The 144,179-nt window shown below is 42.4% G+C and overlaps 1 protein-coding gene across 1 annotated transcript; it reads left to right on the forward strand.

The window, feature by feature from the left end:
* Positions 1–17,160: 17,160 nt before the first annotated feature.
* SHB (SH2 domain containing adaptor protein B) lies at positions 17,161–110,807 on the forward strand. The gene is made up of 7 exons (XM_074856457.1): positions 17,161–17,944; positions 28,131–28,248; positions 59,668–59,883; positions 68,304–68,472; positions 74,395–74,514; positions 97,952–98,175; positions 110,065–110,807. The coding sequence occupies exons 1-6, from the start codon at positions 17,369–17,371 to the stop codon at positions 98,133–98,135; spliced, it is 1,383 nt and encodes a 460-aa protein (XP_074712558.1). The 5' UTR covers positions 17,161–17,368; the 3' UTR covers positions 98,136–98,175; positions 110,065–110,807.
* The last annotated feature ends 33,372 nt before the right edge of the window (positions 110,808–144,179 follow it).

The following is a 144,179-nucleotide window of genomic DNA, read 5'->3' on the forward strand; positions in this document are numbered from 1 at the left end:
CAGGCCTGACACCAGATGCACAAACAGCCTATTTGCTGTAGGTTCAGTTGCATTCAAGAGAAGCAGTCAGGTTCACAAATAGTAACAGTTTATTCTTATGCAACGTCTACAGAGTCTTTGAGATTGCCTATGATAAATGCACAAACTGCAGGTTGGCTATATACCACTGCACACAAAAATAATGATTGCAATCACACACACTTAATTCCCGGGTGATCACTCAGCAAAGCTGAGGGCCCAGATCTTACCAAAAGGCAGCTCTGTGGGGTGGGGGCAAGGAGCACAAACCTGTTGATCTGTCCCTCTGCTTTGGTATTGGATTATCATCCCTCTGAGTAGCATACAAACTCGGGGTAGTATTTATCTAAGTGTGCATGTGTGAGTGGGTGGGACTGTGGTCAAGCCATTGTTTCTTGAGTAATGACACAGCACATTCCTTCATGCAAGGTGTGCCCTGTTTTTGTGGGAAAAGAGGAAGAATGAGAGATAAGGTCCGCAGAGTTCTGCAAAACAGTCCTTGAGAGAAGAGGAAGAGCAGGAGATAAATCTGCATAGACGTGTCAAATATTCCTTGAGAAGAGTGGAAGACATGGACTGCATGGCCTCCACTTCGCTTTCCTCGTTGGTGCCATGGAACACAAATCGCTAGATCTCTATTCTGTCCTGTGTTTGTTCTGGGCACCAGAGCAAACCAGAGTTAAGAAAATGTGTGTTTTGCAGTTTTTTCATTGTTTTCCTTTTCCCACACTTCCACCACCTGGATTTGGGTGATAGCTTTGATTTTAAAATAAAAAAACGTATGTCTCTCTACCACCAAACAAAACAAGCAAACCAGAAACTGCCTGGAATTTCTCTCTGATATGGAGAGAATTGGCATTCTCTAAGCTAAGTATTGACTTAAGTTTTTTGTCTAAATCCTTGTGATGACAATAAATCTTACCTATTTCAGATTCCAACATTAAAATGGAGCAAATCTGTCTCTGGAGATGCCTCTCTAACTAAGGTTAGAAGAAGCTTAGATAAACAAATGTTAAATATTTAAATGGCTGAAATCAGTCAAAATAAATCCCACTTTCCCTGTTGAAACAGACCCAATGGCATAAGCCGTGGGCACAGTCCTGTAATGCTGTACCCAGGGATGAGAGAGAAAAATACACATAATTCTACTAAAATATTTCACAGTCGTTTTTAAGCCTTCTGGTCTTGATGCTTTTTGCTAATCTACTATTCAGAATTCACACAGAAGTTCAAAGCTAGCTTTATACTTTTTATGGATAATAGTCTTAATCTATTTAAACTTACATCACTATTTTTTTTTAAAGATACCACCTCTGTCTGTGTGCTGTACTTCATGTTGCAGTATATAAGATGATATTCCGCTGATATGAATAAGAGGGTGATTTGAACTTTTTCATAGCTATGTACTCCTAGATACCTTGAGATGTTATTACAGTAAGCATTGCTTAGTGATAAGTATAATGAATCAACTCTGGAGATTTGCCTTTGGCTTTTGGTTCAACTCCTGACTGGGTTTGCATTCCTTCACTCACTTACAAAAGGTATAATGGTAATACCAGTGTGTGTAAAATTGTCCTGAGATTCTTGAATGGAAGGTATAACTGACATGTTGCAGAGCATTAGCTTTTTGGTGCTGAACTATGTATTGAGCCATGATTCAGCACTAAGTATCACCTAAATATATGTGAATACATGTAGGTGTCTATTTGTCCAGTAGCTATTCAAGTTCTATTATTATTATTTTCAGTGGACATTCAGCCAGCAGGTTTACTGACTTTTAACAGCTGCTGACTGTTAACAGCAGCTCAGACACCAAAGCTTGATTCACTTTCTAAAGGTGAATCTAGTGTCAGTTGGAATTCTCTAGGATATTTTATCTACTCTCCAGATGGAGATGCAGAAGAATAAGGTCATGTGTCTTAGACCAGTTCTCTGTGAGGATGTCTGTGTAAATTTGAATCCCAAGAACCCTAAATAAGACCTAAATAGTCTCATGGAAAATGTACACATTTCACCTTAAATTAAAATTAAAAAATAAATGTTACAGAAGTAGTTTCTTTCCCTGAATTATGCTTCTTAGCAAAAGTTACCCTACTTTCAATCCGCTATAGAGAGTTGGTGCTATATCTATCTACAGAGGTAAACAGACACAATCGTACACTTTGGTCTATCCATCCTTGTTCTATAGGGAAAAAAAAAGGAAGAAGTTTTTTGAGAACTTCCCTGGAAGATAATTATAGCGAAGCAAATATCTACTATATGTTCTCCCTTGCTTCAAGTCTGCAGACAGGAAATACAGGTCAGAAGTGGGTAACTGAAAGGACATATAAAAAAACAGTTACTGCAATATCTTTGAAGCATACAATAGTCAAAATGGTTTGTGTTTACCGTGAAAAAAAAAAATTTGGGGGGGGGATGTCATCCCAAAGTGTTCTCAGTAGAAAACAGTGAAATTAATTCAATTCAGTTGTATGTTTTTGAAGACTTTTTGATTCCTGAGGATTCAGAAACTTGCTGTATGATTCCAAGGAAGGCTTAACCACTGATGACTGGAAAGAAAACATATGGAATGCACTTGTTAGTTTTTACCTGAGGCAAAAAACTTAAAAAGCAGACAAACTCTGCTGTCTTCAAACTTGTGTCCATTGCCTCTTCTACTCAGTGTGACTGGAAGAATCTGGCTCTGGTTTTGACACACACCCTCTCCCATTAGGTATTTATACACTTTGATAAGATCCCCTTGAGCCTTCTCTGAAGAGGCTGAACAGTCCCAGCTCATTCAGCCTCTCCCTATACAACACATACTCTAAACTCTTAATCATGTTCATGGCCCTGAACAAAACAATTGAGGAAAAAGCAATATAAATAACATAGCTGGAGAACAGTGAACAAGGAATCATTCTATGTAATTTCTGGATAGCTACTGTTAGTTCTGGTGATAAGAAGCTCACTTCCACATGCACAGAGGAACAGTGGCAGGTGGCAGAATATGAATAATACCCTGACACAGCTCATCCAAGGGCCATCCCAGGCTATCACAGCAGAGCAGTCAGCCCATAAAATACTCATGTACACACACAGGAAGGAGCACAGAGGCACTGGTATTGATCCTTGATGGAGTTATTGCTATCATCTAGTGCTTCAGGTGCCGATCCTTGCAGTGCATGAGGATGATGGTGAAAGCTAATGACTGGCTTTGATGATACAGGAGAAAAACCACGTGATTAAAAAGGAATAATGCAGTGTGCACCTCAAATCAATGCAGAGAAATTGGCCCATGGTCCCTTTGGCTGGAGGAGCCTAGATTTCTTTTATTAGCACCCGTGATTCATGATTAACATCCAAGAGAGGACTTAGCTATTGTGGTAAAAATGGCTTGGGAATTTCTCTCCTCATTCTATGGTTTTGATCTAGAGTTTTCCTTGGGAGGATTGTGTGAATAAGAGAAAGGCCGGGACTGTATCTGTGGGGTAGCTAAACAGCTGAAGGCATCAGGACCCCCTGCCTGAATGGTTATCCCTGATTAGTTAAAATCAGTGTCATGGCTACATTTGCACATGATCAATGCAGAATAATAAAATGCTACCTGCCTAGTTTTGAACAGAAATAATTGGTGTAGTTCTAAGGAAGGTGACATAGAGAATAGGAAGGCTGTTGGCTGAGAGGCTAATGTCTGTAGCTACAGGAAATACCTGCTCTGGAAAGAAACTAAATACTTAAGGAAACAACCAAAATTTTTGATTTGCCATGCAGGAACTTCTCCAGATTAAGGAAAAAAGAGTCAAAAGGGCTTTGCCAGACTCTTCTGAATGAGGAGACACTCTCCAAGTTTTCCTGCCTGACTCACCACAGTGGATTTCAAGGAAAAGTGCAAAGCCCAGCAAAAAATAAATGGTTGACTCCTGAATGTGTGACAAGGTGACTCAGAACAGCTGAGATTGTCAGCCAGAAGAAATGAGAATTCACTGTTCTACCAAGAAGCCACTGGAGCCAAAGGCTATCCATACCAAGGTAAAAGAACCCTTGCACCAGACATTTGGATTTTGATCTCTTCTTTGCTAAACTAATATCCTAGCTGAGAATTTCATAACTATAAAACAACTTGATGGTTTAAAAAAAGAAGCAAATATTACTCATAGAATTCCATTCCTCTGTATAGCCTGGAAAGCATAATGTATATCAAAAGTTGCAATGAAACATTTGCATGATCTGGATTTACTGCTTGTAGCCAAATGCTTGGTGTATTGCAAGGGTGAGTTCCTTTAAAAATCCAAATTTCAAGAAACCATCATTAGTCAAGATTTTTTTTTTTTTTTAAATAAGTTTGAAACTTATCAATCTCTATCAGGGAATGTCAGTGTACAAGTCACTGAACCATTTCTTTCTTCAGAAGAATAATTTCAGGCCTCTGCAATGGCTGTGTGTATGTTTTCCTTGTAGGAGCTTGATTATAGTGAAATGTCTTGGTACTGTTTGGTTACAGACCATTCCGCTCTCCTGTATAAGCAAGAGTCAAAAAACACCCTACTAAATCTAACTGTAGGAAAACATTGGTGTTGAGAGGCAAGGTCCATTTTGTCAACACAGTGCAATCAGGAACTACAAAGATGGTTTGTTTTCCTGCTGGATATGTCGAATATGACAGGTAAGCTGTGAATCAGGGAACTCAGGAACTGAAGAAGGGCTAGAAGAGCTGCTTACTGCACAGAAGTGCACTGGGCCAGACAAATGCTGGAACACTATCCTTCTTTCTTAGGTCCACAATGAGCAGGAAATCAGCAGCAAAATCTGCAGGCCCAACAGAGGCATAAAGGTGGATGCATGGCCAATCTAAAAAATCAGACTGGTTTCTCTTTCTGTAGTAACTGAAACCTCAGGAAAATGACATAGGACAAGACCTCTGAAAGTAATTTATTCATTCTTCTGTTTGAAGGAGGGCAATGTTAAAACACAACCACTAATAGAATACTCCATTTGCACTGTAGATTTGGGAAATGTTAGAAGCAAAGTTGCAAGCAGAAATTTAATTCAACACCTTACTTGCAGGTGTTATAATTCAGCCCTTCACTACAGAATTATGCTTTGTGTTTCCATAGAATTCAGGCCCAATTACTGCATCAGCTGGAGGGACTGCATGTTGGGAGCCTGTGTACAATATTAGCTTCCTTTCTTGTTTCACACATGGAGCAAGGCCTCATCCTCCGTAGACTAGCTCTGAAAACAAGATCATTCGAATTCTCATATCTCTTGTCCTAGTAGTTGCCACATGTGTATTTCAGAAGCATCTATATATGATCACTTGCCCAGCTGCTGATGCTGAACTCACTGTGCCACAGTACCTGCTCCAGCCTTTTAGAGAAATGTAAATGTTTATGGGTAGATGTGTTCATTTCCCAGAGTCTTTGGATTTGATCTATACCTCAATTCATTACAATTGATCATCGTAGGCTAATTGTTTCTTACCATGCAGAACTTTGTATGTTTCTGATCTAATTCTCTGCTAAGAAGCTCATTTTGAAGAAATGCTCACTTCCAATCTCTGACCAGTGAAAATGGGTCATTAATCAGTTATGAAGAGGAATTTTTCTGGTATTTTTCTTGGAGAGTATACAGGTTGACTCCTGTAAAGTACTATTTTTTCTTCATTATCATACTGAAAATGTAATTAGGTATTCTGAGCCTGATGTGGACAAGGGTTAAAAGGAGTGGGGGATTTTTTTTCAACCTTTTCAGTAAACCTGGGAGCTGTTTGTGAGTTTTCAAATTGTCACTTCCACATATTCTAACAATGTAATGTGGAACCTTTAAAGAAGAGGTGTTTCCTCATTAACAAACCTATTTAGCCCATAAAAATTGGAAATGAGATCAGAAGAAGAAGGAAATTTTTCTAATTCCTTTTTTTTTTTTTTTGTCAGAAGGCTCTAGAATTTTACTGTAATGATTTTAAAATTATGCTTTCTGAACAATGGACCTAAAGCAATGCAACAGTACCACTGCCAGTGAGTTGCACAAGATAGCCATGGAACAGTAGTCTTGCAGATGAGAGGAAAGCTGCTTTACTGAGAAAAATCTTCTGTTATCTTCACAGCCCAATGGACTTTTTAGCAGGCATGATCCAAAGTCAAACTGGAAAACACCACCTTGCTAAATGGAAATTTTCCATCCTGATATTTCATTAACAGAATAGCCAATTTCTTCCAAATCTGTTATTTCCATTCTAATCTTCCTTGAGACATTGACAGGGTCTCCTCTGATTGACCATGATTCATGATGTCCTAGGGCTAGATATAGCCAATGTTTGGGTGGAGGTAGTATGGCCAGCATATAAAGGATTGAGAGTTTTGGTAAAAACACACATAAAGCTATTATAGAGCCTGTGAAATACACCTATGCTGCCTATGTTGAGTGTCACATCAATAATAATCAACAAACAGGTTTGAACACAGCTGGCAGCCAGATGCCAAGTGGCTGGCCATTCACCTCCTCCTCCCCCCTCTGGTAAGATAGGGGAGGAACAAAAGAAGAGAATTCGTGGGCTGAGTAAAAAGAAAGAATAAGCATAACAAGAGAACAACAGTAACAACAGTGAGTTCAAAAAAAAAAAAAAAAAAAAAGGGTAAAATGCAACAGTGGCTTACCGAACGCGGCAACCGCCCCCCACAGCAACAATACCGCCCAACGAGCAGATTGGCAGACGGGGGCGAGAGCGAGCGGGAGAGGGAGAGGGAGCGAGGGAGAGGGAGAGGGAGAGCCCCCAGAGCGAGCCCGCCCACCTGGGCATGACATCACATGGTATGAAATACTCCAATGAAACTTCCATCCTGGTCCAAACCAGGACAGCAACTGACTAAGCTTCAGCGAATCAACTGAAGTCAAGTTTCAAAATTCGCTTTGTCCCTAACTTACTCTGTGTTGTTGCACAACATTCTCTCATCCTATATGGAGAGGTCAGCAGTTACTGGTGGTGATGATGGGTGAAATAAATTTCTTAATCCTGTGAACTGTAGATTGGCTGGGCTTTTGCATACTTCCCTGTGTAATTATAAGTTAGTGAACCTCAGCAATCCTAGAGTGCTGCTGTTAGCCTACTTCAGAGGTGAGATTTGGCCATTTATGCCTTCTCTTAATTTTCAATCTCTCAACCAGTTTTTAATGCGTCACAGGACCTTAACTCCTCTTCTTTTGTTACTTCATTTCCTTCAGTGTCCTGTGAGAAACAGCATCAGCCTTTTGTAAGCCTAACTAAATCCTATCTTCAGTTTATTCTTTATCGGTCACTTTAACATTTTTGAGAATTTTAACAGTAGCTAGGCAGGGCTTCACCTTTCAAACCTGCATTTTACATTGATCCATTGATATATGCATGTTCATATTAAGTGATGCACTCTGGGATTTAAAGATACTTAGTTGTTCCTAATCATACTGTGTTAAAAAAGACTTAACAGAATTCTTACATTTCCAGTTTCAGGATAAGGCTCTGAAGACTTCCTTCTACAACAAAGTCAGCATCTCAGAAAAAGCAGCAACTACATTGCACAGTAAACTCAAGCAGCTCCTGGTGACTCTCTCCTTATAGCCTTATAAGCCCTGAGGAAAATTTTTAAGTAGTGTAGGAGCCTGAAGAACTTCCAGGAATTTCTAGAATGAGCTAGGTTGAGAGCACATTCCAAAGTTCACACATATATTTCTGAACCTTTTCATAATTTGTCTTTTTTTGCTTGTTGTTTTGTAACCAAATTTGCATATGTCCAGGTTAATGCTAGCTATTAGCAGAAAGGTTCCCAATGTAAAGCCATATCCCTGATTTTTATGTTAGGTATTTGCTCTTGGGACACTCAGAATAAAATTTCTTTCTTGAACTAGGTGTCTGTGGATCCCTTAAGCATACACAGAGAACAGGGTTTAATCTACAGTTTACCTGTGTTGATCTGTAAATGTATGAATGACTGACTCAGTCTTGTCCTTGCTGAGCGGATGAAGAAAATTGTGGGGTCTGAAGGGGTGGGGTGAAAGAGAAAGTGAGGTAGAACATAATTAGAAAGAGATCTTGCTTCTGATATAAACTGCATCAAGACTGCTGTTAGATAAAATGGATTTCATTATTGCACGGCAGAAGAAGCTTAACTTCAAAAGTGAGAGTCAAAATACTGAAGACTATGTCACCCAGCGCAAAAAATTAACATCTGAAATGTGTATTTTCTAAATACAGAGTAGAAAAGAACAGTGAATGATACGAAAATTTTCAGCTGAACTACAGATCTGGATTTTGGAGAAGTGATAAGAGTAGAGCACGGTTAGCATCAGAGAGGGAAAAATACTTGCTAAAAAAATAGTCTCTCCACCTAGAGATGATAAAGCAGAACTGGAGCCTTCAGGATAATAATATAAAAGAAGATATGTAGCAGCCAAAATAACGCGTCAGAGTGTTCTTTTTTCTTTCTGCAGGGCAAGGGCCATCTTTTTTCTTTATTCTTTTTTTTTTTTCTTTTCTTCTTACAATAGTACGTACTTATGCTCTCGTTAAAGCTCTTACTTCATAATTAACAAATCAGCAATTAGACAGCTATCTACCTTTACTCCTATCAGCATAAGACCACTCTAACATGCGCTGTGCAGACCAATCACCTTCTTGTTCACGTGCTGTTCATGCAACAGTAACTTCTCACAGTTCAGTACTTTTCCACAGTTCAGTGTTAGAGCTGTCCGTTGTTTTTCCCTGCCACCTTAGCACAACTCAGCGGTTTCTTATCTTTCTTCCAAGGCCTGTTTTTCATCAAAGCCTTGCTGCTTCTCAGGGGCTGCACAGGGCTGACAGGCCGATGTCAACTTGCCTCTCTCCCACAAAGATACATGGGGCTTGGAGTTAAGAACAATATGTCATTGTATGAAGCTGCATGTGTTGAGATGAACAAAATGGGTCACAACAGATGTTGTGTTTGCCATGCAAGTACAAAAAAAAAATTGCAACAAGTATTCATTGTTCTGTATCATCATCAAAGGTTTCCTTCAGCAACAGAAATCACATGTAAGTTGGGTATTGTTCTGCACAGGAGTGGGGCAGCAGAAACAGTGCAGGGTTCTTTCTGGATCACAGTAAGGAAGGCCCACCAAAAAATGGTGTGATAAAATAGCCTTTTTAATAAGATAGCCTAAAAAGCAGAATATAGGTAGCGAGTCAATCTTATGTCCCTTCAGATGCTGGGAGCTCTGTTTTCATGCAGTGTTGGACACACTCCAGATGTGTTTTCCCATGGTGCACTGCTCTTCTCCTGTCCACAGAGAAGTTCCCTCAGCTTCCCATAGCATAGTACCTTTTATCTTGTGTAAAAAAGCAAACCCATAGATCAATAGAGAGGGAAATTCTTGATAAAGTCTGAACACTGAGCTGACATAAATTTAAGTAATCAGCATATCTTGCAGATTACCTACAGATAGGGAAAAGTTTGAGGATATCTTAGAAGGACCTAAGAAAATTAGATCGAGTGAGAAGCACACTGACACAGTCAACTGCAAAGCAACACACAGTGGGAAGACTGTAAAGTAGTGTGATCGGTACCCCCGCTGTTGACACCTGGTTAGCATAACTAATGCCATTTTATAAGGCAAAAAGCCATTCTCTGTGACTGAGCCGGTCATGTATCATGCCTTTTTCCCTCCCTCCTCAGGTCTTGAAGGTCCTGTACACCAGGCAGACTTCTTCCCCACCTCCATATCAGCCTCAAGGTTCCTGGGCGCCAGGCCACCTTTTTCCCTCCTTATGGCCCTGAAGGTCCCATGCACCTGGCCAACCAAGTTGTGATGACCGCATCACAGAAAAATGAAGTGTAACAGCACACAGAACACTGTTATATAAGCAGTTACAAGACCTAAGTGAGACTTAGACCTAACTACTGTTGGACGGCAAAACCCATGATCCACCAGTGGCCAGGGACACCTCCACTGTTGTCTGCTTCCTCTGAGGACTGAGTCTAGGTTATGATTGTTATATTGATACTGTAAGCCAAGTATTAAGATTTGACCCGACCTGCAGAGGGTCCAGGTGATTAGAAACCATAAGTGAAGGTGTGCTATAAAATTCAGTGCTATGCTACTTGCAAAACTGTGCTACACTGATTCCAATTACAAAATCCTGTGCTACATGGATCATAAAATTCTATATTATGCTGATCATAAAATTATGTTTAAAAAAAAAGCTTTAATTGTAACTACAAATTAGTGCCATCATCATTCTGCTGGGGATCCCCAAAAGAATCTGTTTGTCCCCGTATTGGCAGGTGACAAGTAGTGTAACAGCTTTCAGTTTAGAATGAACAGTGACATCTCAGTAGGGTAGTGATCAGGCATATCTATCTGGAAAATTGTCCTGTTGTGCCAATGCGGTTTTTTGGGTCAGACCATGTCCTGCTTTATGCAGCACACGAGCACAGGAACTGGGAAGAACACTGATATAAGAGAAGCTTCATAGAAGCACAGAACAACTTAGGTTGAACAGGACCTCTAGAAATCTCTGGACCACTGTCCTGCCCAAAGTCCAGTATAAATCTGCATATACAGGGTCTTTTCCATTTGAGGTCTGAATTCCCAACATTATGTCTCTGGGGCCCTGTACCAGTGCCCAACTTTTCATCACTGTGAAGAAGGTCCCATTACTTCCAGTAGGTTTTGTGTTGCACTGGAACTTACCATAGAGAACTAATCAGAACTTCTGAGATCATTGCACATTACAGCACAAAGCAGGGAAAAGCGCTTGCATCGAAGTAACAGAGCTTCTATTCATCCAGCTGAATCAAGGTCCCAGCCAGGTTTGGCAACCCATAAAGAACCCTGTGCTGTTGCAGCCACATCAATGTCAGAATTCACAATTTTCTGAAGGGTAGCTGGGATTGAAAGACCAATTCCAGTGGTTCCAGACTGCCCATGCCCAAAGAAAATCTATGATTCAGCCCACATTGGTCATCTGAGCCAGAGATGTCCAGAAAGAGAGGCACCTAAAGATACAAACAGATGACAAGTGGGATGCTTATGAACACCGTATACTCTAATTCCAACTGGCTTTATGAAGCTGCTTTTGCAAATTTTACAGGACATCTATAGGTGACAAAACCCTTCAAAATCTGACTTTGAATAGCCCATGTGATACAAGAAAACTAAAGATGATTGAACATGAATGACACTGGTTCTTGGAGGTAAAGAAATCATCACAAAAGTAAAATTCAAGATGAATATTATCTGTTTCTCTTTTCCTGCAGCTTGAAAATATGGGACAAATTGGTTGGACATACATAACTAAAACATGACCTCAGTGTCAGCTCTTCTTCTTAAACTAAGGAATAAACTAGTTGCTGGAAGATGTCATTTTGGAAAGTAGAAAAATCAGATCTTCCTAGTAATCCTGTGTTTAGTCATAGACATACATAAAAAGGAAAATACTTAGAATTCTGATAACCTGTGGGTAGTAAACTGACCTGTAATCATTACCTGAATATAATGAAATATGCACAAATAAGAGGAATCCAAATGGGTTATGGATGCTACACACCCTTTCTGAACTATCTGACATTAGTCACCAAGAAAGAAGTGTATTAAAAAAGAGAACATTTCTCTATTTTGTGTTGGCACTTCTGTTTTGCTGATTAAGGATACCAATCAAACTCGGACACCAGAGTGAAAAGAGTAGACGTATTTTACTGGGGATAACTAAATAATGTAACAGAGTAATACAGAAAACATGCAGTAAAAAAAGACAGAATAAATGCACTTAAAGCAAACAAATAGGAAAATACAGGGTAATGCATCATTACTACATGAGAGGGAGAATAGTGATTAAGAAAGATACATCACCACTTGCAAACGTTACCATCATCCAGATCCGCAAATGCTGGGGAGCCCTGGTTACAGCGAGGATTTGGAGAGCCTTTCCCGGCAAGTGGGAAGTCCTGCGTGGTGCATCCACCCATAGGTGAGGCTTCCAAAGTCTCTGTAAGAGGGTCCAGGTTTATATAGTATTGAATAAACAAGTCCACCTGACTACGATGTGGTAAACACCTGGCTTCACTCTCCAGTTAGATTCCCCCAGAGCCTGGTCAGGGCTCAAAGAGGAAGCTAAGGGAGTTTCCCTGCTTATCCAATTTATTTATGAGCAAGGTCATACATCTGGTCACAAGGCCAGACATCTGGCTCCATGGCCTTGTTAACTTGCTCCTGCACAAGGAAGGATAAAGATATATTCAGGACAGACATGTTTTATGATATCTAAGCTACATCGTTCATTAATGAGCATACGTATTTTGCTAATGACTACATACTAAGTTAGCAGCTTCAGCTCGGGGCCTGTTGTTCAGGCTTCAATACTTCAACACTTTAGCACTTTTTACATCAGCATAGGTGGTTTGTTATAAGCCAGTACAATACCTACTAGCACAATGGTTATCAGTTGTAAAATATACAGGATTCATCTATAGGTCAACTCTGGCTTGGGCCTTCAACTTTTTATCGTGCTGAATGCTTGTGGTTTTTTGCCTGGCCCAAAGACATAATAACCAGAAGGATTTTCCTCTCTTCCAGCTTTGTTGTGGGTATTTCAGCAAAGAGCTGATCAACACTGAAAATATTGGACTTGTTTTCTTGTAGGATAACTGTAAAGTTAGATATGGCAGAAATACTTGAGTGTTTATTAATCCATGAAGTTCTTTGCTCTGTATGTCACTTGATACTTTTCCTTCTTTACCATAATTTGAAATGCACTGCTTATACTGCAACACTTATTACACATGCAAACCAGAAGCATGAGAGGAAACAAACTGTAAATTCCGGAGCAGTTGTTACTTAACTTCATTATTTAATATGATTAAGAGTGTGCACACTTAGTCAGCACAAATGAATCACTTGTGTGCAATAATACGCGTGTATCAAATGCCAGCTCTTCATTTTGTCTCAGTGGAGGTGAGAATCTCTTTATTACTCATTCTCTAAGTTGGAACAAATTGGAAAGCCTCTCCTGGTACTTCTACAAGAGATGCCAAGGCAAGCAGAAGCAGATGTTCAATTCAGGTCATAACATTTTAGGATTTGTTATTTCATAGAGAAGTTTTAAGAAAGTTCTCTTTCATCACTAACCTTTCATCTTTATGTTTGTTAAAAAAATATGTCAGAAACAAACCAACCAGAACTCATAACTCCAGTCAAAGTTTTGAAAACATGAAGCCTGGGTCCTCTGAAAAGCCATGTTAAAATGACACAGGAGTGCTGCATGTGCAGATATACCCTGCATGAGCAGACTGGGGTTGGAAAGCAGCCTGTGCACATCCAAGAGTGATGTGGTTCTCGCAGACTCAGGTTGGAACAAGCTCTGAGACCGGCATGCTCCACAGGCAATAGAAATTTTCATCTCATTTCTCTCCTATGCTTGTTTTGCAGATTCTTCTGTTTTCATTCATAGCTATTGTGAGAGACTGAAATGTCATATGACTGTCTCAAAACTTGTGTCTGTGCAAACCTCCAAGAGAAGCAGCTGTGGCCTGTGAATTCGTCTGGGGGATGTTTCCCAGAGAAGCGGGAGTGTATTGAAGGATGCACCCCCCCACTTCCTTGCGGTTGCATTGTCCGGACTCTTTAGACAAGCCTCAAAGGGGCAGAGGTGTGCTGAGTTGGCCCCATCCTGTAGCCGTTTGTGTCTCTATTGTGTAGGCCAGACCCCATGCGTGCATTGCTGAACTGACAAGAGGCAAACGTTTCTGCCCTGAAGCCAGATGCAACAAAACCTGTGGGACCAGAGAAAAAAAACCTAAAGGCGAGCAGATATGCTAATCAGCAGATACGATGAACTTAAAAAGGCAGCAGAAAATTTTGCTCAGTGTGCATCCACCATCGAAGAACTGAAGACTGAGGACCAATGGGATGCCGCTGGATCCATGGTGGTGATTATTCTTGCAGCCCTATCCCTCATCCTTGCTTTATTTCTGTCTTTTCCTTCCATTCTGTCCTATCGTTACCCCTCTTCACTTTTTTAGTAATAAAGCCCTGTTTTGGGTATACGGTATTTGACCTCGTTTGTGTCTTAATCTCTCTCTTGGGATCGTATCGAAACCTCCCCCGACATTGGATCGGGACAGCTATTATCCAGGTTTGGCTTCTCCTGTGGTTATCCAGTATCCCCGTGTTTCCTATTCTCCCACATTGCTGAGATTTGATGGTACGCAAATTAAGAGAACCTCTGAAATATTAGAGAAGCTGCCCTGCATTGACATCATTTTGCTCACCTGTCACTCCAAGCTGCCTGTCAATGCAGCAGAAAAAATGTAGTTCCTCATTAAGCCGCAAGGGACAGTATTGGTCTGAGTTTGGGCTACCCCTGGGGCCTTCCTGCCCCTCCCATATCTCCAAGCTGGAGCCAAATTCTTGGTGGAAAGACTGGCAGAACAGGAATTAGGAAGCTGCTAGACTTCTGGGTAATGAGATCTTTCAAGTTTGAAAGAAACTGAAATACATCTTGCTTCAGGGCAAAAACTCACCCTTGTATAAAGGGCCTAGAACATGCCGTTACCAGAAACAACAACTCTTGGAAGTCTTGCAACCCCCTGAAAGACCCTGGTACTAGCCAGGCAAGAAACGGGGCACTTCTCAGGCTCAGGCTGAGAAGTTGCTCTGAAAAAACCTAAAGTTGGACAGGATGAATATGCCAAGCAGAGATGGGAAAACAACACTAAGGGTGTAAAACCAGAAATGTTTCCAGTGCCCAAGCCAGAATGGAGTATGTTATCCTCCTTTCCACACAAGCTGATAGCATTCCTACAGAAAGTCCTGCCAGGAATTAATTATAATTGAACCCTGTGTTCATAGTGGAGGAGCTCTGTTCTCAGGAGGTCACCAAAACATACAGACACACTTACCTGGAGCAAGCTGCATGATAATGTCCAAACTCAAGGAAAGCCTTTGCATTCAAAAGAAAGAATGAGGCTTCCTATAGAGAATGTGCAGCCAAGAGCTAGCTTTAAACGGTCCATAAAACCAGATAAAAACTTCACGTGAAAATCCAATCCATCTTTAACTCATGAAGGTAATGAACTCATGGAGATAACTGACTCCATTCCATCCTCAGAATTCATCACTGGGGGTGGGTGTGTAAAATACACTACAGGTATGACTGATGTTGGGCTTCAGCAATGCCAACAGGGCATTACACAGGTGTTTGCCAAAATGCAACAGGGAACTACAGAGGTGACTTGTAATGAGAAGCAGGTAAAGGGTTCCTCTTTTCTCCCTTCCCCTATACTGAATATAAAAAGAGAATATAAGAAGAGGTTCATCTCCCAAATGATTAAAAGCAAAATCTAACTAGCTCCTGACATCTTCATCTCTGAACATCACCACTCTCCGAACACTCTGTAACATTGCTTTTCCCATCTTTGAAAGGGGCCTACATCTCAAATCTAATTTCAGGCCACCCTTCTGCACAGAAAGCATGTCAGGACCTCTGCTGTTCATGTTAAGAACATGCCCATGGTTCTGAATGAAACTGGGATGTTCTTGTGAAGAGCTCTGACCTGCATGATAAGTATAGAACTCCTGAGCTACTGGTCTCCAGCTTGCTCATCTCTCTGCATTCATGGGCTTGATAAAGCAACAGGGAGTTGGTGCTTTACATGAAAGTGTAGATCTGGAAAACCCTGTTGTAAGTTGGAATTGTTTGAATTGAAGGCATGAAAAAGATGATCCCAAAAGGAAAAGACCAAGCAACATTTTATTGCTGGGTCTGAATTCTGATTGCTGGAACCCTCCCAAAGATGTAATTGTGAGGTCTTCTCCACCCTTTATTTGAAGTTGAATTCCACCTGTGCAGCGTAGACAGAACAAAACCACAACAAAATTCTCCTGTCCCAGATCAGCATGCACAACTGAAGCATCAAAAGCCAAGCTATCACCTGGGTAATCCTTTTGTCTGCTTAACTTCTTTCTCGTGGCAGAGGCCATAGATGAGCCTGGAAACATCAGCCTAAGGATATTCCTATCCCCACTTGAACATCCATTCAAACCCTCCAGCCTTTTCTAAGGCCAGACCAAATCAGGATGGGGAGTAAAGATTTAGACTGTCACAGCTGGGCAGAAAGAACTTGGGAAGAGCTGCTATAGTAGCTCTTTACCTTTGGGCAGATGGATAACGATAAAAAGACCAATACTGGTCACAACTGTGGTGGTCCATAAGATGACAAACCCTCCTGGCAATACATAAGCTGAGCAGCATGATTCACACACGTATCATGTCTGCATTTGATTTACTGTAGCCCTTAGCTAGGAACACACCTGGGAAAGGCATCTACCAAGAAAACACACATATCCTGTTTGCTTAGCATCAGCCCTAGACAACCACAGGGCTCGGTGCCCTTTGATAGGGGCCAGCTGGGCCCAGTCTAAGACCCCATATCCAACTGAGGGGAAGTAGGACACACAGGTAACAGTACTAGAAAAGTCAGAGCTCAAATTACACAGGCAGTGACTGATACCACATCACCCTGCCTTGCAGATGTCCCGCCCCTCTAGGCAACAGGGGCTGCTGAACCTCAGGCCAGCTAGGAAAGGAAAGGCACCCGCGCCTCCTGCCTTCTCACAGCAGCAGCTCTACTCCGCGGCCTTTCACAGACGTAGAGCGGAAGCCTCGGCGGGTGCCACCCGATGCAGCACGGCGGGGCCTGACACGCCCCCACCGCATCCCTTCTGACACGTAGCGCAGGAAGAAGCCGTGCCGCCACTTCCCCGCTCCCCAGAGACTCTTGCTGCTTCTGCTGCTACTGACGATGGTACGCATCCTGTCCCTCCCAGAGCTTACGAGGCGACAGCAATGAACCCCGGAGCTGGCCCCCTTCCGGCCAGGGCGGAGCGCGCCGCACAGCAACCACCCGCTGGCACCTGGCTTGGCTCAGCCCCGCCCGACTCTCCCCGGCTCTCTCCGCCTTTGGCGGTGGGAGGGCCTTGACAGAGAGGCCTGCATGCAGATGCATCCCCCGCCTCCTCGGTGCGTGATGAGGTCAGGCTGGGCTGCGCTGCGAGTGCGGGGGAGAGGGGGCTGCGCTCGCGAGAGCCCTGGAGCCGCGAGGGCGGGGGGGGGGGGGGGGCGCGCGCAGCTACGGCGAGCACCTGGCTCGGGCCGGGAACGTTTCCATTCCACCGGGAAGTCGGGGGCGTGAGCGGGGCCCTACGCGTCTTTGGCAGCGGAAGAGTGGTGTATGCGCGGCGGAGGGTGTCTGGCCCACCCTACTGCCTTGCTTCTCCATGCGGGTGGTGGCGGTGAGCGGGGCAGGTGCGTGAGGTGCCGGGGTTAGTATGTGGTGCTGAGAGGCCACAGCCGGGAGAGACGATGGCCAAATGGCTGAATAAGTACTTCAGCCTGGGCAGTAACAAGACCAAGAGTCCCCCGCAGCCTCCGTGGCCCGACTACAGAGAGAAATGCAATGGTGCTGGTAGCGCGCCCTGCCCTGATGGGCCACCGCACCTTCACCACCACACTTCACCTGACTTTCCACACCACTGCCTGTGTGACAACACAAGTGATCTGCTTTGTGCCTACCGTGCCCAGAAAGACCTTGACTTCGAGGACCCATACAGCGGGCCTGGCTCATCCCTGTGCAAGTTGCGCACCATGTGCCACCCGGACTACTCCATGCCCGAACACTTGGGCAAAGCGGCGTCCAGGGCTTTCTCCTCCTCGTCGTGTTGCACTGTGGCCCCTGCCACCTGCACAGCCAGCTCCCCACACCTCTTTCGAAGCCAGAATGAGCGCTGCCCTGTGATGCCACCTGATATGAAGTACATCTTCCCCAAGCACCGGTTTATCAAGATCAACACTGTTGGTGGCAGCGATGGAGCAAGCAAGAAGCTCAACAAGGAATCCAGGCAGCTGGCAACCTCTGTCCCCTCTGCCGTGAAAGATAAAGTAAGTGTTGTGCTCCTGTTCCCTCCACCATAGACTAGGTAGCAGGGCTGGGGCTGTGTCAGCCCCTGGAAAGATTCTTGGTGGGGGGATTAACTTCTGTCTGAATGTGTATGGCGCAGCCACTTCTCTCCACCATGCTTCACTGGGTGACCTGGCCCTTTTAAATATCTCAGGGCAGGTAGGGCATGTGCAAGGCTGGCACATGAAGTGGTGGTGCCCTGTCCTCTGGGTTTTCAAACTCACCACCCTTCTGATGGGACAAGTTTGCAGGTGTGCCTAGCCCTGCTCTGGGGCACAGTTCGCTGCCAACCTCATGACTGTACCAAGGCTCTTGGATTGGCATGCTCCTGCAGAACAGATTGTGATTCTTTGAGGGAGTGCTTGGGGAGCCCTAGAGTCACTTGAGGATCCCTGTGCTTGTGACCCAAAGTTGTGGCCTCAGCCCTATAGCATGTGGTATGGAACAGTCATACATAAAAAATCAAAACCAAAAAAATTCTGATGTCATCCTGAGTCAGACCGCCTGTTTTTAAGGAGACAATTTGTCATGTATTCTGTGTAACTTCTCTGACTCCTAGTTCAGTGTCAAAGGTAAAGTTGTTCAAAGTCCTGTGTTACAACAGCATCACAACTTCCATGATAACTGTGTTTCCAAGTGGCAGGTACCTGAAACAAACTCTTTAGCTACTGGCTCAGTTGCAAATGTTCTCCTATCTTTTACTGATTGTTCTCTACAAATAGTAACAAAATTCTGTAGACAAAACACTGGAAAGTGCTGGGCTCAGGAACTCAGGCTACAGCTGGGAAGATTTACAGAGGGAAGTAACGTTAATTATTTTGTAAGCAGACTACATATTCCTCCCACCTCTAGTCCTGTGAGTACAGTTTATTTTTTTCATATATTGGAAATTAATATTTCTCCATTTTATAAATTGGCATTTACAACTTCAGTGTAATTGTTGTATCACAGGAGTTCTAAGTGTGTGCTGAATGTTATCAATTTAAATGATCTGTATGTACATGTTTAAATATGTAACATGTGACACATTTCCATGACAGCTTGATAAATTATATCCTGTCCAGGTGGAATTCCAAATAAATCAGATTGTGATGGTGATGATACAAGATTAAAAGTCTAGAATTCATTACATTTTCTGTCATTCTAGGTGTAGGTCCTGACTGGAAGCAACTTCTTTTGTGGAAGTGATTGATTAAAGTTAGAGTCTCACTGTGTTACAGTCTCAGTATATTCAGTCTTTCCATTCCCTGTGTTGATACCATGTATCTGCTCTTAGGCAAATGCTTTCAGCTGCTTCATACTTCAGAGAAAGTAACTGCTTGGGGCAAAGTGCTAAAACCACAAATGTTTGGTGTGTTTGTTTTTTGGTTTGGTTTTGTTTGGTTGGTTGGTTTGTTTTGTTTTTTTTTAAATAGGGCATAATAATTATTCCCTCCCCCCCCCCCCCCCCCCCCCCCCCCCCGTTATCTTTCAATTTTAGATCCTACAAGAGCAATTTTCAAAGCAGAAACTGCATCTGTTGCTAGGTAACCCACTACCTTGTGTGGTCATAAATCTCTGTGCTGCTCCCAAGCTCTGGTTGCAGGTTCTAAAACTTGTTTTGAATGACCAGCCTATAATTTTTTTAAAAATCATGCAGAACACTCATGTCATAGTCACATTCTTTCTGTTTTTGAGAGTGAGAACTATAGGTGACAAGCAGGAAATCTTAACATAAGAAATAAAATTGTCCCTACACGACACAAGGTAAGTGTGCCTGCACCCCCCCACAACTGAATTTGGTTGTGAGGAGCTACATAGCTTGCCTTTTGTTCAATTGTGTTATTTCCTCCCAATAATTGAAATTAAATCTCCCTTATTTCTTAGCCCTGAAATGTAAAGCCTGACAGGTAGACCTGGAAAGCAGGTGGTCATAGGGGGCAGACAGAGAACTGCTTCTTTCCTGTACCTGTTATTCACTGAGGAGAAAAAATGAGAAATTTAATTAACAGAGTGTGTCTAGTTCAGTGGCAAATAAAACAAGTGGAAATACACTTCTGTAAGAAGGATATAGTAGAGGAGTCAGTAAATGTCCTTCTTGGATATAGTAGAGGTATCAAATGGTATCAAAAAACTAGAGGTCTGAAATTCAGAAGAGTTGGTAGAAATGTTAAAAACATTGAGGGGAAAAAAATCTGTGAGTAGCATAGGTTAAGCTGATAAGTACCTTAGCAATGAAAAAAGATCTGGTTGCCATATAGTTCTGTCATCATAGCAGTATGTTAGTATTTCATGATCCAATAGTGTCCACTAAATGCACGTGTTCTGTTCCAGCACCTCTGTTTTTTTCTTTTTCATATATGAGGATAGAGTGGTGCTTACCTTTCTGTGTTAACTGAGAAGTGAGAGGTGTGGTTTTCAACAACTTCAATGAGCAATTTTATAACTTGTGACTGGTCATCAGTAAAGAGTTGGCTGAAGAGCTCAGTTGTTTATTAAACATGAAAGAGTTACTAGAATGGAGAGGAAATTCAGGAAGTTACTTGTTTGATGTGGTTGCTTATAAACGACAAAGAGCAAAGTATGAAGAACGACAGACTTGTTAGTTGAGCAAGAAAAAAATTATAGACTAACTGATTCAGGGAGTAAAGGAGACGGAGATTGAAAGCAATGGCAGACATGATGATATTTTGCAAGATTCCAGGCATAGGCTGTAAAAGTAACCACGGAGATATATTGTGTCTGGTGTTTAGGAAGCTTTGACGCATAGAGGTAGAAGCACTGACTAAAGTTGAAGCAGACAAACCCAAATTGCCATGCATCTTTAATAGTGAGGTGACTAACCTCTACAGCAGAAGTCCAAGGGAGAGTCACCATTGCCAGATGTCTTTGAGTTCAAACTGGTGGGTGGATTTTTTCTAGTTAGGTAGTACAATCAGGTGGGTTTTGGGGCTTTAACATTGAAGTTTATCTTCAAACAAGGGAGAGCAGGCTCTGTTAGAATTCCTGGCAGAAGCAGCTTAGTTCCTCCAGTGTGGAGGATAAGAAATTACTGGCTTCCATCTTTAGTGCTGGCCTGTGAGACATTAACAACTTAGCTCTCCTGTGGCAAACAAATGAGTGTAGACTAGCCGGAACAACGTGTGCCAGAACAATCTAGCGGCTATTGTATATGTGTAAGAATAAACAAGAAACTTGGCTTATGTGGTGTGTTCACACTGGCTGAATGCCAGGTGCCCATTAAAGCCGCTCTCTCTCTCCCCTTCTTGACTGGACAGGGGAGAGCAGGCTTGTGGGTCGAGATAACAACAGGGAGAGATCATTAATTTAATTTATTATCAATCATATCAGACTAGGATAATGAGAAATAAAATCAAATCTTAAAATACCTTCTCCCCACCCCTGCCTTCTTCCTCGACTTTACTTTACTCCCAATTTCTCCTCCTTCCTCCCAGCAGCACAGGGGGATGGGGAATGGGTGTTGTGGTCAGTTTATCACATGTTGTCTCTGCCATTCCTTCCTCCTCGTGGAGGACTCCTCACACTCTTCCCATGCTCCAGTGTGGGGTCCCTCTCATGGAAGATGGTCCTCCACGAACTTTCTCCGACATGAGTCCTTCCCATGGGCTACAGCTCTTAATGAACTGCTCCAGTGTGGGCCCTTTCCATGGGGTGAAGTCCTTCAGGAACAGACTGCTCTAGCATGGATCGCCCACAGGGTCACAACTCCTGCCAGCAAACCTGCTCCAGCATGGGCTCCCCTCTCTTTTGGGTCCCAGATCCTGCCAGAAGCCTGCTCTAGTGCAGGCTTCCCACAGGGTCATAGCCTTCTTCGGGTGCACCTACCTGTTCCAACATGGGGTCGTCCATGGGCTGCAGGTGGATCTCTGCTCCACCATGGACATCCATGGGCTCCAGGGGCACAGTCTGCCTCACCATGGTCTTCACCACAGGCTGCAGGGGAATCTCTGCTCCAGCACCTGGAGCATTTCCTTCCCCTCCTTCTTCACTGACGTTAGTGTCTGCAGAGTTGTTTCTGTCACATATTCTCACTCCTGTCTTTGGCTGCAGTTGCCCTTGACAGTCTTTTTCCCTGGTTCGTAAATATGTTATCACAGAAGCGCTACCACCGTTGCTGATTGTCTCAGCCTTGGCCAGCAGTGGGTTCATCTTGGAGCCACCTGGCATTGGGTCTATCGAACATAGGGAAAGCTTCTGGCAGCTTCTCACAGAAGTCACCCCTGTAGCCAATTCCACTACCAAAACCTTGCCATGCAAACCCAGTACAGCTTAACATCCATTCAATGAACAAACAACTTGGTGAATTGGGTATCTAAAGGAATGAGTTGAAGTGTTACTGAGTAATTCTCCTCTCTCCTCATGTAAATTCATGAAAGTAGTAACAGCTGAGGGGAAAGCGTCTATGTGAAAGGATACTTTGTGTATTTTCTCACTTATTACACTTTTTTGAACCTAAACACTTCTCTGCCTGCCTTTGCAGCTTAGGAACCTGGAACACTGTTCAAAGAGCAGCTGTGTCATACTCCATTGCAGGAAGTTTTTAGAATTTAAAAGCTGGGATTGTAGCATGCTTGTCCTGTAAAAGATAATTATTTCTCAATGAGCAGCATTTTTCACTCCCTCTGTGCAGTGGAGGCAGAGCTGTGCAACACTTCTGGATATTGAATGCAGAAGACACTGCAAGTTGCAAGATCCATTTCTACAGGACATATCTGATGCTGTAGAAAATAGCTCAGTTCTGAACAGGCAGAGCTGATCCAGTGCAAAAGCATGTAAATGTTGTGTGGCAGCAGCAATCAGGTAGGAAGTTGTTCAGGACAGCATATTTGCTGACTTGATTTAGAAAGGCCTGATAACAATGTCTATGTATGAACTCTATGCTCATATAAGAAAAAAACCCCACACTTTGTTTCCGTACGATGCACCTCAGAGTTGTGTGGTGCAGAGCTCTGGCTGCTAGCTAAGCAGAAGGGCTAAAGCTGTTTGCCTTGAAAGCTTTCCCACCATTATGTAAGAAACAAGTACTTTTCTGACACTGCAATAGACTATGGTAACACTATCTGAACTTTTAAGGACTTACATAAAAGTGCTTAGGCTCCATGGAACATTATTAATATATGTATATAATTAAAACATTTTAGTAAACATTGGGAAGATGTTTGTCTTATTTCTGTATATGGAAGGTCTAAGTTTTATGTGATCTTGCAAGTGAGAACAAGTCAGGTGTATTTAATAGTCTTGCAGCTGGTATTTTGAGGTGCACAGAGAAAACACTTCAAAGATGTTTAAGCAGTGTTGGAGTTACTTATATCAAAGTATATAGTTTATAGAGATCCTAAACTATAAATGTTACGCTGTGTCTTATTCCCATGTTTAATCCATTGCAGCAAGGTGTCAAGCTGCCACTCTTTACAATTGGTTCTACTCTGAAACAGTCTGCACGTGGTTCCTATGGGCATATGGCTCTGCCTTTGAATCAAAGGTCTCAAGAAAAAGATACTGGTGGCCACTGGTCTTGTGAACCTGCATGAATGGCTTGGGTAAGGCCACACATAAAGGCAGCAAGCTGCATTTTTTCCATATGTCTCATGTTGCTATAATGCAGCCAGAAATGCATTTTTCCACATATGTCAGTCTCATGATTAAGGGACTATCACAGTCTTATTCATAATAACTTATTCAGTTATTACCTGAGACTGTGGAGTCTTAGTGATTTTAGGGCTGTTTGAAGTGATGTGTTAGGCTGTTCAGTTCTGGTGTGAAGTATGCCTGGCATATATTCATACATATATTCAAGTATGCCTGTTATCTGCAGTGTATTGCACAGCTTGGAACAGTTTCAGCTCTGGGAACCATCCAAATTTTCAGACTATTGGACACAGAGAGATCCAAGCAGAGAAGGGCTATCAGGAAGGAGTGTGAAGCAGTTGGACACGTGGAGATTGAGGGAGGGAGTGGTAGTTTTCTGGAAGAGTGTATCATGTGTATACCCTTGCAGTAAGCAGACCCAAACCATTGAAAGAATGTATCTCAGTTACTGGATTCAAGTGAGAAGACTGACTTGCCCCTTCTGAACTAAGATGGGCTTATTGAATTTACTGGAGACTGTAACTGATTATGTTCCACATGGCGTTATTCTGAAAAAGGCTAATACTGCAGTCCAAATGCCCATAAGGGAACTGGGCAGGGTGGTGGAACTTTGTCCTGTTTCCACCCCTTTCCATGCAACCTGTGTATCTAATGTTTATGAACCATGTTCACTTGGCCTCTGTGATCAACTCTGTTGCATCACTCATTCGATACATACCCTCTCTTGCTTCACAGGAGACCGTGCAAGATGGTCTTGCATACTGTAGCATGTTTCTGTGCAGGACTATCTTCCCAAACCCAAGAGATTCTCACTCCTGCTAGGAACACAGGCTTCATGTGTTTAATCTCTGGATTCATTGCATGGCACAAAGTGCTCATTCCTTTTGGACTGAGAGGGTAAGGGATAAAGGATCTTGTGTGTGACGTTAAAAGTTCTAGGCAAAAACTCAGAAGAGATACATTTTTCTTTCTAAAAGTGCCTGTGTTTGTCTTCCCTTGCATTGTTCAGCTGTAATCTGTTTGGTGGCATCTGTAATCATAGACACTTCAATCTTGTGTCTCTGTCCTGTTCCTAGACAGCAAGAATTAACATGTGTTTTTCTGTCTCTTCAGCCTGTATTCTGAGCATCCTGTGGCAGGAGAGGTGGCTGGTATGTGATCTGGAGCAGACTTAGTCTGAGCTTGGTGCTTTAACTTTTGTCTCCCCATCTGTATTTAAAGTCACATTTTGAAATAGTTACCTAAAGACATTTGGTAATGACTGAAATTGGCACCAGGGGCTTAGCTTTTACTGCAAGGACAGAATCACAAATGGTTGAGGTTGGAAGGGATCTCTGGAGATCGTCTTGTCCAGCCCCCCCTGCGCAAGCAGGGCCAAATGGATCCAGTTGCTCAGGACCATGTCCAGACAGCTTTAGAATATATGCAAGGGTGGAGACTCCACAACCTCTCTGGACAACCTGTGCCAGTGTTCAGTCACCTGCACAGTTGAAAAAGTGTTTCCTGATGTTCATATGGAAGCTCCTGTGTTTCAATCTGTGCCTGTTGCCTCTTGTCCTGTCACTGTGTACCACTGAAAAGAGCCTGGCTCTGTCCTCTTTGTACGCTCCCTTCAGGTATTTATAGACATTGATAACATCCCCCCTGAGCTTTCTCTTCTCTAGGCTGAAAAATCCCAGCTTGCTCAACCTTTCCTCATTACTGCAGTGGATACATTTCCAGCCTCACTCTGATCTGGTACAGATTTACAGATAATAAAATGTAATAAATACAATAATGAAATAATGTGGGAATGGACCTTCTTACTTCCTTGTTAGAAAGCAGCCTTTGCTTTGTTAGACTTCTGAATAGCAAGTTAGTTGCTTTAGTCCTTTTGTTCATGTTTGGTACAGTAAGCTCTTGAATGTTACTGTTATGCTTAAAGCAAATCAGTCTTGATTTTTATCTTGTTTGACAGCATTTTGTATGTCTAATTTTCCTCCTAGTATATTTCTGGCAAATGAGGAAGAAGAAATATCACATAACTGTTAGACTGCTTTCTGTTTCATGTTTTAGTACAGTTATGCTAAGGATTGGCAAGTATTACTTGTCAACATTTGTAATAGGAGAGTAACAGAGAGCTCATGCTACCATCCAGCAGCTCTTGGCAGGTTTGCATCAGAAGACTAAATGGATGGCATTTCAACTGCAGCAGTTTTAGAAATAAACCTGTACTTGTGACTAGGAGGAATTACTGCTGCATGATACACATTGTTGTCTGTCTTAAGTGTGTGCAGCTGCTGTCACTTGATTTGCTGCTTGGGCATATATTGCCAGACATGGGTGAGGGCACTTTTTTCTTATAGCTTAACTGTTTTTTGCATAATGGGGTGGTGATTTTGGACACTAAATGAGAGAAAGAATTATTTTTTCCTCCCTCTATTATCCATGTCATTCTGGTGGTTTCTGGTCAAACAGAAAATTCCAGTCACTTTAAACTTTCAGTGGAGGAAAACACAGTTAATTTATAATTTAGTATCCCAGCTGTTAACCTGTGACTGTAGGACAGCTAAGTCTTGCTCTGACATTCACATCTGTGTATTCAGTGATAATAAATACATCTTCTAAAAGGTCCATTCTTTGGGATGTGCTTGTGAGTGATCTGTAGTCCAGGGGTTGGGAGCTTATGCTGAGGAATGTGGTGGGGGTTTTCTGGTTGACTTTTTTTTTTTTTTTTTTTTTTTTTTTTTTTTTGGTGAGCAAAATAAGTAGTATAAAATCAGTGTGGCACTGTTGTATGGCCTGAGTAGTGACTCTGAAGGGTGTTAGATTTTTTGTTCCCTAATCTTAAAGGAGATCTCTGTCTTTCCTTATACAGTGTTCGTTTACTCCATGGCATTTATGCAGGTATTTGATCTGGAAATACTTGTGTGTCCTGTTTTTTGCTCTGTCTGGTGGGATATGCTGGCAGCGGGAGACAGAAGCAGATGCAGCTTCAGTCTCATAGCTGGCAATGTACTGGTTGTTTGTTGAAAAGAGTGAAGCTGTTGGATAGCAGTCTGCTTTCAGTCTTACTGGTGCTGGTCTTAAAGATGTGAAGTAACTGGTGGGACAGAAAGAGTCTTGGTTGAAAAAAATCCCTCTTAAAGAGAGCAGGCCTTCAGGGCAGAACCCTCTAGGCTTGCTTTGAGTGAGGGTTTGGACAGGATGATCTCCTGGAGTCCTTTCCCACATGTATTATTCTATGGGGATTTTGATGCTGAGGCCTGCCTCTGCTTTCTCTGCTTCAGACTCTTTTGCCTGTCCTACATCTCTGTGCTCTGCAGTAATTCTCATATAAGGATATTTTTCTTCACCCTGGTCCCCTTGCCAGCTTCTAGAAATCAAGATTAACTCTACCCCTTCAACAACAGGGAGGAATGATTCCTGTTACTTTAATCAGCTGATTAAAAAGCCTATATAACCAATGGGAGTTAAACAGCATACAATGATTTTGCAGGGTCCAGGGGAGCGTGGTAATGTAGAGAAAGGGATGAGATTTTCTAACCTTCAGGTTTTTCTAGTCTCCTAATGGAGGGAGGAAGCTTGTTCTTCTGATGGATAATTTCTTTTTGCCGCCTTTTGTCCTGTCACAAAATATAAGTAAATATAATGTTCCTTTGAGAGAAGGAATGGCACAGATGGGTTCAAGGAACTAAGTTTAAACAAGAAGCTTGTTTTGTGTCTTGTTCCTTTTCAATTAACATCTAAAACTACAAAGCATCTTATTAATGCAGTGAAAAGAATAGTCTTTGTGTATTTCTGTGAAAAATTTTTAGCAATATTTTCAGTTGTAGCTGATAAACCTAAAAAGTGGAGGTGGTAAAGTAAATGCAGGTGTGCTTTTTTTGCAGAATGTTAGCAAACTTCTGTGATAAGAATTGCACTGGATTGAATGTGGTGACTGATTGGATCTTTCTAATTAGTCCATCCCAATAATTCCGTATCTTGTGCTAGTCAGAGACCTTTTGACATAGAGTCTGTCTTTGTGGGACTTCTGGCATGAACTTCTGTGGTGGTTTAGTCCCTGCCGGGGTCTGAGACCACGGGGCCGCTGCCCCTCCCCCACAAAGAGAGTGAAATGCAAAGCCCCGGGGCTGAGATAAGGAAGGGTTTAATACAACAGAGCAGCAGCAACACAACAACAATAACAATAACAGTAACAATAATAATAATGAACAGAGCAAAATATCTACCAATACAGCAGTGAGAAGCGCGATGGCATAACACACGTGTTAACCAACTGGTCTGGCTTCGAGGCCAGGATGTGACTACCGAATGGTATCTGAATAACCTGGCTAGAGCTCCCCCCCCACTGCTGGGGAAACTTAACCCTATCCTGGCTAAATCAGGACAACTTCTATTTCACACTTATATTTCAGCAGCATTTATTAACTGATTTGTGGCAATTGTGTATTTGTCTTCTGAACATAGACTGTACTTTTAAGATGGCATAGGATGCAGCTTTTTGAAACTTTTTTTTGTTTGTAGGGTGTTACTGCCTTCTGGTTTGCACATCTGACCGGAGATTCTAATAACAGTTACTTTCCTGTCTTTCAGGTATTGATAGCTGATGACTACTCAGATCCGTTTGATGCCAAAAGCGAGTTGAACAGAATGGGAAAAGGGGAGAACACTGGCTATATGGAACCGTATGAAGCCCAGAGAATAATGACTGGTAAGAAAAGACAATTGCACATGTGAGCTTTAATTGCATGGCAGTTCACATGGATATTACAGCTGTTATAAAACAGAATTGTCCTTTGTCATGCAAAACCATGTTTCTGAAGGTGCTTAGTTAGTCAACAGTAAGTGCTGTGGAGGCTTTTCATGTGACTGCACATGTCTTGATATTTAAAATTACTGCTTTGGACCTCACTATTGAGTGTAGATGGTTTGTACTGTCATATGGAAAGATGAAAATGAGAATGAGAGTTGGAATGTGTGTATTGCTCAGCTTGGCAATGTCAAGGCTGTCATCTGTGTATGTAGTAGGGATAGCCAAAGCATGACATTGTGTTAGTTGCCTTAAAAACAGTTGATCAATTTGCTTACAGGTTCAGACTTCTTGGTCTTTTCTCTGTGGAGGAGGACTGAAAAGCTCCCTCCCTCCCTCCCTCTTATGATTTTTTTTTTTTGTACCAATGTGAAAATGAGACACTTTAGGATGCCTGTAAGCCTTTGACTGCTATTCTTGATAATGTCCTTCCTTTTTTGTTGTGTAGGAAGGTGGTTAACTGTGGTATTGTTGTAGGAATTTTTGACTGTTTGAACCCCTTGTCCTGGCGTTATGTGACTGTACTGTCCATGTATTTTCCTCATCTTACCTGCATCCATTTCCTACTTATTGCCTGTGCAGTCCATCAACTTTTCTGGGGATGGGGCTGTATTTTAATTTATGATGATTTAACTCAGTCAACACACATCTTTATGCAGATCAGTTGTGCATTTTTCGAACTTGTACAGCAGGTCCTCTTTTTCTCATTATAAGGTAAAAGTCACTCTTGTGCCCAGTTAAGTTGATTGTATGCTTTCCTTTTCTATTGGCAGCTCCTGTTTTGAGCCCTCAGGAAAGATTAATCAGTGGGGGAAGATGAGGCTGTTGGATGCAAAGATCCTTTTTTCATGCAAGTGTTCCTATTTTACTTTTCTTAAATAGCATTTCTGAGGAGAGATACAGGAAATGACATGTAGACTATATTGTTTGGAAGTTTTCAGTATCTTATAGAGGGGCTGGTAGAGTTTATTTCTCATTGGTGTAAATCTATTCATTCTAGTTGAATAATTTTTCAGAAAAACAAATTAGTCCAAATAAGTTCTTCCTCTTCATACACCAGTGATGAGCGTTTGTAATTTTAACTCTGAAGTTTACAGTGCTTTGATTTCTTTCTTCCTGTGTTTAGGACAGGAGTTTATTCTATCTCCTTATCCAGATTAACCATAATAAATGGGATGGTGGATGGGAAAGTGGACAGTACTGGATGGCTTAGCTAAAATAAGGGACAGTAAATTTGTGTACCCTTGAAATTGCAAGACACCCTTTTGTCAAACTGGTGTTTGGTGCAGTTGAGAAGCTGTTATATCTGCTCTGTATGTTATAAGGCAAACATAAGGAGCTCTCATGCTAAAGGTGCTTTTGAAACTGGTGTTTAACTGAGTGTAATGATATAGCAAGTGTTCTGAATATGCATTTGATTGAGCCAGTAAAAGATGCTTAGTATCTCCCTGAAGATGTATCGTGTTTTGAGATCTGACTATTTGGTTTCCAGTCATCTTGTCCTAATGCTAGTAGAAATAGAGAATGTTTTCCCATAAATCTTGGTGACGTCAGGTTATATTCCACTATATTTAAGCATGTGGTGTCATGTTGGTTTTTTTGTTGCACAGATGTTGCCTTTGTGTTTTACTTGACAAATGGAAATCCAAAGGCATCTTTTTGGAGAGTTTTTAAAGATTCAGGTTTATATTTCCCAGGTGAGTTCTATTATGAGTCTACTACTTCCAAAGAAGACCTTTGAACTGCAGTTTGGTTGGTCTCAAAATGTTTACTGCTTTTTTTGTCATGTTTATTTGTTAGCTGTGCTGTCTGATGAACAGAAGAACATTATATGGCTATCCATTCATTTTAACTAATCTGGTGAAGTCCTTCTGACTGTATTTAACATTGGTTAATCCCAGAGAGGGGAAATCAGCATACCCCAGGAGAATGCACTTTAGGAGAGACAGAAAATAAAACAGCTTTTTGTCAGTTATTTCTTGTTTACCAATGTACCCTAACCCTTGGAAACCAGGTGTAAGAGCTAGTTTGAAATAGGAGCCTAAAGTTTTTGTGTGTGTTGTGTGCTTCTTGAATTAGTAGAGGATTAGGCAAAAACAAATGTCCATATGAAATAAGACCCCCTTACTTCAATTTGAGAAGCTAAGCTTACACCTGAACGGAAATGTATGATGTCTGAAATACCTAATATGTTAATTCAAAACTTATTCTTCCTCCCTGAAAGCTCTGTGGGCTTGTACTTGTGAAGCAGTTGGTTCTCAGGTGATGTTTAATTAAAAAACAACAAAAAAAATCCTTCTTGAAGTTGATGATTTCAATAAACTGTTGAATGGTCTATCTGATTCCATGCTGTCTGTGCTTAGAATTGGGCTTAATCAGGCTTGAAGTTTCTTCTGCTGATAGTGTCCCCAAAAAATACTGCTTTCCCAGATTTTTGGTTATGTTGATTGAAAGAAAGCAACCTTTATGCTGAAGTTTGGAAAGGCTTTTTGAAGAAAGGCTTGGTGTGAAGCTAAGATAGAGCATTTTGAGAACAAACGCATGTTTATAAGAAGCTGTCATCTCCTGGCAGCCTAACACATCTGCTGGCTTGTGCTGATATTCATGTTTGTCCTGTCTTCAGGAAGTCCATGCCAGAGGTTCAGAGAAAATCCTTGGGAATCCAGTTCCTAGTACGCTGTGCAGTGTGAGTCTCAGCTTGAGCGGGGTGCACCCAAAGCCATAGGAACAGTGTTGCATCTTTGCCTTGTCCCCAACTTATTTGGGGATTGGATGTCCCAGTGTAAGTACAGATGTATGAAGGAAGTTCTCAGATCTGTATCCTACACTATGCATGGAGTGAAATCCTGTGCTGGCTGCTATCAAGCATGCATGCGTGCATGAAAACAAATAGAGATAGCTAAGAAGATGCTGATTTCTAAGGATCCAGAGAAGTAGATGGACCAGAGAGAAAAAAGTAACCTGCTAAGAAAATACTGCTATTGCTGATACTACCTGAATAACCATATCCTAGCAAGAAATAGATGAGGAGGGATTGGAGGCAAAGAGAAGAGGAAAGAAGAAATAATGCTAGATAACATTACTGTGACTGGGGTTCCTCATAAAGCTACAACCCCGTGTGCTGATTTGCATCAGGGCTGTCTAAGATCTGAAGGGACTCTGTTCGCTATTGGAACAGCAGTATAAATCCCTATTGTTCCCTTACAAGGTCTAGACTGTCTATGCAAGTGTGTTTTTAGTGTTTTCACTGCTTTCTTATGCAACCTTCCAATTCTTATTTTTTCCTTAGCATCAGTCTGTAGCTGCTGCAATAGCTGCTGCAATAACATGTGGCCCATCACAGAAACAGGCCTGTGATGCCTTACCAAGCCTGTACCAAGCGTTGTTGCTTGGATCAGGTGTAGGAGGTACTTCATGTTTGAGAGAGAGTTCCCCAGATGACCAGTGACTGAGAATGCTGCATTTGAACACTGAATGGTTGAGACACTGTCAGGCCAGAGTGGTAGTGCCCATACATCTGGGCTGTTCTTCTCATAGAATGCTAGGGGAAGAGAAGTTATGTTCCACCTATTTAGTCCCATCAGCCTGCACTGTACTTCAAATACTGGAGAGGGGTATGTTTGTTTTCTGTGGTAATTCTTTACCCGAGAGGAGGAAAGGTGCCCTCAACTCATGGATATGGCTATGCTGGGGAAAAATGTGGGTATTTTTTTCCATTTAAAATCCCCTTAAAGTCATAAGGCCCTATCCCAGCCATACCCTGTGAGCTGGAAGGGATGGTGCCTTTCCACTTTCTCCCGATAACTGTGAATGTTGACACAGCCCTTCCAGGTGTCTCTACGTCTCAGAAGGAATTAAGTCAAGTCCTCAGACTGCATGAAACATTTGCAATCAAATGCCAAATCAAGGCAAGTCTGTACCACAGCCATCTGTGTGGTGGATCATAGAATGCGTCTAAAACTCACCTTTGGAGGAGAATCCAGTCTTGGATCACTAAAACGGAGAGATGCTGTCAGTCAAGTTGTTGCACAAAGAACTGTATCCTTTTAGGAATACAGCTGAATACTGACTAGAAGAATGAGATAATAGACTGCATCTATTGCCCTTCTTAACTTGCTGCTTGTCTTTGAAGGGAGTCTCTTACCTCCAACTCACAATTTTTTGAGTACAAGATGCATGCTATAATTGAACAATAGTTTACTTGAACAATAGTAAAATTAAGGTCAGTTCAAGTCTCAAACTAATTTGGAACCACATTATCAAAAATGTGGGGGGCGTTTTTGTGAGAGGGGCATTAAAAAACATCTGAGGGGCATGCCTACATTGAGGGATGTGTGTTGGTAAAAACATTTCTCTTTTTCAGATTAGGAGCTGTGTTTTCTATGCTGTAGAATGGGCAGTGAAGAAAAGTTGGTGCAGGCTAGGCCCTTGAGTTAGGACAATGATTTGAAAGGTAAGCATATGGTACATCAGTGCCTTTATTTCTTAGAGGCCTAGAGGTCCCTCAGGTCTGTGCCCTCCCTGGAAGTTTGTAGTACACCATGTTTTTCCTTTGCTTTATTAGGCGTTACCTAGTACTGTGCCAGGGAGTTCAGTCCCTGCTTGGGGTTCTGGCCTCAGTATCATGCATTTGCCTCAAGAATATGGCAGACAGGGAGAAACCCATCTTCATGTATTTCAGAATTCTGTAGACTTCAATGGCTAGCATTTCTAAAAATAGTTACATGCCCTGAGATGTAACATGCCGTGTGGTATTCTTCATGGAGCTAATACTGTGTTGTGAACAGACTTCAGAAAGCTGTCATCACACTATTGATAAAATATACACTGTGCTTCTCTTCTGTGGTGGGTAACTTTAGAAGCTACTCAGGGCATAAAAAATGTCCTTCTGGACAGTCAAAGGCAGGTGTTTGAGGAAGCAGGAATTCAGTTTTGTTATTGATGCATTTTTCACAAGAGGCTGGTCACACAGTCATCCGGGAAACTGGGTATGATCTTGTAGGTGGGATGTGCTGAACCACAAGATCAGGGGAAGTGCTCGATGTGCATTGAGTCAGTCCTGAATCAACACAGCAGCATGCTGCCAGTACACCTTGAAGACCGGAAGATCTAAGTAAGTTGCAAAGGGCTTCTGGCTGTAAATGGAAAGCTGAATTCAAGACTCCTGGATGTAGTTAAATCTGAAAACAACATGTCCTTTCCCATACAAGCCTGGTCTGTGTAGGGCAGACTGAAAAGACGAGCTCGTGTACATGCTCCAGAGGTGGGTGAGTGGTACAGGAGAAGGATCTGTGTGCTAGACTTGAAGAGCTGGAAATTATTTCTAGGGATGCTCAAAAGCATTTGGATCATGACACAGAGATACCTGTCATCTTGCATGTGTTGTTCAATGCATTCATCAACCTGGGTGATGACACTACTGCACTATCAGCAAAAGTGAACATAAACTAAGTGCTTGATGAGGAAAGGCAGAGTCTCCATCCAGAGAGCCTTACTAAATATAAGGATTCTGTCAACAGGAGCTTTTTTGAAGTTAAACAAGGGGGATATTAGAATTCCAAAGGAAAATACACAGCTTTGTTCACAGGCTCACAACATTAGTATCCTCCTCCTTTTCTTCTTTCTCTTTCATCATCCTGCCTCTAGATACGTCATCCTGGTTATGCAGTATAACAGCAGTGAGCAAGTTTAACTAGCTCACACGTAGGGATTTTGTGCTTTTCCTCCCTCCCCTGGAACGCAGAAAGCTGAGCCTCCTCTCTAGATGCAGGCAGTGCTAGAAGAGCAATGCCTTAATGCACTTCACTGATTCTTTCTAGAGACTGTGGTAAGAGTCTGTGCCTGAATCTCAATGGAATCTCCAATACATGACAGGCCGCCTAGCAAAAGCAGTGCACCTGCCTTAACTGGGAGCTCCCTATGGACATGCTGGGAGCAGTAGCTCTGTCTTGCTGCAAGCTGTCACAGAAATTCTGGGGGTGTGGGGAAAACAGCATTCCCATGAACCTGCACCTACTTCAAAAGGTCTTGCATGTCAGTTTCCCTTGTAACTGGAGAGGCTGTTTTTTTGTTCAGACATGTAACTTCATCTGAATAGTCACTGCAGCACATCTGTGGTGAGTCAGTTCTTGTAAATCCTTTACCAGGTAGCCTCTGGCATGTTACTTGTTGGTGCTGAGTTTACCACTGCAAATAATGTAAAAAGAGCAACGATAATTGATAAATATTAGGCCACATATATTAGCATGTACAGGTATGGGATGTTTAGAAAGAACATTTCTGGTCTGTTGAAGGTCGCTTGGCCTAGTAAGCCAACCTGTGATCTTTAAGCACTGCAGTGACTCTGTTTAAGATTTGCTATCTGCTTGTATTTGAACATGGCAAACAGCTGTAGCCTGCACAGAAGAGACAGTGTGTTTGCCCACTAAGCTGTGACAAAGTGTTCATGAAGAAGAAATTGTTTGTAAAGAGGATGTCTCAAACATCCTCTTCACTATCGAATGAGAAGCCCGGGGAGGGGGGGGGGGGAAGCGAGCAAGCTCCGCGGGGGTGGAGCGGTGGGCCGTTTCTCTCCCCCTCCCTCCTGTTGTTGCTCAGAGACAGAACTTGCCTAACTGCGCAGGTACAAGCCAGAGAAAACGAGAACCTTCTGCAACAATCTACTGTGCGTGCGTGAAAAAAGGCAGCACCTCACGTGTGTCTTTGTGGACCTATGGATCATGCTGGCTACTCTGTGACAATGTGAGATCCAAGGGTGGTGACTTCCCCTTTTCCTATCCCCTCCTCCTCTCTTCTTTCTTTCCTGTTTATGTCCTCTCTCTTTCTTGCATATATTCACGTGTATAAGTTTTGTAGGAGTTGAATAGCAATCAGCTGATCATTGACGGTCTCATCGCCAAAGTGCCTTTATTCGGTTATGAGTTGATTGTTGCCAGATTGTCTCTATTCATTTACTAAAGTGGTCAGTTAATAAAGTCACCAGCACAATTGTTCCTCTGAGTCATTGTCATGACTCAGCCTGCCCTGCGGCTCTGCCGAGCAGAGACTGGTTCTTCCACCAGCACACAGGCTCTTGGGGAATTCAAAAGATTTACCCCCCTCATAACCCACTGTGTGGGATGAGACATAAGCTCAACAGCTGGCAGTTTTTAAAGACTTTAATCTTCTCTTGTTCCTACATTTGTGTGTGTTCCAGTCCTAGATTCTATTTGAGGATCTAACCCTAGGGTAGCCATGACTAGAAAACAGTCCAAAATGAGAATTTATCCATCATCAGTCCATCTAATATGGTATTGTGGATTCCTCACCGGAACTCTTATGTTTATTGTCCTGTTGCCAAACGGTGTGAATAAGACTACATGCTGGTCATCAAGCAGCCCAGTAGAAGTGAGGACATATGTTATGAACAGCTGTGCTGCTTTAAAATATGCTAGAAGTAATGTTAGTTAGAAACCTCCTGGGCTTCAGCACCTATTTCAAGTTATTTCTTACTTTTTAGAAATTTGGACAGAGATTTCATTCAGCAATGATTTAAAGGAAAGAAATTGTCTATGGACGATTATAGAAGAGGACTTCTTCCTTTGCATTAGGTCTGATATACATGAATTGAGGCATGTTTGAAATAATGTTGGATCTGCTTCGTCACAAGTCCTTACCTTCTCTCTGAGCAAAGCGATAGATCTCACATGTGATGTGAAACTGTATCACTTCAGATCCATGTCCAGTTGCCACGATGATCAGTACTTCTCTTCCTGTCTTCATGGAGCACATCACACCCCATCAGTGAGTGTGAGGAGATAGGGCCAGAATGCATAGAGTCTTATTTCTCATGTTGGGAGAGACGGTGGTGTGGTATGGTTGGTATAACTAGATGCATAACTATGGGTGGAAACCAGCTGTGCATAAATTGAATAGCATTCCTCTATGTTTAAATCTGTCTCCTCCCCTAGAGTAATTTAAGGCATTCTTTCTAATGTTTAATATGGCAGTGCTTGCTGCTCTCTATAGTGCATACCAGCTTACAAATGCATCAAAATAAAAAGCTAACTCTTCTTCTCTACCTCTGTACAGCTGAGTAACTGTAAAATTGGTCTTTTCCTGAAAGAGTAACCATCCCTCCACCCTTGGTCTAGAATAGGAGTTAGAGAGAGAGAGAGAGAGATCCTGTGTCTTCCCACTCAGTGCATCAGTTGCATGCACAGAGTTTTGATCCTTAGTTTCAGTGTACAAACATATTATCCAGAATAGGTTTAAGCCAAGATTTAAATGTCTTGTTTTCTTTTTTCCCCCCTGTTTCAAACACCCTCATCTTGCTCTTATGACCTGATGTAGTTTGGAAGTGGACTAAATGGTCAAAATTGAATCACAAGCCTGAATATAAATTGAGGATTTTTTTCAGTTTCTCACCACTTCTTCTCATTAAGACACAAATTACACCCAAAATCATGGAAACAAGATGTCTATAAGTTTGGAATGGTAGGTCAGCATCATAATAAATGGTAGGTGAGGGTGCGTGTGGAAGGAACTTAACTTCATTCATGCAATTTACTTGCTCAGTGTCTGATTAATCTGGCCAATGTTCTTCCACAAAAAGTGAAGTGAAGGAATGGGTGCTTGGATGGTTGGGAAGGGGAAGCCATTAAGCTCAAAATACTATTAAACACTTGCCTGCAGTTGGTAATGAAGCAGTAGTTTCAAGCCACTTTGATCAAGACGGTTACTTAGACAAAACCTATCTGTTTTCCTCAAACAAGCAACATCTGTAATGTATAATGTATAATAATTCATTGGTGCCTGTATGTGGTTGCCTTTAGCATAGAGGATTATATTTAAGTTTCTTAACATGCTCTTTCAATTTCTGTATCTGCTTTAGCCTGACAGTTACCACAGGTCTTCCTTCTATCCCATCCCCCTCACCCCCAGACAAGTTTCAAGTCTTTGGGCTGCTTTTCTTAAGTGGTTCTTTTATTATTGGATATGAATTGCCTGTCCCTTCAAGACAGGGATGCTACTGGCAGCAGTTGAGGAGCACTGAGGTCTGTGTGATCCAAGAGTATTTGTCACTTCAGAACTCTAGCAGCTGTCTCTTGAGAAATACAAAAAAGAGATCTGTGACCCTAGAGTGAGAAGAATTCAATGAATTCAGAATTCATTGGAAATCTTTTGGCTATAAAGGTGAAAGAGCTCCTTGTTTTCTCATTTCATGTCTTGCTGGATTAAGCAACATGCTGCTGCTCCGTACAAGGTCATTTTAGCCTCCCTCCGATCTTGCTTCTACCCTCCTCCCCCCATACCTACCCACTAGTACCAGGTATGTTGAATTTGAAGATGTCTCACTGCTCTGGCTGTCCAGTGGGATAGAACAGATCAACGTCAGCTTGCTGCAAAGGATTCTTTTATGTGGATCGTGACTGTACATGAGGGCATGTGGCAGCTAGGGGAGCTTCTCCCTGTCCTGTAGTTATCTGAGTTGTGTAAACCCTTAAACTGGATGAAGTAAATTAAAAATGAAACTGTTTTGCATTTTCCCTTGAAAGCAAAGTTCTGTAGACTACAATTCCTTCTGATTTCATAAATGTTCCATTCATCCTTTCCATTCCTGGAAAGGGTGAGAGACAGTGAACATAAACTGAAATGAGAGGTTCCAGCTATATGTAATGAAAAAAAAAATTCTCACTATGAGGACAGCCAAATGGTGGAGAAAGTTGCCGAGTGAGATTCTGTAGTCTCCATCTCTGGAATTTTTCAAGACTGGACTGAGTAACCTCATCTGACCTCATAGCTGACCGTGCTTTGAGTAGGAGATTGAACAAGATGACTTCCTGAGATCTTGTTTAACCTATTCTATGATCATGCAACTAACCTATAGCTGTTCTGTGAAAGTGAGAAATGGCTGTGAGAATCAGGATATCCCAGACTAGCTTCTGGGAATCTATTTTTGTTTGGTCTCAGCCCATTTCCAGCTTTTCCACCATGTCAGTGTATTCCCAGTACTGGCCTTTTTAAACTCAATCACTGGAAAGACCAGACAGGTGTTTGTGAGGTGCAAAGAAGCAGCCTGCTGAAATACAGTTTGAGCAGGGGCTCATCCATTAATATCCCAGTTTTCTGGAGGTGACACTGGATGGAGAATGCATGCTATTGTAGTTGCAGTAGAGAGTATGATTCCTGACAGCCGCTCATTATCCCTTCTTGGGATGAAGGAGCAGAGGCTGGACAGATGGGTTTGGAGGCTGGACTGGGCCTGGACTCTGTTGGCATGAATTCTGGGTGCTTTCTAGCTGGAACTGTGATGTAAGTATAGGTGACTGATACCACTGTGGTCTGCATAGAAAAGGGAGTGCTGTAAACTCTTGCTGTTGACCTGACTGGGAGGAGCATTACTTTGTTGGGTGGGAGACATCAGTGGTACATCTTGCTGACTTATCAGTTGAGCCCTCAATGTTTCCAAACTGGTCCCAGTTCTATTGTTCTTCTGCAACTTTGCTCAAAAGCGGAATTGAGAGAATTTGTTATGTGAAGAGTCAGCAGCTTGGGAGAGACATGGACTGTTGCTGATGAGCTTTACAGGGATTTGTTAATTGGAGCTGGAACAGTGATGCTAAAAGAAAAAATTAGTCTGGCAGCACTTGGGACAAAAAACAAGACAAATGTTCCTTGTCACACTCATATGCCTCTTCTTCAAAGTTATGCTTTGTTTTCCTCTTCTTTTTCCTCTGTTCTTTTTGCAGAGGCTTTTAGCCAAAGGAAGTGTTTGAAGCCCATGTGAAAATGTTTTATAGCAGCATTTTAATAAGAAAGCTAGTATCAGGATTACAACCCTGGGAATGAATATTTCTACCATAAACTGGATATTTGTCTTTTTAAAAGAAAACTAGTGTACATTACATGCGCTATGAAGTCAGAAGGAATTTCTACCCTTTCCCCAGCTAGCTGTCCTCAGGTAAAAGGTCCTGCCGGGGTCCTTTTTTGTTGTTGTGTTTTGGGTTTTTTTTTTAATTAGTGAGGATTTTTTTTTCCTCAGAATTACGTTCTCAGTCACCCCTTCATATTATAATCTCTTTGACTCCAGTCACTTTGTCTTTCTATACTGTACAGAAAAGTTAAGTAAGCTCATACAAGATAGTACAGGAAGTATTAGTTAAGCATGTTCTTGGAAGGAACAAGATACCCTTTCAACTGTGATATTTTCTCACCTTTGTTGTGCTTGTCTTGCTGCTAAATGAATACAATTTTTGACTGCTGGCTTTGCATCCAAACTCTGACAGTCTAGTGGCAAAAGATGAGTGAAACCTTAAGTAAATGGAGTCTGTTTCTGACAGCAGCTGTAATGTGGTACCTACAGTTTCTCCTGTGTCTTTTTTGGTTTTGCAGCCCAAACCAGAGGAGATTTTTCTTATCCTTAAAAGTAAATGAGGGTTGAAGATTCAGCCAGTTCTGTGTCTGCTTGCCACAGAGACTGAATATCTTGCCACATCAGTTTACCAATATTTTAGTGTGGCTTCACAGCACAATCATAAAATGAGCTTAAGACTTCAATGGGAAGTGGTCAGAAATATAACTTCTTTCATGCTCTGTGCATTTTATGTAGGCTGGCAACAACATATAGCTTCTTTCCTGGTTTCTGGCTGTGAAGAACTCTGAAAATGCTCTTCTGGAGAAGGTCAAATACCTATGGAAACTCAGCTGTTCATTACCTTTCTGGTTGCTGAAATTATTAGATGCTCTTGTCTGTGGGAGCAGCCTGCCCTTTCTGGATGGGGTCAGGTAATCCTTGTCTGGTTTTCATGTGTTGGTGTGCTGAAACATGCATTTCTTTCTGTCATCCCTACCCATCTAGAAAGCCTGCAGTGTGTTTCTGCTTGCTGCTGGACTGTGTTGTGCTACTGTGACTGAATATCTTGAGCAATATCAATGTGTGCAAAAAGAAGATGGAAATATTCAAGCTTCATCTGAGCTTGTTCTTGGTTCTGCCCTGTTCAGTTTCATGTGTTGGTGGCTTGGAGTGGGAGAGTTCACATTCAGCTTGGTTTTATGAAGCAGAATGTAGGCATGCAAAACCGATGCTGTTGTAGTTCAGACTAGCAATTAAGAACAAACCAGGGAAACTGGGGGAAATAAGGCTTGCATGGATGAACTCTGGGCTTGCTTTGAGTTATCTGTTGTCATGGTTTCGACCAGGGTAGAGTTAACTTTCCCTGGGTTGAGAGGGAGCACAGCTAGAGGGCTGGGTCCGATCAATCATTGGAGTATTTCATACCATGTGATGTCATGCTCAGGGTAAACAGGCGGGCATGGGCTCTCTCTGGCATGTGCTGTTTTCGGTCCGGTTGTGTGTTGCTGTGGGGGGCAGTCGCCGTGCTTGGTAAGCCACTGCTGCATTTTACCCATTTCTTTTGGACTCACTATTGTTACTGTTGTTCTCTTGTTATATTTCGTAAATTCTTTCTTTTTATTCAACCTATGAATTCTCTTCTTTTTGTCGCTCCCCTATTTCACCGGGGAGGGGGGAGGTGAACGGCTGGCCACATGGTGTCTGGCTGCTGGCTGAGTTCAAACCTCAACATCCATTCATTTTCTGTAGAGTGGGTAATTTGAAAAGCTGTGTGAAGAAGCAGTGGGTTTTGTGGCTCTTGTGGTGTTGTAGCTCTCGTATGGTCTGTCAAACAGTTGCAATTGGCTGCGATGGACTGCAAGGCAGAAATGTGTGATCACGTAGCTAAGCCCTCTTGAGCTTTTCCTCAGCAAGTCCTGCAGCAGCTGTTATGTCTGTAATGAAGCCTGAGGTGGGCTAGAAGGTGTTTGTGCTGCTGTCTCAATCGAAATGGAAAGGGAAGAGGGAGACAAAGGAAAAAAAAGTGGTGTCATTCAGATATACCATTGCTTTTGTATGTTAAGCTGAGTAGCACTTATTATTGCCCTTTCCTTTGGTTGTGAGATGCACCATCACTGACAAAACTTAGCATCATGGTATAATATAGACCATATCAACAGACAGCCTCTCCTAATCACTTTTTTAAAGGATCTATTTGTATCTTTCTTTAAAAACAAAGAACAACACTCAGCAAAAAATCCAGCTTTCCACAATTGTCTCTTTGGGTGCGGTTTTGTGCATTGAAAATGTTTGCATGCACATTGGTTAGTGGTTTAGAGACATATATTGAAAAATAAGAGTGTAACTGGAAAAATTACCAGAAAGTGTTGACTCAGTTGTATGCATTAAGATCATGACTGGAATGAATTTTTATAGCATGATGTTTTCTGACTTGACCTAAGTGGAAAATACCAGATGTTACTCTTCATGATTTGTGAGGCTTCTGTTGCAAGAAGAGAAAAAGAGAACTGATTTATGGTGTTTGAATGACTGTGGTTTGCTTTCCTTAACACTAGGGTCTGTTCTTAATGATGCTTTGCTGAATGCTAACCAGATTTATTTGCTGTTAGATATCTGTGTAAGTACAAATGCTCTTGAGTGATGACATGATAGACTGTATACTTCAGAGCATTTTATCAATAGCTACATACATTCAAACATTGCTTCATGTTCTGTACTGCTATATATGTGTTGTCCAAGGGGAAAAAAACAACACTGCATTACTAACAGATTATTTTGTAAGCGGACTTTCAACTAAGAACTGGCATCTAGTCAGGGTTTGCCTGAGTAGTATAATAACTACAGACAAATCTGCAAACAAGTGCAAGGTGCTGAATATTAGCAGCTGGACAGCTCAGTGTAGAGTATTTGAAGTCTTGCAAATACTAGGCACTAGTTGCTCCTTCCATCAATCACCTGCTGAGCTGACTCAATGAGTAAAGGGATCATAGGCCAAAGGGGATGAGTTGAAACAATTTCCCAGTAATTTCAATGTTCATATCCCTGTCACTTTTTCAGTGCCAGCAGGTGAAGTGCTAAGGCTTGGACAACAGGCCCAAGCCAGAGTTGACCTATAGATGAATCCTGTATATTTTATAACTGATAACCATTGTGCTAGTAGGTATTGTGCTAGGTTATAACAAACCATGTATGCTGATGTAAAAAGTGCTAAAGTGTTGAAGTATTGAAGCCTGAACAACAGGCCCCGAGCTGAAGCTGCTAACTCAGTATGTAATCATTAACGAAGTATGTAAGCTCACTAGTGAAAGATGCAGCTTAGACAGAATATAATCAGTAGTGAGGACAAAATGCTGAGAGAATGTATCCAACTCTCCTTGCTCAGTCTTGTTCAAGGCTGAGAACTTGAGTGTTTGGCCTTGTTAGAAACTCCCTTGGTTTCCCCCCCCACCGCCCCGCCCCGAGCCCTGGTCAGGCTTTGGGTGGAATCCAACAGGAGAATTAAACCAGATATTTTCCACTCAAAACAAAGGTGCCAGTTATTCTGGCTTGATGATTTTTGGTATATAAGGCTGGACCTGCTTGCAGCGACTTTGGATGCCTCACCTACGGATGGATGCATTGCATAGAACTTCCTACTTGCCAGGACAGGCTCTCCAAATCCTCTCTGCAACCAGGGCTCCCCAGTGTCTGCGGACCTGGATGATGGTAATGTATGCAAGTGGTAATGCATCTTTCTTAATCACTATTCTCTCTCTCATGTAGTAATGATTTGATGCATTACCCTGTATTTTCCTATTTGCTTGCTTTAAGTGCACTATTCTATCTTTTCTCACTGTATGTTTTCTGTATTACTTTGTTATATTTAGTTATCCCCAGTAAAATACGTCTACTCTTTTCACTCTGGTGTCTGAGTTTAATTTGTATCCTTAATCAGCAAAACAGCAGGTCAGCTTTCTTTTACTGCATGCAAGGCCTTGGATTGTGAAAAGCAAAAATCTGTGGCTGGATGTGATGACAACTGAGCAGCTTTCTTGGTCTACTCATGTGGAGGTAGAATTCTATATTAAACCATTTTGTCTCCAGAGCTGAACAGCAAATGTAGACCATCTACATTAATGATCCTTGTTATATGCATTTGTAGGACTGTGCTGGACTTTGAGTCTACTGAATCTCTCATCCTAACATTTGGAGTCATATCTGAAGGCTTTTACATCCAACAGATAGTGATTCATCTTCATTAGGTGCTTAGGTACTGATCAGAATTCCTAGATTGTGCCAGCAGCTCAGCTTGAGTGACAGAGCAGAAAGGTTGCAACTAGGACAACATTTTCCTTGGGAAAGCAAGTCAAAGTGTACAAAATTGCAAATAATCACTGTGGCGGATCACTGTGTCTTGCAACTTGCCATTTGCAAAATTGCAAATGATCACTGTGGCAAATAATCACTGTGAACAGGGAAAAAAGAGATGATTTAGTGTGCAGATGCTGTGTGTCTTTTAAGTACCGCCAAAGGAGGAAACAAGAGTACTTGATAGTGTCTGCTCTTGCTGGAATCCTGGTTGCAGGGAATGATCTCTTGTGGATGTATCAGATACTACTTCCAAAGCTTTGACTTCTCTTTGTTTTCATAGCATTTTTTTTTTTTTAAATGACTAACAAAGATAAAATAAGGTCATTAATCATCAGGGAAGCTTCAGACTATGTTTTGAGCTCCCAGTTTAGTTTTGTTTTTTAATCATAATGACACAATCATTCACAGGCTAGATGTTTCTTTAGAAACAATGTGGAATTCACATTTGTGTTGCTTTTCACCGTGTAGCCACCATGTGGAAGAAATCTATTCTAGGAGTTTTTAAGCAGCAGTCCTTCTCCCTGCCTTGTACTCTCTGTGGGGAATGCTAACAGGTGGCTAAAAGAAGACAGGAGCACACCTCATCTGGTTGAGAGGACACCTCATCTGACTTTGTTAAATCAGATATGTCAGCTTTTCTGGCTACATGAGTCTACTGTCTCAGTCTGCCATATATGTTATTCCTGTAGGTAACTTCGTCCTCACTATGTATCACAGGGCAACTAAGTCTGGAGGGAGGCCTCTATCTACTTCCCCTTCCTCTCTGCCCCCTCCTGCATCCGAAGTAAGGCCACATTCAAAGTTATTTACATGCAGAGAAGATAACTACTCTCTGGGTAATTCTTACTGAACTTAAACCTCCAACTATCAGGGAAATAGTTGCATATTTTGTCTTGGTTTTAATAAACTCACTTTTTCTCACATCTAGATATCCATTGCAATATTATTTTGAATGTATAAATATAGATAAATATTTATACTCACTAAAAAACTTTTTGATCAGTGCTTATTCAGTGCTTTTGAGTAAGCTTTCAGTAAGCAGAGACTCTCACAAGCAGACAAGATTCAAGAAGATGTCTTCCTTCTCTGTAAGCATTGAATGGCATTTACATTACAACTGGATTCTTCTTCCACTCCTTTTCCCCCTCAATGCAATTCCTGTGAAGGGGTGATAGTGTGTGCTTGAAGAGAGCTGGCAAGGGCATTGTGAGAATCAGCAGCAGCCATGGGTAGCAAGACTCATCTAGCTTCAGGAAATATAGTAGTCATATTTGCTGAAAGTTTCTCTGGCCTGACACTGGAGAGTGTTAGCCTGTTTAAAGTAGCCACCACTTTGGTGTTAGAATGTCTTTCAAGGAGAATTGATTCTGCTTGTGCTAATCTTAGGACAAATTTTTTGGGACACTGTAGTTTGTGTCATGGGCTGGTGAGAACCATTGTGCTAACAGGTGTTGATCAAAATAACTGTGCTGCACTGTGCTTCCAAGAGGGCTTCCATTCCGACTTATAGCAAGGAATTAATCATCTTTTACACAGCTTAGAAACTTCGGCATATGGAATGAGAATCACAGATTTTCATTGAGCTGAAGTCTCTGTTATGCATTGTTGCACTTGAATTGCTTCATTTCATCCATGGAACAATGATTCTTGAATCCCAAAGGTCAGTGGTCCTGATCAGAAAGGTCAAGAAAACCTACAAGCAAACTGTGAATGTAGTATTATGATGCAATTGGTTGTATTAACATCTGGAGTTTGCTGTTGGCCAAAAAGCAGTAAATGTACAGAATCTTGTGGAGGTTTTTTGGATTCTTTTTCCCTTTCCCTAAATAAAAAGGGCATCCTTATTCTTCCTCTATGTCTTTCTGAGAATTGTGTAAGGAGTAAGCAGCATTAAAGCACCTCTGAAGAGGTAAAGTCTGCAGAAATTACGAATTTTAAGATGGCAGTTATAGTGTTTAATGACTGCTTATTAAATGTTGAGGATGAAGGCTTTACAGAATACACTTCTGCCTTCAGGGAACTGAAGAAATTTAATTTTTTAATTTCTTTGCCTCTACCATAAAAGAAATATGTCTCCAAGGACAGTTTTCATGTCCTTTGGAAGCAGTACCACTGCTCTTCGAATCCACCAGAATTTAGGTTTTCTTCCCATGTGTTTTGTTTTTTTAATCAACTTCCCTCCACTCCACCAACATTCATCCCTACGTTTCCCTGACCTTCCCCCCACCCTGTCTTCTTGGGCAGGGTATGCTTGCTTGTTTCGTTTCAGTACTATCTTCTGTGGAAGATACTATGTTTTTTGTTGCTGGTTTGTTGATACTTATCATAAAGGGAATTCTCCCCTCCAGACCTTGCTCTGACTGGACTAATAGTCTTTCTTTATCAGGATTGTTTGAATGTAAAGTTGCTTTGAATGCTTCTTCCTGGGGTAATGGGTCATACTTGGACTTCAGTAGGATTTCTGTCATGATGCAGGCCGTTTCAAGACATTGCTTTTCACATCAAAAGGTTATTGCCAGGCTTTCACACCAAGCTAGGGGAACAGATGTCTGTTGTTCATTCCTGGAAAGTGGCTTACTTCTGAGTCACTTGGCTTCTGTTCAGCAGGAAAAATTAAGGAAGATCTTCTCATATCCAGCTTTTACTGCAGCAAAATCTGAAATCATGAGCATTTGGAGGCAGTTGCTATAGTCTTAAAGCAAAACAGCTTTCCCTGCTATTGGAATGTTACTGGTGTTCTCTTGTGTCCCAGCAGCTGGACGCATCCAGCTGGACCTGGAAGCAGAGCGGAAAGCAGTTTGACTTCTGGTGGCCCAAGGTGAAATTTGATCAGAGGTAAAACTTAAGTTTTGTGGTGAATAGACTTTGCACTAACACAATGAGAATGCTGCAGCACGAGTTCTAAAATGTTTCCAGATTATCTTGCCAAGATGGCGTGAAAAGATACATTAATGGTGAGGCTTGGAATAAGTAGGCTAAGTATTTCTGACCTGTTTATGGAGAGGGAGAGGAAATAGATTCAGTGGGAGCAAATATTCTTATGTCAGGGTGATCTTTGCATTAACATCTCTCTTATGCCTCTGGCAAACTGGCAAGTTATTGGTTGATGTGTAGCCTACCCATCGCCTGGTGCAAACAGCTTATTGCCCTTTCATGTGGTTACATGATGGTTCAGTGGCTCTCCATTGGAAGCCTTAGGAGCAGAGCATGTGGAGAGCAGAGGTTTGGGCCAGTTCAGCAAGACCTGTTCCCTGATGGAGGGCAAGAAGAGCTCTAGATGAGACTTGGCTTTCTGTGTTCTTGGCTCAGAGACTTGGCTCTGATGTGGCCTTCACCTGCTAGAGACGACCAGGCTGTCAGGGTAGTGTCTGGGGAGATGCATCAGCTATTCCCCAGTACTTCTCAATGTGAGCCTAAGCCTTCCCAAGTTTTTTTCTATTCCCACTAGTAACTTCAGGTTAAACAATGAAAGTGGCTGTTGTCCACAAACAGACCTTGTTCTTGAGTTGCGTTCTCAGCTACCTTTTTTTTTGGTTGTTATTTTTTTTTGTTTTAGTATGGTGCTGTTCTGGTTATCCTAGGCTTATCAATAGAAAGCCAGTGTGCTAGAGCAAGTCCTCCAACCACTTTGCAGACTGCCCTTCTGGGGCTCTTGAATATAAAATACTTGAATCCACATTTCAAAAGTTGTGGTGCTCATAACTCTGCTCTGAGCATCCTAGTTGAAGACAGGTTAACCTGTTCCATAACTGCTAAAACATTCCCTTTTCCTGTGGGGCATTTTGTTTATACGGGAAAACAAGATGCAGGTAGTGGACTCTAGCAAGAGATTGTTGTTTGCTTCCTTGCTTTAATTAAACATTTAAATCTTTCTGATGATAAATGTTTAGTTTCTCTGTATTCCTTGAAAACTTGACACCAGAAAGATCTGTGATTTCCAGGTAAAGTTGCTTCAGTGCTAAGATCCTTGCAGCCGGAATTAACTAGTAGATTTGAGTGCAAATGTACTGAGAATACCATCTCAGTGGTATTCAGGCCAGGTTGGTTATAGTTTTGTATGTTGTATAGTTGATAGCAGGTTGCATTTTTGATGTGGTTAGCAGGTAACAATCCATGTCACAGAATCACAGAATTGTCTAGGTTGGAAAAGACCTTGCAGATCATCCAGTCCAACCATCAACCCAACATTAACAGTTCCCAACTACACCATATCCCTCAGCGCTACGTCGACCCTACTCTTAAACACCTCCAGGGATGGGGACTCCATCACCTCCCTGGGCAGCCCATTCCAACACCTAACAACCCGTTCTGTAAAGAAATGCTTCCTAATATCCAGTCTAAACCTTCCCTGGCACAGCTTGAGGCCATTACCTCTTGTTCTATCGCTTATTATTTGGTTAAAGAGACTCATCCCCAGTTCTCTGCAACCTCCTTTCAGGTAGTTGTAGAGGGCGATGAGGTCTCCCCTCAGCCTCCTCTTCTCCAAACTAGACAACCCCAGTTCCCTCAGCCGCTTCTCAAACGACATGTGCTCCAGACCCTTCACCAGCTTCGTTGCCCTTCTTTGGACACGCTCGAGTAATGCAATGTTCTTTTTATAGTGAGGGGCCCAAAACTGAACACAGGAATCGAGGTGTGGCCTCACCAGTGCCGACTACAGGGGTAAGATCACTTCCCTGTCCCTGCTGGCCACGCTATTTCTGATGCAAGCCAGGATACCATTGGCCTTCTTGGCCACCTGGGCACACTGCTGGCTCATGTTCATCCAGCTGTCAATCAACACCCCCAGGTCCCTCTCTGACTTGCAGCTCTCCAGCCACTCCTCCGCAAGCCTGTAGCACTGCTGGGGGATGTTGTGGCCAAAGTGCAGCACCCGGAATTTGGCCTTATTGAAGCTCATCCAGCTGGCCTTAGCCCATCACTCCAGCCTGTCCAGATCTCTCTGCAGAGCCTCCCTACCCTCGAGCCGATCAACACTCCCACCCAACTTGGTGTCATCTGAAAATTTACTGAGGATGCACTTGATCCCCTTGTCTAGGACATCAATAGAGATGTTAAACAGGAGTGGCCCCAAAACTGAGCCCTGGGGGACACCACTCGTGATCGGCTGCCAACCGGATTTAACTCCATTCACCACAACTCTTTGGGCCTGGCCATCCAGCCAGTTTTTTTTTCAGCAAAGTGTGTGCCCATCCAAGCCACGAGCAGCTAGTTTTGCCAGGAGAATGCTGTGGGAAATGGTGTCAAAGGCCTTACTAAAGTCAAGGTAGACAACATCCACAGCCTTTCCCTCATCCAATAAGCGGGTCGCCCTGTTGTAGAAGGAGATCAGGTTTGTCAAGCAGGACCTGCCTTTCATAAACCCATGCTGACTGGGCCTGATCATCTGGTTGTCCCACATGTGTTGTGGGATGGGACTCAGGATGAGCTGCTCCATCAGCTTCCTGGGCACCGACATCAAGCTGACAGGCCTGTAATTTCCCGGATGATCCTTCCCACCCTTCTTATAGATGGGCATCACATTGCCCGATTTCCAATCTGTCAGCACCTCCTCAGTCAGCCAGGACTGCTGGTAAATGATGGAAAGCGGCTTAGCGAGCACCCCAGCCAGCTCCTTCAGCACCCTCGGGTGTATCCCATCCGGTCCCATAGACTTGTGTGTGTCTATGTGATACAGTAGATCACTGACTATCTCCTCCTGGAATGCGGGGGGGTCATTCTCCCAGTCTCTGTCTTCTGGCTGAGGAGGCTGGATTCCCTCAGTACAACTAGTCTTGTTATTAAAGACTGAGGCAAAGAAGGCATTAAGGACCTCAGCCTTTTCCTTGTTGCTAGTTACGATGTTTCCTCCTGTGTCTAGCAGGGGATGGAGGCTCTCCCTGGTCTTTCTTTTGCTTCTCACATACTTATAGAAACATTTCTTGTTGTCCTTGATTGCTGAAGCCAGATTAATTTCTAGGTGGGCCTTAGACCTCCTGATTTCTGCCCTGCGTAGCCTCACAGCATCTTTGTAATCACTGTGAGTGTCTAGCCCCTTCTTCCAAAGGCTGTAAACTCTCGTTTTCTCCCTGAGTTGCAGCCAAAGCTCCCTGTTCAGTCAGGTTGGTCTTCTCTGGTGTCGGCTTCTCTTGCAGCACCTGGGGACTGCCTGCTCCTGAGCCATTAAGACTTCCCTCTTAAAGAGTGCCCAGCCTTCCTGGACCCCTATACCCTTCAGGACCGTCTCCTGTCAAGCAGGTGCCCAAACAAGACAAAGTCAGCCCTTTGGAAGTCCAGGATGTCAGTTCTGCTTCCCTCTCTCCTGACCTCTCTTAGAATAGAGAATTCTATTATTTCATGATGACTGTGTCCTAGTCGTCCTCCAACCGCCACATCATCCACCAGTCCTTCTCTGTTCACAAAGAGGAGATCCAGCAGGGCACCTTCTCTGGTCGGTTCACTCACCAGCTGTGTCAGGAAGTTATCTGCCACACATTCCAGGAATCTCTGGGACTGGTCCTGCTCTGCTCTGTTGTCTTTCCAGCAGATGTCTGGGAAGTTAAAGTCTCCCACAAGGACAAGGGCAAGCGATCATGAGATTTCACCTAAATGCCTATAGAATATTTCATCCACCTCTCTCCTCTGGTTGGGTTGCTGTCCTGGTTTAACCAGGATAGAGTTAAATTTCCCCAGCAGTGGTGGGGGGGAGCTCTAGCCGGGTTATTCAGATACCATGCGGATGTCACATCCTGGCGCTACACATCCTGGTGCGGGAGCGCGGGGTGTGTGGTTTTATACATCTGCTCCTCTCACTCCTGTATTGGTAGATATACTTTGCTCTGTTCATTGTTATCACTGTTATTCTTATTCTTGCTGTTTGTTGTGTTGCTGTTGCTCTGTTGTATTAAACCTTTCCTTATCTTAGACTTGGAGCTTTGTATTTCACTCCCTTTGTGGGGGAGGGGCAGCGGCCGCGTGGTCTCAGACCCCGGCAGGGGCTAAACCACCACAGTTGCCTATAGTACACTCCTACTGCAACATCTGCCCTGTTGGCCTTCACCTTGATTCTAACGCAAAGACACTCCACCTGTCTTCACTACACTTGTACTCAAAGCAATCATAACAGTCCCTAACATATAGTGCCACCCCACCACCTCTCCTTCCTTGTCTATCCCTCCTAAAGAGCTTGTAGCCATCAACTGGCACACTCCCATCATGGGAAACATCCCACCATGTTTCTGTAATAGCCACAACATCATAATCTTCCTGTTTCATCATGGCTTCAAGCTCCTCCTGTTTATTACCCATGCTGCGTACATTGGTATACATGCACTTCGGATGGGCTGATGTTTTGCCCCCTTGCCCCTTCAAATCTAGTTTAAAGCTCTGTCAGTGAGCCCAGCTAACTCATTCCCAAGATCCTCTTCCCCCTCTGGGACAGGTGCTTCCCATCCAATGCCCAAAGGTCTGGCATCCTGTATACCAACCCATGATTGAAAAATCCAAAGCCCTGCTGGTAAAACGAGTCCTGGATCCACAAGGGGTTCATCTATTGAGTTCTCCAGTATTCTTCTTCATCCATCCCCCCAACTGAAGGGATGGAGGAGAACACAATTTGAGCCCCTGACCCCTTAATCAGTTTCCCCAAGGCCCTGAAATCTCTCTTCATTGCTTTAGGCCTTCTCCTGGTAATGTCGTCACTACCTACCTGAAAAACCAAGAGAGGGTAGTAGTCCTTGGGTCTCCTAGAGAGGGGAGTTTTGCCGTGAGGTCCTTGATGCAGGCCCCAGGGAGGCAGCAGTCTTCCCTATGAAGCAGGTCTGGTTTGCGTATTGGGCCTTTGACACCCCTCAGAATGGAGTCACCCACTACAATGACTCTTCTGGGGTTCTTTTTAGAACTGGTTTTAATACATGGTCTAGAATGAGCAGGCCTTGGTGGACCTTGGTCTTCCTCCTTGTTTGTCTCATTTTCTTCCTCCTTCTCTTCTTCATTCAAAAGTTCCAGGGCCCCGAATCTATTGTGAAGGGACACCATGGAGGGTGAGGGAGGTCAGGAGAGGATTTTCCTGCCTCCCTGAGCAGACATCTGTTTCCAGCCTCCCCCATCTCTTAGGTCCCCTCCTTCTGCCTGATAGCAAGAGGATGAGGGATTACCTGCCTCGTTTGGAGCCTCCATTTGCTCCTGTTGTTTTAGGGGTGCTAGGGTGTTACTCCACCGATCAATTTCCCTTTCACACTCCCTAATACTTCTTAATCTCTCAACCTCTTCTTTGAGTTCCGCCACCAGGCTGAGCAGGTCATCCAGCTGATCACAGCACACACAGGTGTTGTCACTGATGCCCTCCGGCAGGATTGACAGGCTCAGGGACTCCCTGCAGCTCTGGGACCTGGACCGCTGCTTGTTTGCGTGGCAGCTCTGTCAAGGTCACCATGTTCTTTCTGGGGGTGGTTTTGATGTGAGTGGAGACCATGGTTCAGTCTACTCATGGAGGACGATAAGATGACAACTAGGTCAGATAAGATCTAGACCCCAGAGATGGACTGCGGCCTGTCCGCTCACCCTGTTACTAGGATTGAAGCTGTTTAAATGCTTAGTTCTGGGAAGAGTGCATAAGTGAAACAACCATCTGGAGGAGACCTGTAGTCTGAATCGAGAGAAATTCTTAAAGCTATTCCAGCACAGTGTTTACATGTTAATGTGTATTAAATAAATGAATGAACCATCTGCTGGGCTTCCTTCAAATAGCTATGATTCTGATCAAAATTAAGTGCATGCACTAATGACCTTGAAAAATCGTTGTACTTTCATTCAAGGGCTTCTATCAACATCCATTTGTTGGGGTTGAGAGCATTGCAAAGTATTCTGTCCCATGCTTTACGAAATAGGGTGAAGCTTTATTCACTAATATGACAAGTTTAAAGTCTGTGTTGAGCTCTACACTGGTGAATGGAGATGGGGGCAACTAAGTTTGCTGTGTAAAATCCCAGCAGTAGATTTCTGTCATTTGTCCTGAGTTCTGCTCTTGGGTTTGTCAGGCACAGAGGGTGTTAATAGCCCTTGTACTTTGCTTAAAAGTCAATTTCAGTGCTTTTCAAAAACTGGCCTTGCATGGCAATACTGTTACAACATGTTACAACATGTTACCTTCATAGTCAGATCTGGCTCACTAGTGTAGTGCTTTGGTGGTAAAGAAAGCAGCTGGTGGGACTGTCATTTTAAATCCTGCACCAGTCCTGAAATCTGTAGCTGAAGTGGAGATGGGTCTGTTTTACCACAGTTGCATCTGATATGTGTGGGTGAGTTGGAATGTGAGATACTGGTGAGTCAATACAGCTTTATTGTGCTGCATTTGATTTGTCAATAAGTTAATGTGTCTGTACCTAATATCATTATAAATCTATTTCTCAGTGGAGCATGCATAAATTACTGTTTGCTGACAGAGTGATAAAGAAGCTTGTATGTCTGTGTTATCACAGATGCTGTGAACTCCTTGTGTGTAAAACGTTTGAAAGCTTTCCCAGTAGAACAGTAAAGGTTGAAAAAATCAGGGGATTTATATGACTTAGCGCATTGTCTCTTGCAGGGTAAGACTCTTTCTGCATATTGGATGTAGGCAAGCAAGATGATGGCATATTGGATGGCAAGATGATGGCATACTGGATACAGGCAAGCAAGATGATAGGCAAACATCCTACTATGATGCCTGAACCTGTCTTTACTTCCTAACCTGCCCAACAGAGTCTGTAACTCATTGTCTTTCACCAGACAGGAAAACAAAAGCTTTCTTACAAGTGCTTAACTTCAGGGAACCTTTCTATCTGACATTCCTTACACAGCTGTTGGAGGAGGACTCCTACATTTTGCTTTTATCATATTTCATCCAAAGAAATGTTGCAAGGGACTATAAAATGGTGTTGCATTTATTACTGCCTTACTGTTGACACAGATGTGCTTCATTTGGGAAAACATTTTTTTTATGTTATCAGAACTTTTTTTTTAAGAGTGCAATTACATTGTTAGACCTCATTACTGCATGCTTTATTTTGCAATGAAGGAAATATGTATTGGTACCTGTACATTGTAGAAGAATCTTGTTTTGTTGTCTGTTGCATCCTCTTGGAAAAGCTGTAGAAGCTCACCTATTGGGTTCTGTAAGCAAATAGTACTGTCTTCAAAGTTTCCTTTTGTTGGCTTCATAGCTGTTCTGTTTTCTTGATGATATATCCCCTAATTCTCTCCAAACTCATCTCAAAAATACAGTGCATCTATGAGTAATGCTGTTGAATTATTTAATTAAGAGGTTTAGTGTGGCTGCTGGAAAGGTTACAATGAGGTTAATGCTTGTCCTGTGGAGCTTTGTCTATTCTGTACATGAGTGTTTGTCAGAATCGTTCACCAAATGGAAGAAGAATGTCAGGTTCAGTCTTGTATCTCATAATCTTGTGTTCCCGGATATTCAATTTCTGTACCTTGCTGGTCACGTTCTTGGTTTTACACAGAAGTCCAAACACCTGGACCCTGATTCTGTTATAACTGCTAATCTGCGAGAATAAGAATTATTTCTGAGGGTCTTCCAGCCTACTAGCAAAATAAATTCTTTCAAAACTTCAGTTGTTTCTTCTTCTAGTAGCTCATTAACTTAATGAGCATAATTCTATAAAAATGTACTTTTCTTTATCAGCAGCAAGAGTTCAAAGGATAAAATTAATAAAAGTGAAAAATCAAAAAAGTGAGATTAACACAGTTTTGGACTCCCTGGTCATTCCAGTAATTATTTTAGCACTTAGAGCTGTCATTGTTAGGGATTGAGTGAAAACCATGAGAAATGCTCCAACACAAATGTTCTACTGGCTTCAGCTACCTAGTTCTTAAATATTGTCTGACCTGAGCTCTCAGTGTGTATAATGCTAATACTGCTTGTGATACAGATTAAGCTTTGCTGTCTGTTATTGAACTGTTTCTGATTTAACTTTTAGTAAAATTATTTTTCTTTACAAATACTCTTCCAATATATTAAGTAAAAGATCAACTTTTAAGCAAGTTTGTAGGAAGCTTTATAAAAGAAGCTGTATGTAATATGTGTGTATGTGTATACATGCATATATTTTTGTATATGCACGTATACATATATACTCCTTCCATTTCTTCTCTCTCACTGGGTTTTAGTTTAGGATCAAATATTTGTAGTTTTTCTAATTGTGGTCCCTGACCATGAACCATGAATCAGTTACATACCACCTTCTATTTACAGGTAATCTTTTCTGTGCATCTGATGCTTTGGTCCTGTGGGTAAAAGAAGAATGTCAATCATGGGCTCCTGTACTGAAATATACTCACACACCAAGAGCCAGTGGTGCAGCTGTATTTGGCACTTATATTGAATAGTTTGGTTTGGATTTTTTTTTTTTATTATTTTATAAAGTCTTTGATTTGGTAGGATCATGGCTTCTGTTCCTCATAAATGCACAGTTCCTGGTGTAGCAGTCACTGGCTTCACAAGTACTGAAAGACAAACAGATTTCTGTAGAAGAAATAAAATGTTTATCTTTCTGATGCAGGAGAATTCAAGAGAGTATTAGCTTTGTGTTCTTTCTAATACAGGTTTTCCTTAATGCAGCATTTTTCCCTGTGCAAAAGTATATTCAAAAGACAGCTGAAACACAAAGACTGTATTTTAACTGAAAAGGTTTAAAGCACTTTTTTCAAATAAGCTGCCCTTTAAGATACCCTTTTCTAGGTTTTGCTTGTATTGAAAGGTAGTGATGTGGTTATTGTTCATAACTAGGATTTGGTGTATATAATCAGTTTTGTTGTATATTTCCTCAAGTTTATTTGTAATGTATAAAGTTAATATTTTTTTCCAAGTAGTAAGGACATTGTCATGTTGTAGACATTTCACAGTACTTTTGAAAAGGTTTGGATCAATTACTTGGAGTCATGGTCTATCATTCCTGCTCAGACGAGGGAGACAAGTGACTCAGATTCGTAAATCCCTAATGGAGCGGACAACAAGTCTCCAAGTCTAAACATTTATTAACTACCCACAATGTACTAATTGAACACACAATAGTTGGCTAAGTATATAGCAAGTTGTGGCAAGCAATATAATATGCCTTGCATTTCTTAATAGGAAGGGAAAAGAGGGAGGTAGAGGGAATGGGGAAATACAGATCATCGGTGTGGGTTTCTGTGCTGATCCCACTGGCGAGGGTTCCAGGAGGCACAGGAGACATCTGTCTTTTTCACTTCACTGCACTCTCTCCGGGCCCCGCCCCCCCCCCCCCCCCCCTTCTTGATTTATACACACTTTCCTTGGGTCCGTCCCCTAGGTCAACACACATACCTACGTATCCCATGTATGGGGAGGGGTAAGGTGTTTCATGGGATGATGTAATTAGTGTGATCATGTTAGCCCTCGTTAGCATATTGAGGGGTGTTAACTTTAATATGCGTTTCGTGGATAATGAAGTAAAGGTCATTCACCAGACAGATGGCCCTTGAAATTTGGCCAGGTGCACCAGAGCAGAGTTGTCCTGTCTTCACAGGGCTCCCTCCTCCAGTCCCATCTTGTGTTATTCGGGCAGCCTTATCAGCTTTGACCTCCACAGAATGCACCCTGTGACTCATAGTTTTGTCTTGCGAATGTTTGAGGCATTTCTTTGATCAGCCTCAACTTTTGTTTTCTTAGACTGTTTTTTTTAGTTTCTCTCAGGCCTGGTTTCTCATCTCTCACATGGTCCACTTGGTGGACTTGTGATGGTTCGTTTGCTACGATCTTGAAAGTGCAAAATTATGGTGACCAACACCAAAGGGGATAGCAGTGATCAAAGAGTGAAACTTTATTGTGTTGCCTGTGAAGTGTCACGCGATAGTTAGAGATGGGTGAGACAAAGGAGAAAAGTAAAGTTTAGAGAGAGGAGGGAGAGAGGTTATAGCTACCACCGCTGATCTCACGATGTCCTAATGCTCCTGGGTCTAGCTGATGCTGCGTCGTCAATCGTCGTGGTCCTTGGTGGGGAAGCTTCCTATTTTCGTTGTCCAGAAGTCATCTTTTATGCTTAGTAACACACCTTGCTCCACCTCTGCCTCAGAGGTCTCCGCCCTTCTCGGAATTCAATTATCATATCTCCACCCTTCTCGAGCGAGGCCATCATGCATGCGCAGGGGGGAGTGTCCGAGGTGTGGTCAGTCTTGGAGGCGGGTAGCCTTCAACCAGGAGGTGTGTTTTGGTATTATATTGAAGCAAAATTCGTCTAAAGTTCATGATGTCTTCATCGATGTTATGGCAACAGTTGCGATCCATCTTTTTTGACAGTGGCTATGCAATTATCTCTAACAGGTCTGGCTAGGCCCAGGTACCAAACAATAGCACAGCGCTCTTTGTACTACATGGCTCAGGCACCGAAGAACAGCCCTGCACTGCCTGCACCACACGGTTCAGTACTCAGGAGAACAGCACAGCACTGGCTGTGCCGCACAGTTCTGCATTGAGGAGCCTTTGCACCACATTCCACCCCAGGGATCAGCAACTCTGCTCCAAACAGGCCGTTGTCGGGTTCCTCACTGTCCATGTCCCTGATGACAATGTTGAGACAATGCTGATCTTCTGACTGACTCTTACACTTGGTTATAACATTCTTGCTGATAGATGAATCAATGAATGGCTTTTGTTATAGTAATGGAGAGAAGTGCTCTAAATCTTTACTTCTTTTGCAGGTTAAAAAGTTCTCTCCCTTCTCCCTGAGTCTTTTTTTTTAAGTAACTTTGCAATTTGCAAACCTCACACCCCAGGGGTTTAACGGCAACCCCAAACGTAAACTTCACTTGGTGGGTTTAACTAGAACCCAAAACGTAAAACAAAGCCTCACAGCCTAGGGGTTTAATGACAACCCCAAACGTAAACAAAACTTCACTACCTAGGGTTTAACGACAACCCAAAACGCTCTATCACTCACCTAGAAAGTGAGGGCTCTCAACCTCGAGGACCTGCTCAGGGCAGCGTCCCGACCCAAAGTACCTCGAGGAGTTTCCTTGGGCAGCGTCCTGACCCAAGGGGAGAGTCCTGACCGCAGCATGCAGCTCCAGGGGACGAGCTCAAAATGGCTTCCCCAAGGGACTCCGTTTATACCCAGACCGAATCTGACCTGTAGTCAATAGCGGCTCCCATTGGTCAAAGGTCTCAGCTACCGCGAGACCCTGAAAACAAAGACAGCCAAAAGCTGCCACGTTTCAACAACCAGGAAGCTCTGTTTTCACTGGGCGGATGCACCTGCCACAGTCAGCTAGAACAGGTTGCCCATGACTGTGTCCAGTCAGGTCTGGAATATCTCCACAGATGGAGACTCCACAGCCTCTCTGGGTGACCTGTTTCAATGTTTGGCATGATCACAGTAAAAAAAAAGTGTTTTCTTGTGTTCAGATGGAATTTCATGTATTCTGATTTGTGCCTGTTGCCTCTTGTCCTGTCACTGAGCACCTCCAAGAAAAGTCTGGCTCCATCTTCACTCTCTTCCATCAGGTATTTATATGTATTGATAAGGTCCCCACTGAAACTTATCTTATCCAGGCTGACCGGTGCCAGCTCTCTCAGCCTCTCCTTGTAGGAAAAATGTTCCAGTCCCATTATCAGTTTAATGGCCCTTTGCTGGACTTGCTCCAGTATGTCTATGTCTTTCTTGTGCTGAGAAGGTGAAAGAGAACTGGACCCAGCAGTCCAGATGTGGACTTGCCAGTGCTGAGTAGAGGGGAAGAATCACTTCCCTTGACCTGCTTTCCATACTCCTTCTAATGCAGCCTAGGTTAATATTAGCCCTCTCTACTGTGAGGGTGCATTGCTGCCATACAGGACCCCAAAGTCTTCCTCTACTGAGCAGCTTTCCATCCAGTTTAGCCTGCAGTTTTCTAGCATCTCCAGGTCCCTTTGTGTGGCAGCACAGCCATCTGGTCTGTCACTCCTCCATCCAGTTTTGTATCAGTAGATGGAGTGACCTTGGCTCTGTCTAGCCTAGGCTCTGCAAACTCCAGAGAATGGAGACACCTCCCATGACCTACCTGGTGAGCTGTCCTAGGACTGCACTACACACTAGGGGAAGAAGGTTCCCCCAATGTCCCACTTGTATCTCTCAAGATATATCTGGTGTCTGTTTCTCGTAATTGTATCTTTTGACACTGCCCAAGAAGGGTTTAGATCTGACTGCCCTTTAGGCAGCTGAGAGCTGCTGTTACATCCCCCTTGGCCTTCCCCTCATCAGACTAACCAAAACCATCTTTTGTTATTATAGGTCCCAGGACCTTGCTATCTTGGTAGCTCTGCACTGGCTCCTTTCTATTTTTATAAACTAGCTCACTCCTTGCAGGGAGTGTGCAGACTGGAGACAGTAGGACCCACTTGTTAGACTTGTATACCCACTTGTGGGTATAGCCTCCTTGGGACCAAGGGTGAAGGCATGACAGCTTGCTCCTTGATTTGCTAGCTCCTCCTAACAAAGCCCAGGTTTTGGTTTGCTGTGTTCAGGAGGGCAGGACACTGTTCCTTTCTGTGTAGTTTCAACATGCTTATTTTTTGATAAGTGTTAATTTAAATGTTCCTTAATACAATGTGAGCTAAGCTCAAGTTACCAATGCTTTTGTTTAGTGTTCTTACTCTAGTCCTAACTCATTTTCTGCTGATATACTGTAGAAGTAACTGCATAGAATTTTTTTATCAGCATACTATAACATATTATAATGTGGGATTATTTTTTCTTTTTTTGTCTCTTCTTTGTTTCATCAAATTGCACTTCTGAATGATCTCCTTTTCAAGAGTTAACTGCATACACAGATTTCAGCATTCTTGGGTATTTATGTACAGTTGCTAGTAAGTGTCCTTTACACAGGTTGACAGGGATTGTGTGCTTTATGTAATCTGGCTCTGTGCAAACAGGAATGTTGGTGAAGGCATGAGACTGTGCTGCGGTTGTTAGCTGGAGCTAACTTTTGCTTCCAGCCGGTTACCAAACATAGAGGTAGAATTTAGAGGTCTGTACAAGCTTGCCATCTGTATAATTATGTGGCCGTTAAGGAACGGATGGAAGTTGAATGTTCTAAAATTATTGACTGTAATAATAAGACGTGGTTAGTAGTGATGCTGATGCAATTTTCTTTCTTGCAAACAGAGTTTCAGAAGCAGGAAGGCATGAAGTCCCATCAGAAAAACATGCAGCTCTATGACACACCCTATGAACCAGAAGGCAGTGGTGTGGAATCCGATTCTGAAAGTGTGATGATTCACCATTTACGAGAAAGCAAATTGCCACAGGATGATGACAGGCCCGCAGATGAGTATGATCAGCCATGGGAGTGGAACAAAGTCACCATCCCAGCTCTGGCAGGTAGGATTCCTAGATCCCAACCAGGAAATTCCATCTCATAGGCATAGCATATGTACTTGCCTTTGGGAGAATTCAAGTGTTTCTGCTCTTTCGGTGTGTGCATGGGGGGAGATCTCTGAAAAGCAAATATGGGTAGTCTCAGATCTTTACCTGTTGCAGAAATGTGAAACATTGCACTTTTTGTCTGGTTCTTCAGCTGACCTGTTGTCAACCATCTCAGCACTTGGTTCATGTTAGTAAAACTTGTGTTTCTCCCACTCCTTGCCCCTACCCCCACTTTAATGGACATGATGTAGATAGTATTTATTGCTGAGTGGCTCTATAATGAGGGAATTGCTTTGCAAAGTCCTTAAATTGTGGGCAATTCTTAAAGGTGCAAGACAAAAATTAGCTGTGTAATGTGCATGCAGTAGCATGCTTCTACTCAGTGGTCAGTTTTTTGATGTTTGGAGTATTTTCATAATAACTGCAAGAATTTCTATGGATATGTAGAATTTGGTTTTGGATTAATCCTTTTGAATTTGTCAATCAGGGAGATCTGACACAAACTGTTTTCTGTCTCTGTGAATATCTGTGCTTGGTGTTGGTTATGCTCATCCTTTTTTCCCCTCTGTTGCTTTGTGGAAATGGCTGAGGGTGGCTTCCTTCAGTGAGGATGTGATTCTAAAGTCCAAGGCTTTTTCTTTCTTAAGAGCCTCTGTGTGTCCAGCAAAGCCCAGCTGTAACAGTTGGTCTGGCCATGTTCCAGGATGGTCTTGTTTGCGCTAGAGTTGTACACACTCTATGATTTTCCCCTCAGTGGCAATGTTCCAGTAAAAAGCTGTGTCTAGGAGCAGGATTGCTCCCCTTCCCTTTTAGGAGGCAGCTTGGCAGAAAGCTTGGAAAGTAGGGTTGTGTGAGGTGATGATTGTGGGGATGAGGAGGGAAGAAAAGAGATGTGGCTCTGGGAGGGAGCATGGAAGAAGCCTGAGAACAATGATTAGTAGTTGGTGTGCATTTACCCTGGGTAAATTCTGCTTGATAAGCCTGTTTTGCTTTCTGCATTGAAACTACTAGATCTGTTAATGGAAGGAGAGCAGTAGGTGTCATCTATGTTGACTTTAGCCTTCAGCGTGTTGTGTTGTGGCATCAGCTGTGTTACCTGGTTTGGAATGCTGTAGCCTAGATGGGTGGACTGCTAGATGCGTGAAAACTTGTCAGGGTCATTGACCTCAAAGGGTAGTGCTTAGTGATTAATACTCTTCTGGAGTCTGGTTACAAGTGTGATTCCTTAGGGGATCTGTTCTGAACCATTCCTGTTTAGCATCTTTATCAGTAACCCAGAGGAGGAGGAGGAGAGAAAATGTACCTCATCAAGTTTGGATTGATGTCAAATGGTGCAGAGGGTGTGTGTGCACAGAGCTGCCCTTCAGAAGGACCTGGACAGGCTGGAGAAACAGTCTGACAACAAGCTTACAAAATCCAACCAGGACAAACTCAAAGACCTACATCTGGAACAAACTAACGCCCTGCACTTTGCTGGTAGGGGCTTAAGGAGTCCTGGGGGAAAGTGGACTAAATGTGGTTAGCAGTGCTCCCCAGCAGTGATGAAGGCTAACAGCATCCTAGCCTGTGTGAACAGGAGCATAGCCAGTAGATCAAGCAAAGTGACTGTTCCTCTTCACATTTCTTGGACAACATGTGTAACACTGTGTCCAGTATTCTGATGTAAGGATGAGGTTGATAAATGTTGATGTCAGCAGAGAGCCACCAAAATGACAGGAAACTGCAGTACATGACTTGTGAGGAGATGCTGAGAGAACTGGGCTTGCTTAGCCTAGAGAAGAGAAAACTTCGGCAGGATGTAATAGCAACTTTCCAATGCCTATGAGATCTTCAAGAAGATGAAGCCAGGTTCTTCACAAATGAGGAGGTGTGTGACAGGAAGATAATAAGTTGACATAAGTTGAGTCAGGAGAGGTTCTGACTCCATATGGGGGATTTATTTTTTTTCTGCAAGGACAGTCTAACAACTGTCCAGGGAGCTCTTGCAGTCTCCATCTTTAGATTTTTTCATCCTGTGTGAAGGGATGACTGGATAAAGTTCTGAACAATCTGATCTGATTACATAGCTGACTTTGCCTTGAGCAGGTTGGACTAGACACCTCCCATGGTCCCTTTCCACCTGAATTATTCTATGATTTTGCAATTCTGTGTGCCATCATATTGCCACACTACAGAAAAGAGAAGTGACTTCTCTCCACAGCTATACAGGGCTACTGGTCTGTAAAGAGAGCCTGTCGTGACAATATCCTCCTTGGGTGTTTCTGACCTGATCCTCTAATAGGTAGGTGGACATGGGTGACAGAAATATGTTTCTCTTCTAGCACAGTGGAGTAGAGCAGTGGCGATCTGTTGTGAGAGTGATTCTGCTTCTGCTTCATTTGTTCGTATGTCTTTGGGTTGTAGTTGATCCAGGTTTGTTTCCAAGCCAGGCTGATGTCTGCAGTATCCATCCTGTGAAGTCTGCGTGGGAGCAAGAGACACATGGATGTGTTCTTTTTAAGCAGCTGCTTAAAAAGAAACCTCTTGCTCAGCATTCCCTTTTCCTCTTGTTGGGCTCATATGGAACAGAAAAGGAGGTTAGAGAAAACTGATTTCTACTTTCTAGCAGCATTGTTTGCTCTGGCATGTGAGTTTTTACTAATCTTGTCAAGTTCCAGGCTCAGTTACTTTCCCATTAAGCATATGCTGATACTTCTTTCAAGCCTGGATCTAAACAAGCATCTAGTTCTGCTGGATGCTACACAAGCGAAGTAGTCTGTTTCACTAAAGAGCATGAACTCTAACACAAAAGTCTAAACTGCTTGTGTGACTTCTAGTAAAATATACAGTTCTGCTGCTGAGTTCTGCATGGTGGAAGGAGGCTTTGGTTCAGGCTTGCCTGAGCTGACTCATCCCCCTTGCTGGACCACTTAAAATGATTGCAAGACTTGTGTTGGGAGATTGCCTGGCTGTGAAATCTTGACTATGATTTGGGATATCTATTTTTGTGTCAAGATAGGCTAATCAACAGAGATGCATATCACTAGGTTTCAGTGCCACAATGGCTGTTTTGCAGGTGCACATGCAGGGGCAGTGCAGAGCCACAAGCAGTGGATTTGCAGTGGGTCTTAGGCTGCTCTCTCCACTGTTTTCCAGGGAATTTATCTATTCTCCATTCCAGATTCTGGAGGGCTCTCCATCATTTCCCCTCTGCCACCATGTCTGCTTCTTGTCCATTTTTCTTTCTTTTGTTTGTGATCTTCTTTTCCCCTTTCTTTTGTCCCACAGAACTGCATCTATGTCTAGACTCTCTCATTCATCCTCCTTCCTGACGCCTGGTCCCATTCTGTTACCTTCTTACATCTCCTTGAGATTTCTTTTCTCCCACATTCAGACACCTGCTCCCTAACACCCAAGACCCTCTCCTATGTGTTTTTGCCCATTTCTGCCCACAAGGAAGGATGGTGTACTTCCTCATTCATCCCCATCCTTTTAGCCCTCTGGGCTAGGCCAGATGCCATGGCAATGTCTGGACTACAGTGACTACAGATTGATGTTGAAGAGTTCCTGGAAGGAAGTTGAACAGTTAATTCTTGCTGACTGGCTTCCAGCTATTTTTTGCCAATCTGTTCAGCGTTTGCTTGGCTGGAGGCGTGTTCAGCCATTCTTGCATGTGTTCTTGGACGGTTTGGAGTTAGAGCTATTTTGAGCAAAGAATATTTTGTTTGAAGGTGAGAGGGTAAGTAAAGCCCTTGGACTGCATAAAAAAGGGGGGAGGAACAAATGCTTGACCAGGTGGCACTTAAGTCTTTAGAGGTGGAATTCTTTTTGGCCATTTATCTCTGCAGCTTGTTTCTCTGGTTAAGCGTAGCACAGGGATTCTGTGCATTGAGTTTTTCCTTACATACTAGTTTTGATAATTTTCCAAATACTGAGACTCATATCAGAGTTAATATGAGCTCCCCACACAAGGATGGTGATTGTGTGCTACCCAGAAGTAACGTTTCTTTCAAATTATGCAAAACACCTAAACCAGAAGATTCATTGTTTGGCAACACTGAGATAGAAGCTGTGGGACCAGTATACATCTGTTTGAAGTGAGATCACACTTTGCAGATTTCTCAGTTAGTAATACAGCAGCCACAGAGATGAGATTATTAGTTTTAAAAGTTATTGTCTTGAGTGCATATGGAAATCTTAGACCTTATTCTTCATGTATTGTGCATATTATATGAAATGGCTGATTTTTAATTCATTGAATCCAGAGAACAAATTTATTAGTTTCTACTGCATATCTTTTTGTACACCTTTTTGTGTTTGTTAAGTCTTTGAGCTCTGTAATCATCTTCATGCCCACTTTTTTGGTCTTTATCAGGTGAATTCTGGAAGAGTTTTTCTGAGTGTTGATTTAAAAAAAAAGAATCTTAGTTTTGCTGATTTTTTTCTTCATCTGTAGTTTTTAGTTTGTCCACATGTGACTGTAAATTAATAAGGCACAATCCACCCAATATGAGATTTTTATGATTGGCCTTTGTGTAAATATTCTAAGCATTATGTAGTTAACTTATGGAAGCAACTAAATTAAAATGTTGCTTTACGAATGTAACAGACTAAAAAGTTTAATTAAAAGTATTATGATGTGGTTGAATTCCTTATGGGCTCAACATGCAGTGTTCTGTTTTAAAATGCTGAGAGAGTAAGCATTTTTTGAGATTAATTAGATTCCTTTGATTGCATCTGTCATTCATTATAACTTAGTATGTCTTAGGTACCCGGTTATTTATTACAAAGGAATGCATAGGGATTGGCTGCAAGCATAAATTCAAGCTGCTGTCTCATCTGGTGTCTCAATAATTAATCTAACTTCTAGGAATTACAAATGTTTAAAATAAGAAAATAAGAGGTCCAACTTCTAAGTTTGAACAGTGGAAAGTTTGCAGTGGAGAAGTATTGACCCTCTGCTGAGATGTGTGAAGTGCTTTTCTGACTTACTGTGTGCTGTGGTTCTGTAATGTAGCTAGCTAATGTAGCTAGACCAAGTGGTTTCTTTACAGTTCTGAGCTGAGGTGGATTTCTCTGAAGAGCACAATGTTGGTCTAAGTGATATAAGAAATTCTAGCAATGGACAATTCCTACTTTACAGCCCCACAACTACCATCCTCCAACTACTTGGAGTTGCGGATGCTGTGAACCTGAAGGGACCCTCTGCTAAATCTTTGCTATTTTGAGAAGTTCATCTGATGGGAACAACTTGTTTGTGACGTGAAGTGCAGATGCAGAGAATTATGCAGCAAATGGTTTTGATTTGTCAGGTGATAGACCTAAGAAATAAACCGAAATGGCAAGCGACACTAGAATTATCATGAAGTTAATTAGTCATACAAGTCTTTTAAAGGAGAACATTTCTTCCTCTGCCATGATTTCAAGATTTATTGCTGAAACATGGATAAAACTGGTTTATCTCCAACCTGGAGACTGAGATGTGTCAGACTGAAAATGTGCACAGGCTGTGAAGTCTGCTCATGTTGAGGGGAGTCTGCACTGTGGCCCCTAAGCATGGGGCTGGTATCATGCTGAAATTGTGGAGCAAGCTATGTATAGCCTTCCATGGTTACTTCTGCTGTTAAGTGCAGTGCTGAAAGCTGTGTCTGTGTAGCAGAGCTGAAGTGCAGCATTTTGACTGTCTGCAGCTTGAGTTTTTTCACAAACAGATTTGGTTTTGTTTCATTGGAGGCTGTACAGCTGAAGCTGAAATGTAATTTTGATGGCTTTTATAGGAAATGTGCAGGTTTTGTGAGATCTGCTGCTGAGCTGGGCAAACAGGTTTGCCCAGAAGAGCTGAGGTCGGTGAGGTAACAGGAAGAAAGTAGCTTTCTAGTAGGTAAGTCTGGCTGGAAAAGGAGATAGCAGCACTGGAGAGCCCATTCAGAAATGTTGGGCTGACGCTGGCTCCCATTTGAGTATGTGAGAAATCAGGCCTTTCTAGGCTGTCATGTAGGGATAGCAAGCCTTTGGTTAAAGAAAATGCATGTGTGAAGTCTGCAGTATTGCTAGTATTAGTATTACCAATTAGTATTACCAATTATTAGCTAATTGTAGTATTAGTATTGCTTTATGGAGTAAGTAGCTCTGTTTTGAAGAGGGCCTCTGTTATGAAGAGGGCTATCTGGTAGCAGTTTTCAGCACTGATCATGGACTCGAAGGAAGATCTGTAGAAGTGAAACTTGGTCACCTCTGCTGGCTGCAGCTGCTGTTACACAGAAAGCTGGTGCCTATGCTCCTGGGGGACTTGAAGCAGGGGAGTTCTGGCATGCCACCACCAGAGGCGTATGACACCACTACAGGGCAGAGGAAGAGAGGCCACATGAAGAGTGGGGATGCGTCAGGCATGCAGTTAGTTCCATAACTGTAATGTCTATGTAAACAGAAGTACCATAGCAATAAAAACCACTCCCAGCTGCATGGAACCGAGCTTCTGAACCTTCACTGTATATACTACAGTTAAGAGGGATTTATAGCAGCCAAAACCCAATCCTGATAACAACATTGTGTGGGTTGTGCCTGACCAGTTAATCACACTTGTCAGTTTAATCTGCCTGGATATCCCTTTCAGACTGCTTCTTCCTGCCAATTTAATTCACAACAACAACAACAAAGAAATAAGGCAGGAGTCCAGAGATGTGTCTGAGCTTTTCACACAGAGAAAAGATTTAAAAGCCTCTGAACTTTAACTTTGTGCTATTTTTTGAGAACATATGCTACTTCTAACCATTATGTTGTAAAGATATTGCTGTTTACAATCAGAACTGAATTTCATGGGCTTTTTGTGAACTGATTTTTTTGGTGTCTGAAAGATGTTGCTTGGTCAGAAGCTGACATTAAGTTCACCAGTTTTAATGGAGTTCCCAAATTACATCCAGGTTTTTTTTTCTTACCGTTGAAGTAATAGTGCTGTTCATATATGTCACTGGCAAGTACACACATGCAGTGTTTCTCCTTGTTATGTTAATCAGCTTTCATTATCTAGTAATGAGATTTCCTTTTTAAGAAATAACCAGCATATTTCTGCCATGCATACTTCAGAATATGATTGAATACATTTGCCCAATTTTTTCAATAATTTGTGCCTACTTTCCCTGAGTAGAGGAGGAATTTGGAAGTGTCCTAATCCCCATGAAGAAAGCATATAAAAATGACCCCCCAAAAATGCTCCAAAACATTTTCCACATCCAGCACATCTTTACTCTATATGCATTATCTTTTTGAACATTACAGCTATCTCCTTGTTGCATAGCCTTGTTTTAAAACAACATTATGCAACTACCAGCCACATGTCTCACTGGCTGTGTGTTATTATAAGTTGAGTTCTAAATGCATGAGATTTACAACATGCTATTGTACAAGTCCCTTTAATTGTCCTTGTAACATTTTTCTCTGATATTGCTGTTGAAATTCAGAGGAGGTGATTGTGCTGTGTGTGTTCATGTGCATTGTTATGTTTGCCTCCTGATACAGTGAATTTTTTTTTGCCTGGTCCCCACTAGATGACCCTAAAACAGTAATCCATCTGCAGCTGGGAGTGTTAGTTTCTGATGAAGAAGCAAATCATGGAAGGCAGTGAGAGTCAGGAAGGTGGTGTGAGTAGCTCCCTTCACTGTTTCTGTCAATATTCCTTCTGCAAGTGTAAATGTAGTAAGTGTAGAATGAGGATTGCTGACATCATTAATATGTGCTTTGCTACAGATGTTGCAGTACTCTGAGAAATTACAGCTTTGCAAAATAAGTCGTATTGCTTTTCTTGGAATAATTTAGTTTGTGAGAGAAACTAACAAATGCCATTTTCCCTTTTCAGCACTTTGTACCCTAGTGTTTCAAGACAAAAGCTTTATGCCAGTGTTGTATAAGTGGATACACTTCTAATTCATTGCTGCTTGACAGTATTTCTGATGTGGATAGATGGGTGTTACCTGTCTGGGTTTGCACCCAGATCACTATTAGGATGATTCCACATAAACTGAGGCAAGCTGAATTCTTGATGTTTGTTACTGTAATTATGGCAGGTGACTGAAAGCCTATCTTTGTTATTGTTACTTGTTTGACAATATCATCTCTTGGGGAAGAAAGTATCAAATGTTAAGGTAAGTACTAGGTATTGTAACAAGGTTTAGCAGATGTGGATTTTGTTACTGGAAAAGCAAGAGAATTTTAGGACTGTATTTTGCAGAGTTAGAAACACCTTTACATGATGCATATAACTTTGTAGATAAACCACTACGTCTTATTGCTAGTGGATGCATGTTTATTCTCCCTGGGAAGTATGAAAGCTCTCTAAGTGCTACAACTATTTTGGTCCTTGTTAACCTTTCCTGGAGAGGTAATTATTGTGTATCTTGCAGCCCAATTTAATGGAAGTGAGAAACGACAAGCATCTCCTCCCTCCAATGACCAGCGCAGGCAGTTAAGAGCACCTGGAGGAGGCTTTAAACACAACAAACATGACAGTCCAGAATTTTGTGGGATCCTGGGGGAGAGAATAGATCCAACTATTCAACTGGAAAAGCAGATGTAAGTAAGCACACTAATTGCTTTCTGGCTCTTTGCCTTCACAAATTATAGGAGCAGCAAGTGTCCCAGATCCTGCTGTTCAGCTCTCCCTCCTCAGTATCCCCTGTGTTAGTGCTCACAAAAAACTGTTATTAATCCTGCAAAGTTTAAGTAACTTTTGTGGAGGACAAAATAGTGTTAAGCAGGAAACTCATCTCAGGAACAGTGAATTTTATCTGCCAAGTATGCGCAGTTATTCCACTTTCAACCATGTTGATTACATTGCATTGAGGAAAACAGGTGTATATCACATATATGCAAATTGTGCTTTAAAGCTGCACAAATTCCATACCTTTGTGGCTGCACAGCATGTTTCTTGTACCTCAGACATGCCTTGCATCCGTCTGTAATAATACTCCAGGGAAAAACTGATAAAATCACTTTTAAAGCTTTCTGGAAAGAGACTGTTATTTCTACTCTGGTGGTGTCAAACTCAAGGGTGGTATTTAGAGGCAGTTTTGTCAGCTCCAAACTCAAGTTCTTGGGGAGCTCCCTGGAGTGAATGTCCTGGTATCCACAAGGGTGGCCTCTGTCCTGCCTCATGGTTACCCATCCTTGAACCATTTGGACAGACTGGCTTGTGTGATGGAGTGACCCACTGTCCTGTATGTCCTGGTTTCGACCAGAATGGAGTTAATTTTCATTGGAGTATTTCATACCATGTGATGTCATGCCCAGCTGGGGGCCTCTGGCTCTGGGGCTCATCTCTTTCTCACACACGCCTCTGCTGGTCGGTTGGTATTGTTGTTGGGGGGGCGCGGGCGGTCCTGAGCATAATATCAATGGTATGGAATAAGGGGTGGAGACTGTCCTGGTTTCGACCAGGATGGAGTTAATTTTCATTGGAGTATTTCATACTATGTGATGTCATGCCCAGGTGGGGCCTCTGGCTCTGAGGCTCATCTCTCTCTCACGCGCGCCGTCTGCTCGTCGGTCAGTATTGTTGCTGGGGGCGGGGAGCGGTCCTCATGTTCGATAAGCCACTGTTGCATTTTACCTGTTTGCTCTTTGAAATTATTGTTACTGTTGTTCTCTTGTTATGTTTAGTAAATTCTTTCTTTTTACTCAACCCGCGAATTCTCTTCTTTTGTCCCTCCCCTATCTTACCAGAGGGGGGAGGAGGAGGTGAATGGCCAGCCACTTGGCGTCTGGCTGCCAGCTGAGTTCAAACCTCCACACTGTATGATACTAAAGATGCAGCCTCATAGAAGGGGCCAGACCCCCCTGTTATACCAAGCAAGAAAAATCTTCTTGTGGAGCTATTTACACAGGTTACACTTATATTTATGAGCACTGAGAAGCCAGTGGATTCATGCAGTAAATTGAGGAAGCTGTGTCTTGAATGCCTGAAGGCAGACCCATGGCAGACACTGTTGTTCCAAGTTAGATGCAGTATTTATTTTCACAGGAGAGGGAGGGCATAATTTAGCATGGATGTGAGTGCACTCTTAGTGAGAATACTTTGTTCCTGAATGGTAGCAGTACTAAGAGTATTAGCAATCCTTTTGCACTTCAGATCCTCAGTAGGAGAGAATCTGCTCTGTCAATTGCATTTTACCTGCAATATTTGGAAACTTAAGCTTGAAACAGAGAATAATATCAGCTGCATGCTGTCATATTCTATCTAATGAATTTCAGCCTTTGACCAGCTGTTCATCAGCAGATTGTACACTTAGCTCCAACAGAGGAAGAAGCAACCACTATTTGAAATCACTCACTGATACTGCTAGGTAAATGAGTCAAAGGCTATAAATTCGACTGTAAAATTTGGTCCTCAGATTCGGGTAGTTCCAGCCTACCATACCCCCCCAAAAATTTAAAATACCATAGGAAGTAAACATATGTTAATTAACTTTAGACTCATAAATATATTGTTGTGTAGTTCTCTTTTTTAAATGTAACTGCAATTATGTATAACTGCAAGTGATAATAACAACTGAAAACTGGAGAGCTAGTTTTGCTTCCTTTAATTATTCAAGTGTCAGTCACATGAGGTTCTTTTTGATTCTTCATTATGCTGGATCAAATCTGAAATGAATGCACAGTTTACAATAATGTGTCAGAAAATGGAAGAGTTTAGATTTATTGTACCCTAGATTATTCATAATCATTCAAACTGCTCAAGTTTTACTAGCATGAGACCTCTCCACAGTACATGCCAAACTATTCCATCTTTCTCTACAAAAATGGAGTCTTTTTTTGTAGAAAGGAGTACAAGAACTAGAGGAAAGGAAGCATGCAAGTTGACAAGTGGATAGGTAGGTTAGGAAGTTTCCCAAAAAGGCAGAAATACCAAGATGTGATAATATATCAAGAAAATACTTCTAGTTGCTTGTGATTAAGAAATCCTTAACTATCAACTTATTAACTCGCGGACCCAGGGAAATGGAATGAATTTGTTCAATTTCCTCAGTAACAGTGAAAAGAAGAAAGTGTGTTCTGCTGTTAAAGTTGTCTTATTGAAAATGAATCCCTCCCAGCCTTATATACAAGAGCTGGTGACTTGCTGTTTCGCTCTAACCAATTCAGAAACAGAGTAGTGTTGTGCATATGAGCTGTCATAACTGATTATACTTACGGTATAATTGATGGAGCTATCCTGTCTTCAGTGGCTGTTTAGTGGCTGAAACCTGACCATTGGGAAAGTAAGAGATATCAGGAAGAACATTCTATAAACCAAAATCAGGGTGCTTTCAATCCTGGGAGAAGATCCTGATAAAGGTCAAAGTGTGTGATTTTTACTTTTAGATTTGCATTGTGTGCCTGTGTTTTCCAGAATATCTTAGAAGACGTGCATGTCTTCATAAAAACCTTTCTTCAGGTTTTTATGTCCCATGCTTTTGCATTGGTATCTTCCACAAGTTGTCATTTCTCTATTTTTTGATCACATCATTGACATTTGAATCTTTGACCGTTCTGCACAAATACCTATATGTTGACATTTAAAAAACAGACACATGTAGGGCAAACAGCCCAAATATGGTTGAAACAGCAAATTAGTCAGGAACTTCAAGCTGATTATAGCACTATGCTTATCTCGCTAGCTAGCTGGAACAGGAGCAATCTGAGTGTCCCATTTACATGGGCATATGATTCACAGGCAATTACACTTCTGGATACTGCTGTTTACTCTCAGCTGTAGCCAAAACAGCTTCTAGGTGTCACTTTTGAATCAGATTTTCTCCCATCAGCAGTTGTCTTCATACTTCACTGGTTTTCTTATCCAGTTGTTTTAAAAGTGGGTTTTGCTTTCTGGCACCAGCCCTGCATTCTTTTTCCATTAACCTCTCTGCCAATTGGGGAACACCAGATCTGAAGAATATATGAAATACTTCCCTCTGAATATTAGAGTCCAGGGTATCTCCGTGGTTTTGGCTAGGTTATTTTTTGTTTGTTTTATTTGTCCCTTTGGGGAGAAAAGAAAGAAAAATATTTCTAGCTAATGGGAATAATTTTTAGACTTTACCATATCCATTCTATAATTTATACTTGGTGTTAATATTTTTCCCTTACACTCAGAAGACAACCTAGTCTTTAAATTACTTCTTGAGAAATATCCTTCAGCAGTAAATATCTAATGAGAGGTAAGGAGAACACTGCCTGAAAACATTCATGTCCTTGTCTCAATTTTATTTGTAAAGTGATGGAACTGTCAGGGCCTCCCTTTCTGATCTGTCTTGAAGATACAATAGTATAACCCTCTTTTTAGCTTTTTCTATTGCAGAGTTTGGTTCTAACCAGGCACACAATGAATTTTTAATTTGAACACCAACTCTTTTTTAAGCACATTCATCAGATTTGACAGGGGGCTGACATCAGCACAAGGTAGTTAAGAGCATGACTTCTGTCAAAGGGATCTGTCTGATCTTTACTCACTTACCTTTTATTTGGAACATCTCCCTTAGAGTAAGTTCAGCAGAGAAATAAAATGAGAACAAATGGAAAAAAATTTTTTGCACAAGGCCAGAGACAGTTCCTGGTAATAACAGACAGAGAGCACTTCTGATGTATGCATTATCCTGTTTAGGCAGGCATAGTAGTGTCACGTCGTGCTTCAAAGTGCATCTGACAATTGCAGGAAGGGAATTACATTGCTTGGGAAACTTGGGGAAAGGATCTAAGAGTTTACTACTGAACTGTGAGATTTTAATTGCTGATACAGAGCAGCATGTGCTGAGGAGGTTCTTTGTCTGCAGCGGTAAGTTTTGTGAAGAACCCACGTCTCCTCTCCCCATTTCATTTCTTCCCTGAATTGATCATACCCCCTCCACAGATCCACCAGAGACTTATTTGAAATGCTCTGAGTTCATAGAATGGTTTGGGTTGGAAGGGACCTTAAAGATCATCTAGTTCCAACCCCCCTGCCATGGGCAGGGACACCTTCCACTAGACCAGGTTGCTCAAAGCCCCATCCAACTTGGCCTTGAACACTTCCAGGGAGGGGGCATCTACAACTTCTCTGGGCAACCTGTTCCAGTGTCTCACCACCCTTACAGTAAAGAATTTCTTCCTTATATCTAATCTAAATCTACCCTCTTTCAGTTTAAAACTGTTACCCCTCATCTTATCACTACACTCCCTGACAAAGGGTCCCTCCCCATCTTTCCTGTAGGCCCCCTTTAAGTACTGGAAGGCCACTATAACGTCTCCCCAGAGCCTTCTCTTCTCTAGGCTGAACAACCCCAACACTTTCCACCTGTCCTGAGCCCTGATCCACCTGTCCTCCAGCCACCTGATCATCTTTGTGGCCCTCCACTGGACCTGCTGGAGTAGATGCTCTAGCCCCCTATCATCTTTGTCACCCTCCTCTGGACCCGCATGAGCCAGGCCCCCTTCTTGTATTGGGGGCCCCAGAGGTGAACACAGTACTCCATGTGGAATCTCACAGGAGCAGAGTAGAGGGCGAGAATCACCTCCCTTGACCTGCTAGCCACAATTCTTTTGATGCATCCCAGGATATGGTTGGCTTTCTGGGCTGCGAGCACACATTGCTGGCTCGCAGTCAGTTTTCCATCCACTAATACCTCCAAGTCCTTCTCCACAGGGCTGCTCTCAATCCACTCATCACCCAGCCTATATCTGTGCTTGGGATTGCCTCGACCCATGTGCAGGACCTTGCACTTGGCTTTTTTGAACTTCATGAGGTTTGCATGAGCCCACCTCTCAAGCCTGCCAAGGGCCCTCTGGATGGCATCCCTTCCCTTCAGCCTGTCAACCGCACCACACAGCTTGGTGTCATCAGAAGACTTGCTGAGGGTGCACTCAATCCCACTGTCCATGTCGCCAATAAAGATGTTAAACAGCACTGGTCCCAATACTGACCCCTGAGGAACACCACCTTCAGCAGGTGTCACAGCTGGATTTAGAACAAGTATCTTTGCTATAGATCTTCACACTTTTTCCCTTTTCTCCTTTCTCAGAGATATATTTAGCAAAACATTTCCACTGTTAACTGTTTATATTCTTCAGATGTGATTTTCTTTTTGTTTACTTTTGTTTGTTTTCTTTTTGTTCTTTTGCACATTACTTGAAATATTGCAGGGGTGAAATAGAGTAAATGTGTATATTATGGATCTCCTGCTTGCAAGATAGAGATTATAACGTGTTGCTCTGAGTGGGAATTTCTTACATAAATTTGTACACCAATCCTATTACATGCTCTCCTGATCTAGGTTTTTCCTTCAGTTAACAGGAACTACAGGCTTCCACAAGTTATAAAGTTAACTTCAGATAATGTGAGCAATGTGCTGTTTATCCATAATATGTTAGATCTTAAAGATATCCATGTGATATCAACCAATATTCATACCTTAAAGAAACAAATTAGTGAAAGGGGTATGAGTTGGAATATGTGTCTGTATTAATTTCTCTGCTTTTTCCTAGATGGTATCATGGAGCAATCAGTCGGACAGAAGCAGAAGACCTGTTACGTTTATGTAAAGAGTGTAGCTACCTTGTAAGAAAGAGTCAAACAAGCAAGCATGACTATTCTCTTTCACTGAAGTGAGTACATGTCAGTAAAACATAATAAATGTAATTTATAAACCATAACTTCTCTGGTGCAAGAAGAGAAAATGATCCAGTGTTGATGCACTAGTTCAGCTCAGGAGGGTACCCAGAGAGTTTGAGACTGTCAGTCTACATAATGCATAGTGACAGTCACTGTCACAGGACCTTGTAATTTGGGGATGTTAAGAGATTTTTTTACTCTTCATTTGGTGCCCATTTAACTAAATAAACTTGGAATATTTTCTCTGGTTCTGATTTGAAATGCTCATGCTGCTTCTGCTTCAGACTAAATAAGCAACTGTATTGTTTGGGGATTTTATTCCTTTTGCTTCAAACATGAAAGAAAGGCTTCATGTGGTTTACTGTGGTAGAGCTGTACAGTATTGCTACAATTCTCGAAAGTAAAAAGCACAGGATCAAGGGTGAAAGATCTACAAAATTAGGAAATAAGCATTGTTCCAATCTTAGTGCTGCTTTGAACTTGCCTCGCCTGCCTTAGATTGATCAGGGTACATCACAGAGGTTGTCTTTAACATATCATAGAACAGAATCATAGAATGGTTTGGATTGGAAGGGACCTTCAAAGATCATCTAGTCCAACCCTCCAGGTTTTCTGTGCAGGAGAACAAGCCCCTTGACCTTGCTATAGGCTGTACAAGTGCAAAGAAAGTTGTTTCCTTTCCATTTCTTCTCACTTAGGGTCTGATGTAGAACCCACCCTTCCAAGTAGGTCTGGGACACAGTCCTTCTTGCCTTTTTTACTAGCATTACTCCTGCCAGTTTGGCTTTTACATGGGTTATTCATAGGTCTGTTTGGAGACATATTTCTCTGCTGGGATAATGTTGATACTTGATGGTAACAATGTAACACTTCCGTAGCACTAAACCTTGATCCTTTTTACACTCATAGGTCCATTAGAAATAAAGGGCCACATCTACTGTACCATGGTTTAATCTGATGGTCTAAACAGTAAATTTCAGATTGGTTTTATATCCTCACTTTGGTTTGAATAGAAGTGCATCTGTTAACATAGTTTAAGGTTCTATTCTAGGGCTTAAGAAAAATATTTTGTAGGACTATTTTTTACATCTCCATTCCTTTGCTATTATTCTTGGGATCTCTGTAAGCTAGAGGTCTGCCTTGAACAGGAACACACCTGCTTCAGCTCCTGTTTTCCCTTTTGTCGTCTGATCTGCGTATTCTCTGATACAGTAGCCCTCTAGATATTTTCAAACAATGAAGCATTAATGGCACATGCTTCAGATATATGTAGGCTTAAATTTTCCCTTAAATTCTTGTAAGTCTTGGTATATGACTTTTGTTTTTAAGTATTTCACTTAATTCTTGCATCAGCATATTGATTTTTGTTATTCAACCAGAGCCCAACTTCAAGAGGAAAAGGTGACAGTTAAATTTATATTTTGCAATTTTGGATCTGGATGCCGGCCCTTAATGTCCTTTTGCATGTTATTGTCCCTGTGCATGTTGTACTCTGAAATTTTCTAAATCAGATTTCCTGGTGGTACTTAAAAGGTCTCCCCATAACTCACTAAATGACTGACCTCCTCCAGTATGTGTTTTCTGGAGCATAAGATTCACTGCTTCCTCTGCTATACATTTGTCAAAACTAGTGCTGACTCTGGCCTCTTGATGCAGTCTATTAATTCTGTATACCAGCTCCCTGTAATCATGACTGTTCTCCTATGGCCCCTCAAAGCTCACATATTCCTCTTAAGCCCATGGTACTGCAGATAGAATTCATGTTCTGTCCATTGCTTGGTGATCAATTTTCTTTCTTTTCCAGGAGCTCTCCTGACATCCTGCAAATGCAATAAGTATTTTCTCTCAAAGTAGCTAGCTCAATAAAGGATCATGTCATTTAACCATGCTTAAGTTATCATGCAAACCTGCTTCCTTTGCTAGAAGTCTGCTTCAATTTACTTGCCATCTCACTGACCATTACCATCTGCAAGTTACTGACAAAGTTATGTTTGGTGCTGTTGTTCACATCTGATTTTTCACTCACTGCCATAAAGCTCTCTTCCCCTCCTCTGCATATTTAGGACATTGAATTTATAATTCATTGTTGTTTTCTAATTCTCTCCTTAATGAAGATGATTTTCCAATCAAAGTAAGATTTTAAAGAGTTTTGGTGATTGTGAAGATTTTGTTCCTTAAGCTCAAAGAGTTAAATTCTCAGTTCTCAGGTTTCACTCACGTTCCCTGGTTGAAATATTTCCTCACAAGCAACCTGGTTTATGACTACTTTTAACTGTGGGAAGCTAGCCCTTCAAAGTGCCAAACACATGATACTATTTTGTGTTCTGATTCACTTGCCTAGAGGCATCTGATCAGTCTGTGATGAGGTTGTTTTGCACCTATTCAAGCTTACCTTAAGGTCAGATGGAAATCCATTCATTTCATGTACAATCTTACATCCTCATTACTATTTGACTTGCAGGACCTCCTGCTTCTTTCATCTTCTATTAAAATGTGAATTCAGGGCATGACAGAACCTTTCACTGGTAATGGATTGCAGTAGTGAGAACAGCTGTGTGAGGTATGTCCAAGTGGATGATCTGCTCAGCCTGGTGGAAGTAGAAAGGTTAAAGAGCATCAGGGAGCTTGAGAAAGAGGTAGGCTGGTGGAACCATGCTCTGCCCTCCCTGAAACAGAAACAGGAACAGCTACCAGAAAAAAAAAAAAAAAAAAACCAAACCAAGATCAAGGGGATCCTGTATCCTCCCCCTGGCAGGCAGAAGGCAGTAGCTTAAAGAAAAGGAGTGAATAGAGGCAAGTCCATGTTCAGGATGGCAGGCAAGCCTCCTCCTTGTCTATCTTTGTCTTCCCGAGTGCCTCTGTACAACAGGTATGAGGTTCTTGATATGAAAGGTCAGTTGACCCAAAAACAGGGGTTTGTACCTGGTGTGCAGACTCCCAGTTCACACACGGGATAGAGGTATTTTTCCTTTATTACATGAATGCGCATGTCCCGGGTGCCTGTCCCAAGACAGCACACCATAGTCCCAAAAACTACAGTTATTTATGCACACAATCTATACATATTCAATGCACTGATACGTATCTACTGATTGGTCATAATCTCTATGCTTAGCATGTAAATTACAACAGATGCCTAGTTTGCCCTCTCCGCTGCCTTGAGTCTGGGGTGCAATTAAAGTCCGTGACCAATGCGTCAGTGTTGTGATCTCCCCCTGCCAGAATCACCTTTTACCTAGTTTCTTCATAATTTGGCACACATAGGCAGGTTGTCACAGCTCATTGTCTCTACTACCCATTAATTCTACCTAGGCTTCTGCTTTTTGTCAGGCATATACAGTAGCAGATTGTTTCAAGGTTAATCATTTGTTTCTACCATTATCCTAACAGCTAATCATTTGGTTCTACAGTGTCCCTAATAAAACTGACCTCTAACCTTTCAACACTTCTTTTAATAATGCAACATCACATGGATGATGTGGATGATGGTCCACAGGAAAGGTGTTGCCAAGGTCAGAAAGGCTGTATCATGACCACCTCGCTGAGGATGAAAAGATGGGTTATAGTTGTAGGTGACTCCTTTCTAAGGGGGAACAGAGGGTCCAGTATGCTGGACACACCCACCTCTTAGGAAACTGCTGTTTCCCTGGGGCCCAGGTTGACATTGCTATGAAACTTCCTACCCTGGTACGGCACTCATATTACCCATTATTGCTGTTCCATGTGGGTGGTGATGAAGCCACCACAAGTAGTCCAGAGGCAATCAAAAGAGACATCAGGGCCTTGGGACAGTTTGTAAGGGAATCTGGAGCACAGGTAATTTTTTCCTCTATTCTTCCAGTTGTGGGCAGCCACATTAGAAGACACTGATGGACCCAGTCTATTAGTACATAGCTCTGTGGCTGGTGTCACCACCACAATTTTAGGTTTTTCGATAATGGAAAGGTCTACACAGCACCAGGCCTGCTGGCATTGGGTGGGATTCACCTTTCTCAAAGAGGTAAAAAGGTCTTTGCTCATGAGCTAGTGGGGCTCATTGACAGAGCTTTAACCTAGACTTGAAGGGCAAGGGGGATATCAGGCTTCCCCATGACAAGCTGTGGAAAAACATGCCAAGATTAGAGGGACAGGATGCTGCTGAAGATCCTCAGCCTGTTGCTCTGAGACATACTGAGTACACTGGAGCACACTTGAAGTCTTACAGAGATGAGCCAGGGGCTTTTGGGGTAATAGGAGCCAACAGAGTAACACCAGTGAAATACCTCAAAGAAATTAAGGTGTTGTCCAGGCTTGAGAGAGTGGCAGGGGTTTTTTAGTAGCAGGGGAGGGGAATACAGTGGTGGACCCCTGTGAGAAACTTCCCAGAGCTCCCTCAGCTCCAGATTGAACCCACCTTTGCATCAAGGCTGAGCCAATTAGCTGCACCTCTGTGATAATGTATTTAAGAAGGGGAACCTGGGAGGAGCTGTGGGAGTTGTGAGGAGAACATCTGCCTGAAGATTGAGGTCAGTAAAAGAATGGAGGAAGGGGGGAAGGTGTGCTGGAGCAGAGACTCCCCTGTATCCCATGGTAAGATGGCAGGGCCACCCCCACCTACCACCCATGGAGTTCTACAGTGGAGCATATGTTGACTTCTGGCCTGTGATGGGCCCCATGCCAGAACAGGTAACTGTGCCCAAAGAAGGCCAGGACTCTATGGGAAGAAGGCCCTGCTGTTGTAGTTCAGTGCTGGGAGGATTGCAACACACAGCGGTGACCCACACACCTGTGGGAGTGATTCATGTCAGAGAGAGTCTGTGGAGGACTGTCTCCTGTGAGAAGGGGACCACGCTGGAAGAGGGGAAGAATGCCAGAACTTCCTCCTGACCTGAGGCGGAAGAAGCAGCAAGATTGACCTCACCCCCCATTCCCTACCCCCTGCACTGCTGGCAGGGAGGAGGTAGAGATATTAGGAGCAAAGCTGAGCCAGGAAGAAGGGAGGGATGGGGGAAGGTGTATTTAAGATGTGGTAATGCTTTGCACAGTCCTACTCTGTCTGTTAAGTGTTGTTGTTGTTAGTGTCTGTATTAAACTTATGTTCTTTTTTTCTTCCCCTAATGAGTCTGTCTTTTGCCTGTGCTGTAATGGATTATATCATCCCTCCCTGTCCTTATTTCAATTTCCTGGGCCTTTTGCTTTCCTCCTTCCCAGCACTGAGGGGGAAGGAGGGAGTGAGCAGCACCTTTGCTTTATTTCCCCTCTCAGTGCTGTGGGGAGAGGGGGCAGTGAGCGGCTGCATGGTGATCAGATGCCCTCTAAGCTCACCCACAACAAGTGTGTTCCTCTAGGAAGGTGACACAGCTGACAGCCCAGATGAAGTGCCTCTACATCAACGCAGGCAACCTGGGCAACAAACAGGAGGGGCTGGAAGTCACCATGCTGCTAGAAAGCTATGACATAGTTGCCATTACTGAAACTTGGTAAAACAAATCCCATGACTGAACTGCAGCTCTCGACTACAGGCTGTTCAGAAGAAATGGGAAAGGATGGGTGAGGGGGTTTAGCCCTCTGCATAAAGAAATGGATAGATTGTGAAAATCTGTCTCTGAAGAATAGCCACAAGCAGGTTGAAAACATGGGTAAGAATTAGAGACCGAGGCAACAGAGGGAACATTGTGGCTGGTGTTTACTACCGGCCAACCAATCAAGGGGAACCTATTGACAAAGCCTTCTTACTTCAGCCTCAGCAAGCATCACACTCACAGGTTCTCATCCTGCTGGGGGAGTTCAACCACCCCAACATCTGCTGGAAAAGCAGCACAGCATGCTGTAGGCAATCTAGGAAACTCCTGAAGTGCATTGAGGGTAACTTCTTAAGCCAGATAATAGACAGCCTGATCAGAGGGGACACGATAATGGACCTGATGGTACCAGCGCAAGTGAGCTAATTGGTGACATCAAGATTGGATGCATCCTGGACTGCAGGGGTCATGAACTGGTGGAGTTAGCAGTCCTGAGGGGTATGAGTTAGATGAAGAGTAAAGTAAGAGGACCCTGAATTTTAGGAAAGAAAACTTTCAGCTGTTCAATGAGTTAGTCAGTAGGGAGTAGAACAGAGCAGGCAGATCTTTAAGGATGCTTTCCATAGAGCGCAAGAGCTCTCAATCCCCAGGTGTAAGAAATCAGGAAGGGAAGTCAAGAGACCTGCATGGATGAGTTGAGACCTGCTGGTCAGGTGAAAAAGCAAGAATGAAATGCACAGGCAGTGGAAGCAGGAGCAGGTATCCTGGCAAGAGTATAGGGAGACTGCCTAGTTGTGTAGGGATGGAGTCAGGAAGGCCAAGGTATGGCTGGAACTGAACTTGGCAAGGGACGCAAAGAATAAGAAGAAGGGCTTCTATAGGTACGTCAGCCAGAAAAGGAAGGCTAAAGAAAGTGTACACCCTTTGATGAAAACGACTGGCAAACTGGTACCAATAGACAAGGAGAAGGCTGAGGTACTCAACAACTTTTTTGCCTCAGTCTTCACTGGCAATCTCTCTTCCCACACCTCTCAAGTGGATGGACCTCAAGGCAGGGACTGGGGGAGCAAAGTCCTTCCCACTGTAAGGGAAGATCAGGTTTGTGACCACTTGAGGAACCTAAGCAAATATAAGTTTATGGGACCTTATGATATGCATCCCAGAGTCCAGAGGGAATTGGCTGATGTAGTTGCAAAGCCACTGTCCACAGTATTTGAAAAGTCATGGTAGTCAGGTGAAGTCCCTGGTGACTGGAAAAAAGGAAACATTGCACCCATTTTAAAAAGAAGGACCCTGGGAACTACCAACCTGTCAGCCTTACCTCTGCTTGGGAAGATCATGGAACAGATCCTCCTAGAAGCTATGCTAAGGCATGTGGAGGTCAGGGAAGTGATTCAAGACAGCCAGCACAGTTTCACCAAGGGCAGTTCTTGTCTGACCAACCTCGTGGCCTTCTACAATGGAGTGACTACATCAGTGAACAAGGGAAGAGCAGCTGATGTCATCTGTCTGGACTTCTGCAAGGCCTTTGACACAGTCCCCCACAACATTCCTCTCTAAATTGGAGACATATGGATTTGATGGGTGGACTATTTGGTGGAATTGGTTGGATGGTTGCTTGCAGAGAGTAGTGGTCAATGGCTCAATGTCCAGATGGAGATCAGTGATGAATGCTGTCTCTTAGGGTTCCATATTGGGACCAGTGCTGTTTAATATTCCATCAGCAGTGTAGACAGTGGGATTGAGTGCATTCTCAGGAATTTTGCAGATGACACCAAACTGAGTGGTGTGGTTGACACACCTGAGGGAAGGGATGCCATTCAGAGGATCTGGACAAGCTCAAGAAGTGGGCCCATGGGAACCTTGTGAGGTTCAACAAGGTCAAGTAGAAGGTCCTACACCCGGGTTGAGGCAACCCCCATTATCAGTGCAGGCTGGGGCATGAAGGGATTGACAGCAGCCCTGAGGAGAAGGACTGGTGGATGAAAAGCTGGACATGAGCCACCAGTGTGTGCTTGCAGCCCGGCTGCATCAAAAGAAGCATGGCCAGCAGGTAGAGGGAGGTGATTCTGCCCCTCTACTCCACTCTGGTGAGGCCCCACCTGGAGTACTGCTTCCAGCTCTAGAGTTCTCAGCACAGGAGAGACATGGACCTGTTGGAGAGGATTCAGAGGAGGGCCACAAAAATGATCAGAGGGATGGAACAACTCTCCTATGAAGAAAGGCTGAGAGAGCTGGCATTGTTTAGTCTGGAGAAGAGAAGGCTTTGTGGAGACCTTATTGTGATCTTTCAATCCTCAAAGGGAAAGAAAGATTGTGACAGACTTTTAGTAGGGCTTGTTATGATAGGACAAGGGGTAATAGTTTAAAACTAAAACAAGGTAGAATCAGACTAGACATAAGGAAGAAATTTTTTATGATGAAGGTGGTGAAACACTGGAACAGGTTGAAGAGGTGGTAGATGCCCCATCCCTGGAAACATTTAAGGTCAGGTTGGATGGGGCTCTGAGCAACCTGATGTAGTTGAAGATGTCCTGCTCATTGTAGAGGGGTTGGACTAGATGACCTTTAAAGGTCCCTTCCGACCCAAACTATTCTATCATTCTATGATTCTATTCCTCCTGTACTTTGTGTCCCAGTGGGTTTCTAGCTTAAACAGCCCTATGTCTTCCAGTGTGTGATAGTAAGAGAAGTTTCAAGCCTCTGTGTTCTTTCATAGTTTTGTTGACTTCAGTGAATAGGCTAAGCAGTCTACCAGTGGTGCAACCACTGTTCAGGTGGCTTTGTACTCTTCCCAGTGCTTCATCTTTGAGTGACATTTATATAAGACATTATTTCACCTCCTATTTTCACCAGAACAGATGTTTGGCTTGTATATGTATATAAGATGTAAGCTCAACATGACCTGGCAATGTGCATCTGCAGCTCAGAAAGCCAACCATATCCTAGGCTGTGTCAAAAGAAGTGTGACCAGCAGGTCAAGGGAGGTGATTCTCCCCCTCCACTTTCATGAGACCCCACCTGGATGACTGTGTTCAGGTCTGGGGCCCCCAGCATAAAAAGGATGTGGACCTGTTGGAGTGAGTCCAGAGGAGGGCCACAAAGATGATCAGAGGGCTGGAGCACCTCTCCTATGAAGACAGACTGAAAGAGTTGGGGTTGTTCAGCCTAGAGAAGAGAAAGCTCCGGGAATACCTTATAGCAGCCTTCTAGTACCAAAAGGGGGCCTGCAAGAGAGCTGGAGAGGGACTTTTTACAAGGGCATGTAGTGATAGGAGAAGGGGTAATGGCTTTAAACTGAAAGAGGGTAGATTTAGAATAGATGTAAAGAAGATGTTTTTCACAGTGGAGGTGATGAGACACTGGAACAGGTAGCCCAGAGAGGTGGTGGATGCCCCATCCCTGGAGGTATTCAAGGACAGGTTGGATGGGGCTTTGAGCAATCTGACCTAGTGAAAGGTGCCCCTGCCCATGGCAGGGGGGTTGGAACTAAATGATGTGTGCATGGGGTAGTTGGCAGAGTTAACCATAGACACAACAGCAACCAGCCATCCTCTCCTCAGATTATACTGAGGATGTGTATAGTCTAGTTCATGATGACGATCCCACTGCTGGAAATAAAATTACTTCTGTTTACAGGGAAGAATCCCTGAAACATTCAATTGTAAGTTGCTGGCTGATGTCACTGGCAGGCAGTTAATTTCTATTATGATCACTAGGATATGCAACTGGACTTCAGTTTTAAAAATCATAAAGGAACTGCGAGCTTTGGGCTGCTGGCATGAACATGCTTGGGTTTGTGTGTAGGTACCTCATGGCAGTGTTTTTGTTAATGCCAACCAAATAAGAGACTCTTTGTAATAATGAAGTTGTCCTACAACTGCTACACAGAACCTGACCATGTGTTGCCCTACCAATCCAGCACTCCCCTTGCAACATGGGGCTAGCATCAACACTGACATGATAGGATAGTATAAAATCAGGCTTTGCTCACTTTTTCCTTTAACAGGCAGGCTTGGTGGTACTTGAGGTCTTCTGTGGGTGCAAGATACCTACAAAAGAAGGAGGCTTTAGAAGATTGATGTTGAATGTGCATAGTCAAATGATATTTGGACCAGACCCTTTCAGCATCGAACTTCTGTTGGTGCATCTATGATGTCTGAAATGAAAAGCACAGGCTGCGGAGCATCTGGTAGCATGCTATAAAGATACTTGGTACTTACAGGGGATACTTGTTAATAAAGCTGTAGCACAAAATTAAATCTGACCAGTCACATGTAATTTACTTTGTTATAAACTTGCAGCCTTGCCAGTTGTTTCATTAACCTACAATAACTGCATTAGGACATGGTTCTTGAATCTTAGGTCTGGAGTTGGTAGATGCTACAGTGGAAAAAAATGAGCAGCTCTTCTCTGTAAGTAATTCCTAAATGTTCATGCTGGTTGGACTCTTTCTCACTTCTTCTGAAACTCACCCTAGGTCCTTGTCCTATGTCCTTCTCTGATATGGTCTGTACAGTGTCCCTGATTAGCACCCACTGTATGGCCTGTGATTCCATGGAATGCCATCTTAGGAAGCACTCTGTGACACTAATGTTAGAATGTGAAGGCATATGCTAATATGGAATTACTGGTTTTGAAGATGACTGTAGTTTTAACTGTTCCCTGCCATGATTTCACAAAATTCATTACTATGCAAATTGAAGCTGATGATAAGAAGTTGTAGGGAATATAGACAATGGCCTCAAGTCCCACATTTTGTGATTCTGTTCTAGTCATTATCCTGTGGCAGTGGCTGCCAGGTGTTTGATATTTGTTTCTTAGAGACCTTTTGATTAGAGGTATACTGCCCCTGTTTCTCAAAAACTGTGAGTATCCATACTTCTTGTACAATTACAGTAGCTTCTATTTGATTTTTTTCTACATAAGCTGCCCCTTGGATAGCATGTTAATCTCCACACCTCACTATTTATTCTCTCTTCTTGTTAGTGCATTTTCCCTACATTGAAAAGTAAGGGGTGTCCTGATTGCTGGCCCCATGGTGGTATGTTTTGCAGGAAGGACTGGGACCTTTATTGCTAGCTATAGCTATTTCTCCGTCTCCCAGAATGGATCAGTGAATCTCAATGTGGCTTGCTGCTAGGTCCACGGATGTTATAGGTACTTATCACAGGCAATAAGACTCCTTGTGCTCCATGGCTACCCTCTAAATCTGCCCCAGAAGGCTTTACATATTTGGACACTTCCCTTAGGCTTTCATCTTATAACTTAATCCCACCTCTTCAGGGCAATGTTTCAAAAACCATATAGCATGACTTAACACAGGCAAGCTGTGACTGAGCTCTGACCTTGTGAATTGAAATTCCAGAATGATCTCATCAATGTCTCAAGGCTGCCTGCTATCTCATGAGACCCTAAAGATCTCTAGATCAAGTACTGTGCAGCCTGATCCACTCCAAATAATACTAGGCCCAAGCATGCCTATCCTCAGGCTGTCCACACTACTTAGCCAGAGACTACTGAGTGCCACACAGCAAATCTTAAGCAGTCTGGAGAAACATAAGAGCAGCAGGGTCTTCTACTCTCTGACAGAACTGAAGGTTGACTATCTTTAGCTATTTCCAGTTCCCCCTCTACCTGAAGCCTGTCTTTCCCTTGCACCTACATGCTTGGTGCTTTCTGTCAGTGCCAGGAGATGTGATGGTGCAATGGAAACTAGAGGCAATGTGTTCCCTGCAGGCTGTTGCACAGTGCTGTGAAAGCCCTGTGGAGCAAGGTTGTCCTAAAACCCTTTGCCTGAGACACACTCATTTAGGTTCTGTTTGATTTCCATTAAAGCACATAGCTCCTTCTGTTGGCTTGTTGGAACCAAAGGGAAGGGGCTGGGGTTTGGGACCACTGTTGCTGTTGTATGTCCTTGAACTGATGTGTGTTCAAATAGTAAGTTACCTGTGATTCACAAGAGCACATCTTTGACTGTATTCCTTGCCAGAGGCAGAGAGAGGAGGATAATAAAAACTTCCTAGGAACATCTGAAATAAAAAGATTTACTGGATTTCAACCATAACATCTCTCAGCTTCCCCACCTCTGTCAGATCTCCTTGTGACTTTCTGCTTTTCTTCCTGTGTTATTCCTAAGAACATTCACTTTAGTCATTAGTAGAGGAATTGCCAGGGTAGACCACCAAGTCCTCTATCAGCTGTGTGGTTTCATGGCACACTGACTAAGACCTTAAGGGTTGTATGTACGTTGGCTGTGTGAAAACCAACTCACCCCAAAAAGAATGTTGTCAAACTTGTAAAAGGAGGTGGAGTTATGTTGAGCTAGGACCCTCCACATGAGAGACTGGAAGCCCCTCTGGAGTGTAGGAGAGAAAGAAGTACTACCCCACAGCTGGGCACAGTAAACCAAGTAAAACCTGTTGGTGTAAGGCAAATGTTCATGAGCCAAACTGAAGTGGTTGATGTTACAGCAGGACAACTAGGATATATACTAGATTTGCATCTTCCAGAGTCCAGCTTGATTGGATATTTTCTTCAGGAACACTACAGCTACTTCTGGGTGGCACCTTAAGGCCTGTTTCCCAATACAGCTATCTTGAAACTGAAATTCAGGCAGCAACAGAGCCTTGAAGCAATGAATATGGGTCTCCGCTTTGACTGTACTTTGAACATGGGAAAGTAGTGCTGAAGATTAAGTTGTGAGGCTACAACAATGATCCATCCAGGCTTGCACTGGCCATGTATTGAACTAGAGTCCTAAAGTGATTACTGAATCTGTTCTTGGTATCTACTCAAGTGTCATGTCTTGCTGTTACTTTCTTTAGGTGTAATAAATTTGAGGAGAGATCGCTTCACTGTTTAGACACATAAATTAGAAATCATGACTGGCTGCAGAAGCCTTAATGAAATACTTTCAAATGACCACACTCACCTTTCACTTGTTAATTAATGTCTTCTGAAAAGCACTCCCATTAGGCTGAGTATCCTGGCTGTAGGTTTTTTTACTTCTTTTACACGGGTTTAGCTGGTACAAATGTGGCAGGCCTGAGAAGCTGTGTTTAATAAGAGCAACTATGTTGCTTTTGGAGTGTTTTGCACAGTATATGAGCTTTTCAAAGCAATTTGTGAGAGGGGACATGCTAAAATCACTGGTGGGAATACTCTAGTTAGTGCAAGTCTCCTATTTGGTGATTTTTTGGGAAGCTAGGGTCTGCTGTCTCCCCCTCGCCCCAATAACTGATGAAGACTGCTGTTTCTATTCTATCATTGGACTGATGCTTTTACATATTTACTATCATGATCTGTAAGTAGGCACAATAGGGGAGAGCTCCAGAAGCCAGATGTGGCACAGGTATGTTGTATGAGCAGGAGGATGAGGGCAGAGAGGTGATGACCTCCCTGGGATCAGGTAGTGGATCAGCAATAGGAACAGAAGCAATATGATGTTTTTATGGATGATCCATGATCCATGAAATATGAAAAGATACTCATATAAAATATAAAAAGATATTAAGTCTCCAGCTGGCTCTTACAGCAAATGGGATAGTTGATGGATATATCTCAGTCTGTGATAAGGACAGGTAAGTGGCAGGCAGAATATCTGTATACCCACATGAGTGCCTACATGCAATAAAGGGGTACATGTATTGAAGTATCTGTGAGGGAGAGATAACATCTAGGGAGAATATTGTGGAAAAGTTGAATTTACACACACACCCCCCCCATCCCGCCCTGCCCCCACCCCACCCCCCCCCCCGCCCCCCCGGAATGAACTCACCGTTTCCCCTTGTTTTGTCTGGAGCTGTAAATTGCGTGGACTGTAAATTGTCATCTCCTGGCAAAATCTTTAATATACTTTGACAGCAAACACAAATGCTGTGACTGTGGGTGATTTGTATGTTTATACATATGCAGGTTGACTGGAAAAAGGCAGCGAACTCCAATACTAGGTTTCTGGCACTGTACTACTAGTGCTCTCACTGAAAAATGTGCAAAAATTGTTGGCACATTCTGAGACAAATAATAAGAGTCTTTGTTGTGCATCTGCATAAATCAATCACATTACAGAGTAAAAAAATAGGGATTTAATTTAGATTTTTTAAAAAATCACTCTGTGGAAATAGGTTGTCAAGAGACTGACAAAATGATGGCTACAATTGGAAAAAATTGAACAGCTGAAACTGACTTTTGTAAAATGCAGTTCCAAGCCTACCTGAGTGCTACAGGAGCCAAAGGCACTTGTGTTTCAATATGTAGGAGCACTACCTTTTTCCATTTAGGTTCATTAAAGCAGGGGTTCCAATATCTGATTGCATTGATACTCACATCTAATGAGTTACTTTTGTCATCTGTGGTTGCATTGCTTGGTCGATCACTGTGTGTTTTCTTTATTATTGTTGTTGTTTAGGCCAAAATAATTCTACTTAGTCATACAAATGGAAAAGTACCCGATCTGTGGGTCAGTGGGATGTGGAATTGCTTTGTGGGGTGAGGTAAGCTCTGGTAATTGTGTAGCTCTGTGTATCTAAGATCATTCTTGGACAAAAGTTGTAGCATCTATTCCTGTCTAAATGTTGGACACATCTTCCAGGCATTCATATTCACCATTGTCTTTTAGGTGTGTTTGTGCTTCTCAGGCACCTTCACCAGTATGTGTGAGTCAGCATTTTTTACACTTAAACACCATACATTTCTGATTGCTTGACATTGCAGGACTGTGCCCCTTAAAAATTGTAATGCAAACTGCCTGAAAAGAAGGGATGGGGTGACATCCCATTGCCGTGAAATAAGATAGAAATCTCAGGAAACAGTGATAGAGTTTTGGTCCTCAAAATGCAAACTATATGTGGATTGCATACTACTGTTTCAAAGAATCACAGAATCATCAAGGTTGAAAAAGATCTTATAGAACATCCAGTCTAACCATTAACCTAACACTGGCAGTTCCCAACTACACCATATCACTAAGTCCTATGTCAACATGACTCTTAAACACCTCCAGGGATAGGGACTCCACCACTTCCCTGGGCAGCCCATTCCAATGCCTAACAACCTGTTCTGTAAAGAAATACTTCCTAATATCTAGTCTAAACCTTCCCTGGTGCAACTTGAGGCCATTCCCTCTTGTTCTATCGCTTATTACTTGGTTAAAGAGACTCATCCCCAGTTCTCTGCAACCTCCTGTCAGGTAGTTGTAGAGGGCGATGAGGTCTCCCCTCAGCCTCCTCTTTTCTAGACTAAACAACCCCAGTTCCCTCAGCCGCTTCTCAAACGACATGTGCTCCAGACCCTTCACCAGCTTCGTTGCCCTTCTTTGGACACGCTCGAGTAATGCAATGTCCTCTTTGCAGTGAGGGGCCCAAAACTGAACACAGTAATTGAGGTGCGGCCTCACCAGTGCCAAGTACAGAGGTAAGATCACTTCCCTGTCCCTGCTGGCCACGCTATTTCTGATGCAAGCCAGGATACCATTGGCCTTCTTGGCCACCTGGGCACACTGCTGGCTCATGTTCATCCAGCTGTCAATCAACACCCCCAGGTCCCTCTCTGACTTGCAGCTCTCCAGCCACTCCTCCCCCACCCTGTAGCGCTGCTGGGCATTGTTGTGGCCCAAGTGCAGCACCCGGCATTTGGCCTTATTGAAGCTCATCCAGTTGGCCTGAGCCCATCGCTCCAGCCTGTCCAGATCTCTCTGCAGAGCCTCCCTACCCTCGAGCCGATCAACACTCCCACCCAACTTGGTGTCGTCTGCAAACTTGCTGAGGGTGCACTCTATACCCTCGTCTAGGTCATCAATAAAGTTGTTAAATAGGAGTGGCCCCAAAACTGAGCCCTGGGGGACACCACTCATGACCGGCTGCCAACTGGATTTAACTCCATTCACCACAACTCTTTGGGCCCGGCCATCCAGACAGTTTTTTACCCAGCAAAGCGTGTGCCCATCCAAGCCACGAGCAGCCAGTTTCTCCAGGAGAATGCTGTGGGAAATGGTGTCAAAGGCCTTACTAAAGTCAAGGTAGACAACATCCACAGCCTTTCCCTCATCCAATAAGCAGGTCGCCCTGCCGTAGAAGGAGATCAGGTTTGTCAAGCAGGACCTGCCTTTCATAAACCCATGCTGACTGGGCCTGATCATCTGGTTGTCCCACATGTGTTGTGGGATGGGACTCAGGATGAGCTGCTCCATCAGCTTCCTGGGCACCGACATCAAGCTGACAGGCCTGTAATTTCCCGGATGATCCTTCCGACCCTTCTTATAGATGGGCATCATATTGCCCGATTTCCAATATGTCAGGACCGCCCCAGTCAGCCAGGACTGCTGGTAAATGATGGAAAGCGGCTTGGCGACCCCAGCCAGCTCCTTCAGCACTCTCAGGTGTATCCCATCCAGTCCCATAGACTTGTGTATGTCTATGTGATGCAGTAGGTCACTGACTATCTCCTCCTGGAATGCAGGGGGGGTCATTCTCCCAGTCTCTGTCTTCTGGCTGAGGAGGCTGGATTCCCTCAGTACAACTAGTCTTGTGTTGCTGTTAGCTCTGCCTCTTTGAACCTGCCTCTCCACGTGTCAGTGGCGCTCAGGTCGCAGAGACTAACACTGCAACACCGCAATTAGTCTGCCTCATTAAACCTGCCAATCCACATATCAGTGGCGCTCAGATTGCAGACTAATGCCGCAGGAGGTTAAGACCTTCACGGGGACATCAGTACAAACACCAATATGATGGATACAAAATGTCCGTTTATTAAACTGTGTATCTCACCTATATACCTTCACCAAGTACCTCCTTCGTGGGTGTGCCCTTAACATTACAAGCCTATCCATCACCTTACCTCGTAACAAGGGAGGGCTACAGCTATTCCTTCCGTGCATCGCAAGATCTTCCGAACGCCACTCCCTACAGTCTTGTTATTAAAGACTGAGGCAAAGAAGGCATTAAGGACCTCAGCCTTTTCCTTGTTGCTAGTTACGATGTTTCCTCCTGTGTCTAGCAGGGGATGGAGGCTCTCCCTGGTCTTTCTTTTGCTTCTCACATACTTATAGAAACATTTCTTGTTGTCCTTGATTGCTGAAGCCAGATTAATTTCTAGGTGGGCTTTAGACCTCTTGATTTCCACCTGCATAGCCTCACAGCATCTTTGTAATCATTGTGAGTGGCTAGCCCCTTCTTCCAAGGGCTGTAAACTCTCCTTTTCTCCCTGAGTTGCAGCCAAAGCTCCCAGTTCAGCCAGGGTGGTCTTCTCGTTACCGGCTTCTCTTACAGTACCTGGGGACTGCCTGCTCCCATGCCATGAAGACTTCCTTCTTAAAGAGCGTCCAGGCTTCCTGGACCCCTATCAGGACCGTCTCCCAAGGGATCCTGTCAAGCAGGTGCCCAATCAAGACAAAGTCAGCCCTTTGGAAGTCCAGGATGTCAGTTCTGCTTCCCTCTCTCCTGGCCTCTCTTAGAATAGAGAACTCTATTATTTCATGATGGCTGTGCCCTAGTTGGCCTCCAACTGCCACATCATCCACCAGTCCTTCTCTGTTCACAAAGAGGAGATCCAGCAGGGCACCTTCTCTGGTTGTTTCACTCACCAGCTGTGTCAGGAAGTTATCTGCCACACATTCCAGGAATCTCTGGGACTGGTCCTTCTCTGCTCTGTTGTCTTTCCAGCAGATGTCTGGGAAGCTAAAGTCTCTCACAAGAACAAGGGCAAGCGATCATAAGATTTTTCCTAAGTGCCTGTAGAATATTTCATCCACCTCTCTGTCCTGGTTGGGGGGGCCTACAATAGACTCCCAATATGATATCCAATTTTTTCTAATCCAAAGACACTCCACCCTGTCTTCACTATACTTGTGTTCAAAGCAATCATAAGAGTCCCTATCATACAGCGCCACCCCACTGCCTCTCCTTCTTTGTCTGGCCCTTCAAATTTAGTTTAAAGCTCTCTCAATGAGCTCAGCTAACTCCTGCCCCAAGATCCTCTTCCCCCTCTGGGACAGGTGCTTCCCATCCAATGCCCAAAGGTCTGGTGTCCTATATACCAACCCATGATTGAAAAATCCAGAGCTCTGCTGGTAACACCAGTCTCAGAGCCACAAGTTCATCTGTTGAGTTCTCCTGTAATCTTCTTCATCCATCCCCACAACTGAAGGGATGGAGGAGAACACTACTTGTGCTCCTGACCTGTTAACCAGTTTCCCCAAGACCCTGAAATCTCTCTTCATTGATTTAGGACTTCTCTTGGTAATATTGTCGCTACCTACCTGAAAAATCAAGAGAGGATAGTAGTCCTGGGGCCTCACTAGAGTGGGGAGTTTTGCTATGAGGTCCTTTACCCAGGCCCCAGGGAAGGCAGCAGACTTCCCTGTGAAGCGGGTCTGGTCTGCATATTGGACCTTCGACACCCCTCAGAATGGAGTCACCCACTACAATGACCCTTCTGGGGTTCTTTTTAGAATTGGTTTTAATACCTGGTCTAGAGCAACCCAGCCTTGGTGAACCTTGATCTTCCTCCTTGTTTGACTCATTTTCTTCATCCTTTTCTACTTCATTCAAAAGTTCCAGGGCCCCAAATCTATTGTGAAGGGATGCTGTGGAAGGTGAGGGAGGTCGTGAGGGGATTTTTCTGCCTCCCTGAGCAGGCACCTGTTTCCAGCCTCCCCCATCTTTCAGGTCTCCTCCTTCTGCCTGGTAACAAAAGGATGAGGGATCACCTGCCTCGTTTGGAGCTTCCATTTGCTCCTTTTTCTTAAGGGGTGTTAAGGTGCTACTCCACCAATCAATTTCCCTTTCACACTCCCTAATACTTCTTAATCTTTCAATCTCTTTCAGTTCCACCACCAGGCTGAGTAGGTCATCCAGCTGATCACAGTGCACACAGGTGGTGTCACTGTTTCCCTCCAACAGGAATTGTGAGAGGTTGTGAGTGTTTGTTTGTGAGAGATGAGAGTGAGCCTTTTACCTCCAGTCATATCAGTTTTGTATGCGTGTGTTTTTAAGTTATCTATCATGAAAGGAATTGATTTAGTATAAGTGTTGCCCTATATTCTTAATGCAAAATTAATTGAGCATTACCAGGAAAAGTAAGAGGTACATACTAGCTTATGACAAGATGCAGCAGAAGTTGCAAAATTATATAATATGTTATCATATACTTTATATATGTCTTGCTTTTCCAGAGTGGGTGATTTTGTTACTAGGGTCAATTTAATTATCAGTATTTCATGGTATTATTCATAGATAATGAGTGATATCCAACATTGTTGTGAACTGTATTAAAGATTGCATTCATTAATGACATGTATTACCTGCTGAGGATTTCTCTGTGGTTGCAGCTTGATCTTCAAACATGTTTTATAAAAGGAAGAGAACTTTTGAGAAGTAGGACTGCTGGAGCTGCCTTGTGCAGCATCACTATGAGCCATAGACAGTGCTTTGGTGAAACAATATGATTACAGAACTATTAGTTCATGCCATGTTTCTGCTGCTTTGCAGTGAAGGGAAAAAATAGCAGAAATATTCCCTTGTTTGTAAGCAAATGGTCTGAAGCTCTGACTACCAAGCCAGAACACTGGTCCAAGAGGAGCTGAAGCAGCAGAATAGAATAGAATAGAATAGAATAGAATAGAATAGAATAGAATAGAATAGAATAGAATAGAATAGAATAGAATAGGGAAGACTTCATTATTCTAGAATGCACAAGTATACAGGAAAGTATCATGTTCCCTGCTTCCAGGAGTCAGTAGTTGCTCTTCTGCCCAGTTTAGGGTAGCTGGCTTCTCAGCACTTGTGTCAGACTAGGATAGACCTCCGCGCAGGACAACAGCTTGTCTACAGTCTTGTCTCCAATAACTGCAAGATTTCTTTACAGAGTTGCAAAGTGATGTCATCCCTGATGGCTGATTGGCAAAGGGCAAATCCAAACAGCAGGATGTGAGCAATCTGCCATGCAGCCTGCACCTTGTAGTGTCTCCCATTACATTGGATTGACTTCTCACTTTCTTGATCCTCTCAGGTGTCAAAACTTGTCCCCTTTGCAGGTCTTCCCCTTAATAGTGTTTTGTGCCTAGCTTGAAATGGAAGTGGATTATATTGTGCAAGTAATTGTAAAATAATTGCACAAACCCCACATTTTCAATTTCAGGAAAGTTTTACTTAGGAGTCCTGGAATTGAATTTCACAGGTTTCTTTGATTCTTTTTTGATCTTTTTTCTTTAATAGTAAATTTTTACAAATGTTTCAAATCAAAATTGTTGTTGAACTAGAAGCTCTACTTAGTGGTTTCTGAAAATATACAAATGGTAAAGATTACTGGTATACTCCTAGAGAGATCTAGTTAGGAATGGACCTCTGGAGGTGTGTAGTCCAAACCCCTGCTCCAAGTAGGACACACTCATCAGGCTGCTGAGTACTTTGTTCAGGCAAGTTTGACAAACCTGTGAGGATGGAGACCTGTCTGAGCCTGGTCCCAGGGCTGCACCACTCTCATGAGGAAGAAGCTTTTCACTATGTCCGGTGAGAACTCTTTTTGCTGCAGCTTCTACTTGTTCATTTGGAGAAACTTCCATCTTCTCTGTAACACTGCCATTTAGGCAATGAATGACTGCAACCTGACACCCTTCATCTCACCTTTTCTTCTCCATACTGAACAGACACATTTCCCTCAACCTATCATTGTACATCATGTGGTCCCAGCCCCAGACCATGTTTAGTGGCCCTGCTCTGGACTTGCTCCAGTGTTGACTTTTCTTTTTTATGGGGGACCCTCACACCAGTTACGGTTATAGATACAGATGCAGCCTCACCAGTTCTCTGTAGAGGAAGTACTCACTTTCTTCCAGCAGCGGGCTACACTTTTGCTACACCATCTAGGCTGCAGTAGGCCTTCATGGGCAGACTGTTGAATCATGTTCTGTGTCCTGTCCAACATAGTTCTTTTTCTGGCCAGTCATGCCCCAGCTTGCACTGCTGCCTGGGTTTATTCCATCCCAATGGCAGAAGCTTTCTATTTGCCTTGGTTGAATTCCATTAAGCTGCTATCCATAACTTCTAGGTCACATTATTCTTTACTCACCTTCACAAACAGTGTGGCCTCCCAAAAGGCTGACCTGTCATGAAACAGAAGAGATGCTTTTTGTTCATTTGTGGAATTCTGGTAGCCATAGACATCACATACTGTAAGCTCAATGACTATGTACTTACCCAAACCTAAGTATCTACAAATGTCCTTATTAGGGAAGTGTCCTGGTTTCAGCTGTGATAGAGTTAGTTTTCTTCCTAGTAGATGATGGTACAGTGCTGTGTTTTGGATTTAGGATGAGAATAATGTTGATAACACACAGATGTTTAGTTCTTACTAGGTAGCACTTATCCTAAGTTAAGGGTTTTTCAGTTTCCCTTGGTCTGCCAGCAAGCAGATGTACAAGAAGCTGGGAGGGAGCATGGCCAAGACAGCTGTTGTGGTTTAGCCACTGCCGGGGTCTGAGACCACGCGGCCGCTGCTCCTCCCCCACAAAGGGAGTGAGATGCAAAGCCCCAGGGCTGAGATAAAGAGAGGTTTAATACAACAGTGCAACAGCAACACAACAAACAATAACAATAACAGTAATAACAATGGACAGAGCAAGATATCTACCAACACAGCAGTGAGAGAAGCGGCTGCGCCAACCCGCGTGATCACCGATTCTTCCTGCGCTCTGGCGCCTGGACGTGACGTCAGCATGGTATATGAATAACCTGGCTAGAGCTTCCCCCCCACTGCTGGGGAAACTTAACCCTATCCTGGCTAAACCAGGACAACAGCTGACCTGAACTAGCCAAAGGGATATTCCATACCATGGAACATCATGCTCAGCATATAAACTGGGGGGAGTTTGCTGGGAGGTAGATTTCTGCTAGGGCATCAGTCAGCAGGTGGTGAGAAATTGCATTGTGCATCACTTGTGTTGTTGTTTTATTTTTCTCTCTCTCTCTTTTATGATTTTCCTTTTCATTACAGTTATTATTTTATTATTATTATTTTAGTTATTAAACTGTTCTTGTCTCAACCCACAAGTTTTCCTTCTTTTTTTTTTTTTTGATTCTCCTCCCCATCCCACTGGGAGGAGGGAGGAGCAAGTGAACAACTGCGTGGTGTTTAGTTGCTGACTGGGGTTAAACCACAACAGGAGGCAATAGCTGTCTGTCATGAATACATGGCTTTTAGGAGTTTGTTTACATTATATGTGTTTTCTTGCATGTGTCCTTGCCCTTTCTGCATTAAAGTGCACTTGGTAGATTGTTCTCCAGTTATTGCCATACTCCTGAATTTAGTATGCGCCTGTGATTCCATTAATTCATCTGCACACTTCTAGGGCATTTTGTAGCAAAGCAGATGTGTAGTGAACTGAAGGAAGGAAATAACACATTTGTCCTCATAATAAAGTATGTAAAGATGCACCCTTGTTTAAAGGAAATAATTTAGAGAGAAATTATAATTCAGAAGAGATTTGGGCTTTTATGCTAAGAAATTGATATTTAAAGCAAGATTTTAAACATGTAGTGCCTGCCATGATTTCCGCTCACCAGAAAAGGTCACTTCATCAGTGAATTGCTGAACACATCTGAAAGATAGGAGCTTGATTGTACTACAGGCACTTGGGAGGGAATGCTGCACCTGCTAACTAGAAAGTGGCAGATTTTAGAGAAGCTGCTTTTAACATGGCATGATTTTCCCACTGTAGTTTTCTGTGTCATCTTAAACGGGTTTTCCTTGTTCACACAGACCGACTCCAGTTTTAATACTATTGTCTTTTCCCTGGACACACCTGGAAGAAACAGTGGTTTGGAGCCAGAAAATTTGGGAGAGGGACATTAAGCAAGCTATAAAAAGCCTCTAGACCTCATTTAACATTTTGAAGTGTAGGAGCTGTCCTTTGCTCTTGTTTTGTCCTGGCTAAACTCTACACTCTTAAACTAGCCTCTATGGCATGCTAAAGACAGCAGACACTGAAGGGTTACTACTGTTAACAGATGATATCAGCTCCTGTACTATAGGATGAATACCACCTGCTGTACTATATGACAGTGTAGGTGCTATCCATCAGAGTGGCATTATGTTGGATGAGTTGCTTTTGCAGGAGCTGACAGGGCAGTTACTATGCCACTCTTTTCTTCCCTATGTAAACATGAGCCTTCCCTCAAAGAGGCAGCGTACTGTGCAGGCAGGCAGGTCACCTAGGAATTGAATGCTTCTGGGTGTGGAAGTCACAGGCTGATTTCTGCCTGCAGAAAGGCTACAGGATAGCAGGCTTTCCTCAGTACAGTGCAGGTGAAAGTCTTTTTGCCATTAATCTTGGGAATGGGCTCATCTGAGGAAGTTTTCCCAGATGAAGCCACCAGGTTCTGCACATAGCCATATTCTGGGCAGTTGCTGCCAGGGTAGGATGGGTGTGGTCTGTCCTGAGGTCTCTTGACAGGACAGGGCAGGCCTTGCCTCATCTGAGTGAGGCTCATGGCCTGCCTACGTGTCTATGAAGAGAGTCTCAGACCTCTGACAGGCCGAAACCAATGATACCTTTTTGTCCAGAAGTAATGATTGGCTGTAGCAAAGAGTAAATGTTCACAGGAAAATGTTGCGGGGAGACAGGAAAGGGGTTGTCCTTTGGCACACTTCTGGATCAATTCCAGGGTAAGACAGCCTTGCACCTGGATCCAGACAGCACAGCTGGTGAAAACAGTACTAACTTAGGTTGCCTTTGTGTTGGACTGTCCATGGGGTTTTGCAGCTAGCAGTCACTGTCTGTGAGAGTTTGGCTGCTGTCTTGGCCTGTCATTCAGCAACTACTTGCATTTTGTTCTCCTACATTCCCCTATATCATGAAGGGGAGAACCTGTCATGGTGCTGCTCCCCTCTTCCCTATACATAAGCATGAACTAACGCTTTGCTTTCCTTGCAGGAGTAATCAAGGTTTTATGCACATGAAACTGATGAAAACCAAAGAGAAGTACATTCTGGGTCAGAACAGCCCTCCCTTCAACAGTGTTCCTGAAGTTATACACTACTACACCACAAAAAAGCTGCCTATCAAAGGAGCAGAACACTTGTCACTGCTTTACCCTGTGGCTGTGCGGACCCTCTAATAACTTAGTGTCACTGCTTCCTGTGGACAGGAAGTGAGAGGTAAGCTGGGTTGCACAGAATTTATTGTTGAAATTCAGTGCTTGAGTCTGTGATGATGGAGAGTGGCAGCCTTTAGTCTTGGGAATGTGGGCACTCTGCAAAGTTGTGTATTGGACTGCATATATGGCACTCTTATGCTGCAGCATGCCTCTAGAACTGTGCTTCTACATAAGAGAAAGAAATCTTATTTTAGTGCAAGGAGAAGAGATAACCTTCCCAGAGCTTCTCTGTGAATGAAAGTACTTCCCAGTGAAAGTTCTTCCTTCATGTTTTGAGAAGAATCAACAAGTTCTCAGCAATAAAACACCAGCAACTTTTATTCTCTTGCTACCCTGAGAAGCTTCTCCATGTGAAAGAGTAAGCTAACTCTGAGGGACCCTAGGGTGTTCTTGGTGGACCTGAGAAGGAGCTGCTTAGCAGGCAAGCCCCTGCGGCCCTGGTCATTTAGTTAGGTGGGTTTTGGTTTTTTTTAATGCAGTTTCTTGGGATAGTCAAATGTTGAACTCTTACTAGGCACGCAATCTTAATTTTGTGAGAGCAAAGCATGGTACATTATTTATGAATAGGAAATGTAATTAAAAAGTAGTATGTTATATATTTTTATCCTTATTGGTACAATAATCTCTTAAGGGGTACTGTATTCATTTCCAAGTTTCATTCATAGATGCGGACAGCTAATTCTGTTTGGGGCAGTTACACTGTAATGTTTTAAGTAGTTGAGAAAGATTCATTTTTATATATGGGTTATTATTTATGCATGAGGGTGGTTGAAGGCTTTTATAAAGCTTTAGGAGGCAAAATCTTCATTTGTTCATTCATCTGGATCAAACACTTGTCCTACTAAGTTAGCAGACTAACAAGGCCGTGTCACACTGTCATTCCATAAGATGGTATTTACAGCTTTATAAATGAGAACTGCGGTATGCAGCAGAGCAGAATTTGTTTTTCTGGTGTGCCAAGACATTCTTAAAACACGATCCCTTGACACATACCTTCTGGACAGTGTTCATTTTCACCATAACCATAAGCCTCCTGCTGCATTTCAGTCACTGTCAGCCAGCACTGCAGAAGCTGCTCTGTACCTTAGTCGTGTCAACTCAGTGCCCATCCACTTGAGAGATATTTTCTGCATGCTCTGTGTGCTCATTGAATGGGATAAATGAAAAAGATATAATTGTGCAGAAATTGGAACTGGGGAATCAATAGCCTGGTAGTCCTCACTTTGTACCATCTCCCACCTATGTCTAGAATGTTGTGCATTAACCCATCAGCTATTGTAGTAGCAAACGGGTCATATGCAGTTTATGTATTTTATAGACTGCAATAGGACTGTGAAATTGTGTGTTATTTAGTTCAGCTTTCTTACCTACTGTTCCCTTTTATCTATGCTTAGAAAGAAGTGCAAATCTGAAAATTGTAATGAGATAACGACTTACTGCCTTTAAAAGTAGTGCTTCATTGTATTGTATAATCTGATCAGGACCTCAAGGATGCTCCATATAATGTCATCAGTGATGAATGTTCTGCTTCCCTTTAAAGCCTGCCTTGTTCTTTATATGATATCCAGCACAGTTTGAAAAGGAGTGGAGTGCCATTCTGTGCAGCAATAGTAGTGGGTCAAACTGTCCCTACCTCACCCAGAGTTGAAGCTTTATTGGAATAGTTTCTTACTGGTTTTCTGAGAGAAGGGTATCACAATGGACTACAAAGAGACAATGTTCCAGGTGAAACCAAACATCCCCTTTTTCATGTACTTACCTACATGCGCTTTATATTTCCCTAAAGTCTTTGCAGAGTTCTTCATTCTTATCTTAACATCACCCAATTGGCAAGAGCATACAGACACTTTTAAATTAGTATATTCTTCTCTCACCAGAGCAGGAGTTCATGAAGGTGGTAGAGCTCACAGAGATTAGGAATCAGATTGCATCACCTGCTGTCTGAGTCTTTGCCTGTGTGGGCTCTGGCAACTCCATCAGGCCCCTTGGGACAGGGATATGTCACATTTCTTCTTTTGCATGTTGAAGTGCAGTTTTGAGAATCTGGCATTGTTGCTGTTCTGTAGCCTGTTTTTCTTCTGTAATGGAAAAATAAGCCCCTACTCTAACAGCAATTACCAGTAGAAACCAACAACATTGTTAACCAAGGCCTTGCCAGACTTCCTTAAGCACATTGGCTTTAGCTCATGGAGATGACTGTTGTACCAAATCTTTCTTGTCATGGGCCTAATTGAAAGTCAGCTGAAGGCAGCAGGTGCCACTTTATTGCTGTCTGCAGATTGTGGGTTGGGATCCCTTGCTTCATACAGATCAGGTCAATATGCATCATACAAATGTGTATACAGTTTATTACAGCTTCAAGGATCAGATCAGGGTTCTTGGTTCAGCAAGAGAAAATCATCTCAGAAAATGTTGATTGTCTGTAGGAAGGTTTTTTGATTATTTTTTAAAAAGACTTTTAGAAAGTACTCATTAATTGCACAGTAAACAAAACCAGGATTTTGTTTGCACTGTATTGTTGTCTTTGTTTATTTAAGTGATTGTATGGTATTTTCCCAGTGAAGGAGTATTCTTCCCAGACTTTTTAATTAACAGTGAAACTGTGGCGTGTTGCAGTCTATAGTATTGCATTTAGGTGGAAGATCTTGTAGCAATCATGCCTATATAGCATATTAAAAGTTTATTTTTAAAAAAATTATTTACCTTCCTCTAATTGTCAAAGTGTACTCAGATTGTCTTGTGAACAGCTAATAGCTGAAGCGGCCTTTCAGAACTACTTGTGTTTGTGTGTCTTAACTGTGTAAACTAATCATTAGGCTGTAATCTGATTTGGAGTCTGGAAAATCATATGGCTCAGTTCTGCCCTGAGTATTTCTCTTGACAGTGTGCACCTTTGCAAGATGCAAAACAACACAGGTGTGTGTGTGAATGACATTTGTTCCAATCCAATATTGGGGCGGGTTCTTATATGATCCCAGGAGTGAAATTAAGACACAAATGAGGTCAGATGCCGTACAACCTTTTAAACTTTATTCCTATAACATGAGGTAATAGTGATAGGACAGAGAGAAGCAGAAAAGGTCAAAACAACGAAGCAAGCAAACAGAATAGATGCAGCAAGATCAGTTACCACCACCACAAATCCAGTGGTGTCCTGTTGGTTTGGTCTCAGTGCAGGTGATGGGGAATTCACTGAGAGAAGAGTACGCAGTCCTTTTATTGTCCCAGTCCCCACAATTTCTTTGAAGAGTCCAGCCATCTTCACAGAGCTCATTATCATACTCTCTGCCCCATGTTCCTCCATGCGCACACACCCAGGTGTTTACAGTGGTCATGCCGGGGAGGGGTCGACCTGCAATGCCTTCAGCCTCTGCACGTCTTCCTCACTCTGATTTCCTCTTCATCTGGCCTTGCATGTGAGCGCAGCTTGGTAGATGCTACGAAGGATGTCGTTGTTCCAGCTTCACGTGGATACTGTGGTTTCTTCGAGGACATTTCATCTTCTTCAGAGTGTACTTCTTCACAGCAAGAGGATGCTGAGGCAGGAAGTGGTAGTGGTGCAGCAGCAATGCCAAGACAAACAACTGACACAGTCCGACAGCAGCAATGCCGAGACAAACAGCTGATACAGTCTGACACAGTCTTTTACAATATTGCTGTCCCATTGCTTGAGGTGCTCAAGGAATGCTGTTATTGCTGTATACAGTGTAACACTGGTGAATCACATTTTGCAGACTTTATAAGAAGTGTTAATTAGGCTTCTATTCTGATGAGTATTTCACATTGTGATTAAAGCCCCTGAACTGCGAACATCTGTATGATGGGTAGGAGAGTTTTAGTGGCCAAGATTACATCTCACAGCTCCTTCCATAATTGGAAAAATTGTTACAGTTTGTGGAAGTACAATTATCACTATGTGTTCTGCACTTGATAATAGTTTATTCTCAGACTCTGAAATTAAGTCTTTAGAGATGCAAAGTGCAGGGCTCTCTTAAGTGTAAAGGTACAAACCACACATTTCCAGCTTCTCAAAGACCGTGGCCTGAGTCTATGTTCTGAGGAAAACCGGTTGCTGTTTGGAGGATAACACATTTATGTGCTGTTCCTCGCCATCCAAATGAGGTTCAGGATTTGCCCTTTCTCTTGTTGTCATTGCTCAAGTTGGCAACACAAACACTGTGTGGCGATGTTGGTGGAGGCTGCAAATAAGGGTTAGTAAAACTGCCACCTTAGACTTCTGGAGGGCAAACTTTGACGTGTTCAAGAGACTGATTAACAAAATCCCTTGGGAGGCTGCCCTGAAGGATATGGGAGTCCAGGAAGGCTGGACATACTTCAAGAGAGAAGTCTTAAAGGCACAGGAGCAGGCTGTTCCCGCGTGCCGAAAAACAAGCAGGTGGGGAAGGAGATCGGCCTGGCTAAACAGGGACCTTTGGCTGGATCTCAAGAACAAAAGGACCTTTGGAAGAGGGGGCAGGTCTCTCATGAAAACTATAAAGATGATGCAGGGAGAACATTAGGAGAGCCAAAGCACAGCTAGAGCTCAACCTGGCTACAGCTCTTAAAGATAGTAAAAAATGGTTCTATAAATTCATTAACAACAAAAGGATGATTAGGGAAAATCTCCCTCATTTATTGGATGCAGAGGGAAACATAGTAACAAAGGATGAGTTGCTCAATGCCTACTTTGCCTCAGTCTTTAGCAGTGGAACTGGCTGTTCCCTGGACACCCAGCCTCATGAGCTGGGAGATGGGGAGGGGAAGCAGAATGAGGTCATCACAATGAAAGAGGAAGTGGTCAGAGACCTGCTACACCACTTGGATGCACACAAGTCTGTGGGACTGGACAGGTTACACCCAAGGGTGCTGAAAGAGTTGGCAGATGTGCTCGCCAAGCCGCTTTCCATGATTCACCTGAAGTCATGGCTAACTGAGGAGGTCCCATTGGACTGGAGGGTGGCAAATGTGACACCCATCTACAAAAGAGGCAGAAAGGAGGATCCAGGAAACTATAGACCGGTCAGTCTGACCTCAGTACCAGGGAAGGTCATGGAACAGATCATCTTGAGTGCCATTACAAGTCATATAATGGGCAACCAGGGGATCAGGCCTAGTCAGCATGGGTTTATGAAAGGCAGGTCCTGCCTGACAAACCTGATCTCCTTCTATGACAAGATGACCTGACTATTGGACAAGGGAAAAGCTGTGGATATTGTCTACCTGGATTTTCAAAAAGCATTCGACAGTTCCCCATAGAAATCTTATAAAAAAACTGGCTGCTCATGGCCCGGATGAGCGCACGGTCTGCTGGATCCAAGCACTGGCTGGATGGACAGTGCCAGACAGTGGTGGTCAATGGAGCTAAATCCAGCTGGCGGCCAGCCACAAGTGGTGTTCCTCAGGGCTCGGTGTTGGGACCATTTCTGTTCAACATCTTTATTGACGATCTTGATAAGGACATAGAGTGTATCATCAGTAAGTTTTCAGATGACAGAAGTTAAGTGAGAGTGTTGATCTGCATGAAGATAGGAAGGCTCTACAGAGAGACTTGGATAGATTGGATCGGTGGGCCAATGTTAACGGGATGAGCTTCAACAAGGCCAAGTGCAGGTCCTGCACTTGGGCCACAGCAACCCCATGCATCGCTTCAGGCTTGGGGAGGTGTGGCTGGAGAGGTGTCTGGAAGAAAAGGGTCTGGATGTTCTAATTGACAAGCAGCTGAACATGAGCCAGCAGTGTGCCCAGGTGGCCAAGAAAGCCAATGGCATCCTGGCTTGTATTAGAAACAGTGTGACCAGCAGAAGTAGGGAGGTGATAGTCCCCCTGTACTCTGCACTGGTGAGGCCACACCTGGAGTATTGTGTCCAGTTTTGGCATCTCAATATGAGAGAGATATCAAGGTGCTGGAGTGAGTGCAGAGGAGGGCAATGAAGCTGGTGAAGGGCCTGGAGAACAGATCCTATGAGGAGCGATTGAAGGAGCTGGGACTGTTTGAGGAGGAGAAGGCTAAGGGGAGATGTCATCACTCTCTACAGCTACCTGAAAGGACATTGTAGAGAGGTTGGTGCTGGTCTCTTCTCCCAGGTGATTAGTGACAGAACAATAGGGAATGGCTTTAAACTGCAACAGAGGAGGTTTAGACTGGACATTAGGAAAAAATTTTTCACAGAAAGATTGGTCAGACAGTGGAATAGGCTGCCCAGGGAGGTGGTGGAGTCACCATCCCTGGATGTGTTTAAGGGTCGTTTAGATGAGATGTTGGGGGATATGGTGTAGGGGAGAACTTTGTAGAGTAGGGCTGATGGTTGGACTCGATGATCCCAAGGGTCTTTTCTAACCTGAATGATTCTATGATTCTGTGAAATGCCATCTTTCATCCAGGCTCTGATTCCATATTCACCCTGCTGCACTGCAAAGCTACACTCTGGGTTACTCAGTTGGTCCTGTCCTGCTGTTATCCATGCTGTCCTCAGGTTGTACCTAGGGTGGTGCCTGAACAGAACAAGCAAGGTCTTAACACTTGTTTAAATAAGTAAATAAATAAAACGCACCCAACACACTGCTGCACTAGCTCCTTGGAGAAGGGAAAAAACAAAACAGAATTGAAACAGGCCTGTCTTCACTCCTGGTCTGAGCAAGGGGAGAAAGGAATGAACAGTGGAAAGTCAACTGGGTTTTGTACGTTCTTTCCTTTTTAATGATCTGCAATGATCCCACATTAAGTACTGCAAATTGCTTCCTTTTATTACCTCTTGGTGGAGTCCCCAGTAAGTAGGGAAGAAGAAAGGAAGGAAAGAAATGTCAGCAGCTGAACAAAGTTATTGGCCTGAAATGAAGCAAATCGAAGTCCTAATGAAAAAGGATGTTCACAGGTTGCAAGAGATGACCATGTACAGTTCCATTTTTTGCAGCATGTCATTGCCTGTCTCAGGCCTTGAGCTTACTCTGAGAACCATGTACCCACAATTCAGAGTTGCTTTGTTGATGTCAGTGCTCTGGACCTTGTAGTTAGTTCAGTGAGATCAATCCAAACATTGCCTATGCTTTCTCAGGTATCTTCCAGTCCCTGGATTGGATTTATTGCTGCTGACAGTTCAAAGACACAAATACAGTAGCTTAATTGCAGCTTTGCAGGGCTCCATTTTCCTTCGAAGCTTGTTTGGAAACTGGTATTACTGTGACATTGCATTGGATACAGGTAACAGTTAAGTGTTGATATCTGCAGTAGTATCATAGGAAAAGCAAAATGTTGCATTCTGTGACAGACTATCAGAGCTTTCCTTGGTCCTGGTATTGCCTCAAGTGGCACACAGGGCCCTCAATGCCTGCCGATAAACAAAGCTGATGCGGCATGCAATTACTACAGCATAGTCTATAGTACTGTCAAGCCACAAAAAATCTCGAAGTTCCTACTTCCAGCCTCACTACTCAGAGAAGTAACTTTGGGGGGCTGATATCCGCATCTCCCCTCTTTTGAGTCAAGACATTTTGCTACCAGAAGAGGACTGTTTACCAGTCAGCTAAAGGTCAAAGTGTACAAGGCTAAAAAGGCAAAGGCAGTCCTGCATTGGGATGCACTGACCCCTTGCAAAAGGACAGACTTGCAAAAGGAGGGTCACCAGTGGGAGAAGAGTATCAAGGAGTCAGCAGTCTGCCTTTGCAGTCATGAAGGCCTACTGCAGTCAAGACTGTGTAGTGGAAGTATAGCCAGCAGGTGGAAGAAAGTGATTATTTCCTCTAGAGAGCATTGGTGAGGCTGCGTCTGGATACTGTGTCTAGTTTGGGTGCCTCCAGGTACAAGGAGAGATGTCAACAAACTGAAATAAGTCTATATCAGGGCCCTTAGGACGGTCTGGGGGTTAGAACACGTGAAGTATTAGGACTAGGAGTGGGAATCAGGCTGGTTTAGCTGGAAGAAGAGAAGGCAAAAGGCCAGGATACCTGGCCTGCAAGGGAAGGAATGTTGCTGCTACTTCTAATCTGGTGCTTTTCATTACCTCAGGCTGCTGGTGGGTTGAGCTCTTTCTCCTGTATTGCTCTCTAGTTTCCCAATGGGAATTCTGGAAGGTATCAGTGGAGCCCACTAATGGTGTTCTGGTGGTGCAAACTCAGTGGGGGGGATTGGGTGGTAGGCATTTTAGCAGAGCCTTTCTGCTGTCAGTCAATCTGATGGACGGTGGGAGTTTGCTTAGGCCTCTTCTGCCACCTTCTCCATCTTCATCACTACCATTTGGTTTGAACCGGCAGCAGGCAGCAGCCTGTCAAAGTGGGCTTGGAGCAAGGCACTGCGTTTAGTATTGGGAGGCGTATGGAACAGTACACAGACCTAGCCACAATGCACATTTGTAAACAAGCTTTGTTTTTTTGGGCAGCATGGCAGTTGACCTGGGTTGGACTTGGCTAAACTTTAGTTACAAGGAAGTAGACAACAATAGGGGAGTAATTTCAGGTTTTGGTTTAAGAGATGTACTCCAGCTGTACTAAGAGTTGAAGGCAGAAGTAATAAAATGGTATGCCAGCACTGACATAGCCAACACATTTTTTTCTGTTCCCATAATGGAAGGTCATAGACCAGTTTGCTTTCACCTAGGAAGGAGTCCAGTGCACCTGGAATCGACTACCCCAGGGTGAAAGCATAGTCTCACCATTTGGTGAAGCTTGTTGGCAAGCTGACTGTATTAACCCACTCCTAAGTCTGCCTCCAAGGAATGGTGGTCTTAGCCACGTTAGAAATATCAACAGGGTGGTTGGAAACCTACTTAGTGGCACAAGCCATGGGAATGACTGGAAAACGCTGATGATTACGTGGAATGAATCTGTGGGAAGAGTTACAGGATTGTGTATGGGCTAAATTGTGTGGCAGGTGATATGGGTTGGGCCTGGCTGAAATTTAGCTATATATGAATAGTGAAGAATAGGGGAAAAATTTAAGAGTAAGCAACCTGTTTATTGTATGAAAGTTGCAAATGTGTCATGGAGAAAGTGTGGAGATACTTTTAGAAAGGGCAGATTGTGAATGCCAGGGTGGCAACGGCCAAGTGTGAGACACTGAGAGAATTTGGATGAGCAAATCAGAAATCGGACATTCTCTATCAGTCTATAACTGGTATTGTCCAGCATCACTCAAGAGAGACCTAGAAGAGACTTCCAAGAGAGAGCCCAGAGAGAAACAATGTGGGGAGAGACTAGAAAAACCTGGGGAGAATCCAGAGACTCAGAACAGACCTCAAGAAGAAACCCCGGAGACAAAATGGGAAGATTACAGGAATACCTGGGGAGAAACAGAGGAGACCCCACATCCTTACATCTAGACTATGCACAGGAGGCCTGGAACTACTACACTGAATCATCTGACTTCTCTCCCAGAACATGTGGTCTCCCACACAGGGCAAGCAAGTTATGTCAGGAACTGCTACAGTGACCAATGCAACTTCTCTCCTGCACTCTACAATCTGTCCTGTGGAACAGGGAAGTCATATTACTGTCTGTGTTAACACCCACATATCCATGACTAGAGTGTTTTGGTATCTGACTCCGTTTAGTCTCTGCACTGTCAATTTGGTCTTAAACTGTAACAACCAGTCCTGAGCAACCTGTTCCTTATTAATTAACTATTGTTAATTATTGTTAATTATTTCAAAATACAAATATATGTGATACAATTTTATTAAATCATTATAATAAAAAGGATTCTAGATAGTGACTTCATATGGCCAGGACAGACTCGGAGTTGAAGCCCTGGAAGCAGCTACCTATTCTGATACCTCCATGTTTTCCATCTGGATATCATCAGTTCTGTGAAAGTAATTTGTGTGTCTTTGATTTTTGCTGTTCATTCATCATCTCCTTACAGCACAAATGAAGTAACTTTCCTCTGAAATGATCTTACTAATTAGCTCCATTAATTAGCTTCATTAATGGAGAGAATGGCCTGTAAGATTTTGCCATCTGTCTGTTCTGTCCACACATGGAGAATATTCTTGCTTTTATAGAATCATACAATCATTTAGGTTCGAAAAGACCCTTAAGATCATCAAGTCCAACCTTTAACCTAACACTACCAGCCCACAACCAAATCATGTCCCTAAGTGCCACATCTACACACCTTTTAAATACCTCCAGTGACAGTGACTCAACCACTTCCCTGGATAGCCTGTTCCAATGCTTGATAACCCCTTAGGTGCATAAAGTTTTCCTAATAGTCGATCTAAACCACCCCTGGTGCAACTTGAGGCCATTTCCTGTTATCCTCTCACTTCCTACTTGGGAAAAGAGACTGAACATCACCTCGTTACAACCTCCTTTCATGCAGTTGTAGAGAGTGATAAGGTCTCCCCTCACCCTCCTTCTCTCCAGACTCAACAACCCCGGTTTCCTCAGCTGCTCTAGACCCTTCACCAGCTTTGTTCCTCTTCTTCGGATGGGCTGCAGCACCTCAATATCTTTCTTGTAGTGAGGGGCCCAAAACTGAACATAGTAGTCAAGGTGCAGTTTCACCAGTGCCAAGTACAGGGGGACAATCACTTCCCTAGTCCCCTAGTTCCTAGTATATCTAGTTCCCTAGATATTAGGTTGATATCAAGATGCTTCAGTGTGACACTTGACACACATCACATGCTGCTGTAGCAGAAGTGGAAGAAATAGTGGTGTGAAAGAGCAAGAGAAATGACAGGCCTCTGCATGTTCTCCATCTTGGTCACTGCAATCCTCTGCCATGGTGGGGTAGCAGGCTTACCCTCGTCCATGAAAAAAAAAAAGAAATATTTTCTAAAAAGACAACTGTGGGAGCAGGAAAATATGTCAGAAGTTTCAACACAATATTGGAACCCTGGATGAGTGGTGACCACACTCTGAGCAGGAAAGAGCCCTCATTACCATTTACCTAGTTCAGTGGTTTTCTTTTTTTCCTTTTTATCTCCTGCCAGCTATTTTTCTTCACTCTTTTCAATGGTTTGAGTACATCCACACTCACAGAATCTACTATGCTGTAACTTGTAATTCTAAAGCAGTTCAACTTCACCAATTCAGAAACTCACTTCTTAGTTAGGTGACTGTAATTGCAGCCTGAACAAGGCCACTTGTAGGGGTGTTTTTCCTGGATGTGTGATTGCATTTCAGTGAAGAACAATACACTTTGAAATAGCCCTTTAACATGCAGTTGGAGATAGAAGCATTCTTCCAACTTTGCCTTGTTCTTCCTTCCTGTTTGCTGTAATTTTTCTGGTGGCACCAGAAACAATATTTCTGTGTGTCCTCAGTTAGTCTAGGACAATTCTAGTAACCTGGTGATTGGTTCAACTTTTTTTTTTTTTTTTTTACATCGCTGATTCTGGGGAGGTGGAAACCTAGGCAGGGAGAAATTCTGCTCAAGAGGGACTATGTGCAGTGTGGTTTTTCCTGTTACAGTATTTCCTAAATTTAATTTCATGAGATTGAGAAGAAGGCTTACAATTATGAAAGTTGTTTTGGTTGGTTGGTGGGGTTTTGTTTGCTTGCTTGTTTGTTTGCTTGTTCAAAGAGAGCTTCCCTGTGTAATTATATCAAATGGCTAACTACATTCTGCCAGTGTCTGTGTGTCTGTGGAGGTTGTTTCAGGTCAGATTCCAGATGATTCAGCAGATGAGAGGCTCAACGCAAAACTGTTGACCTTGAAACTTGAACTTTGGCTCCTTTCATATCTGTTGAGTCCCTGTTGAATTCTGCTTGTCCTTTTTTCATTTCACTGCATTAGTTTCAATTTCTCCTTATTCAAGTCTCTGCAAATGAGAGTGGAACCATACCTTTGGTTATTTCTAAAATGTAAAATAATGCAAATTAGGGTCAACTGCTTTTTGCCTTGTTACTTCTGAGTTTTTTTTGTTTGATTGTCGTTGTTTCCAAACCTGTGTAGCACTGAAGGTGTTGCCAGGGAGCTGGAACACACAGAACAACCAACACAGCATCAATCACCATCTTGGCTGCAGGACAGAGCCCTTCCCTGCACCATCAGACATGCTGCAAACTGATTTGTGGAGTTCTTAGATGTAGCTCTAGTTACCTTCATTTTCTCAACATTCTGCAAAGCCCAATGCCTTCCTGAAAGTACACATTGTGACATTATTCTGGGATCACTGGAGATGCTGTGTTTTTTCAACATGGAGCTGTTCACTGCTCCTGTGTGCATCCTTCTGTCACAGTTTGCGTTTCTTCAATTTACAACCATGTGCCACCCAACAGCTGAAAAAGGAGGCTGGTTCATGTGCAAAACAAAGTTTTCCTGCTTTTAAAGAAACGACACATTAACCAAGTCCAGCACAATCATACCAGGGACTATTGTAATTTTTCTTTTTAAATTTATGCTTATTATTAATGTTCATCATATTTGAGTTTTTTCATCATATTTTCTTTTTACTGTATTCTATCATTTGGGTTATTTCAACAGCATCAACAAAGAAAACAGAAACTGTGTTTCACCTGCTTGTGGTCATTTCAGTTTGTCTTTCCAACTGCTTTTCTCCTTTCCTTCCTTCATCTTAATTTCCCATTCCTCCTCTTTCTGCCACCAACTGGAAAAGCTCAAATCTAAATGCCAAATAATTTGGTTACAGTTTTGGAAAATTAAAAAAAATACATGTTTTGATGCGAGAATGAAAATGTTGTCTTTTATTTTATTTCATGTTCTCCAGACTAGCCACACCAGGCCACTCCCAGCCCATTCGGTCTTGACGAAGCCAGTCAGACAGTGCAGCCCCCAAGACTCTGGAGGGGCTGAAGTGTGCTGGGCTGCAGGGGAAGGGGCTGGAAAGAACCCAGTCTTTCCCAAACTTGTGAAGACTTCCCCTGGCTTGGCCTGTGGTGGGGTCATGTTTGATATAAGGGCATAGCGTGAGAAAACTCCTCCAGAAGTGGAGCCCCTCCCACAGCTAGTGACCCTTATTCCTCTCTTCTCATGTTCCCCTCTCCTGTCCCCCACAGCCCTAAATCCTCATGTTCCCTGTTCCTATGTCTATGTGGCACAACTCAGGACTGTGTGGAGACACCCCCTAGGCTGAAAGTGCAGGAAGAGGGAAGGATGATTTTCCCCCAGCCCCATTCTAGATCTCTAGGGCTGATATACTGGGGGATCACCCCACTTAGAATCTCTTTGTCCTGGGGACACAGCTCTATCAGCAGGGCCATTTGAGGCTCCAGGTTCAGCTGAGTGATGTGATGTAGATACAAAACTATCTGCAACACCAGAGAAGCAGACATAACCCTTGACTATCAGCATGTGTATGTCTGGGAGGAGATCCCCATCTCATGAGAGAGGAGGCTGGGGAGAGGAACACTAGACCCTGCTGCTTTCCAGGAAGCCCAGGTGCTCTAATTGCTAGCCACAACTGAACCAGGTGTCTTGGCCTCTTCACCAGCCCCTGGAGACCCTGCTACTCAGTTCCTTAGACATCAAATCCCAGATTCCCACCCCTAGACTCTACTGCACACCTAGCACTGCTTTGTTGCCCCACATGATGATGTCGTTGATGTATGGTAGATGTTCAGGGGGATCACTCTGTTCCAGTGCAGCTTGGATTAGTCCATGACAAATGGTAAGACTGTGCTCCCACCCCTGGGGCAGTCAATTCCAGGTGTATTGAACATGCCTTTACAAAAAAGCAAACTGTTGTGCTCTGTTGCCAAAGGAATTGAGAAAAACACATCAGCAATATCAGCTGTAGCATACCACTTGTCAGCAAGTGGTAATACAGCAGCACTCAGCAGTGGTGTGACTTCATTAAGGCCACAACAATCCACTGTTAACTTTCACCCTTCATCAGACTTTTGCACAGGTCATATGTACATTAAAGGATGACTGAGTCTTGCTGATCACTCTTCAGCTCTCCAATGGGTGAATTGGCTCATGAATGGGAATCAGGGAGTCTCAACTGGTGCACTGTTGCTGCTGGTGCACTGTCATGGTAGCAATCAGTTCATCAACACACAATAAGTCCACAATAGAGGGCCTTTCTGAGAGGCCAGGCAAGCTAGTTTAATTTTCTCTGTATTCATGGTGACTACACCAAAAGCCCCTTTTTGGTCCTTGAGGTACACTATCCTAAGGCAGTCTATGCCAAGGATACATGGGGCCTCCAGGACTGGCCCCAGTAGGGTGTTTTTGCCACAAACCCTACAGTAAGCCAACAGTGTTAGTAGTATTAAACAGCTCATGTAAGGGTGAGCAAGGAGCTTGGGAGCCTGTGCAATAAAACCTTCCACATCAATCTCAGATGAGAAAAGGGAGGTGTATTCTGTCATCCTCTCCACAAGATAGCTCGCCCAGCACAGTAAGTGGCCATTGTTTGTATTAACATGTTCCCAAGCTCAGGAGAATAAAGAGGTATTCAGTACAGCAAGCAAACTCCACAGACACGGGAGCCTGCCAGTTAATAACTGCTATAGCATGCTCAATTTAAAACTCCCGTTGTCTCAAGCCACATGTTGGGCACTGAAAAGGACTGTGGTGGGTTGACCTTGTCTGGCTACCAGGTGCCCTCCAAACAGCTCTATCACTTCCCCTCCTCAACAGGACAGGGGAGAAAATAAGATGAAAAAGCTTGCGGGTCAAGATAAAGGCAATCTAATGAAGAAAAGCAAAGGTCATGCATGGAAGCAAAGAAAAGCAAAATGATGTATTGTCTATTTTTCATCAGCAGGTGATGTCCAGCCACTTCCTGGGAAGTGGGACTTCAGTATATGTAGTGGTTGCTTCAGAAGACAAATGCCTTAATCTCTCCTCCCACCCTTCTTAGCTTTCATTTGATTGCTAAGCACAATGTCATATGACATGAAACATCCCTTTGGTCAGTTTGGGTCAGCTGTCCTGGCTATGTCCCCTCCCAAACTCTTACCTACCCCCAGCCTACTGGCCTTTGGACAGGGCTTGGATAGACAGTGAGCCCACCATACAAACAAAAAACACAGCTCTGTAATGGCTGCTGTGGGAAAAGTTAACTCCATCCCAGCCAGACCCAACACACCCACCATGCTTGTCTGTGAGTCCAGTGTCTCCTGGCTGCAGTTAGGGTCCCATCTCCCTGCCCCTCAGAGTAAGTGGAAAGCCCTGCCCTCTACCACTCCAGGCTGATACTCACCCAAACCCTTCCCTTGCTCCAAAGCAGGGGAGACAATGGAACCTCCTTCCTTGGTCCCACACAGCTAGCACTACTAGACACTCTCCACTGTGCTTTCCTCCCCAGGCCTGAGCAGGGCAGCAAGCCACTGGGTCTTGCTTGTCACAGCCCTGAAGCTTTCTTCCTCTGTCTTCCTAATGGGCCTAGACTTGCCTTCATCAGGGGTGTGCTTGCCCCAGAACCTTCTGGCCCTGGGCCATTTTTGGAAAGGAGCAGAGATTGCAGCAGGGATGGGATCTGGCTCTCTGCTTGGGCACAGCAGGTCAGTCTGGGGGATTTCCCTCATAGCTGCTAGTAACCCTGGAGCTGAGAACTGGGTTACAGGCTTTGTTCCTGCTCCAACCAGACAAAGTGCAAACCTGTTCAGGCCCTTAGCAGAGCTGCCTCTTGGAGCAGCTGTCCGGTTGCAGAGCAGCTTTTCTCTTCCCAGGTCCTGTTGCCCTTCACTGAGTTACAGTATGTGAGACTGCTGTGTAGAGTGGATTATCTGCCGGAGTCAGCTTCTGGCCACCTCCTCCTTGATGATATTAAGAAGCAACTCAGGCAACTGGCAGCTGCCTCTTCCCAGTGGCCAGGGAATGCTCTGCAGACTTGGGCTTCCTCTGAGGGAAGACAAGGCACAGGTTAGGGCTCTCATCCAGGCCCTACCCTGAAGCTAAGTTGCCTCTGTGGGCTTCTGTCTCCACTCCCTGTTGTCTCAGAGTCTTTGCCACCAGGCCTGTGCAGGGCAGCACTACCATAGGAGCATGCCGTGAGTCCCAACAGGCCTGGCAGTCCTCCTTGACCTGGGCCACTGCTCAGCTGCTTTGAGGCCCTACAGAGCTAGTCAGGCCTTCCAAAGCTGTGGCTCAACCTGGAATACAGCCCTGGATAAGCTGTGGGTTCAGGGTTGGATCCCAACAGGCACCCCTGAGTCTTGGTGCCAGTGCCACCTCCCCCACTGCACCTCACAGTTACACTTCTGCTTGGAAGGAAACAGTGACAGCACTTCCTGCCCCATTTTCCAGTCCTAAGGCTGCTGGTTGGGCATCTCACCCAGTGCTAACCAACACAATGAGGACAGGTTCTTTTAAGGATCCTTTGTAGAATGAGACCTGGCCACAAGGTTGTAGTCATAATTAGAGCTTTCTTATTATATAAGGTGAGTCAATTTCAGATTATAAATCTTTTAAAGCCTTCACAGTAGCATTCTGGATAACTTCAAGCATAGCAGAAATATTTACAATAGCTTTTTCAAGTTCAGCAGTACCTAAAGTTGGAAACAATGCATGTATAGATTGGTGGAATTTGGTTGGTTTTTCTACCAAGGGATTAATCACATTACACTTATTGTGTACAGCATAATAGTTGTGTAAAAAGGTAAAAGTTAAAATCTTTTTTATTGAAATACATAGGGAGCAAGACAAATACCTGTCCATTGTGGTGACAGACTTTAATAGGCACTTGTGCTGCAGAGCCAGAACCATCAAGTTGTCAGAATGGCAGGTCACCACTTTTTCAAGCAGTTTTTGTGATATTGGCAAAGTAAGCACTGTGGATAGGAAGGACAATCAAATGTCATTAAGCATGTTTGGCTTAATAGAATTATCCAAAAGGGGTATTGACCTAAACAGCTAGATGTGCCACCAGGACCACACGTTTAATTAGGACCACTAAAATTGTAGAATCTGTCACAATCTTATTATTAATATCCTGTGTAAGACTACTAAAACCATGATCATTTATTATGGCTGACTCGCTATTGCAGGTCCATGAGGATTTCAGGTCAGAACCAGTACAACCTAATACTGTGTTACACTTAAATTGAAACTGGGTTTTTAAATTGAAACATTACAGTCTGTTTGTAATACAGACTGTAAATGATGACTGCTTCCTTTTCCCAGACAGGTTGAATTTGTGTTCTAGGGCACTCTAATGCACTATGGGGCTCTATCATAAGAATGTGCCTGAAAAGATTGATGGTGATAATTTGGAGTGTTGGGGAGTAAGTGTGCCCAATTACGTTGATATCAAGATGCTTCAGAAACAGGTTCAGCTAACCACTCAGAAAAAATGATTGAGGGTGGTGTAGACAATGCCAACAATCTGGTACTTTATGTAACTGAGAAATTGTATTCATAAATTGAACGATAGGGTTATTTTTCCATTCTTGGGATAAGGAAAAACAAGATACAGAAAAGGATGAGTACAGTACCACAGATGTTATGGTCATCTTAAGGCTATGATTTCCAGTGTGCACTCTAGTCTCGTCCAGGCCAAAGAATCTATCTATATACAATCTGTTACCTGAAAGAGAGTCCCCATTTGGAAATGGCTATCCATATGCATTTTTCTAGGGGAGAGAATAAAATGACAGATAATTTACCAATTGAAGAATGATCAATAAGAACAGTGTCACCCTGAGAATAATGATGAGTTGACAGTGGGGTCTCTGGAGGTTTTGTGGGGTTAAATAGTTGGAAAATGAGCTCATTTTGCTGGATATCCAGTGGGTGTTTGTTGGTTATTTAGGCATCAAGTAGCCTGAGGTAAGACTTTGCCCCATTTTCCTGCATATTAATTTTGTCTTAGATCTTGTTTTAAAAGACCTTGCCACCTCTTGACCATGCCATTACTTTGAGGTTTATAGGGCAGTTGGAATACCCAGGTGAATCCATGACATTCACACCATCCTTGGACAGTTTTATTTTTAAAGTGGATGCCATTGTCATATTCATGGTAGAGGGCATAGGAGTATCAGGAAACCATCAATTAAGCCCTGCCACCGTGGCAAGACCATCTGCTCTTCAGCAGCAGAAAGGTTCCCCTAGCCCAATGCAGTTTCAAATCCAGTAAGGAGATAGTGCCACTCTTCGGGTGTTTGAGGTAGATGTCCAATGCAATCAGTTTACCAAGTGGACCAGGGAATTTTACTGCCTCTGAGGTTGGTGAAGGTTTGACCTTCCTTGCAATGTTTTCTGATTTCTGCACATATTTCACAGCTGGAAATCAAGGCACATGCATGTCAAGTGTTTAATTGCCACAACCTGATATGTGCTTAAGTAAATCATCTGTACCAGTATGTCCTAACAAGTCATGCAGCCCGTGGGGTAACCAGTTCTGTTAGTGGAATCAAGGTCTATAACAATATTAATTCAAGCTAGCCAGTCAGCTTTGGCATTGAGTTCACTCGGCTTTCTTAGTGCTAATTTTTGGTGGGTGGATACATGTCCTACTCAAAGGGAACAGGATAAAGCTAATTTTTATAATTTTTCTCCATATGTGCATCCTGAAATTTCTCCTTTCCCTACTTGCCAGTCATGTCTTTGCCACTTTTCCAAGCCACTGCATGTCTCCAACCTATACAGTGTAGGACTCAGTGTAAACTGTGTCAGCTCCAGCTTCATTATTGTCACTGCAAATTATACTAACCTTACTCATCAACATCTGTCATCACTTAGCCACACATGCCAGTAAAAATGAATCTTTTTATCATTCACAACTTATTATTTTAGGATGGAAATCATGTTACTATCTAGCTGCTAATGCTTCCAGAATTGTTTGTTGTTTATTTTGCCTACTGGTTTCTTACACATAACTGTATTAGGTTTGCATGGTAAGGTTTTGGAAGTGGGGTGGCTTCTGTGAGAAGATGCCAGAAGATTCCCCCATGTCAGATGGAGCCAGCTCCAGCCAGCTCCAAGATGGACATGCCGCTGACCAAAACTGAGCCAATCAGCAACAGTGGTAGCACATCTATGATAATATATTTAAGCAGGGGGAAAAGTTGCTGTGTTGGAGAGAGGAGTGAGAATATATGAGAGAAACAACTCTGCAGACACTAATGTCAGTGAAGAAAGAGGGGGAGAAGGTGGCCCAGGAGCTGGAGCAGAGATTCCCCTGCAGCCCATGGTAAAGACCATGGTGAGGCAGTCTATCCTCCTGTAGCCCACGGAGGTCCACGGTGGAACAGATATGCACCTGCAGCCTGTGGAGGACCCCACGCCAGAGCAGGTGGATGCTCCCAAAGGAGGCTGTGACCCTGTGGAAAGCCTGTGCTGGAGCAGGCTCCTGGAAGGACCTGGTACCCCAAGGAGAGAGAAGCCCATGCTGGAGCAGGTTTTCTGGCAGGATTTGTAACTCTGTGGAGGACTCATGCTGAAGCAGTCTGTTCCTGAAGGACTGCACCCTGTGGAAAGGAACCATGCTGGAACTGTTCATGAAGAACTGTAGCCCATGGGAAGAACTCACATTGGAGAAGTTCATGGAGGACTGTCTCCCATGGGAGGGACCCCACGATGGAGCAGGGGAAAAGTGTGAGGAGTCCTCCCCATGAGGAGGAAGAGACAATGTGTGATGAACTGACCACAGCACCCATTCCCCATCCCCCTGCACCGCCAGAGGGGAGGAGGTAGAGAATTCAGTAGTAAAGGTAAGCCCAGGAAGAAAGGAGGGTGGGGGAGAAGGTGTTTTAAGATTTAGTTTTTATTTTCTCATTATCCTACTCTGATTTGATTGGTAACAAGTTAAATTAATTTCCCCAAGCCAAGTCTGTTTTGTCTGTAACAGTAATTGCTGAATGATCTCTCCCTGTCCTTATCATGACCCATGAGCATCCTGTTATATTTTCTCTGCCCTGTCCAGCTGAGGAGAGGGAGTGATAGAGCAGCTTTGGTGAGCACCTTGCATCCAGCCAGGGTCAACTCACCACAGTAACCTGCACAGAAACTGCTGAAAATGACATAAAGAGAAGTTGAGAATCACTATGGATTTCATGAAGCAAGGTTTATTGTGATAAATCAATGCTATGTTGTTGTTCCTGTGCATTGTTAATTTTTCTGAGCTGATACAAGGTCATACTAAAGGGATCTGAAATAAGTCCTACCAAGAATCAATGTTTAAGTTGCTACAGCCAGGATTGTGTCAATGTCATCTCTAACCACTAAATCTGGTAGAGTGAGGTATGAGTTGGGTTTATAATATGCACTACATATCACCTACCTTTCTGTAGTTTGGCAAACTCCTCCAGGAGTATCTCCAAAGTATCTCTTCTGTATGGCTGTTCATGGAATAACAGTACTACATTACCAGATAACCTATTGGTTTTTACAGGTGGTGGGAGTGGGGGAAGATGCAGAATTAGATTGCAAATAGGTCTGGAAAACAATATGAAGGTGAGTCTGCAACACTCATGAAAGATGGAGGAATGTGTGTATGCGTGGGAATTAAGAGCATACTCCAGCACCACATTTTTACCAGCAGCTCCCTTTAATTGTATTAGAAAATCTTTCAAACTTGTTTTCCTTCAAAGTGTGAACCTCTTTTATACATCATACATGTGACAGGATCAGTCACAGAAAAGAGAAAGGGTGAGGCCTTTTGAAGAATCCCATCTAACAGAGTTTCTTTAGCCATAGGAGCACTCAGATCCTCTTGTTTCTTTCCTGTGCATCAAGGGAATACAGTGTGGATCTCTGAGCCTATATCTGCCTGATGATATCAGCATGAACAGGACAGAGAGAAAGTGCATTGTGCTGCAGCAACATAAACCATACTGTTTGTGAGGGAGGCAGGTGAAAGTAATTTACTTTCATCTGAAATGCTATGCTTGCTAGGTCTCAAGACATCAAAATATGTCTCATGTCTTTATCAATTCAGAAGATAATATTTCTCCTTAGATTGCTCTTCAAAACTCTTGAAAACATTTTGGCTGAGATTTTTTGTTTAAACAAAATTCAGTAAGAAAGCTGATGCTTTCTGTGAATTGGTGATTCCTGTCAAAATCCTGTTTGGATGGAGATGTTTTGGCCAGGATACAAAAGGCGTTTACAAACTTATATTTAATAGGAGTGAAGCAAACCAGAGTCATATAGTCACCTATATCTCATGTAAATAATTTCTCATTGATGTTAATGGATTTTGAATGAGTCTCTTACGGTACCTTTAGGGAATGAGGATTATCTTCCATGGAATTCCATGACAGGCTTGACTCATTGTGTGAAGGCACCAAGAGCTCTATATATTTTGTCTCTTCAAAACCAGAACCCCTGTAGCAAGAGACCTGATAACTTCAGAAAGTTAGCCTGTACGGCACCATACTCCACTCTGGCATTAAAATCTGAGATTCTGTGCTGTCATGAATGAACATGTAGTCTATTTGGGGGATTCAGGTCAGGCAGAAACGGTATATTTCTACATCTGTTGGAGAGAACAGAGTGGCAGAGGTTCAGCCTTCTATTGATACAAACTCTGACTTAAGACAATAATACTAGGATTTACATACATTTATAGCAGATATAAGCTATTTCCCTATAGCAGAAGCATTTGCTGGACTGTGTAGCATTTGCTATTCTGGATCATCTCTGGTAGTAAGAGAGGTGAAGTTTTTTAGTTCAGTTTGGTAATGATATTCTTTTCTGTAGGATTTGGAGATCACATTTCCTCCAGGAAATACAGATGGGTAGAATATTTAGACACTTTCTGTGTCATACAGAGTTAGTCACATTCTCCAGAAACCAAGTTGGGAGAATACTCAGCCTAGTCAAATACATCATTGGAACAGGCTAAAAGAAAAACATAACAAAACAAAACAAACAAAACAAACAAAATACTTAACAAAGAAATAAAAAATCACTTTTGGGGCATTTTTCGGCCTCCTGTACTTGAAACGTTATTAAAACTGAAATTTTCCTTTTTAATAAAAATAGCTACTTTACTAGCAATAGATGAAGTTGTTTCCAAACAATGTCAGTGTTTATTTTCACTACTTTTCAGGCCTTTGATTATGACAGTCTCCCAGATTTGGTATTTGGTATTCTCCCAGATTGGTATATATTGATGTATCATTCATTACAAAGATTTTTAGATCAGTACTTAGGACTGTTAAATGTCATTTGGCATTGTCTTTGATCCCTGTTATATTTAGCTATAAAACACAGTGAAAAATATGATGTGCTCTTATTTTGCTCCCAATGTCTATCTGAAGAGTCAAGTTTTGCATTCAATCTTCCCCAAAATTTTAATATCAAGACATGAGCCTGTCATATGATGGTGGAAAAGAATTCACAGAATATCAGATCTTATGGCACTCTGTAAACACCTTATCTGAATCAAACATTTTTAATCTTAATGCCAATTTGTTTTACCATCCGAATTCTTGCTAGCCCTCCTTCTACCATACTTCTGCCTAGCTTTTCACTATAAATTTAAAATACCAATACACATATCCTAACAGACATCAGAATTATACCTGGGAAGATAGCAGACCTTGAATACTTCTCTTGAAGGCTATCAATCAGGACTGTGTAGAAATTATTATAACTTCCATACTTTCAGGAATAATTAAGATCAATAATAATATTTGAAATACTGGGGTTTTTTTTTCTGTGGTTTTCATTAGGATTGAATAAAAATATACAGTTCTAATAAAAAAAAAGCTTATAACCTAACATGCATGTGCTCCGGAGCATGAAAGTTTTGTGGTAAAGTTTCTGTCTTTGATATTTTTCTTGGTTTTTTATTAAAAACTCATAAATGTTTTAATGATTGTTTCTCAAAAAATCTTTGAGTTTGTAAAAGGTAATTACCATTTTTTATAGACTTTATGTGCAGGCTTCTTAGTGAGGCTTCAATGAGCTTAGCTTTATGTTCAAAAGACAGTATTTTAAAGTTGTTAGGACAAAAAGTTGTCTTTGCTCTATTTCTAAGGTCCCAAATGCTAGCCAGGCAAAATAATTTCTTAATTTTAACTCCACAACATATATGTAATCTGTGATCGAGACTGAGACCCGGCAACATTTCTTTAACTAACAGTATCTTCATGAAGTGGTGGAATCTTTTACCATTAAATACAACTAGCTAAAAGGAGTCAGTGAACAAAGTCGCAAGCACACCTTTTCATGGAAAACTGTTCGAGGCCTGTTATTATAGAGTTGGTCCCTTTTTGGATTATACTGGGGGGAGGGCAAAGCAGCAGGGCAGCATGGATGTAACTTTAGAAAATATTTATTCTTAAATAACATAATTTTTATTCCAGAATATAATGTCCAAAAAAAGGGAGTTATCGGGACTAAATAGAGAAGAACACCTGATACAAAAAGCAAGCCTAGCTACTTTTTGCTGGAAGCTCTAAAAGTCCTGGTCTGGAGGACTTGGTCTGCATGATATCCACAGCTGGCCCTATCTGTGTTGTTTTACAAGATACGACTTCCAATTAAGGTTTCTCCGATTGCCTTATTTCCACTGTACTTTTTGTGCCCTACTATAAGCCCTGCATGTGGGAATGTGCTATATCTAATGGGCAACAGTTACATAATTTTTTATGGCACAAAAAGCTAATCATTGGAAGAGAAAAAAACCTCAGGATATAAGTATATATATACCTTATATGTGTCTGGTTCTTATGCTGTCAGGAAACTGATCCTCAGAACTTTCACCTGAGAGGGTTGGGTATGGAAAAGTAGTGCTCTAGATCATTCAGGGTGTTTTAACTGGAGTTTTGAGGATCTTCAATAGATTGTTCTGCCAGTGGTCTGGTTTTCCTAGATCTCTGCATTCAGGATTATTTTATTGCAGTTTTGTTTTGTCCTGAGGACACTGTCATGAATCACAGCCCTGATTGATAGTCGCTATGCTGCTAGTTTACAATATAGGATTATGACATAAGAGAAGCCCCAACTAGCAGATCTTCCTAGCTTAAAGAACCTATCTTTTCAGAGTAAAGTGGGACTAGCACAGAAAACACAAATAACAAGCTTTTCTCTGTCTAGAAATCATTCTCCAGAAAATGCTGATATTGGTAGCTTTATTCCTAACATAGACAAAGCCATATTTATAATGAAATGGACAGCAACCAACTACTCTGCTGGAAACATTCAATTTACTTGGATGAAGTTACACTGACTTATACTAGTCAAAAATCTGTTTTATTATGGACTTAGTAAATAAGAGCACAATTAGTGATCCAAATAGAAAGCAAATTATAGAGAATGCATTACCAGAAACTGAAAATGTTGAAAGGTGTGTGCAAATACTTGCTCTTGATGATGTTAAGAAGCACATACAGCAATCTAAGAAAATTTTATTTCATGTTACATTTCATTTTAATAGCGAAAAAATATCCCAGTCCATGACAAAAGTCAGTGTGGAGTGTCACTGAGCTGCAGTTAAAATCATATATCAAATGGTTTAACAGAAGATGTCTACAATGCACTTAGCCTGCACAGACTTAAAAATGGAAGGCTGTGTGTAGAACACAACATATTTCAGAAAGTCTCAGTGCTGTTTTATCATAATTGTTCCTTGTGCATCAAAATTAATTACAGTTTTAGGAAATGAAATATTTATATTGCTGTAAAACAGAATATGCATTGAACAATGCAAGTATGACATGCAGTCTTCATTGTTTTAGTAAAATATATTTCGTGTACCATAAAATGCATGGTGCAGCTTAAGAAATGTGTTTCTTGTACCTGGCAATTGAGATGAATGCTTATATTTACTATGAAATACAAGTACTGTATTTATGCATTGCTATCACTGTTAACTAGTTCAGTAGGGATTTGCTTACTCTGCTGAATCTCACCTGCCTGAATGCAAGTGCTGTAGTTCTGCTCTATTAATTCTCCAGGGTAGGCTTTTACTCCTACTCCATAAGAAGAGTCCTTTGGACACTGCAAATTCTATCACACCAGGAACAACAAAGTCAGTTGGTAACTGTTTACACTGTTTTCCTGCTGGCACTTCTGAGATGTCTTCTACACTTCCTACAAAACATATATGCAAGGAATCTTCCTCTATGGTAAAAGACTCAGAGCATCAGAGTAAAGTAGAATTCAACTATTTGACTACATTCCTGGGAAAGGACTCAAAGTGACAGGATGTCTGTCCAGAAGCAGGTCTTTTCTGAATCATTTCTGACTGCTCATGCGAAAGGTTCTTCATTGTTAAATTAATGGCTACAATGTCACAAACACTAAGTTGTCCATGTAAATGTGGAAATATGTGCCTGCCTCCAACAGTTTCTATGGTATGGTGGTTGGTGTGCTGGCATCCAACTGTATTGAATATTTAAACTCTGTGAGGAACCGGACTGTGGTTTGTACCTAGACTTCAGGAAAGCAGATAATAAGGAACCTGCAGTGAGAGAAAGTGATACAAAGTGACTTTCTTGTTACTTATTCTAAATGGAGTTTCTTGATGTCTTCAATCTACACCTGTATGATCAATGTTACAGTACTGATCTCACAGTAGTTAGGGTGGGTGCAATAAAACCACTGATGACATTACTCAGATACCTCCACATGCATCCCAGTTAAATTTTTTTTCTGTAGCCTAATATGTGGTCTATATAATGTTGATAGCGAATGCATTGGAAGATTTTTGTCAGAGACATTTGTGAATTTAGGAAGGATCCAGCATAATACTAGAATCCACCTGGAAAACTACAGTATGTCACAAAAGTGTTACAGTTGTAAATAAGGAAAATGTGAAAAAAAATGATTTAATTAAGAATAAATCACATGGCTTCTTCAAAGGAAGTACTGCAAAGATGCAAGACAGAAGTTCAGATTTTTTCCTATTCCCTCTCCCTTTCTCTTACAAATGCATGATGCATCACATATTAACAAAATAAAGTCTTCCCTTACTTACTAATTTGTAAGGAATGGTGCAGTTTTGTTCAGCAGAAAACATTCTCCTAACCTTAGGGGAGAGACTGTTCAGAAAAAAACTAGTATTTGTGTGTCCTTGGTGAGATGAAGTGTTAGCAGCTCAGCATATCTCTCAGCAGGAGCTCGTTTTCATAATTTCAAATAACTGGAGAGCCCACTTTCTCATTGCCTCTCATTCAGTGAGCCATTCACATCCCAGGGTTTGAATATCAATGTCTCTGAATGGTGATGTTTTCATGCCCTCTCTGCAGACGTGCAAGTGAGTTACAGCACATGTGCTCATCAGATTGGCCTTCATGAAGCTGTTATGTACTTTAGCAGGAAGTAATTAATTATCTGAATGTCACGACCTGTGCATAGTTCCCACAAATCTTCCTTTGAGTTTGATTAAATACCTGACCTTTTCAATTCCATCATAACACTGTTGACCAAGCAAGTTAGTTTTTTTCTTGACTGATAGATGTATTTTTGTACAAAGTCATATGTGAGGATCTGTTTAGAGCTGACTAACCTCCACTGCTACTTGCTTTCTTTGGAGGAACACTATTTCTTGAGGTTTAGACTGAACAAAAGTATATCTTCACCTGGACCAGAAATGGAGATCATGTTGTATACACACTAGTTCACCTTTTCACTCTTTTATCAGTGGAAGAGACTTCCGGTTGCTGCTGAAGAAATACCTCGATTTGCCTTAGTTCAGCCCTCAATTCTTCTTAATTTATCAAGAGATTTCTTGAATCTGCCTCTCACCTGAACTGCAGCATAGAGTTCCATGAAGTTTTGTTGAAACATTTATATGAATTGATATGTGAAATTGATGTGAAACCACATGAAGAGCTTTGCTGAATTTCTAGATCTGACAAAACAAGGAAAGCACAGATGAAGACGCTCCTTTCTGAGAGGAATGTAAATATCTCCTATGGTTAGGAGGGTGTTGGACTCAGGTGAAAGAGATAATAGCAAACAAAACCACAATGACAAGCAGCCATTGGCCTACAGGAGGAACTGATAAAGCCAGTAAGGAACTAATTGTGTAGATAATAGAGAGTCTTTAAATATTTACAACATTGCTTCATAACAACCTGGTATAAGGACTCAAATAAACTGCTTTGAAAAGGAAATATATTTCTGAGGGCAGTGTACATTTGTTAATAAAAATGTATTTCTGCAGTATGAAGTAAAAAAGTCAGATTCACACTGTCTTGTAGAGAATTCTATTGATTTACATTATCTGAGGCGTTTCCCTTTTGCATTATGAAGCCATTGAGCAACACAGTGAATTTACTTACATTTCACACAAGTGAAATGTAATGAAAGCCAGTGTAAAACTTTCCCATCCTTGCTTAGGCCTTGCTTATCTCACTTTAATTAGTTAAACTCTGTCAACTGCTATGCAAACTTAGTTCCCTTGGTGAATTCCCTTCTTGCAGTGAAGTATGTATGTACCACCAAGTGATTAAATGACAGCAAAATAAATCACTCTTTTAGTGATGTAGGAGGGGCAGCACAGGAGCTCATTCAGTTTTATTGCATCAGCATAAATACATGTCCCCCTTACATGAGTAGAGCTCTCTGCTGAAAAGAGCTAGACAGGTAAATAATCACAGTTAAGAACACAAAGAATGTTTTGCATAGGTTAAAGAAAATAATTTGAAAATCATGTGCTTAGTTAAATCACCAACATTGTGTGTATAATCATCATAAAAACAGGATGCACCCCAGCAGTATGAATGAAAGGAAATGAAATAGAATCAAAGCCAGGCAGTGGAGAAAGTCTTCTTGTCATCGTAGTGTAAAAGAAGTTCAGACCAGAATTTTCATCAGCTAGAGACAAACATTAGAGTTGAGATCAAACTAGCCCTTCTCAGGTTCAACGCTGCTGTCTTTTATAGTGTAAATAGTGTTCCATGACAGGTTGTTTCTTAACAGTGTCAAAGCTTTGTCAAAGAGCTTGTAACTTCAGTAGTAAAGAACAAACTAGAAGGAGAGTAAAAATTCTATTTTCTTTTACAGACTGCTTTTCTGAGCTTGAGGAAACTTACTTGTAGGGCATCATCTTTAGAAGTGGGCCATGTTTTCACCACAAATTTTTCTTTTGTGACAGGTAGAGAATCTGTGATGCCAGCACATATAGCAAATATTTAAAACTTTCCCCAACACTCTGTTCATGACATTCAATTAATCATGCCATATCTTTCCCCCAGAGACACCATTAAACTCAACAGCAAGAGCTGAAAATGAAGCTAAGCCAGAAGCAAAAGTAAAAAGAAGGGGTTTCAGTTGACTTCAATAGGTTTTGAATCAGGAACTGTTGTTTAGAAATTAGGACATCTGCACTTATGTTGAAAAATATCTGAGAAAATTGTGCAAACAGTGCCAGACAACTCTTTCTTAGACATCTGAAAACTGTAGTTCATTAATTCTAACCAGGCTTCCATATGCATCATAAGAAGGTGAGACCTTAACTCTAGAGTTAAAAGTCCCAAGTATAAAATGGAAAATATAAAAGACAAAGGGAGAGACTAATGGGCTAAGTCTTGTAATTTTGCTGACCTAGACTTAGAGTTTTTCTCGAAGTGCCTGTTCTTGGAGTCTTGAGATGAAAAAAAAAAACCACTTCAGCTGTCATTTAACAGAAATAACGTTCAGAATGTGGTCAAAAGGCTTGAGAGCATCAGCAACAACATCTGACTATCTGACCTGCAAACATCCACCTGCTGTAGTTGTTATTGTTATTTTTGGTTTACCTTATGACTTTAAAGTCTGCCCCACAGTCTGTAGGTGGTACATGACCCATTGATTCCTAAAAGCTTGGGGTTGAAAATATTGCAAAAAGTACCTTTGGATTAGTGTTCTAATATTAATCTCAAGTTTGTACAGTAGCTTTTGGACACTCTGACTGAAAAATCTGTGAGAGTGGGAGCTTCTAGAAAACCTCCAGAACTTCCAGAGTTCAGCATGTCTGAAATCCCACAAACAAGACAGTATACCTTATTTGTCCTTTTGTCTTGCACATTTTTTGAATGAAAAAGGTGAGTTATGTTGCTCAAAGAAGGAAAAAATCCATGAAGCAATATATTCTTTCCTCTTTCATCAAAGAGCTGTTCCTTGATGTTCATATTCTGCTAGAATATTTATTCCAGTTTAAGGTATTGTAATTAGCATGGGGATAAAAGATCAATGAAAATGTTATTTGCAGTTCACAGGAAAGTGTTCGTCTTAGGATTTTCTCTCAAAACCCAACACTAATCGTTAGTTTTTAAAATTGGGAAGGTGGTCTGCATAAAAAATACACATCTAGTGCTAAGCAGGAGGAGTAACTTAAGGAAGGATTGCTACAAGCTCTCCCTGTTTGTCAGAGACATTTGTGAATTTAGGAAGGATCCAGCATAATACTAGAATCCACCTGGAAAACTACATTATGTCACAAAAGTGTACAGCTGTAAATAAGGAAAATGTGAAAAAAATTGATTTAATTAAGAATAAATCACATGACTTCTTCAAAGGAAGTACTTCAATGATGCAAGACAGAAGTTCAGATTTTGTGAGAGCTTCTCAAGATTAGGTGCTTGGAGGAAAATGTCAAAGCTGGGATCTTACAGGACAAGGTACAAAAAAGTTTGAAAATGGCAGTTAAAAATTACATTAGAGGGAAAGTCATGCAGCATAGCCAAAAGACAGTTTTTTTCTTGTGAGATTTTCCTCATGGCAGCATGGTTAATACTCTCCTTTGGAGGGCAATTCCATCCAATCTTTTCCATCTTTAGAATGGCATGCCCAAGCAACTCTGGTGACTAACTCCTTGTGAGTGCATGCATTTCAAATGTGAAAGAGCTCTCTGAATGAAAACCAACAGATGTAAAATAATGTGCAGGAGAAGAACATCAAGGGGGTGTGTATGCACTGCTATACTTTGGACAAAGGCAATGTGATCTCCATGTGGTTAAAAATAATGGAACAAAGAGCATGACAGTTCAGATAACTTGGGTGTGGTATAAATCAGGTCAGTGGGGGTACTGCAGCATTCTGTAGAACTACAAATACTTTCTTCTCTGAGCTCACATCTGCCCCGTTTAACGTCTGTGCAAGTCTGGAGAGCTCATAAAATCAGCTGTGTTCCAATAGACATGGGAACACCTTGTCAAATTTACTTCAGTGTAGTTTCATCAAACTGGAACTGCACAGAGAAGAAGCTGAAGAGAGAGCAGTTGAAGGAGAGAAATAATCCTCTAGCCATTGCATTCAGCTATCCTTTCAGGCCCTGTTGTGACAGAGAAAAGATATGTGGATCTACTGTGCATGCTTTGGAAGGGAAAGTCCATGGCATCTGGGCTTCTCTGCAAGTGACGTGAATATCACTTAGCTGTTTTACCAGGAATCAACTGCCCATGCATAATTATCCCTTCCATAGGGGAAGCAAAGTCTCAGTGCAGGGAACACCACTCCCAATTTTTCATCATTTTTTAGTAAAAAATACCATTGGTAGGGAAGTGCATTCATGCCACTATCAATAGGGGTCAGCCTTTGCTAACTGCATCTGTCCTCATAGCACAGTGCTATGCCTGCCTTTTTGGGAGTGTATTTTCACGCCAACAATGTTCTTGTTGTGTGGGTTTCTCATTTATTTGTTAAGCTGTGGATTTTTGTCGAAGCTGTTCAGGACAGATACCATCTTCTGGACTGAGCTAGACCAGCATGGCCCAGGTAAGCTTCCCAGGCAGTACTGTGATGGGGTTGCTGGCAGTTGAAAGTTACCTGAATAATATGATACATAATTAGGGCTGCTTCAGTCACACATAAGCCACTACACTAATACCAGTAGGAACCAGATCCACTATAGAAGTTCTCATAAACTTTGATTTTCTTCAGTCAGATTAAGCAAATCCCAATTAGGTATAAATCTTCTACCTGATGATCTCACAGGAGTATTTCAGATTACACTTGCAGGTCTAGGCCAGCAGTGAAAACTGGATCTGTTATTAGGCCAGATATCACCTTTAGTCATTCAAGATTCTCTTCGTTCAATTACACATAATTTTCCCCTTTATTTGTTGTTAGAATGCTGACCTCGTATTTCCATAACATGAATTTCAGATTTCAGTAAGAATCCAGTTGCAGGGGGCATAAAAGCTTCATCCAATGACCCTTTTGAAATACATTAAAAAGTTTCTATTGCCTTCAGTTATCTGTGACCAGACTCTAATTTTTTCCAAGGATCTGGTTCATACTTATAAAAATGCAATCTAAAATTCAGCTCCATGAGGTGCAGAGGTCAGCTCCAGCTCACTAGTGATCAGTCTGGGTTCACCAATATTTCTACTGAGATCATATTCTCAGTAAGAGTGGGTCAGAAAAGGATCATGGAACTTTTAATGAATACAAATGGGGAAACATCCCAGCACTATATTTCATCAGGAATCTGTGTCTCTTTGGATTTTTTAACTTAAGGTATGAGGAATGATTTGTCATCAGAAGCAATGAATGTTTAGGCATCTACTATAAAAAGTAATACATGACTTCCACCTTGCCCTCACAGCTCTACAAAGAATGATAAAATTTGTTACCCTTGTACAGCATTCAGACACTCCTACCATTAGAAACATAACACCTTGAGAAACTATTAGAAATTATCTAGCTGGGTAAGAGTGGATTATCTAGTGGATAAGACCTGGACACATCTACAGTTGTGTTCAGCCATAATCTGTAGTCTCAGGTTAGCAATTTATCATTTTATTTCTCCCAAGACACTGCTATTCTTGGAAAAATTTTCAATGTGTCTTCAGTACTTTTCCAACTGGAAATAAGGAATACAGCAGTCATTTCAACTTGCATTAAGAAGTGAGTGACAGACATGCATTATTTTTTGTTTTTAATGACATAAAATGCAATGCAACAATACCTTGGATAGGGCAGGGAAAGCACACAGGCACTTCTTCATTTCTGGACAATAGCTGAGTCTAGTCCACTATGTCTATCTGATGAAAAATAAGTCATGTCAATGCTGGGTTTCAGCATAAGATCTCTCATATAGATTATCTCATTTTTGTTTTCTTTCCTATGTCATATTGTGCAGCCAGTCTAATTGGCTGGAAAACAGGCAGTATGGTGCAAATGCATGCACGCATGTCTTTACTAAGGAAAGAAAAGAAAATATAGGTATTCACATGGATGAGATTCAGAATAATATTAACATTGGGAATAAAATATTCCCAAAACCACTGGAGGCCAAATGGTAGTATTCTACTGAATGTATGAAAGCTGGGAAAGAAATTAACTTCCAGGTAAAATTAGTCATATTATTATATCTGACTCAATAGTTCTATCAACTGTCTTCATTTACATGCCCCTCCACTCTCCTAGAAGCCAGCTTTGAGAGAAGGCTTCAGGAAGCACAAGGCTGACTATTTGCATGAATAGCATTTTCACAGGCCCTCTAGCAATAAAATCTGAATGTCTTGGTCACAGAGTGTTTTCAAAAAGAGCTATTCTCTGAACCTCGCAGGCTATGAACCACAGCAACATTCTTAGGACAGTAAAAGAAGTGGTAGGAACAAAGAGTGAAAACAGAATCACAACCACTGACTCAGCACCTACTTCTACTCAGAATAGCTTCAGTATAGCTTTTGATCTGTCTTCTCCAGCATGGCTTTTGCGCAGATTAAAGCTGAGTCTAGTATGCAGGCTTTGAATATAAACAAAGATTATGCATTTTACAGAACTGGGACACAGATACAAGGTCTGAAGAAGAGTAATTTATTTGACTGATTGCCTTATTTTATGTGTTATTGTTGAGAAATTCCATGCAACTGCTCACATCATATTTCCTGTCACCCAGATAGCAGTGGTGAGAATTTATCCTTTACATTGACTGAAAGGGATCCCATCTGACCTCTGGACAGTTTTGACTGGGTATGTTCTAACATAGAGGTAAATGTTTTTAATCCAAGAATGACTGAGTGGATGCATTTATATGGATATCTAGTAGGAATTGTTATATTCCTGGATTATTTGCTTTTTTGAAGATATTCTTATTTCCTGATTTTTTTCTCAGTATTTCTAAAAGGCTTTTCACTGGATTTTTGGTTTTATAGATTCTGGAGGGATGGATATGCAGATAATTTCTTTAAACCCACTTAGAATATTTCAGAATATTCTGAATATTCTGTTTCATTTTGCCTTGTATCCATGTTACAGTCAAAGGAACCTATGCTTCTAGTTCATTTCCTGCATCCTTCTGGCTCTGTCTGCCTAACAAGGTTCACTAACGGACTGTTACCATGTCTGCAGCATCCATGTGAACCTTCTGTGATGAAATAATTTCAGTTAGCCAGGGGCAACATGTGTAAACCAGGCATGCTGCCTTCCTGATGAGTGAAACAGACAGGGTGTGTAGCTGTCTTGTTCTGTGATTCATTAGGTCAGTAATCTTTTTTTCTAAAATAATAAAAATCTGTTCACTCTCATCCAAATACAAGAAGGTTTTTTTTGCTGAAGACATTTCCAGATTCCTTGTTTATCCTTTTTATTAAGATTTATGGTAACTTAGTTACACCCTGAGAACCTGTATAAAATGTCCATCCACAGATAGGGATTGGAGGATCAATTACAGCTGTCACTCAGGAAAGCACTGTCATCTTTGTCATAGATGATCTTCCCAGTTCTGTATCTTCTCATACAGCTTCTGCTGCAATAATCAGAATATTGGTATGTTTGAAAAGCATTGAATTTCAGTCACTAGGAAGCTTGTCTAAAAATCAAGGAGATATTTGGTGCCTTTCTTCTCCCTTCCTGATAAAGGAATATGTGTCTGCAACCCTAGAAGAATCACAGTGTTTTGTGGTTTTTTTAAGAGTTAGTTGCTCAAAGACCTGCTCCATTAAAGCCTCAGAGATGTGATGGAGAGAAATGCTGACACAGCTAAGAACAACGTCCATCCAGTACAGTGCTGACAGTGTCAAAAAACAGACAATAAAATGTTATGTAAGAAAAGACCTGTAGCCATATTGTTCTGTTCTTTCAGTCTCCAGCAGTTCAGGGATTCTGTATGCCAGAGGTGGTATGTAAGTAACTAGTAGACCTCAAAGAAATTTTGCTCCACAGATTTATCTGGTCATTTTTTTTTAAATCAGTTAAATCCAACAGGGTCAGAGAAACATGTCCTATTGATGTCTCCAGGAAATTTTCTACTCTGTTCATTCTAAACTTGTAAATAGAACAATGACAGTCACTGATATAAAAGTGTTGTGATCAAAAGAAGGAACCTGAAGATAAGGGAGTGAGTTACTCCAACTTTGTATAAACAATGCATGTCTGGTTAATGTTAAAAAGTCATTCTGCCCCAGGAGGCGCCACAAGATGGATGATTGTCTGAGAAGAAAATCATCAGTAACTGGGGAGAAGATAAAGGCGGTGGGGAGTGGGGGCAGGGAGAGACTGTGACCACCACCACCGACTCAATTTAAGATCAAGAAGACATGCCCCCCACCTCTTGAGTTTGCACAGAAGATTTAAAAGACGCCATAACTTTAAATCGGGATGACGCATGTTGTTAAGCAACGAGGGACAAAGTGATAAGAAACTAACCAATGGTCATTACAGTAAACGTGTGTTCATGTGTTCGTATAATCTGAAGTGTATAAATACATTGAAGTTCTTTTGTGCAGTGTGCTAGCTTTGTGGAATTACTACCTAGCACCCCATTCTGTGCAGACATGCAATAAATAAATACCTCTGCTCTGTGTGTATATTGGCGTATTGCACACTGGGTAAACGACCCCACTTGAAGGACAACACTATGGGCAAAATGACAGTGCGTTTGCTCCAAGATCTCTGCAAAGAATCTCTTTCTGCAAAACAAGACCTTTATCTTGTAGGGAAGTGTGTGTAGGATTAGTGTCCAAATCTCCTTCTCATTGGTCAACAGAAAATGCAAAGAAAAAGCATAGGTAGTTCTTGACTCTGGTGGCCCTTCTGGAGCTCCTGGGCCAGGAATTCCAAAGCTGCTGTTGCCTAAATCTTCCTACTTATTACACAAACATGGAGTCACCTGAACTGGTCAGTTATGACAAATTTTATCCCAAGCAGATTTTTCTTCTGTAAGTGGTGTAACCTCTACACCTGTCAGCAAGGCAAATGACATGGTCCGTTTAAGGAATAGGCTGTATTGATCCTGACAGGAAGACCATTGTACGTCGAAGAGTCAGTGATTCACAATACAGCTAACCTCAGTATGCCCAGACCTATGCTGTGCTGCTCTGTGCTGCATATGCAGCCTGGCTCTCAGGTCTCGCAAATCCCTTGGCTGCAGGATAAATTTAGCAAGCTCATTATACCAGAGGAGCCTGCAGGCAGCTCCCTCCTACTTGATACTAACGGTTACATCTCCTGTATGGCCTTGATTTTAACAGTGCAGAAAGAAGTGTCAAGTGAACTATGTTACTGTTTTGACTGCAGAAATGATAGAGCTGTTTCCTTGCAAGAAAAACGTATTACCGATTGAAAGACCAAAAAGGGAAAATGTCTGCAGCAGATGATGTCTGTGTGGCATGCTGCATGTTGGAGACTACCTAAACATGAGAGAAAACAATTTGCAAACTGAGCAGCCACTAAACTTAAAGTTATCTCCTAAATTATGCAACAAATAGAAAGAAATAATGATTAAATTACCTGAAAATTAGAATACTTTAGATTTAATTGGAGCAAAGACATTCATGACATTTAGAGCCCAGTGAAGGATATTTTATCAGCTGGATTCCTCAGAGATGAATTTGTGCTCTCACATTCATTTCCATTTCCTTAGTTTGTTTTGCACATCCACTTAAAAATGACATGTTTTTTTCTTAAGGTCTTTTCTTGACCTGAAGTGATTTAAGCATCGGAAAGACAAGAAGCTTTACTGTTTTCTAAGTTCAAAATTCTTAGCCAGCATATATGCTGGCCAGCCTATAACGTCATGGGACGGAGGTGAAGGGGAAAGCAGTAAAAACTGGATTTTCTACCAACTAACCATCTCACATAACCGAGTTCTTAAAGTACTCAGTGCTTATGATTGAAACTATGTTTTCAGTAGATCTCAACTTATGTTTTCCATGCCCAACTAAAAGACAAATCTTTTTTCAAATGACCTTAAACACTCAGACCTGACCTTAGCACTTTAGACCTGGCCATGAACTCTGCCTCTTATCATTCTAGGGAAATAAAGTACAAGGGAGAGAGTTAGTTTGCAGTGGCTGACACATGGCAAAGTTCCAGTGGATATTATTTTTTTATTCGAATTAGCATTAGAATTTTATGACTTGGGCTGTATCTTCACTAATGTCTGCCAAAATCAGTGAAGATGCAACAGATGCAGAGGTCTGGGCAGGAAAAGCCAAACTACTTCAGGAACACATTGAATAGTGAAACTAGAATTAAGAATACCATGATCTTTTCCTTTTGCAGGCAATAATTTACATGTCTTAAATACAAACTGTGGTCTTTTAGGTCAGATATTTTAACTGCTTTGGAAAGGTTGACATCCCATATATGTTTTCCACTGCTCCTAGATGTTCTGGGGAGAAAATAATATGCTTAAGAGGCTCTTGTCATGGATCAGGTTTGTTGCCAGTGAGAAGATGAATGAAGAAGGTGCTTAAACAGCCTTAAACACTCCTGAACACTCCACACAGTTTTGTTATAGATTGCATTTGATTTTGATTTCCAGCATGGCCAGACAAGGGAAGCGTATTTCACTCCTTATGTTTGTATTGAGAGAGAGAGAGAGAGAGAGAGTGTGTGTGTGTGGGCGGGGGGGGGGGGGGGGGGCGCGGGGCGGGACACACCGCCATAACAATTGTAAATCTGAAAACCACAGGCTAAATGTTAGTCTCTGCAAATCTTCAAGCCATAGGAGAGGGGAGGCAAGCAAAGGGAGGTGAGGGAGCCAGCACTTCAAAATTTAACATGATACCAGCATGCACTTGACTGGAGGAGTTATTGAAGTTATTTATTTAAGGAAAAACAGTTTTTAACAAAAGTGAATTGCATTCTCTTTCCTAAAAAGGCCAGTCAAGGATACAAACTGACTGTTCTTACTACAATATGTCTCAAAATTAACAGAGTTGGAGAAAACTGTGCCTCCAGTATAGTCTTTGCGTGCAGGTCTTAAAGAGGTCTCCCTTGTGAAGGCCCTGATATTTGTGGAGAAATATACTAGTAAGAGTAAGGGATTTGCTATCTTCTGCTACTCTCAGTTCCTGGAGCTGTAGGACAAAAACCAGGCATGCCTAAAATTGCAACAGACAGAATGGGCACTGCATGGCTAACTAATATGTCCACATGAAAAGTATTTAGGAATGTGCACCTTACACCTTCTCTGAACTAGTTTTGCTACAGCACCTCCTCCAAGCTCTAGGGCAGTCCAACCCAATGAGTGGGAAGTCACGCAAAGTTGCCAGGATGCCTGCATGGATGAACAAGGGGCATACAGAGAGTGGAAGCAGGGACAGGCAACCTGGGAGGAATACAGAGACACTGAGCATACAGAGATGCAGTTAGAAAAGCCAAAGCCCATCTGGAATTGAACCTGGCCAGGGATGTCAGAGGAAAATAACTCTGTTCATCATTTCTTCTGTCAACAAAGATGCTGTTCAGAGAAGAACTTCTTGCTGAACTTTTAGATAAAGGAAAGGACATGCTGATGGTGTAATCCTCGTATCAAATGCAAGCTGCCTGCAGGCTCCTCTGTGACAATCAGACAGATAAATTTTACCCTGCAGTCAAGAGATACGCACAGCATAAGGCAGGCCTGAAAGCCAAGACATGCGTTCTGCATAGCGAGGCATAGCACAGGCTAGGATCTACTCAGGATAGCTGTTTTGTGGATCATTAGCTCTGAACAATAATCTGGTCAGGATCACTACAGTGGTCCATGCTATATTTCTAAATGTGCCTTGAATATTCCTAAGCACACAACTGTAGGATAGGATCTGAGCTGTAGAACAGAATCAGGAACGTGAACATAATGAATTAGAAATAATTGACATTTACCACTTCAGTTTTTAATCTAAATTTCTACCTGCTGTTAATCACTTGTTTCTTGGACACTTGTTCAGAGTCCAGAGTGGTGTTGCGCTTCATAAAATTAAAAAAATATAGATATTTAATTCTTGCCTTAATGACCTAATATTCTAGGTCTGGATAACATAGTGGAAAACCTTTCTATGGAACAGGACAATACAGAAGGTGAAAGTTAATATAGCAACAAAATCTTGTGAATATCTGATAAAGCTGAAGTAACTGTTGTTCTTCCTGAAATAATACAAAAACAAGAAAGCAAGTCAAAGAGAGTGAGTTTCCCTGGCAACAAAAAACATGGGGAAATTCTTAGTTCAGCTCCTGCATTGCTGTTACCGAAAATCCAGAATAAAGAACTTATCAACACCAATTTGATGCAGATAAGCAGACACTTCTTTATTGACGGCCGGGCGCGCAGGGGAGTGTTCTCACCAACAACACGCACCAAGCCCTAAAATCACACATCTTATATAGAACTTACTCATATACAATTCCCAAGGACACAGTTTCATACACAAACATAATTCCCAAGGACACGGTTTCCTTGGCAGGTACTTGTAAACTGTTACGGTTGTTTCCCCCAGTTCCTATTAATCCTAAACTTTGACAACTCCTTGTATTCTCCTGGTCCTATCTATATATTATAAATCAACTTACAGATCAGTTTGTATTTGGTTACCTAGGTTCCAAACGTTTCTACTAAATGATTATGACCAATCTCTTCGGCCTTGGTATGGGACTGTATAGGTGATTTTAAAGCAGCAATCGGTTGCTAATACAAACCACAACAAATAAAAATTTTACTAAATATTTCTTATGATTTTGTATTTCTATTAAATCAAACACAATTTCTTCTACTTATTGGTAAATCGATAACATTGCTACTCTCAAGTTTCCATTCATTTCATGGTATTTTGCACCAGCTTTCCTGGGAAAGCCAGAAACTTGACACAACCTTATCAGAAACACTGGAGTCAGTCAAAAGTTGTGTGAGCCAGTCACAGTCTTTGTGCCATGGAGAAGCACAAGAGCAATCTGGTCTGGTTGTGGTAGTGCTTGCCATCTTCCCTTGGTATCAGTCTTTACCTTTACTACAGACATGAATCTGACTTTAGGTAAGGCTGAGAAGCCTGAGTAGGGGTGTAAGGGAAAGAATGTTGTTTTCGCATAATAAGCCTGATGGGAAGGGCAGGAGCATTCACCAAAGCAGTCAACAAGAGCAATTCACAACCATTGAAATCCCTGGCCTAGGGCTAGAAGACAAGTGGTCTTTTTGTCAACTGTGATGACCCAGTACTTGGAACTGGCTTTAGATGGATGCAGATACTGAAAGACTTGGGGAACCTGAATTTCGAACTTTTCCTTCTTAGTACGCTTGCGTGATGAGCTCATGCATATTAACTTCTCCGCCCTGGAAAAAGCCAAAGTTCATTTCCATGAACATGCGATGTATGAACACATACATGAAGGGGCGTATCGGTAGGCAGTTCGGGAAGTCTGTACACCCTGTAGTACTCAGTCAGTGAGGACAGGGGAGGGAACTGGCGGTTGGGAGAAAGGGATATGAACCATTGCACGACGGCTGTTAGGGGCGTCCACCTGATGAGGGGCGCCCTGTCTTGCAAGAACATAATAAAGAGTGCTTCACACCGCGTCCTGTCTGAGCCGTTGATAATTGGCAACTGAGCGTTTCTCACAGGGGCTATGTTACAGAAAAGCACAGGTGAAAGTGCAGTCCAGGGTAGTATCAAAAGAGCAGTTTTCTTGCTCAGTACACCTTGTTTGTGGTGAAATTTTCTTATCACTGCTTGGCTGCTTAATATATAGCAGGCTGAGTAGAGCAAGCAAATTCTCCTGCAGCAGCATGCACTACAGCCTTTCCTGGATCACAAAAGTTTTGTGATTATTTAGTGAATATATTTGTAGGGTCAGAAAATCAGCTCCCAGGCATTCTCACTCATAAATGAGAGTTTCAGTTTTTACAGAACTCAACTCATAGTGCAGGGTTTAATTGGCAACCTGACACCTCCCACTGAGAAAAACGGAGACTGCTCTTCCCTCCCCCACCCTAAAGAGACAAAAATGGGATACAGTAATTGCCATGATTTTTAAGTGTATCTTCAGGTTATGGTTTTATTTTTATTGCAATAGCGAGGAATGGAAGACCTGTAATACCAGGGAATTTATCTTACAGTGATAAACTATTTTATTAATTTTTCCCCTTTTTCGTTATGTTTGTTCCTCATCCATGTTACAAGAAAGATAAAATCAGAGCTTATTCGTATGGGTAAGGTTATTAACCAGTATACCAGATAACCAGTACTACATACACATCCAGGTGAGAAGCAGGATATTTTCAGTTTTGCAGGCTGCTTTCAGATCAGCTAATCTGTAGCTCATTTAAGATCACTCATTTACAAGGACCTTCTTCTAGCAAGTGTGTGCTCCTCTGCTCCAGCTTTCCTCTTCTGCTTCACAGTGGTTTTGCAATTGTGTGCTACTTGCACAGAATAGTACAAAAAGACAAGTAATCAAGAATCAGAGGAAAAAGCACAGATGCCCATAGAGGCACATTTGTATCCTGTGTGCATGGTAGATTTTGCACTGTGTGTGCTTTAAATGATAGATATGCCATTTAGACTCTGCCAGTGTTTCACACTGATGTCTTGTCATGGCTTATCCAACTACAACTTCTAGCAGCCTCCATATGGCTTCATAGCCTTTCATAGGCATTGAGGTAGAGGTGGTTGCTGATTCCCACTTTCAGTGCCCTCTCGATCTGTCTGTGCTGGGATAGAGGTTTCATACAACATATTACATACAACTATGTAATATTAACTCCTCAGAGCTCCTGCATGATAGCACTCTACTCATGAATACTCTGCTGTGATTTAGTGTATGACCTGGTGGCAGAATTATACTATTATCAGTGATTAGACAGAGAGGTGCAGAGACACTCCTGTGTCTACTTTGTACAGAAGCAGTGCACATAGACGTTCACCTCTTTTCTTCCATTGATCTTCCCTCATCCTTCTCTGAGCAGTTGCATTTGAAAACAAAATAATGATGCAGAAGTTACAGAAGCACACTATCTATATAGCAAACTGAGTAACATAGCAGAATTTGGATTTCGGAGGCTCTGTCCAGGAAGGAAAACTGGAATATGCCCTATCTGCTGAGACTGATTCCTTTTCAAGTTTCAAATGCTGTTGAGACCTTCCAGGGCTGCAAACCTGGTCTGTGTAATTATTCTCAGCCCTGGAGCTGCATCCTGCTTTGCCTGTGAAAGCAAAAGATGTGGTATGTCAGATTGGTCAATTTTAAGTTCCTGCTAGTTGAGGCTCTCTTCCCCATCTGTACTTCTACAGCCATCAGATGCATCAGTCAAAAGCTGTGGATATGTATCCCCTGGGGAGTTTTGTTCACTGATACAGACTGTATACTGCATAAGAAGCAAGTATCAGACAGTTATATGGCAGTTTCAACTTAAGGGGTTCCAATCTTGTAATATTCTCTGTCTTGTTCCTACCCCTGTTTTCTTCCCTTTTGTTTCAGATGTACGCACAGTTGATTGTGCAGCTGCATGAAGAACTGAATTTGGGAACTTATGTAGCTGAAGGAAAGAAAAGATGCAAAAGAACAGCTTTTTTTAAATACCAGGTTGGCACAACAGGACAAAGACACAAACAGCTCTACAAGGTCAGCCTGGGAAGTGGTCTGGTGTAGCAGAAGGATAGGAGCTGGCAGCCAGGAAGGGAATGCCTCAGTTTGCATAAGCCCAAACAACTAAGGCAGTTTACTGTTTTTCAAGTTAAGGTGTTGTTCCTTGTAGAATTAAGCACTAGAGACCATCCCTGCTCTGCCCAAGTGATATTGGCATTTTCAAAGAGATGAGAAAGATCTTAGCTGTGACATTTTCCAGAGCACATCATCACCTAGAGATGATTATGTTTGGGTGTTGGGAGGTGTTGGCAAACCTGCGGTCATTACAGGAGAGACACTGTCTGTGACAGCTGTCCCACTCTGCAAGGAAGTTGCTTTCAGTGAGAAGTGTGGTGTGAGATGGAAAATACCAGGGAAGACAAACCCTTGCAGAAAATGAGTCAGGGGAGCCAGTGAATAGCTCAGCTGAGCTCCAGTCACTGGCCCTACATGTTGGCAAGCTGGTTGATCTAGGTTTAACAAGGTGGGAGGTGGTTTTTTTCATTCCTTCTGCCTATTTCAGATGTGGTAAACAAATTCTCTTATTTGTGCTTCACCTTAGGGTGGCTAAATTAATGGGGATTTTTAAGTAACAGGAAGACTTCTGGGTTTGTCTTAGTGGTGAATTAGTGAATTAGTTTGTCTTAGTGGTGAATCTGAACATCAGGGTACTTTGACATGTTCACCTGTACCCAGTCTCCCAAGACTTTACTGTCAGTTTTCACAGGACTACACAGGCCTGATTTGTTTTGCTATGGTTAGAAAAGAAATAGTGTCTTCTATGGGTTACATATAAGGCAGAAAATTCTGGCTTATAATAATGTAGTAGAAATACATCAGAACACCAACGTCCTGAAATAGTCTATGATACCTCACAAGTAGCCCTGCCAGTAACCCTAACTTGCCACAGGTTGCTTGTAGAGAGGTATCCAGTGTTTTGATAGACATCTGAGATCTTTTTAGGAAGTACTGAGTCTCAAACCAGGCATAACCAGCCTAAAATAATCCTGTGAAATCAGGGAGCCCCTGAAGAGGCAGAAGAGGGTAGGCACAATAGATGCTTGGAGAAACTCAGAAAATACATGTCTGAAAAATTAATGGAGAGATTCATGCACTCCTTGTATTTCTGATTGCTTGGCTTTGTTTTGTTTGTTGAGAAAGTAATATACTTTTTTCCACTATTAATAATAAAAAAAAAGAATTAATCACTTTAATGAAACATTTATTCTGAGATTCAGAATAGTTTTCAAATAAGTTGGATTTGGTTGGTTGAGGGGTTTTTCTGGTCTCTTCCTTCTCCTTTCCTACTTACCATTATGCAGGGAAAGGAGCGGAAAGGAAGAGGTAAGTAGAGTTAAAGAAGTCTGTGCAGATGGTACAAGGTTGGAAAGTTCTGACTGCATGTACTGAAACATTTTTTCCTGTGAGGTCAAGTATTGAAACAGGTTGCCCAGAGGTTGTATAGTCTTTATTCTTGCAGAACTGGAAGACACACCTGGATAAAGCCCTGAGCAACCTGAAGTGACTTCATAGCTGAATCTGCTTTGAGCAGGATGCTAGTCCAATGACCTGAAGTCCTTTCCAACCTCAGCTGTAATTTAAAAGAAGCAGTATTCCATGAAAACAATGAGAGCAGCTGTTGGGTAAATACCCATGAAGTCTTGAGATAGGATGTCATTTTGAAGAAGAGGAAAGAGAGCCAAGGGCTGATAGTCAACTAAGAAGGGGAGAGCTGAAAGCGAGAAAGTTTTGCTCCAGGGTGGAAAGTAAAGTCGACAAAAGTGAGGGTGAAATAAGGAAAAGCAAAGTGCTTTGTCAGGCAGGGATGGACGATAAACCAAAGTGGATTAGATGTGGGAAGGGACAGTTGCATCACATTTCAACATCATAATTATTTCTTGGGCACTTCACTGTCTATAAATGCCTTTTTTGGACACAACATTCTGGCAGATTTCAAATCAGAATTACATAGATCCATGATTCATATCTTCACACTGGCTGACTTCAGGCTAAGCTCCAGCTCAGAAGACAATGCCATTAACTGAGTACTGATACTCACTTCCAGACACATCTACTTCACAAATGCAGATTCACACAAAAGTATTGCTCCGGAGAGCAAAAATACTGTAAATAGCCCTACGTTTACAGTGAAAGTTTGAGAATGTCACAAGAAGAAAATTTTTGTTAGTATGTAAGGGATAATTCTAAGTCTATACCTGACCAACAAGTTTTTCTTTTTTTATGTCAAAAGCAAACTGAAATTTTTACAGTCATTACTCAAAGATCTGAGCAATTATTTGTTTTGGATGAAAGCTTTATTTTGTAAAATCTAGTTTCAAGATGACAGTAATTATTTGTGAATTCATGCTGAATTCAGCTAACACTCCTTCCTCCCCTCACCCTGCCAAATAAGAGTTAGGAAAAACAAGACATGGATGCTGTAGTGGTTTAGCCCCTGCCGGGGTCTGAGACCACGCGGCCGCTGCCCCTCCCCCACAAAGAGAGTGAAATACAAAGCCCCAAGACTGAAATAAGGAAAGGTTTAATACAACAGTGCAATAGCAACACAACAAACAACAGCAATAACAATAACAGTAATAGTGATAGCAATGAACAGAGCAAAATAGCTACCAAATACAGCAGTTTGAAGCACGATGTACAAAACCACGAGTGCCCCGCGCTCCGCGCCAGGAAAATGTGACCTGCCAGGATGTGACGTCCGCATGGTATCTGAATAACCCGGCTAGAGCTCCCCCCCACTGCTGGGGAAACTTAACCCTATCCTGGTTAAACCAGGACAGATGCTAATCCTTGTTTGGAGAAAAGAGATTTGTTTTAAATAGTATGCTGGAATTTGAGAGGTTTTTTTCATGAAAGAACAGTTGAAGAGATAGCAGAATGTAGTAATAAAGAAGAAACACAAAATGGATTAACCAAGGATGGGTCATACCTCACCAGGACTTTGACAATCTGAGAAAGAAGAGTAATTGAGTATACTTAACCATTCCAGGGTGGTTATGATTGACCAAGGATATGCAGTTATGGAAGGGACAAAAGAAGAGGTAGAATGTGTATGTTAAAGTATTTGGGAAAGGGGTCAATGGTAATCAGGGCCTCACCTTGCTTCCAGAACTGCTTCCAGTTCTGTTCCTCTCACAATAATGGAGGGTGAATTCATACTGGACCTGATGCAGATAAAGGCTGTGATGGTACCTGGGGAATGAAGAGCCTGCCTTATGAATGAAGGTCAGCAATGAACACTCTAAGAAGCTGCTGGAGAAAGTGTCTTCACACTGCTGTATAAATGTTCTTTTAGAATATTGTGTACAACACTGTGCTCAACCATGAACAGGGAAAAGTTTCAAGGACAAAGAGTGCATGGAGTCCATACACAAAATCTGAAACTGGGAGCCTTCAGCCTAGAAGTAACTGAAAGTCTCCTGGGAATGCAGCAGAAAGCTACAAAGGTAGGATCATCATGGTTACAGGGAAAGGGAAAAGGATATGATACTTCAATGTACCTTTGAATGCAAAAATGTGGCCGCTGAAAGGAACCAGTTTATTGCAAGTTCAAAATGGAGTATATAATAGGGTATATCCTTAGCTGTTTCTTTGTGCCACTCACAGGCACCAAAATATCATGGATGCTAAAATTCACAGACCCCAAAATATTATGCATGCTAAAATTCATAGACCCCGAAGTATCATAGATGCTAAAATATGAGATTTATATTGAGATTATATGAGACAGGCAAATTCAATGAAAGAAAAAGCAATTAAAATATTCAAAGACACAGCATGAGGATCAGAAACCTCAACTCACAGATTACTGGAAGCAGATCTGGTCTTAGACAATTCCTAATACATCCTGTCCTGCCCACTGCAAGAGTCAGGGTTCTGGGCAGAATCATATTTCTTCAGATATGAGACAAAAAGAACCTGTTGTGTCTCCCTGTTAAGAGAAGGTTTGAAGGTATTTGATTACTTTTTGTAAAAACATGAGAGTAGAAAATACCATGATGGGTGAGGAACTTTTTGAGCCAAAGCACAATGTTGGCATAAGAACAAGTGAGCACAGTCTTGCTATGGTTAAGTTTAGGCTAGAAATTAAGGAAGATTTCTAACCACGGGAGCAGGGGGGTTCTAGATGTGCCTGCCCACAGGATTCATAGAAACAGGGTGCTGGTCTGGCTTTAGAGAGAAGCATAGCTGGATTTTGCAGACAGGAGTTTGATGTGTTGCATGAAGCAGAAGGAATGAGGCCTCCTAAGCCTCATGTCTCTTTTGCAAAACTCCTGTCAGAGTAGCTACAGAATTCACAGCATCAATTTGTAAGGAACAACAAAGGGAAGAAACATGACAGGGTTTCTCTGTCTGATGTAAGTCTCAAAGCCAGGTTACTTTCAACTCCCTGGCTAAAAGGACTACGTTGCTTTCAACACTGTGAGTATAAC

The sequence above is a fragment of the Strix uralensis genome, chromosome Z, assembly GCF_047716275.1.
Source record: "Strix uralensis isolate ZFMK-TIS-50842 chromosome Z, bStrUra1, whole genome shotgun sequence".
In the NCBI taxonomy this organism is placed as follows: domain Eukaryota; kingdom Metazoa; phylum Chordata; class Aves; order Strigiformes; family Strigidae; genus Strix; species Strix uralensis.

Bases quoted from the DNA above. Each gene is read 5' to 3' on its own strand.
- SHB (XM_074856457.1), top strand. From the start codon at position 17,369: ATGGCCAAATGGCTGAATAAGTACTTCAGCCTGGGCAGTAACAAGACC. The intron at 28,249-59,667 runs GTAAGAAAAGAC...TCTTGCAAACAG, and splicing joins AGCCCAGAGAATAATGACTG to AGTTTCAGAAGCAGGAAGGC. The intron at 74,515-97,951 runs GTGAGTACATGT...CTTTCCTTGCAG, and splicing joins GACTATTCTCTTTCACTGAA to GAGTAATCAAGGTTTTATGC.